The 144,179-nt window shown below is 44.0% G+C and overlaps 1 protein-coding gene and 1 pseudogene across 1 annotated transcript; one reads left to right on the plus strand and one right to left on the minus strand.

Annotated features, from left to right (window-relative positions):
• Positions 1 to 25,717: 25,717 nt before the first annotated feature.
• LOC101329208 (large ribosomal subunit protein uL11-like) lies at positions 25,718 to 26,210 on the minus strand (annotated as a pseudogene).
• A 2,280-nt stretch (positions 26,211 to 28,490) lies between these two features.
• On the plus strand, positions 28,491 to 85,779 carry NSG2 (neuronal vesicle trafficking associated 2). The gene is made up of 5 exons (XM_019946465.3): positions 28,491 to 28,763; positions 29,655 to 29,805; positions 45,602 to 45,685; positions 83,129 to 83,239; positions 85,503 to 85,779. Exons 2-5 carry the CDS (start codon positions 29,677 to 29,679, stop codon positions 85,692 to 85,694), a joined length of 516 nt encoding a protein of 171 aa, XP_019802024.1. The 5' UTR covers positions 28,491 to 28,763; positions 29,655 to 29,676; the 3' UTR covers positions 85,695 to 85,779.
• Positions 85,780 to 144,179: the final 58,400 nt, after the last annotated feature.

Here is a 144,179-nt window from a genome sequence, read left to right on the forward strand (position 1 = left end):
GTTCTGCAGTAGTTATTTCCACTATTTTATCTTCCAGGTCTCTTTTCCATTCCTCTGCCTCAGTTATTCTGCTATTGATTCCTTCTAGAGAATTTTTAAATTTCATTTGTTGTGTGTTCATCATTGTTTGTTTGCTCTTTAGTTCTTCTAGGTCCTTGTTAAATGTCTCTTGTATTTTCTCCATTCTATTTCCAAGATTCTGGATCATCTTTACTATCATTACTCTGAATTCTTTTTCAGGTAGACTGCCTATTTCCTCTTCATTTGTTTGTTCTGGTGGGTTTTTACCTTCCTCCTTCATCTGCTGCATATTTCTCTGTATTCTCATTTTTTAAAAATTACTGTGTTTGGAGTCTCCTTTTTGCAGGCTGCAGGTTCGTAGTTCCTATTGTTTTGGGTGTCTATCCCCAGTATGTGACGTTGGTTCAGTGGCTTGTGTAGGCTTCCTGGTGGAGGGGACTGGTGAATGTGTTCTGGTGGGTTGGGCTGGATCTTGTCTTCCTGGTGGATAGGGCCACGTCTGGTGGTGTGTTTTGGGGTGTCTGTGAACTTAGTGTGATTTTAGGCAGCCTCTCTGCTAATAGGTGGGGTTGTGTTCCTGTCTTGCTAGTTGTTTGGCATTGGGCATCCAGCACTGGAGTTTGCTGGCCGTTGGGAGGAGTTGGGTCTTAGTGTTGAGACAGAGATCTCTGGGAGAGCTCTCACCGATTGATATTATGTGGGGCTGGGAGGTCTCTGGTGGTCCAATATCCTGAACTTGGCTGTCCCACCTCAGAGGCTCAGGCCTGACCCCAGTCTGGAGGACCAAGACACTGTCAGCCCCATGGCTCAGAAGAAAATGGAGAAAAAAAGAAAGAAAAATAAATTTTAATAATTAAAAAATAATAATAATAAAAAAAGGAAGAGAGCAACAAATCAATAAACAAATCCACCATTGATAACAGGGTCTAAAAACTAAGATAAACATAAAAATCAGAAACAAATCAGTCACAGACAGCAAACCCCAAGTCTACAGTTGCTCCCAAAGTCCACCGCCTCAATTTCGGGATGATGCATTGTCTATTCAGGTATTCCACAGACGCAGGGTACATCAAGTTCATTGTGAAGATTTAATCTACTGCTCCTGACGCTGCAAGGAGAAATTTTCCTTTCTCTTCTTTGTTCGCACAGCTCCTGGGGTTCAGCTTTGGGTATGACCCCACCTCTGCATGTAGGTCGGCCTCTGGTGTCTGTTCCCCACCCAGAGAGGAGGGGGTTAAAGCAGTGGCTAATTAGGGGGCTGTTGCTCATTCAGGCTGGGGCAGGAAGGGGTATGGTAGTTATAATTGGAATGCGGGGTGAGCCTGTGGTGGCAGAGGCCAGCATGACGTTGCAATAGCCTGAGACACGCCGTGTGTTCTCCTGGGGAAATGGTCCCTCAATCACTGGACCCTGGCAGTGGTGGGCTGCACAGACTCCCCTGGGGTGGGGGTGGGGGGGCGGCTGGGGTGTGTGTGTGTGTGTGTGTGTGTGGTGTGGATAGTGACCTGTGCTTGCACACAGGATTCTTGGTGGCTGCAGCAACAGTGTTAGCGTTTCATTCCCATCTCTGGGGTCTGAGTTGATAGCCGCATCTCGCGCCCATCTCTGGAGCTGGTTTCGGTGGTGCTCCGAATCCCCTCTCCTCGTGCACCCCAAAACAATGGTCTCTTGCCTCTTAGGCAGTTGCAGACTTTCTCCCGGACTCCCTCCCAGCTTGCTGTGGCGCACTAGCCCCTTCAGGCTGTGTTCACGCCAACCCCAGTCCTCTCCCTGGGATCTGACCTCCGAAGCCCGAGCCTCAGGCCCCAGCCCCCAACCCCGCTGGCGGGTGAGCAGACAAGCCTTTCAGGCTGGTGAGTGCTGGTCGGCGCCGATCATCTGTGCGGGAATCTCTCCGCTTTGCCCTCCGCACCGCTGTTGCTGCGCTCTCCTCCGTGGCTCTGAAGCTCCCCTAACTATACCCTGTCTCCACCAGTGAAGGGGCTCCCTAGTGTGTGGAAACTTTTCCTCCTTCACAGCTTCCTCCAAGGGCTGCAGGTCCTGTCCCTTTTGTCTCTGTTTATTCTTTTTTCTTTTGCCCTACCCAGGTACGTGGGGATTTTCTTGCCTTTTGGGAAGTCTGAGGTCTTCTGCCAGCATTCAGTAGGTGTTCTGTAGGAGTTATTCCACATGTAGATGTATTTTTAATGTATTTGTGGGAAGGAAGGTGATCTCCACGTCTTACTCCTCCACCGTCTTGAAGATCCCTCCTGGTCTTTATCTTTTAAAAATAAAGAAGAAAAGCCTCAAGAGTTCTATACAAGGAAATAACACTACCAGAATTTTATTTTATAGAAGTTGCTTGGACTATAGTCTAAAGAATAGATTGGTGCGGAGGAAAGCACAGTTGTCAGGAGACTTGTTAGGTAGGGAAGTAGAGAGCAATTAGGGGGAGTCATGGACATAGGGAGGGGTGGACTGGTGTGAGAGATACTTGGGAGGGAGAATTATCAGGACTTGGTGATTGGATGTAGGAGTTAGGAAGACCTCAAGGGTCCCTCTCAATTTTCTGATTGGAGCAATGGATGGATGATGGGGCAATTCACTGAAAGACAACACAGGACGAGGAGCATTTTTGAGAGAGAGAGACCGGGAGTTCAGTTTTGGACATGTTGAGATTCAGGTGCCTGTGAACCATCCAATGAAGATGTCGAGGAAACAGTTGTATATAGGGGTCTGGAGTCTAGAAGAAATCTATCTGTTGGAATTTAGGAGATATTTATATATGAATGGTATTTGAAGTCTCAGGATGTGATTGCTAAGTGAAGGAATATGATATGAGGACAGCCTAGGATAGAGCCTGTGGTGGATGCTGTGCTCCCAGATAGATCCCCCTTCAGGATGGAAAGTCTTTTGTCCCTTGGCTGTTGGCTGACAGCCTTAGCTATTAACCCTCTCCAGGAATTGCCCTTGGCTGAAGAGTGACACTTTGGCTGAGGTCTTGCCCTCTTGGGAAGGGCATTCACTTGCATCTCAACTCAGGACAACTATGAAGGGCCATCCCAGCTTTATAGGTACTTGTGAGATTGGCTGAGGGCTTTGTTGAGACTGTATCACCATTCAAGTGCTCCCTCTAACCAATTCTGCTTCCTTCCCTTCCTTTCTTTATCCTGAGAGCACTCCTGAATAAAATTTCTGCATTCAAACTCTCAAAATTGGCTTTTGGAGAAACCTGTCCCACAACAGAACTTTCCACTCAGTTGAGACTTATTTTACAGCATAGACTGGGAAGCACTTTGTTAGATGAGACAGATGAGAGGATCGATTATTTAACAGGAAGAGAGCCCCTTGGAATGCCTTTTAAACCATACATTTCCAGGCAAAATTTAGAAACTTCTCAAAAAACCTTTATTCTTATCAGCTTATTTCTTTCTAAGTGGATCCCCAGCCCTTAATTGGAATGGTTCTTTGTAAGCCTTCCTGTATCAAGCTGATGTCAATTTTCACCCCCAGGGCTTGCCTCCTTTACAGTGTCTCCTTCTTCATCTATTTCTAGCCAACTAGAGGAGACATTTGCACTGGGTTTTCTGCCACTTGCCTTTCTGTTTCTCTATTGTTCTTTTTCCCTTTAAATCAAAAGTAGGCAGTGTCCCCTTCCCTTTTTAAGAAGAAAGAGAATCTCAAGCTTTTCATAGCTTTCTGACTGCTGTTATTTGAAATTTAAATATAGAGCTCCTAGCAATAATATGAGCCTAGCTTCCCTTTATGCTTGCCTCTGGGAGAGTCTTAGGACAGATTTCTAAAAAGCTTATATTCCTATCATACCATTAAATTTGGAATAAACTCTTAAACTGACAACTAAACAAGATTTATAATGAGACATCTAAAGTGCTTTTCAAAAAAAAATAATTTATTTATGGCTGTGTTGGGTCTCTGTTGCTGCACGTGGACTTTCTCTAGTTGTGGCGAGTGGGGGCTACTCTTCATTGCGGTATGCGGGCTTCTCACTGGGGTGGCTTCTCTTGTTGTGGAGCACACGCTCCAGGCACGTGGTCTTCAGTAGTTGTGGCATGCGGGCTCAGTAGTTGTGGCACACGGGCTTAGTTGCTCTGCGGCTTGTGGGATCTTCCCGGATCAGGGCTCGAACCCGTGTCCCCTGCATTGGCAGGCAGATGCTTAACGACTGCACCACCAGGGAGGCCCCTAAAGTGCTCTTAGGGACTTCCCTGGTGGTCCAGTTGTTAAGCATCTGCCTGCCACTGCAGGGGACACAGATTTGGCCCTTGGTCAGGAAACTAAGATCCCACATGCCATAGGGCAACTAAGCCTGCATGCTCTAGAGCCTGCGTGCCACAACTGAAGAGCCCGCCTGCCACAACTACTGAGCCTATGTGCTCTGGAGCCCGTGCCACAACTAGAGAGAAGCCCACCCACTGTAGCTCTGTAACAAGGAGTCTGAACACCACAACAAAAGATTTCGCATGCTACAGCAAGGGTCCCGTGTGCTGCAATTCAGACCCAATGCAGCCAAATTAAATAAATAAATAAATAAATGAATATATTTTTTAAAATGTTACTTAACACGACCTAGTCAAGAAATAAAGTCCAATTATAAAAGACCAGTAAGAGCAAAATACAAACAACAGAAGGAAGGGTTTGCAATTATATTTTACATAGAAAGGAATCCAAATCATGAAATATTAAATAGGACTAATAGGTTATTTTACATCTATAAGCAAAACTCATAAGAAGATGTGGCATCATGAAACTATGTGCCAAATAATGTAGCTTTAATGCAAGGAGAAACATCACAACAATAATGGAAAACAGCAGCACCCCTCTCTCATTTCTTGACCGATCAAGCAAGTAAAAAATCAATGAAGGTATAGAAGATTTAAATAACTTAAGGAACAGACTTGATTTAATAGTTATGTATAAAAATCTGCATTTATATAGAATATGACTTCTTTCTTTATGCTAAGAGAATTTTAACAGAAATAGTTCATATGTTAGGCTACAATGAAAATTTACTACATTCACCAAATCAGAAAAAAAACAGAAAACACTCTTGGACTACATGCAATGAAACCAGAAACTAGTCTCAAGAGATGTAAATTAGTAACAATGAAAACCAAGCATTTAGGAATTAAAATGAAACAAAATTATTTTACTGAATGACTCTTGAGTCAGAGAAGCAAATCTTCAGTTATACAACATTTAAAGGAGGATAATAAAAAAGCAGCACTAATCAGAGATATATTAAAGTAATAACATTAATTTATTTTATTATAGAACAGGAAGAAAGTAAATCAATAAACTAGGTATTTGTTCCAAGAAGTTCAAAAGAGAAAAATGAGATACAAACAAGGGAGTGAAGAATAAGAAAATAATTTAAAAAATAAGTTAATAAATTATAAAACTAAAAAACCCCCCTGAGCTAGTTATAAAAAATGCTTATCTAATAATTGAATAATAAGAGTAAATATTTATTTTTCACTTATAGTTGTTGTTCTAAGCAATATATATATATATATATATATATATATATATGTATATACACACACTCATCTAATCCTTATAATGAGCCTATGAAGTATTACTAGTACTCTCAATTAACAATGAGGACATTGAGGCACAGAGAGGTTAAGTAACTTTTACCCCAAATCAGAAATCTAGGAAGTGACAGAGCTGAGATTTGACCCCAGATAGTCTGGCTGCTAAGACTATGTCCTTAATTCTCACACTATACTCACAATTATGAAGGAAAATAGTTACAAGCTCATGGAAATAATAAATAGCAATTTAAAAATTTATAAGTGAAAACAAGCCATATGATATTATGCTAAAAACATGGGTAATTTAAACATATTCTTTATAAGTAATATATGGTAACAGTCACCTGGAATTATCAGGTAATGCTCAAAAGAATAACTATTTCTTTGTTTTATCCAAGCCAGTGCCTATACACTACCTTAAGTGTGTATTATTAATTTAAAAGTAAAGTTGATAAACTAAACTGTTCATCAGGGGATTGTAGTATACACACATCAGTTTTGGTTGTTTTTTTTTTTTTTTTTTTTTTGAGTGCTCAACACTCCTTCCAACTTTTTGAATACTCCCTTCCTTTCTTCCAAGAAATGGCTTTGTCCCCATCAACCATCTGGTTTGAGTAGGGGGTCATCTTCAGATCTCATTTCTCTTGTCAGAAATGGGCACTGGATTCAATTGTGCCCACCAGAGTCCTTCCTTGGAAGTTTTGAACTTAGGACCTGAGAGAACAAGTCTCATGTTGTTCTTTGGTATGAAGGAGATTATCTTAGCAATATTTCAGCTGAGAACGACTAAAATTTTGGTTAAAATAAAACCAGCTGTTTGAAACAGCGATGAGATACCACTACATACCTATTAGATTGGTTAAAATTCAAAACACTGACTGCACCAAATGCTGGTGAGAATGTGGAGCAACAGGGACACTCATTCATTGCTGGTGGGAATGAAAAATAGTTCAAACACTTTGGAAGATGGTTTGGCAGTTTCTTTCAAAAGTAAACATACTCTTACTGTTCTATCCAATAGTACTGTTTTTGGTATTTATCCAAATGAATTGAAAACTATGTTTACATAAAAACCTGCACATACATGTTTAAAGTAGCTTTATTCATAATTGCCAAAAGTTGGAAGCAACCAAGATGTCTTTCAATAGGTGACTGGATAAATAAACTGTGGAACATCCAGAAAATGGAATACTATTCAGTAGTAAAAAATGACCAGTCAAATCATGAAAAGACATGAGGAACTTCAAATGTATATTGCTAAGTGAAAGGAGCCAATCTGAAAGAGCAACATACTGTAAGATTCCAACTTTATGTCATTTTGAAAAAGTGGAATTTATAATCTGTGGTTTCCACAAGGGATTTTTAAGGCAGTGGAACTCTTCTGTATGGTACTGTAATAATGAGTATATTACATACTTGTGCTAGTGGATACATTATACATTTGCCAGAACTCATAGAATGTACAACACAAAGTAAACCCTAACGTAAACAATGGATTCTAGTTAATAATAATGTATAAATATTGGCTCATCAATTGTAACAAAGGTACCACACTAATGTCAGATGTTAATAATAGGAGAAATTGTGTATGTGTTTTGCTGTGTGTGCATGTGTGGGGTGGGGGGTGGCAGGAGAGAGGATATATGAAAACTGTACTTTCCACTCAATTTTTCTGTAAACCTAAAACTGCTTTTAAAAACAAAGCCTGTTAATTAAAAACAAAACAAAGCCCAAAGTAGCTGTTTGAAAGAGAGGGACCAATGAAGCAAGGAATTGAAGAGCTATGGTTCTGGAGAGAAGTTAATAATGGATTGGGGCAAGCCTCAGATTCTCTACTGCTTTCCTCCTTCACACTGCCAATTCTTGATGGCAGACCTAGAAGCTGAGAAGAAAGCAGTGGCCGAGAGCTTTCAGCAGTCTCTTGGGACTGGGGAATCAAACATTGGGGTTCATTGCTACCAAGATATCCAGGACTGGAAGGGGACATGTTCCCAGAGAAAAGGGAACTGCTGAGCAGTCAGCCCAAACTTCCCTACCGTTTTTTTTCCTCAAGATGTTTTCTGATTCCTAATCTGTACTTGAGACTGATGGCCCAAATGTAAAGTGTATATGAAGAGGTTAAGAAACTTAAACAGAACATTTGAAGCCTCCTGGTGCCACAAGAGACAACAATTGGAGTTCAACGTCTGCCTTGGAGGAGGAGTCTTGGTAAATGACCTAGGCTTCTGTTTGAAACCCCCAAGGGACTGTTGAAACCCCAAATAGACCAGACCTTACAAGAACTGAAACTCAGCCTCTATCTCAATCCCTAAGTGGACCAAGGTGAATTGCTCCTACTTAACTCCCTGTGAGAATTAATTTAACTTTGTTAGAAGAAAATAGTATCTAGTTCCTTTATACTTTTTTTCATATACAATGTAAGACATTCAATAAAAAATTAATAGGCATGCCAGAATCTAATTAGTAAAAGTCAGGAGAGAAAAAGACATAATAGAGAGTCACATGAGATACAGATACTAAAGTTATCAAACATGGATTTAAAAATATATGTGAGTAATAGCATCAAAAAATGACAAGATGCAGAGTGTCACCAAAGACCTGAATTTGATAAAAAGAACTATAAAAACTATTTAGAAAAAATTTAATAACTAAAATCAAGAACTCAATAGATGATTTAACAGTAAATTGGATAAATTAAACAGAAAATAAAACCCATAAAGATTACACAGATGAAAAGATTAGTCAAGTGGAAGATGGAAAATATTTAAGTATGTAGAAGAAAAATAAAAATAGATGAAAAATGCAGAAAATACCATAAGAGATATTGGGCAAAATCTAAAGCATATGTAATTAGCAAGCCAGAAAAAGAGGATAAAGTGGTGCTAATAAATATCTGAAGAAATAAAGTAACAGGAAATCAACAGAGAAAATCAATGAAACCAAAAGATGATTCTTTGAAAATATCAGTAAAATTAATGAGCTTCTTACCAAGGTAACAAAGAAAAAAAAAAGGGAAGAAATAAATTACTAATATCAGAAATAAAAGAGGGTACATCACTGCCGATCCCATGGATATTAAAAGGATTATAAAGGAATACTATGAGCAACTCTTTGCTCACATATTTGATAACCTAGATGAAACGGACCAGTTCCTTGAAAGACACAGAAAAAATAGATAATCTGAATAGGCTTATATCTATTAATGAATCTTAATCAATAATTAATAACCTTCCCTAACAGAAAGCACCAGGCCCATATGGGTTCATCAGTGAATTCTACCAAATACTTAAGGAAAAAATGATACCATTCTCTACAATCTCTTTCAGAAGATAGAAGCAGAGGAAAAACTTCCAAACTCATTATCCTAGTCCTAGTCTAGCATCATCCTAATGCTCAAACCAGACAAAGACACTACCAAAAAGAGAAAACCACAAACCAATATCTCTTATTGAACATAAATGCAAAAATCCTCAATAAAATATTAGCAAATTGAATGCCATAATGTATAAAAAGAATTACACACGCAGCCAAGTGGGATTTATCCCAGGTATGCAAGGCTGGTTCAACATTTGAACATCAATTAATGTAATCCATTACCTCAATAGGCTGAAGAAGAAAAATCACATGTTCATTTCAATAGGTGCAAAAAAGCATTAGATAAGATCAAACATCAATTCATGATAAAAGCTCTCAGCAAGCTAGGAATAGAGGGGAACTTCCTCCTTCCTCAACTTGATTAAGATTATCTGCAAAAAACTACAGCTAACATCATAGTTAATGGTAAGAAACTGGAAGCTTGCCTACAAAGATCAGGAGCAAGGCAAGGATGTCCCCTCTCACCGTTGCTTGTTGACATCATACTGGGAGTACCAGATAATACATTAAGACAAGAAAAGGAAATGAACGTTATACAAGATGGGGAAGGAAAAATTAAAACTGTTTTTGTTTGTAGATGAGATGATTGTCTATGTAAAAAATCCAAAAGAATCAACAAGAAAATTCCTGGAATTAATACTCAATTACATCTAGGTTGCAGAAAACAAACAATATGCAAAAGTCAATTGCTTTCCTATATACCAGCAATGAACAAGTAGAACTTGAAATTAAAAACACAATACCATTTACAGTATCACTAAAATATGAAATGCTTAGGTATAACAAAATATGTACAAGATCTATATGAGGAAAATAACAAAAATCTGATGAAAACAACAAAAATCTGATGAAAGAAATCAAAGAACTAAATAAATGGAGAAACATTCCATGTTCATGGGTAGGACAAATCAATTTTTTCAAGATGTGGTTTCTTCTTAACTTGATCTATAGATTGAATGCACTCTCAGTAGAAATCCCAGAAAAAGTTATTTTATGGGTATCAACAAACTGCTTCTAAAGTTTGTGTGGAGAGGCAAAAGACCCAGAATAGCCAACACAATATAGAAGGAGAAGAACAAAGTTGTAGGACAGAAACTACCTGACTTTAAGACTTACTGTAAAGCTGCACTAATCAAGACAGTGTGATATTGGTGAAAGAATAGACAAGTAGGGCTTCCCTGGTGGCACAGTAGTTGAGAGTCTGCCTGCCAATGCAGGGCACACGGGTTTGTGCCCCGGTCCGGGAAGATCCCACATGCGGTGGAGTGGCTGGGCCCATGAGCCATGGCTGCTGAGCCTGCACGTCTGGAGCCTGTGCTCCGCAACGGGAGAGGCCACGACAGTGAGAGGCCTGCGTACTGCAAAAAAAAAAAAAAAAAAAAAAAAAGAATAGACAAGTAGAATAATGTTACAGAATAGAGAACCCTGAAATAGGGCCTACATAAATATAGACAACTGATTTTTGATAAAGGAGCAAAGGCAATAAAATGGAGAAAAGAGTCTTTTCAACAAATGGTGCTGGAACAATTGGGCATCCATATGCAAAAAAAGAAAAGAAAAAGAATCTAGACACAGATCTTATACCCTTCACAAAAATTACCTCAAAATGGACCAAAGACCCAAATGTAAATTGCCAAAATATACAGCTCCTAGAAGATAACATAGGGGAAATTCTAGATGACCTTGAGTTTGGTGTTGACATTTAACATACAGCAGCAAACAAATGGCTCATGGAAGAAAGAAGTAATAAGCTGGACTACATCAAAATTAAAATTTCTGCTCTACAGAAGACACTGTCAAGAGAATGAAAAAACAAATCACAGACTAAGAGTAAATATTTGCAAAAGTTGTATCTAATCAAGGACTGTTAACCAAAATATACAAAGAATTCTTAAAATTAAACAATAATAAAAAACCCAATTAAAAAATGGGCCAAAGACCTTAATTGACACCTACACAAACAAGATATATGGATGGCAAATAAGCATATGACAGCACCAAAAGCTGATGAGAATGCGGAGCAACAGGAGCTCTCATTCATTGCTGGTATGAATGCAAAATGGTACAGACACTTTGGAAGAAGTTTGGCCATTTCTTACAAAAGTAAGCATACTTTTATCATTTGACCCAGCAATCGAACTCCTTGGTATTTACCCAAATTAATTGAGAACTTATGTCTACACCAAAACCTGCAAACAGATGTTTATAGCAGCTTTATCCATAACTGCCAAAACTTGAAAGCCACAAACATGTCCTTCAGTAGGTGAATGGATAAACTGTGGTACATGCAGACAATGGAATATTATTCACACTGAAAAGAGATGAGCCATCAAGACATAAAAAAAAATGGAGGAAACTTAAATGTATATTACTAAGTGAAAGAAGTAAATCTGAAGAGACTACATACTGTAGGATTCTAATTATGACATTAGGGAAAAGGCAAAACTATGGACGGAGTGGTTGCCAAAGATTGGGGGGAGGGTGGTGAATAGATGGAATAAAGAGAATTTTTAGGGCACGAAACTACTCTGTATGATAGTCTAGTGGTAGATGCATATCAGTATAAATTTGTGCAAACCCATAGAAGGTACAGCACCAAGAGTGAAACTTAATGTAAACCATGGACTCTGGGTGATAATGATGTGTCAATGTAGATTCATCAATTGTAACAAATGTACCACTCAAGTGGGGGATGTTAAGAATGGAGGAGGTTATGAATGTGTAGGGGCAGAGGACACATGGCAAATCTCTGTACCTTCCATTCAGTTTTTCTGCTCTAATATATATATATTTAAAAAATGAGGTAAGAAAATTTCTCTAATCTGACAAAAGACATCAAACCACAGACTCAAGAAGTACAATGAACCCTATTCAAGATAAAGTAAAAACGCATTTTGGTACATCATAATAAAACTTCTGAAAATTAAGCCATGAGAAATATTAAAAGGATACAAAGTAAAAAAGAAATATTATCTTCAAAGGAGAAACAATAAGATAGACAGTTGCTTTATCAAGAAAAATGAAAACAATATGATACCACCTTTTAAAGGGCTGAAAAATAAAATCAACTGCCAACCAAGAACATTATACCGAGCAAAAATATCCTTTTTAATAGAAAGCCAATGTCAGCGAAAATGAGGGATCTTATTACAATAAAGCTATACTAAAGTAAATACTAAAGACTATTCTTTTTTAGAATAAATTTGAGAATAAAAATGATCCTAGATGGAAGTGCAAAATGCAGACAGCAATAAAAAGTGATATAAAGGATAAACATCTGGGTAAATCTAAATGAATATTGACAATAAAACTTAATTAAAACAATATCTATGTTGGAGAGGTTGGTTCAAGGTGGCGGAGTAGAAGGAGATGTGCTCACTCTTGTGAAAGCACTGGAATCACAACTAACTGCTGAACAATCATTGACAAGAAGACACTGGAACTCACCAAAAAAAAAAAAAATACCCCACATCCAAAGACAAAGGAGAAGCCACAATGAGATGGTATGAGGGGTGCAATCACAATAAAATCAAATCCCATAAACTCTGGGTCGGTGACTCACAAACTGGAGAACAATTATATCACAGATGTCCACCCACTGGAGTGAAGGTTCTGAGCCCCATGTCAGGCTTCCAAACCTGGGGGTCCAGCAACAGGAGGAAGAATTACCAGAGAATTAGACTATGAAGGCTAGCGGGATTTGACTGCAGGACTTTGACAGGACTGGGGGAAACATAGACTCCACTCTTGGAGGGCACAGACAAAGTAGTGTGCACATCAGGAACCAGGGGGAAGGAGCAGTGACCCCATATGAGACTGAACCAGACCTACTCTCCTGCAGAGGCAAGGGGTGGCTATGGTTCACTGCAGAGACGAGGACAATTACAGCAGAAGTTCTGGGAAGTACTCCTTGGCATGAGCCCTCCCAGAGTCCACCATTAGCACCACCAAAGAGCCTATAGCTTTCGGTGCTGGGTAACAAGCAACAGGAAGGGGACTCAGCCCCACCTATCAGCAAACAAGTGGATTAAAGTTTTACTGAGCACTGCGCACCAGAGCAACACCCAGCTCTACCCACCACCAGTCCCCCCCATCAGGAAGCTTGCACAAGCCTCTTAGATAGCCTCATCCACCAGAGGGCAGACAGCAGAAGCAAGAAGAACTACAGTCCTGCAGCCTGTGGGACAAAACCCACATCAACAGAAAGACAGACAAAATGAAAAGGCAGAGGGCTATGTACCAGATGAAGGAGCAAGATAAAACCCCAGAAAAACAACTAAATGAAGTGGAGATAGGCAACCTTCCAGAAAAAGAATTCAGAATAATGATAGTGAAGATGATCCAGGACCTTGTAAAAAGAATGGAGGTAAAGATCGAGAAGACGCAAGAAAATGTCTAACAAAGACCTACAAGAATTAAAGAACAAACAAACAGAGATGAACAATACCATAACTGAAGTGAAAAATACACTAGAAGGAATCAATAGCAGAATAACTGAGGCAGAAGAACGGATAAGTGACCTGGAAGACAGAATGGTGGAATTCACCGCTGTAGAACAGAATAAAGAAAAAAGAATGAAAAGAAATGAAGACAGCATTAGAAACCTCTGGGACAACATTAAACACACTAACATTTGCATTATAGAAGTCCGAGAAGAAGAGAGAGAGAGAGAAAGACCTGAGAAAATACTTAAAAAGATCTTAGTTGAAAACTTCCCTAACATGGGAAAGGAAATAGCCACCCAAGTCCAGGAAGCCCAGAGAGTCCCAGGCAGGATAAACCCAAGGAGGAACACGCCTAGACACATAGTAATCAAATTGACAAAAATTGAAGGCAAAGAAAAATTGTTAAAAGCAACAACGGAAAAATGACAAAATACAAGGAAACTCCCATAAGGTTAACAGCTGATTTCTCAGCAGAAGCTCTACAAGCCAGAAGGGAGTTACACAATATATTTAAAGTGATGAAAGGGAAGAACCTACAACCAAGATTACTCTACCCATCAAGCATCTCATTTAGATTTGATAGAGAAGTCAAAAGTTTTACAGACAAGCAAAAGATAACAGGATTCAGCACCACCAAACCAGCTTTACAACAAATGCTAAAGGAGCTTCTCTAAGTGGGAAACACAGAGAAGAAAAGGACCTACAAAAACAAACTCAAAACAATTAAGAAAATGGCAATAGGAACATACATATTGATGATTACCTTAAATGTGAATGGATTGAGTGCTCCAACCAAAAGGCACAGGCTTGCTTAATGGATACAAAAACAAGACCCATATATATGCTGTCTACAAGAGACCCATTTCAGACCTAGGGACACATACAGACTGAAAGTGAGGGGATGGAAAAAGGTATTCCATGCAAATGGAAGTCAGAAGAAAGCTGGAGTAGCAATAGTCATATCAGATAAAATAGACTTTATAAGAGACAAGGAGTGACACTACATAATTATCAAATGATCAATCCAAGAAGAAGATATAACAATTATAAATATATATGCACCCAACATAGGAGCACCTCAATACATAAGGCAAATTCTAACAGCTGTAAAAGAGGAAATCGACAGTAACACAATAATAGTGGGGGACTTTAACATCACACTTATACCAATGGACAGATCATCCAGACAGAAAATTAATAAGGAAACACAAGCTTTAAATGACACAATAGACCAGACAGATTTAATTGATATTTATAGGACATTCTATCCAAAACCAGCAGATTACACTTTCTTCTCAAGTGCACATGGAACATTCTCCAGGATAGATCATATCTTGGGCCACAAATCAAGCCTCAGTAAATTTAAGAAAATTGAAATATCAAGCATTGTTTCCACCCACAATGCTAAGAGATTAAAAATAAATTATAGGGAAAAAAATATAAAAAACACAAACACATGGAGGCTAAACAATACATTACTAAATAACCAAGAGATTGCTGAAGAAATAAAAAATACCTAGACAAAAATGGCAATGAAAACACGATGATCCAAAACCTATGGGATGCAGCAAAAGCAGGTCTAAGAGGGAAGTTCATAGCAGTACAATCCTACCTCAAGAAATAAGAAAAATCTCAAGTAAGCAATCTAACCTTACACCTAAAAGAACTAGAGAAAGAAGAACAAACAAAGCCCAAAGTTAGTAGAAGGAAAGAAATCATAAAGATCAGAGCAGAAATAAATGAAATAGAAGGAAAGAAAACAACAGCAAAGATCAATAAAACTAAAGTCTGGTCCTTTGAGAATATAAACAAAATTGATAAACTTTTAGCCAGACTCATCAAGAAAAAGAGGGAGAGGACTCAAATCAATAAAAATAGAAATGAAAAATGAGAAGTTACAACGGACACTGCAGAAATACAAATCATCATAAGAGACTACTACAAGCAACTCTATGCCATAAAATGGACAACCTGGAAGAAATGAACAAATTCTTAGAAAGGTATAACCTTCCAATACTGAACCAGGAAGAAATAGAAAATACGAACAGACCAATCACAAGTAATGAAATTGAAACTGTGATTAAAAATCTCCCAAAAAATAAAAGTCCAGGACCAGATGGCTTCACAGGTGAATTCTATCAAACATTTAGAGAAGAGCTAACACCTATGCTTCTCAAACTCTTCCAGAAAATTGCAGAGGAAGGAACACTCCCAAACTCATTCTACGAGGCCACCATCACCCTGATACCAGAACCAAAGGTACTACATAAAAAGAAAATTACAGACCAATATCACTGATGAATATAGATGCAAAAATCCTCAACAAAATACTAGCAAAGAGAATCCAACAACACATTAAAACGACCATACACCATGATCAAGTGGGATTTATCCCAGGGATGCAAGGATTCTTCAATATATGCAAATCAATCAATGTGATATACCATATTAAATATTGAAGAATAAAAACCATATGATCATCTCAGTAGATGCAGAGAAAGCTTTTGACAAAATTCAACACCCACTTATGATAAAAACTCTGCAGAAAGTGGGCATAGAGTGAACCAACCTCAACATAATGAAGGCTGTATATGACAAACCCACAGCAAATATCATTCTTAATGGTGAAAAACTGAAAGCATTTCTTCTAAGATCAGGAACAAGACAAGGATGTCCACTCTTGCCATTCATACTCAACATAGTTTTTAGAAGTCCTAGCCACAGAAATCAGAGAAGAAAAAGAAATAAAAGGAATACAAATTGGAAAAGAAAAAGTAAAACTGTCACTGTTTGCAGATGACACGATACTATACATACAGAATCCTAAAGATGCCACCAGAAAACTACTACAGCTATGCAATGAGTTTGGTAAAGTTACAGGATACAAAATTAATGCACAGAAATCTCTTGCATTCCTATACACTAACAATGAAAGATCAGAAAGAGAAATTAAGGAAACAATTCCATTCACTATTGCAGCAAAAAGAATAAAATACCTAGGAATAAACCTACCTAAGGAGGTGAAAGACCTGTACTCAGAAAACTATAAGACACTGAGGAAAAAAATCAAAGATGACACAAACAGATGGAGAGGTATACCATGCTCTTGGACTGGAAGAATCAATATTGTGAAAATGAGTATGTTACCCAAAGCAATCTACACATTCAAAGAAATTCCTATCAAATTACCAATGGCATTTTTTACAGAACTAGAACAAAAAAATTTTAAATTTATATGGAGAGAAAAAAGACCCAGAATAGCCAAAGCAATCTTGAGGGAAAAAAACAGAGCTGGAGGAATCAGACTCCCTGACTTCAGACTATACTGCAAAGCTACAGTAATCAGACAATAAGGTACTGGCACAAAAACAGACATATAGATCAATGGAACAGGATAGAAAGCCCAGAGATAAACCCATGCACCTATGGTCAACTAATCTATGACAAAGGAGGCAAGTATATACAATGAAGAAAAGACAGTCTCTTCAATAAGTGGTGCTGGGAAAACTGGACAGCTACATGTACTTGAAATTAGAATATCCCCTAACACCATACACAAAAATAAACTTAAAATGGGTTAAAGACCTAAATGTAAGACTTGAATCTATAAAACTTTTAGAGGAAAACATAGGCAGAATACTCTTTGACATAAATCACAGCAAGATCTTTTTTGACCCACCTCCTAGAGAAATGGAAATGAAAAGAAAAAGAAACAAATGGGACCTAATGAAACTTACAAGCTTTCGCACAGCAAAGGAAATTATAAACAAGATGAAAAGACAACCCTCAGAATGGGAGAAAATATTTGCAAATGAATCAATGGACAAAGGATTAATTTCCAAAATATATAAACAGCTCATGCAGCTCAATATTAAAAAAACAACCCAATCCAAAAATGGGCAGAAGACCTAAATAGACATTTCTCCAAAGAAGACATACAGTTGGCCAAGAAACACATGAAAAGCTGCTCAACATCACTAATTATTAGAGAAATGCAAATCAAAACTACAATGAGGTATCACCTCACACCAGTCAGAATGGGCATCATCAGAAAATCTACAAACAACAAATGCTGGAGAGGGTGTGGAGAAAAGGGAACCCTCTTGCACTGTTGGTGGGAATGTAAATTAATACAGCCACTATGGAGAACAGTATGGAGGTTCCTTAAAAAACTAAAAATAGATCTACCATATGACCCAGCAATCCCACTACTGGACACATACCCAGAGAAAACCATAATTCAAAAAGACACATGCACCCCCATGTTCATTGTAGCACTATTTACAATAGCCAGGTCATGGAAGCAACCTAAATGCCCATTGACAGATGAATGGATAAAGAAGATGTTGTACATATATACAATGGAATATTACTCAGTCATAAAAAGGACTGAAATTGGGTCATTTGTAGAGTCATGGATGGACCTTGAGACTGTCACGGAGTCATGGATGGACCTTCACTCTGTCACAGAGTGAAGTAAGTCAGAAAGAGAAAAACAAATATCATATATTAACACATGTATGTGAAATCTAGAAAAATGGTACAGATGAACCGGTTTACAAGGCAGAGATAGAGACACAGATGTAGATAACAAATGTATGGACACCAAGGGGGGAAAGTGGGGGTGTGGTGGTGGTGGTGGGATGAATTGCGAGATTGGGATCAACATATATACACAAATATGTATAAAATAGATAACCAATAAGAACCTGCTGTATAAAAAAATTAAAATAAAATTCAAAAAAAGAAAAGAAAAAATAATCTCTGGTGGGTTTTCAATATATGTATAATGTAAAATTTATGACAGCAGGATCACAAAAGTAGTAGAGTGTGGTTAAATTGTTCTAAAGTCCTTGAAAAGTAAAAATATTAATTTATATTAGACTATAATAAATCAAAGTTGCACATTGCAATCTGCAAGTTAATGAGCAAAGTAATAAAAAAAGAAATAATTAAAACAAATATAGGTAAAACTAACAAAATATTTTAATAACCCAAAAAAAGGTAAAAAAGGAGAAAGGAATAAAGAATATATAGGACACATAGAAAACAAATAGTAAGATGGTAGATTAAACTCAGATATATCAATAATTAGATTCAGTGTTAGCAAGTCTGTAAAAAGGCAGATTTTCAGATTGGATAAAATTTAAACCCAGGTATATGCTGCTTGCATGGGGCATACCTCAAATATAAGAACACAGAGAGATTGAAGATTTCATCAAAGGTTGAAAAAGTATTTCCTGTACAAACATTAACAAAAGAAAGCTGGTACATCTATGCTAACACCAGATAAAGAAGACTTTAAAACAAGATGCAGCTGTAGAGATAGAGGATATTTCATAATGACAGAAAAGGGTTAATCCAACAGAAACAATTCTAAGTTTGTATCTACTTAATTTTGTACGCTCAAATATGTAAAGCAAAAGTAACAGAAATAGGGACTTCCCTGGTGGTCCAGTGGTTAAGAATCCTCCTTCCAATGCAGGAGATGTGGGTTCAATCCCTGGTGGGGGAACTAAGATCCCACATGTCACGGGGCAACTAAGCCTGTGCACTGCAACTACTGAGCACGCGAGCCACAACTAGAGAGAAGCCCTTGCCACAATGAAGAGTCCATGTACTGCAACTAAGACCCAACACAGCCAAAAATTAAATAAATAAATAAATATTTTAAAAAGGGATTAAATAACTAACAGAAATAGGGATTAAATACTAACAGAAATAAAAGAAGTAGGTAAGTCCACAATTACAGCAGGAAACTTTAGTATTCTTATTGAAGTTATTGATAGAACAAACAGATGAAAAAAATCCATGTGCAGATTTGAACAATATGATAAACAACCCTAACCATGTTGACTTATACAGAATCCTGCACCCAACAATTCAAGGATACTCATTCTTTTCAAGTGCACATGAAATATTTGACAAAATTGGCCATAGGCTGAGCCATAAAGTCTGTTTTAATAAATTTCAAGGGAATAAAGTCCTAAATAACATTTTCTTTGATCACAGCACAATAAGGTATTCATTAATAACAAAAGAGATATCTAGAAAAATCCCCAAATGTTTGGGCATTAAACAGTACTCTTCGGAGAAAGGGAATCTCACTGTCCATTAAGAGGTAATCCTGAAGGCTGTTGTTAACCTTAACTTTTGTTTTATGGAGGAAAATGATCTGAGAAAATAAAGTCAACACAGAGAGAAACAGAAAAAATGATAGACAAATTAATCAATTGATCCATCTCTGTGGTCCCTACAGTTGGACTATTTGAGCCAATACATTTCTGATTCAATATAAGGTGACTCCACAAACTTGTTATTTGAAATCACAAGAGTCCTGATTAATGACAACACACAGGAAAGTTTTTCCTCAACTGACCTCCGCTCACTTCCTCTATTTCTTCTGTAGCTTAAACTCCATGCTCTGAACTCTGAACTCCAGCCAGACCAAACTACTCTGCATTCCTGGGAATTGTCCAAGCCTCAGTACATGTCTCTACCCTCTTTGCCTTCCTGTCTCTTATTTGTCCTCGGACCTCAGCTAAGACTTCCTCTGGGAAATCTTTCCTGTTCCTAGGCTAGTACTGGGTAGTGGAATCTCAGTAATCTTACTGTAGTCTGTGCTTCGCTTTATTATAGTGGTCCTGTTAGTGTCTGGATTCAGAGAGACTTCCAATTTTGTGACTTACTAGCTGCTTGACATTGGGCAGTCACTTCTATGAGTTTGATTTTTTTTCTCTTGTAAAATGGGGGTAATAACAGTATCTACACTATAAGGTAATTGTGAGAATTTAATGGTATTATACATGGTAAGTGCTTAGACTATTGCTTGGCACATAGTAAGTACTCAAAAAATGTTAAATATTGTTATCATTATTTCAGAAGTTTGTTGTGAAGTGTAAGAGAAAATGCATACAAAATCTTTATCACAGTACCTGGCACACAGGAAGGACTATGTATCTGCCTGCTAGTTGAGTCTCTTAGTGGACTGTGACATCTTCAAGATCTGGAACCATGTTGGAGGTGGGTTCAAAGCCCCATGTCTGACCTCATCATCCATGCTTTTTCCACTTCACATTATTGCCTCTGGGAAGTAGGTGAAGTTTACCTTTAAAGCATTTTAAGCTTCTTTCTTCCATTTAATCATGCTCGATTTCTTTCTCTATGAAGTCTTGGAAGGGGTCATAAAGATTCATTCATTCACACAAAGTTTGATGGACTTAATTATGTCCTCTTCTAGGACTCTAGTGGCTCATGATATTTGAACATCATTTAATGTGTTTATTTGCCACCTATTCGTTCTCTTTGATGAAGCATTTGTTTCAGTCTTTTGTTCATTTTCTTCTGTTTTACTGTCGTTTTTTTTTTTTTAAAGAAGATATTGGGGATAGGAGTTTATTTATTTATTTATTTATTTATTTATTTATTTATTTTTGTTATGTTGCATCTTCATTTCTGTGCGAGAGCTTTCTCTAGTTGTGGCAAGTGGGGGCCACTCTTCATCGCGGTACGCGGGACTCTCACTGTTGCGGCCTCTCCTGTTGCGGAGCACAGGCTCCAGACGGGCAGGCTCAGTAGTTGTGGCTCAAGGGCCCAACTGCTGCGCGGCATGCGGGATCCTCCCAGATCAGGGCTCAAACACGTGTCCCCTGCATTAGCAGGCAGACTCCCAACCACTGCACCACCAGGGAAACCCCTACTGTTGAGTTTTGAGAGCTCTTTATATGTTCTGGATACAAGTATTTTGTCAGGTATATATAATTTGCAAATATTTTCTTCAGTCTGTAGTTTGTCTTTTTAAAGTGTCCTTTGCAGAACAAAAATTTTAAAACGTGATGAATACTAATTTACTAATCTTTTATACATTGATTTTGGTGATTTTGGTGTCAAGTGTATGAACTGTTTGCCTAACCCCAGGACACAAAGAATTTTCTCTTATGTTTTCTTCACAACGTTTCATATTTCCATATTTTGCACTTAGATTTATGATCTATATTTGTATAAGGCATATGGTTTAAGTCAAGTTTCATTGTTCAAACACCATTTTTTAAAAAGATTATCTTTTATCCATTGAAATGCATTTGCACTTTGTCAAAAAACAATTGACTATTATTTATATGGGTCTATTTCTGTTGTCTCTATTGTCTTCCTTTAATCTATATGTCAGTCCCATTACTAATACAATGCAGTATAAATAACTGTAGCTGTGTATAGTAAGTCTTAAAAATGGGCAGTGTGATTCATCCAATTTTCTTTTTCTTTAAAAAATGGTTTTGGTTATTCTAGTTCTTTTGCCTTTTCATATACACTTTATGTTTTATATTTTTCTTATTATTTTTTAAAATTTATTTTTAATTTTATTTTACTTTTTTAAAAACAACTTTATTGGAGTATAATTGCTTTACAATGATGTATTAGCTTCTGCTGTATAACAAAGTGAATCAGCATACATATACATATATCCCCATATCTCCTCCCTCTTGCGTCTCCCTCCCACCCTCCCTATCCCATCCCTATAGGTGGTCACAAAGCACCAAGCTGATCTCCCTGTGCTATGCGGCTGCTTCCCACTAGTTATCTACTTTACATTTGGTAGTGTATATATGTCCATGCCACTCTCTCACTTTGTCCCAGCTTACCCTTCCCCCTCCCCGTGTCCTCAAGTCCATTCTCTATGTCTGTGTCTTTATTCCTGTCCTGCCCCTAAGTTCTTCAGAATCTTTTTTAGATTCCATATATATGTGTTAGCACACAGTATTTGATTTTCTCTTTCTGACTTACTTCACTCTGTATGACAGACTCTAGGTCCATTCACCTCACTACAAATAACTCAGTTTCATTCCTTTATACGACTGAGCAATATTCCAATGTATATATGTGCCACATCTTCTTTATCCATTCATCTGTTGATGGACACTTAGGTTGCTTCCATGTCCTAGCTATTGTAAATAGAGCAGTAATGAACATGGTGGTACATGACTCTTTTTGAATCATGGTTTTCTCAGGGTATATGCCCAGTAGTGGGATTGCTGGGTCATATGGTAGTTCTATTTTTAGTTTTTTAAGGAACCTCTACACTGTTCTCCAGTATAGAGGCTGTATCAATTTACATTCCCACCAACAGTGCAAGAGGGTTCCCTTTTCTCCACACCCTCTCCAGCATTCATTGTTTGTAGATTTTTTGATGATGGCCATTCTGACTGGTGTGAGGTGATACCTCATTGTAGTTTTGACTTGCATTTCTCTAATGATTAGTGATGTTGAGCATCTTTTCATGTGCTTGTTGGCAATCTGTATATCTTCTTTGGAGAAATGTCTATTTAGGTCTTCTGCCCATTTTTAGATTGGGTTGTTTGTTTTTTTTATCATATATATTTTAGAATGATCTAGAATTACTTACAAAAATTGCTACTGAAGATAATAGAAAATTAATCCATAAATAAATTTTTAGAGTTGACATCTTTATTATGTTGACTGCTCCAATTCATGAATGTGGTATGTCTTCAGTTATTTACGTATTTGAGGTCTTTCATAAGTATTTCATAGTTTTTCCCATTCAGATTTGGTACATATTTTGCTAGATTTATACCTAAGTGTTTCATTTGGGGACAATATTTTAAATGATGTCTTAAAAACCTTTTGGTTTCTAATTGTTCACTGCTAAAATATAGAAATATTAAGTTGCATACATCCATGTGTCTGCAACTTTGCTACACTAGAGATTTAAATTTACATTTAGTCCCAGGAATTAAAAAATAGATTTCTTGGAATTTTCTATGTAAATAATCATATTGTCTGCAAGTAAGGATAATTTTATTTCTTCCTGTCCAATCTGTTTACCTCTTATTTATTTTTCTTGCATTATTGCAATGTCTAGTACTTCCAGGTATGCTGTTGACTAGGAGTAGTGAGAATGGACATTGTTGCCTGCCTGTTCTAGATCTTGGGAGAAAGACATTCAGTCTTTCACCATTAATTATGACATTAGCTCTTCTTTTCTTTCTTTCCTTCCTTTGTTCCTTCCTCTCTCTTTCTTTCTTTCTTTCATTCCTTTCTCCCTTTCTTTCTTCTTTCTTTCTTTCTTTCTTTCTTTCTTTCTTTCTTTCTTTCTTTCTTTCTTTCTTTCTCTTCTTTCCTCCCTCCCTCTCTCCCTTCCTTCCTTCTTTCCTTCTTTCTTCCTTTCTTTCTTTCCTTCTTTCTTTCTCTCTCCCTTCCTCCCTCCCTCTTCTTCCTTCCTTCCTTCTTTCCTTCCTTCCTTCCTTCTTCCCTTCCTCCCTCCCTCCTTCTCTTTCTTCTTCTTCCTTTCTTCCTCCCTTCTTCCCTCCCTTCTCCCTACCACATTCCCTCCCTTCTTTCTTCCTGCCTGCCTTCCTGCCTTTATCTCTTTCTTTCTTATGCCCTTTATCAGGTTGGGGCACTTCCCTTCTATTCACAATTTTCTGAGAGTTTTTATTATGAATGAATGTTAAATTTTATTAAAATCATTTTCTTATTGAATTGCATCCCCATGGTAAAGCCCACTTGCTCATGGTGTTTCATTTTTTTTGTCTAATGATGGATTTGATTTTCTAATATTTTGTTGAAGATTTTTGTACCTATGTTCATGAGGTATATTGAATTGTAGTTTTCTTGTCTTGTACTGTCTTTGTCTGTTTTTGTATTAAGGTAATGCAGGGTTTGCAAAATGAATTAGGAATTGTTTCCCTCCTCTTTTATATTCTGGAAGAGATTGTGTAAAATTGGTGTTATTTCTTTAAAAATATTTGGTTGCATTCACTGTGAAATCATTTGGGGCTGGAGATTTGTTTTTTCTGGAAGATTTTTAACTACAAATTCAATTTCCTTAATAGTTAGGACTATTCAGATTATACTTTCATCTTGGGTGAGTTTTGGTAATTTATGGTGTTTGAGGAATTGGTCCATTTAAATTAGTTCATCAAACTTATGTACATAGAGTTGTTTGTATTATTCCTTTATTATCCTTTTAATGTCTGTATGCTTTGTAGTGTTATTCCCTCTTGCATTCATGATATTGGTAATTTGTATTTTCTCTCTTTTTTCTTTGTCAGTTTTTCAAGAAGTTTATCTGATTTATTAATTTGTCAAAGAATCAGCTTTTGGTTTCATTGATTTGCTGTATTGTTTTTTCTGCTTTCAATTTTATTGATTTTTGCTCTTTATTATTTCTTTCCTTCTGCTTGCTTTGGGTTTATTTTGCTCTTCTTTTTTACTGGGTGATGGCTTAGATTATTGATCTGAGACCTTTATTATCTTATGTTATACACACTTAATGCTGTAAAGTCTCCTCTAAGCACCATTTTAGCTGCACTCCCCAAATTTTTATATCTCATATTTTCATTTCTGTTCAGTGCAAAACATTTTTAAATTTCCCTTGAGACTTTCTCTTTGACACATGGATTATTTCAAAGTTTGCTGTTTAATTTCCAAGTGTTTGGAGACTTGCCCATTATCATTCTGTCATTGATTTCAGGTCTAATTCTATTATGGTCAGAGGACATTCTTTATATAATTTTAAATTTGAAAAACTGTGTTCAGACTTGTTTTATAACTCAGGATATAGTATATCTTGGTAACTCAGGATATAGTCTATCCTAGTAAGTGTTCCAAGTTCAATTAAAAGTAATACATATTCTTCTGTAGTTGGGTGAAGTTTTCTATACATGTCAATTAGATCCAGTTGGTTGATGATGTTGTTCAGTTCTTCTATAACAGTGGTTTTCAACTGGTAGTGGTTTTGCCCTTCTTTCTCAGGGGACATCTGTCAATGTCTGGAGATATTTTTGATTGTCACAACTTGGGGGAAGGTGCTGCTGACACGTAGTAGTAGAGACCAGGAATGCTGCTAAACATCTTACAGTCCACAGAACAGCCCATGTCCCCCACAAGAAATAATTATTCAGTCCAAAATGTTAATAGTTCTGAAGTTGAGAAACTCTGTTCTATAGCCTTGCTGATTTTTAATTTGTTTTTTCAATTAAGGAGATAGGAGTGTTTGAGTCTTCAACTACAATTGTGAACTTGTCCATTTCTCCTTTCAGTTCTGTCAGTTTTTGCTTCATGTATTTTGAAGCTTTGTTATTAAGTTCATGCACATTTAGGATTGTTATGTCTTCTTAGTCAATTGACCCTTTCAGCCCATGTAACGTCCCTCTTTATCTCTGGTAATTTTCTTTGCTCTGAAGTCTACTTTGTCTGATAATAACATAGTTACTCCAGCTTTCTTTTGCTTAGCGTTATCATGATGCGTCTTCTTCCATCTCATTACCTTTTTTGTTGTTGTTGTCAAATAATCCTTTAGTGAAATATTTTCCTTTGTAGTTTTTAACTGGCTGTGCATTCTACTGTACCATTGTTGATGTCATCTATGATGCCATGAGGATGAAGGCCATCAAATCACAGCTCATTGACTAGTCAGTCCCCAGCACCTCTTTAATGTTTCTAGAGAGTTCTCTAGCTAAAGACCAGTGCTGCATCTGTCAAGCAATGTTGACAATCTCATCAAAAGTGATATTTCCACTGTGCTTACTGTTTGTCTGCTTCTTTCTGTCTCTGGGTGGTTCCTTGAGGACTTTGGTGGTCAGAGCAGAGGCAGAATGTACTACTTCAAACTGAGCCTCTTTGTTCTGAATGGTTTCTCTATAATCCTTAGACCCTTCCAGTAACCAGTTGTCTTGGTGATGTCATCACTAACATTTTTTGGAGACAGATCCAGCAGGATGATTTTGGGGGCCAGGGAAGATGTGGCACTGACTTCCTCACAGGTGTACCTGAGGTTCATGACTTTGATCTCATTGAGGTCACACTTGGGTTGCATGACAGAGGCAGCTAGTGTCAGATGAACCCAGAGGTGGGAGGACAGAAGAGAGTTACACCTTGTCTTCCTTTGAGCTGAAAGTCTGAGCCAGTACTTTTATCCTGCCTATATCATTTTATTTGAAGTGAGTTTCTTGTTGACAATATATATTTGGTTCATGCTTTTCCTTCATTTTGACAAACTCTTCTTTTTATTTGGTTTGTTTAGACCACTTACACTTAATGTAATTATTGATATGTTTGAATTTAAGTCTACTATTTCATTATTTGTTTTCTGCTTGTTCTTTCTTTTTTTTTGTTGTTTCTCTGTTTTCCATTTTCTGCCTTCTTTTGGGCTATTTGAACTTTTTTTAGTATTCCATTTAAATTTATATATCACATTTTGGAATTTATCTCAGTATATTTTTGGTTATACTAGCGATTACAATAGCATAATTAAGTTTTCACAGTTTAGTTGGAATCAGTACTTTACCACTTCAAGTGGAATATATATTACCACCAGATTGGTCCCTTTATCCTTCACTTATTATGTTGCAGTTGTCTAATATATTACATCTACGTCTACATACTTGGAGAACCTCATCAGAAAATATCATAATTTTTGTTTTCAGTTGTCAAACATCTTCTTCAGAGCTCTACAGGAGAATAATAGTCTATTATATTTAGCACCCCTCAATATAATTCTTCAACAAGGGGCTTCTCCACATCACTCTGACCCCCTGTTTCTTTCTGCACCCTCTCTCCTGTCCTCACGTATAAGGAAGCCTGGATTTTCCATTTCCATGAGACAGGCCCTTATCCTGGACCTTACTAAACTCTCAGGGCCTGTGGCTTAGAGTTATTAAAGGTACAGTTTCTGCTTGTGAATCAATCACAAGCGGTGTTGAAGGGACTTCCCTTTTCCTTTGGAGGCAGCAATAATAGAATCAAATACAAGTGTTCACAATTGTTTCCATGTAGCTGTCTACATTTTGTTGTCCTTAGTCAATGCCTACACCTGAAAATCCTCCAGGTCTTTGGAAAAGCAGGGAGTGGGGGACTAACATTTATTGGAATACCTCCTTCTCATATATATGCATACCTCTATTAACAGAAGTACCCTACGCAGCTCTGATGTAGTAGAGCCTCTATTGTCTCAGAAACATCTCTCTCTTTTTACACACACACACACACACACACACACACAACATTTCATTCCTAAACAGTACAGGTAATGTATATGTTTCCTCCTGGCCTTTTAGCTAGGAGACTATATGCTCAGTATGTGAACACCAGCTAAGGTGACCAAATAATTTATCATGCAAGCCAGGATACTTTTGAAAGTGAAAGGGGTTGCTATTACTAATGCCAAGACCTCATGAAGTGCCTCATAAACAGCACTGCAGCTGGGAATGAATGGCCGAATGTGATTTGGACACAGCTGGGAGAAACCAGTGGAAACAGCCTTGACCTCGGAGGATTTGAAGAGCATGTAAGAGCAACCCCCAGGGATGAAACAATTCAGCCATTCAGATCCCTGTCCCTGAACTAAAAGGGGTTCCCTTGAGTGCAATCTCTTCTCATATTCACAACCAGTCTACAAGGGAGGTGTTATTATCAGAGATAAAGAAAGGGAGTCTTGGAGAGTGAATGCAAAATGTCTAAGATCCCCACAGCCAGAGTTTCGTAGAGCTGACACTAGGACTTTGCCCTCTCTGATTCCACACACCAACCTGGAAGCCCCGTAATGTCATGGACTGCATACAGACTTTGACAGCAATGGATCGGGGCTCAAATCCCAGTTCCTGGTGCTATACCAGCTCTGTGACCTTAGCTGACCTGCATGATGACAGTAGTATTGTGAGAATAGGAGCTTATGTTTATGCATTGCTTGCCAAGCACCCTGCTCTGAGCTAAATGCTTTCCCCAAGTTATCACATTCACACTTCACACTAACCCCATCATGTAGGTACTCTTAGAAATCACAATTTGCAAATGAGGGATATAGTCTGAAAGAGCCTGGAAAAGTCCCCACTGCGTGGGAGATAATGAATATTAGTTCTCCTTCTCTCCTTACACAGGTCAGAGCACGATGCAGGTCCTGAACAATTCTGTTTCATGATATTGTTCTGGAGGATCTTAGGAGTGGTCCGTTCTCCTAATGAATGTGCCTCCTTCTCCAGTTTTTCTAAAGGCTCAAGGATTGCTTATAATACGGTGCGTATTAATTTTTTATTTTTTATGGCCAGAATCCCTCCCACTTTTTTGAAACCATTTTGTTCCATCCTGTGGTTGTGGCCATGCATGAGAAACAGCAGGTGGTGCCAGATGACAGATGGTGTGGGAGCCCGTTTCCCGGTGGGAGGGGGCGCGAGCGAGCGAGCGAGCAAGCAGGCAGACAGCTGCGAGGAGCCCGCTCGCTTGCGCCTCGCTCTCGGAAGCTCTCACTCCAGACGCACGCAAGGCGCTGTCCTTTCAGCACCACAAGCTCCGGCTGAGGAGGGAGGACTCCTGGCCGTCCTCCTCCTCTTCAAATTGGCTTGAATCTGCTCTGACCCCTCAAGAGTGCAGCGCAGTAAGTAGGCATTTGTTTTTGCTATAAACCACTCCCCAATGTCCTCCAACCCTTTCCCTTTCACTTCCACAACAATCCTATTTTGTCTAATAACATTCCATCAGCAGGATTGACAAGAAAAATTCAGTTGTGCTGGGCTTCTGGGGCTGGGGTGGGATCACCGTTTCACTTCCAAGGGAGCTGGAAAGAAATAAATGTGATTTGTTTATTTAGTTGGCAATCTTGCAATATGGGGATTGCTAACTTTCCATGGAACCAAAAAAAAAAAAAAATGGCCCTTTGCTATTGAGGAAATGGAGGCATTCCATGGCTGAATAACAGGATCAGGTTCAAGCCAAACCTTTTTTGTTTTAGGAAATTGTATCTCCTGTACAACCTACATATTGAGTCAAAGGGTACACTACACATAGGGGCATTGAATGTATTTATTGTATTCTAGGGAGATTAATGGAAAAAAAACAACAACATAATAAAATAGCAACCAAGATGGTAAGGTGCAATTTATCATACTGCAGGGCGACCCAGAATAATAGGATTTATTTTTGCACTAAGAATAAGCTTTCCACTGAGATTATATGATTATGTTAGCTCTAGTGTCTTGGATATTTTTTTAAGATTGTATGGTTTGTACGTGAGCCTAGGATTTTCCTTGAGTTTCTCAAATTTGAAGGCTCTTAAGTGCCATGGGTAGGTGGCATATCTGGATGATTAAAGAAGTTTTACTGGATGATGGGAATCATGTCAGGAAATCTAGCAGAAGATCGATGACTGATCTGTACACTGAAGCTGCTGGAGTGGAACTGTTGAGGACAGCGCTATTTTCTCTGTCGTCAGCCCTCTGTTTTCCTGCCTCACTTCCCACTGTAACTAGAATCCCACTGCTTGCCTTAGGTCTGGGAAGAAAAGCGTAAGGATGGTGAAGCTGAACAGTAACCCCAGTGAGAAGGGAACCAAGCCGCCTTCGGTTGAGGATGGCTTCCAGACCGTCCCTCTCATCACTCCCTTGGAGGTTAATCACTTACAGCTACCTGCTCCGGAAAAGGTAAAGCAGGTGCTCTTTTCCTCATCAGCCCCCCCCCATGCTCCCCCCTTCCCAGGAAATAAAGCAGCAAAAAATTCCACCTCCTCCAAACCCTTTCATTCCCTCATCAGCCAAATACATTCCCTATCTTGTAAAATGTAGTTATTCCTTCCAGAGACATGACATCTCTTATGTTATTTCAGATTTATGGTAAGTGTTTATTCATTCTTTTTTGTTCACATATACATACATGGGCAAGAAAATAATCTTTCCTCTTAAAAGTTCCATCATAGTAGATGAATACTAATAAGCTTCTAGATGATGAAAGAGAAAATTGTCTTGATTATTTTGGGAAGGTGTTTCAAAAATTGACTGCTACAGATTTGAGGACAGAGAATTGGATGCAGTCCAGCAGGCATTTAGTTTGCGCCTCCTAAGGCCCCATTGCTATGCTGCAAGTTGGTTATAAAAAGACACATTACGAAATCCCTATTCAGGATAACGCTTAAATTAATATAAAGCATCATGGTAAATGCAGCGCCTGAGCATTACAAAGATTGTGAGAGCACAGGAGTGGAAAAAACTAAACCCTGTTGTGGCAGAGAGGGGACCGGGAGGACAGATTAGGTAAGCTTCAGAGGAGAACATTTGAATTTGGCTTTTAAAGGTGAGTAAAAACCTCCCGGGTAGACCATTGGAGGAAAAGGCATTTAAGGCAAAGGGCACACATATGCAAAGGATGGAGACCTTTGGGGAAATAGCATGACTGAAGTGGAGTGTCTTTGGCGGGGGCGTGGCTGGAAATGAGTGGCTGGCTGATGGCACGTCTCCTGACATGGGAGTAGTCCATGAGGAATGAAGGTGAGCAATTATACAAAAGTGGTGGAGTTATCCCACGGACACAGGTGGGAGAAAGGATATTGTTTAAGATCCCTCTGAGAGAACCTGGGGTTTTACAATGTGAGCTTTCACCTCCCATAAGAGAGAGCTTTGGAGGCAAATCATGAGGTTCCCTTGCTGAAGAGTGAACAATGGACCATTCCATTTGTTTGATTTTTCTCATCGGCATCTCCAGGAGGGCATTGTGTGTCTTAACCAATTGGCTCTATCCAATGAACAGAAGAGGAGCCGAAGCTAGATAGACGTCCTGGCTGATTGGCTAAGGGTTGAGTCATCTGTTTTGAAAGTGCAGAGGTTGTCAGTATGAAAATATGCATAAGGGTGGCAGAAATAAAGAATCCTTGAGCCATTCTGAGAAACTGGTAAGACCTTTTGAAAATAAAATTTGAACAGGCAGTTAGCACTAAAGACATGTGAAGGAACAGTATTAATTGGGTATTGGCTACCTGCACAGCAGAGGTTCTCAGTTTTTGACTTGCATATTAGAGTCACCCGGGGAGCCTTTGAAAATCCTGTTATCTGTATCAGAGCAATTGTATCAGAATCTCTGGGGGTGAGACCCAGGTGTCAATATTGATTAAATCTTCCCAGGTGACTCCTGTGTGTAGCCAAAGTTGAGCGCCACTGTGTTAGATGCACATTACCCAGGGGTTATACATCCACGTTTGTGGGCAAAAGGTGAAGGACCAGAGAAATTTGGTTAGTTATCCAAATTCACAGAAGGAGTAAGTGCCAGTGATGGAATTTGATCCCAGATGTAATGGAGATTGAGGAGAAGCAGAGGGAATATTCTCTCAAGGTTTCGTGAAGTTTCAGGAAGAATCTTTACCCTTTACAGTCTCGAAGATCTGTATGTCCCTGACAGGTATTCAAGGAAAAGGGATTGGGGTGAGGTCACTTCTCCTCTTAGCTCTACACACATCTGCGGGTCATCCAGAGATATCATGGCCTCTGTCTCCCCTTTCTCCCCACCCCATTTCCCACCTCCAAGGGCTTCTTTCTTTCCTTGAGAGAGGAGACACACCTGATAACCACTGAGCATCTGGTCCAGATGTCTCAAAGCCCGAAGATAATACATTGTGGACTTGCATGCATGGAAAGCAAACCAAAGTATCCTGTAAGATGCAAATCCCTAAAGGGACACATTGCCACAGGGGCACATCACAGACTCACTCTGATGTTCATGATAAAGTCTTTGTACCAGGCGGACCTCAGTGTTCTCCTCTATGACATGGGGAGGATCACACCTACTTCACAGTGGTTGGGGCAAAGTTAGATGTGGTCTTATAAATAAAGTGCCTGGCACAAAACTAACCATAAGAGAATAAAAATTATCATTTTCATGTGCTTCTTAAATGCTAGATGCTGTTGTAAATCACAAGTACATACACACACACACACACACACACACACACACACACACACACACACACACAATGTTCTTTCATCCTTTCAATAGTTAATAAGACCTAATAAGGGAGTTGCTACTTTGATCCAGTTTTTAAAGACGATAAAACTCAGGCATGGAGTGGTAAAGTCACTTCCCAAAGCGCAGAGTTGGTAAGCCTCCTGGCAAAATCTGGAGAACCCAGAGCCCAGGCAGCACTGTTCTAGAACCTTCCACCTCAGCAGGAATAGGGAGCCAGCTGGTCTGGGAGTCCCCAAACTTGGACTCTAGCAAGAGCTCCATCACCAACCTCAGCTCAACTCCTGTGAGTTTTCTGTGCTAGGATTTAGATTTTATAATATTTACAAGAGTAAACCAGGCTTTTTCCCCTGACATTAGAACAGATGTGTTAACAGTAAATTCCACTCAAGAAGCCAAATGCTGAGAGCAGTGTTGTGTTTACCAGCACAGACTCGGAAGCCCCTCTCTTGGGAGGTTCAGTGCTCTACCTTTTATGAGCCTACCCTGGCTGAGGACTTGAGTGAGGTTCTCTAACTGCCTCAGCCTCAGCCTCCTTATGGGTAGAGGGGGGACTCAACCTCAAGGGGCTGTAGAGAAGGCAAGGTGAGTTCTGACACAGTTGTCAGCTCTCTCACTATGTCCAGCCAGATGGTGAGGGTTTGAAGCTAAAGAGGTTATCAGAAAGAAGTATATTTAGCCCCAATGTTACATCATGGGTTTTCCTCTTGAAAATGTAAAATACGGAGTGTGCTTGGTGTGTAATACTGACAATTATCTTGTTCACTACATACTCTTTAGTATGGAATGCGAGTTTCTGGGGAAAAGCTTTCGGAGGCTAAGCAGTGAGGAAGAGCATGTCTGAAACCCTTGCTCTGGGCCAGGAATGGGCCATGCAGGGCATTCATAGCTGTCGTTTCAGTTAATCTTCCCAACAGCCCTGTGAGGTGGGTGTTAGTGCACCCATTTCACTGCTGGGGAAACTGAGGCTCAGATCAATGGAGTGACTTGTCCAAGCTTCACAGAGAGAATGGAAGAGCTGGGGTTGGAACCCTGGTGCACCTGACACCACAGCTTTCCCCTCTGCACCGTGCTACCTTCGATAACAAGAAGCCTCCCATCCCCAGGCAGTGCTTCCTCAAACTCCGCATTCCCTCATCTATGGCCATGGCTTCTTCTTGAGCTCTCCTGGATGTGCAGGTGGGGCCTGGGGCGATCCTGCAGAAAGAATGTCACGGCCTCCAGGGCTCCTTCCCTACCCAGTGCTAGCGGGACTGTGCATGCCTTAGGAGACGAGATTGGCTGGCCTCGTGGTTGTTTCCCCACCTCTTCTATTCACGCTAATCAATCCTCCACAGCGCACCTGCAGTAGTGCCTCTGGAGCTGTGACCAGTCCTTCTCCCAGGGAAAGCCTGTCCAGTCACCCGCACAGGGTACAGTCCTCAAATCCTGACCTTGGCACTCCAGGTCCTCCATTATCTGCCCCACTGGCTTCCATTCCTATCACTCCTCACTTTGTACCTTGAACACCAGCATGTCAGAACTAACCTAGAGCCGTGGTTTTCAACTGGGGGTGACTTTTCCCCACAGAGAGACATTTGGCAGATGTTTTTAGTTGTGACAATAGGAGGAGGGATGTTTTGGGCCAGGAATACTGCTGAATATCCCACAATGCACAAAATTCCACCCCCCCACCCCCCTAAAAAAAGAATTGCCCTGCTCAAAATGTCAACAGTGCTGAGGTTGAGAAACCCCGCCCTGGAATTTTCTACACTCTCCAGGGTATTTCTTGCTCCCTCCTCTTTGCCCACGCCATTCTTTCTGCCCAGAATGCTCTCCTTGCCTCTTTGCCTGTCTGATAAGCCAGTGCTCATCTTTCTAAACCCAGTTCAGATGGCAGCTCTCCTGGATACCTTCCCTGACCACCCATAATTATATCTAAGGTTATACTTATTACACTGGAAGGTACTCACTCTCTCATCCAGCATGTCTATTGGGCACTTCTATGTGCCAGGCCCTATGCTAAGCTATGCATATACAGCCATGAAAAGTCAGGCATGGCCGTTGCGGGCAGAGGGACTTCAAACAAGCCAGCACACAAATAGAAATACAGAGATGCAAACTGCAAGAAGGGCTATTAAGGAAAGAATAAGGTGCTGTATTGTTAAGAGACGCTAAGACTTAAGGGGATTGGGCTTCCCTGGTGGCGCAGTGGTTGGGAGTCCGCCTGCCGATGCAGGGGACACGGGTTCGTTGCCCAGTCCGGGAAGATCCCACATGCTGCGGAGCGGCTGGGCCCGTGAGCCATGGCCACTGAGCCTGCGCGTCCGGAGCCTGTGCTCCGCAACGGGAGAGGCCATAACAGTGAGAGGCCCACATCCCGAAAAAAAAAAAAAAAAAAAAAAAAAAAAGACTTAAGGGGATTAAATTATGATGGCAGGATGGTCAGGGGAGGTCCTTCTGAGGAAGGAGCCCTGGCTGAGAGATGGAGGATGGGTTGGTAAAGGGAGTAGGGGGCAGGGGGACCAGCATGTGGACAGACACTGAGGGAATGGGAGGAAGAGTCCGGAGGTTGGGTTGGCTGGGTCAGTTGAGGGAGGGGGAGAGACTTGGGAGATGACGTGGGGTGGGCACCAGCTCATGAGGGGCCCCGTGCATTTTTCTGAAGAGGCTTAAAGAAGAGAGTAACAGGATCAGATTTCTATTTTAGGAAGATTCCTCTGGCTGCAGTGGGCCACCCTAGGGCCAAGGGACTCATGCTTGGTCTCCTGGTCTCTTCTTCCTCTTTTCTCCAATCCATCTTCCAAATGAGGCAGCACTAGAGAAATGTCCCCAAAACAGAGGCTACTGGGTTTCCTGCAGTACCACCAACCTCCCAGCCCTGGCCATGTATGGTGGAAGAAAAGAGTGGGGGGCAGGAGATCAGCTAGAAGGTTACTGCTGTGCTCATGAAGAGGATGGTGGTGGTGGGTTCTAGGACGGCGGCAGCAGAAATGGGGAGGTGGATGGATTGATGGAGACTTGGTGCTGGGTCAGCACTGAGGAGCTTTTCCTACTAGGCCTGAGGGTCCTGGCTCTGTCTCATCTTTGTACCCTTAGTCCTGGCATATGGCGGGCAGCAGGAAATGCTGGCTGAACGAGGCCCCCTGCCCCTTGCCTAGGGTAAGGCTGGGCTTAATTTTTCCACTTGAATCTAAGCAGTCTGATGGCTCTCTCTAGGTCATGGGAGCAAGCTCTCGAGAAGCTGGAACATCAGTCTGTAGATACCAATTTCCAGGACGTGCCTTTGGTTTACCTAAGTGACCACGATAACCCAGATGTCCCCAACAACTCCTCTGTGAGGTTGTAACCATGCAAAACAGGCTCAGAGAAGGGGAATGCTGTCCTAGGACACACCAAAAGAAAACAGTGCAGCCAAGATCTGCACCCAAGAGTGCTGGGAAATGCCAGCTAAGGGATGGCTGGTCTGCGGAAAGCGAGCCACAGACCGGCACAACCCCACCTTGGCAAAGCCCCAGATGAACTGTGTATTCATCAAGCCAGCTGCCAGGCTCTAAGCAAATGTACCTTTCCTTTCTACTAAGTCTTTACACATCCCAGAGGACGTTGGCTCACCTGCTTGTGGGAGGAAAGGAACGCAGACGTTAAAATATCAATTATTGATGTTTAGCACCCTTCACTCTGTGTGGTAGAGCGCATGTGCTTGGTTGTCTTAGAGACTTGGATTCAACTCTCAGCTAAACTAATTATGTACTGTGTGGCTTTAGGCAAGTTGCTTGGCATCTCTGGGCTTTTTTTTTTTTTCTTCTGTAAAATGAACATAATAGCTACCTAACCGGGTTACTGTGAGGAAAAAAAAAAAAGTGAAAATTGTCTAATGGCACAAAGATGGTGTTCATTGATAGAGTTTCCTTTCTTTCACTGGATATTCGGAATATGTCTCCCGAAGGTGACATTTTTGGAGGATGACTGTAAACGTGAGACATGCTGAGAAGGATGGGGTTTCAACAGCGGGGGAGCAGGGGTCCGACAGGACGGATCTGGAAGGATGTTGGGCAAAGGAGATGCTGCTCCTGTCACTGAGTCCTCCATGCCTTCTTGGTCATTCTCATGGCTTCACTAGAGGGTTTCTTTTTCTCCCTGATACACAGGATGAGAGAACTGTCAGCCTTTCCCTGGGGAGCAGAGAATGCACGTCTCTGCCGATTCCAGGCTCATTGAGCCCCCTCGTTCTGCTCTTCAGAGACTCACAAGATTATAAATCACCCTAAATTGGGCAAAGGCTTTGACTAGGTGATTCCAGAAAATAGACAAAAAATGACCTATAAGCAGATTAAAAATTATTTATAATTTGAAAATATAATTTTAATGAAACATAAATTTTTACCTATCTGATTGGCCAAAAAAAAAAGTAATAGTGCCAAGTGTTGCTAACACTGGGAGAAAGCAGATCTTCTCATTGCACTCCGGTTGGTTATATAATGGGATGCAATGGTTTTTAGAGGGTATTTGGATATTGTTTCTAAATTTAAACTGTATATCCTATTTAGTTGGTATGTTTGCTACTGGCAGGAATTTATTCTATGGGTATGTTTTTCAAGTATGCAAAGGCATATATATATATATATATATATATATAGAGAGAGAGAGAGAGAGAGAGAGAGAGAGAGAACAATTGGAATGTTCCATGAGATTGGAGTGGTTGGACAAACCCTGGTGCATGGATGTGGAATAGTAAGCAATTGTTATGAGGATGAGACAGATTTGCTTGTGTTTGCGCTAATGTGGAAAAAGCAACAGACACATTGCTCTGTTAAAACAACTTTAAAGAGTGTGGTATAGAGTGATCCCATTTGTGGAAACACGTGTGTATGTTTCATTCTTATAATTCATAAAATAGTCTTGAAAAGGCACACAAGAAACCATTAGATGGTTAGAGTATGGATGGAGTGGTTGGGGTCCCTTTGAAAACTTTTATTCTACAATTTTCATACATTTTTTTACCATGAGCATATATCAAATTTTCTATTTTTAAAAAATCACCTCCATCTCACAGATGGTGAAACAGTCTCAGAGAGCTGAAGTGACTTACTTACTTGCTCACGTTCACACATGGAGAGACCACTGTGGAACTAGCTAGTGCCCCTGCATGTAGAGGGAGGTCTGTATAGATGCACATGCATTATAGCAATGCAGTTTGAATTTGAATCCTAATTCCACCACCTACTCGCTGTGTGACCCTGGGCCAGTTTACTAACCACTCTGTCTCTCTGTTTTCTCGTTGTTAAAACGAGGACAGCAATATCTTCCTCTAAGAATTGTTTAAAGGGTAAAATGAGAAAATACATATCGAATGTTTATCACAGTGCCCGGCAGAGAGTAACTGCTTAATGCTAGGTTGCTATTATGGTTGTTGCTGTTATCATCATCATCAGTCCCAGAATCAGGATTGTTTTTCCTGAAGTGCACGGGGCTGGCCCCAGGCTGTAAGAAGGCTTGAGCAGAGAGGTGGGCTGGGCCTTGCCCTATAGAGGACAGGCCTGGGTGGCAGAGCTGTGGGCCAGCCTTGCTGTAGTGACTCCGGCCCCGGGAAGCTAGCCTCTGCTCAGAGCAGGAGCTGGCCGTCCCTGTAGGAGCCAATGAAGAGTCGCTCACCTTGCCCAATTCTGTGCCTTGCCTGAGAGTTGGAGAGTCATAGACTTATTGGGCTAGACCATCCATTTGAGGCCATACTGGCCAGCCTTCCATTCTGCCCTGAGAAATCAAAGGCCCAGCAAGTAAAAGAGACTCAATTCCACAGAAAGAGCCCTGGGCTGGGAGTCAGCAGGTCCATACTAGAGTCCTACTTCTGACACTGCCTTGTTGTGTGACCTGCAGCAAATCCCTCTCCCTTTCTGGGCTTCCATGTCCCCGTCGGTGAATGGGTGGGATTGGACAACACTGTCACTGATGTACTCTGAGCACTGACATTTTACCTTGTGTTCTGGGCCCACTACCAAACTTCAAGGGTCCAGGGAAAGACTCGAACGCAAAGAGATGGAGTGTGGGTTGAAGAGTGAGGCAGTCAATGGGAGAAGGTTCCCAACTATGTACTCAGGCCCCATTGGGGTGACTTCACCTGGTCTCTTTAGATGAAGGATTCATTCATTTGTTCATTCAGTTAATAGCATTTAGGGAGCATCAGGTGCCATAGGATCAGAGTTCGAGTGTTACGAGTTTTGAATGATGACCTTACTAGCGGCTCTTGATCTGAGCCAGAAGCTCAGGTTCAAGCCTTGACTCTGCCTCTTAGTGGTTATGTGAGGTTGTGAAGTCATTTCTGCTCCCTGAGACTCAGGTTCCTATGAAATGGGGATAATCAGTCCTACCTCAGAGTGATTGGGAGGATTTACTGAGATATAGGATGTAAAGCTTTTGGTACAGTGCCAGGCACATAGTGGGTACCTTAAAAAAATGATAGAAAAAAGCAACGTGTTCTTGAGTTTGGATACCAGCTCAACCACTTACCAGTCATTTGATCACAGGTAAGTGACTGAAGTCTCTGAGGCTAAATGTCCTCATCTGAAAAATGAGAATAATAATGATCTTAAAGGAGAGATGTCAGGATCAGAGAGGGGGGTTGTGTGAACTAACTGAGGACACATCAGTAGGGCCTGTAGGTCAGTGTCTGGCACACAAGAGGTGCTCAGGGGCTAGCCTTTCATTGTACTGCCCCGAACTTCTCTCTTTGCTGCAGGAATGAGCCGAAGGATACAGCTTAGGTCTATTTTTGGCCTGTGCAAGTCCAGCTCATAAAAATACAATCATGCTCCTTGTCAGCACTTCTGCATTTTTATTTATTGTTCCTGCCAATCCTGGGGCCTCTCCATGTACGAACCTCTTCATTATTGATAATCCTGGGAAGTAGTATTTTAAATTTTTATGATCTGTACTTTGCACCATCTGAACCACCATGTATTATCTGGCCTTGCCAGCAAAGGGGGAATATATCCAGATGAGGGGTCCTTTTGGGATGAATAATTTATCCCATTTTCACAATGCCAATTATGTTAAATTATGTTCTTCATATCAGCTGCTGACCGAACAATGGGGACTGATGTATTGATATGAAAAGAAAACAAATTTATTTCTTTGCCCATATCCACAATGATATTTGAAAACCTGGAGTTTCATTCTCCCAAGTGTCTATAAAACCCCACTTTTAATAATAACAAGAGTAGAAAGAATTTTTTCCTCCCCTCTCTCCACTTTTTCCTCCCATTTCTGTTATTAATCAAGGAGCTCAGGGCTCTGCTTTGCTCCACTTTTTTTTTCAACTGCAGAAAATAGACCCTTTCTTTGCAAATTTATTTTCTCTTCTCTCTCTTTCTTTGCGTATGCAAGCTGATTCCTCCAAGGTACAATTAATAACGATTGGCTAACATTTCTTATGCTTTCCCCTTCATAGTACTAAAAAAAATTGACTGTTACTATATCTCCTTTTATAGAAGGGAATTGTTTCTGGCTCCAGTCCATGGGAGCAGCACACCACGCTCCATGACATGCCCAATAGCTGGTTGATTCCAGTAACTGTAGGGCTGGTTTTTCCTGCTCTCTACATCTCTCCAGCGTATCTTCACTGTGCCAGAGGCTTTTCCTCTACGTGTAATGCACACCTGGAAAGCCATTCTCTGGTTTATAATCCTTCCTCAGTTCCTCACTGTTCTCAAGTTCATCTTCAAGATGCTAAGCATGGCATTCAGAGCCTCTGTTTATCGCTCACTTCACCTGCCCTGTTCCCTGGCCACTCAAAACTACCTCTTTGTGGTTTTCCCAGGTCCAGCCTCCTGGATGTCTTCTGAACGTTTGCTGGTTTATGATGCTCTCTTGGTCTAGAAATCTCTTTTTGTTTGGGTTTGGGGAGGCAAGGACAGAAACGAGGAAGCTGTCAGAGCAAAAGTTCGCGGAGAGAGGATGATGCTCTGGATTAGGGTGTTGGCAGTGTAACTGGACAAATGGGTTTATTTGAGAGAAATTTTTGAGGAAGCAGGAACTGGTGATTGGAATGGATTTGGAGACTGAAGGGAAGGGACGGGTCATGAGAGATTCCTGTATATGACTTGACATAAACAATGACATATCATGCTGCTATTTTCTTATCTGGCGATTACACGGGGAAGAGATTGTTGAGGGCAAGATGGTTGGGGAAAGTGGGTCAGGGAACCCAAGTGCTTTGCTGGGGACATGGTAAATTTATGTGTGTCTATCCAAGGGCAAATGTCCAGTAGGGTGATCTGGGTGCTGGGTGGGGTCCGAATTGGAGATGTAAATTTGAGACTTATGAGAATAAAGATGGACTTGGAAATGGTGGGAGTGAGAACACTCAGAAGGGACTTGTAGGAAGGAAGCATGCCCATGACCTAGCCCTGAGAGATTCTAACATTGAGAAGTCAAGCAGGGCGGGAGGAACCTGAGGAGGGCTGGTCGGTGAGCAGGGAGAACACCATGGACCCGGGAGGAGGACTTTTAAGGAGGAGTGAGTGGTCAAAGAATATTACTGAGAGGTCAAAGAAGATGAGGTCAGCGGACTGCCCATTTGTTCCAGGCAAGTAGGCAAAGACCTGCTTTTGACATGGAGAAGGGGTTCTAATGAGCTAACACTTCCTTAGGGGCAAAGGTAAAATATTACCTGGGTTGCTTTTGGAGAAAATATGGTATAGCTAAAGAGAGGAGCAGATGACTGAGGACTGACGCAGGGTCAGTCAACCTGTCTGTTGGCCTAGTTTGAACTCAGTGGTTTGAGAAGTGTTCTGAAGCCAAAAGAAGTGTTTTCATCAGAAACTCACTCAGGGCATAAGCAACATCTCACAGGGGTTCAGGGCAAAGTAGTATATGGATTTGAAGGAGGGCTATGACCCCAACTCTGCCTAAACTCAGCATCGCTCCTGCAAATGGTAAATGGCATATTAAATATATATATTTATTCAGATAATATATAAATTATTTTATATATATTGAACTTGATATAAATGAAATCACACAAGACATAAAAAAATACTTTTTTGCATCAGATTTCTTTAGTTCAATATAATAATGTCTGTGAGAGTCACCCATGTCTATGTAGCATTGCTGTGTAGCATTCCATCTTATGAATACACCACAATTTATCCATTCTCCTGTTAATAGACATTTGGGTTATTCTCAGTTCTGTGTTATTATGAAAAAAAAGTGGCTATGAACATTGTTGTGTGTATCTTTTGGTGGATTCATCATATTTTGAGGTGATTTTTTGCTGGTACAGAGAAAATCTATTGGTTTTGTTATACTTATTTAGTACTTGAACATCTTACTAAATTCGAATAGCTTTTCAGTTCATTTTTTCTTGGAACACATTTCTATCAGATAGAAAGCTTTTCACCTCAAGTACTAGAAAACACAACCTAAATTGGATTAAGGTTCAAAGAGTATATATTTGCCCCCCTCCCCACCCCCATGACTGCAGGGTACAGCATGTGTCTGGTTTCAGGCAAGGTGTGATCTAGAGGGCAGGGTGTCATCAGGGCTCATCTCCACTTCTCTGGGTTCCTCTTGGCTCTGGCCCTCTTTTGTATGCTGCCTTTGACCTCATCCTGGCTCCTCCCCATAGTAGCAACAATTGCTTCAGCACTTTCAGAACTAAGTCCTCACCACACCATCCAGAGGAAGAACATGTTCTTTAGGGAACACTCATAAAGAGCAAGGAGGTGTCTTCCCCCAAGTTCCCAGTCAGTATTGCCTCATATCTCTTTGATTCAAGTTAGGTAACATGCCCATCTCTGAGCCAATCAAATTTTGTGATCAATAGAATAATATGCTCTGATTAGTTTAACCTAATTAGGGTCCATCCCCACCATCAAGGAAGTCATCAGTTCCACCAAACCACATGGCTGCCACATGGGACAGGGGTGAGTTCTTGAAAGCAATATCGGGCGGTGGGGGGCGGGGGTTTTGGATTGAAGAAGGAAATGGATGTTAGAGAAGCAAACACAAAATATTTATTATGACAATTATAATATATTGGCTGTAATGGTTATTCATTGTCTCATTCCAACAGTAATATTTGTTTAGTTTTGGCTCCTATCTCAACATGTTGGCCACTGCATGAGGTCTTTAAAAGTTACATGGAATGATATAAATGGTTTAGGGCTTTTTGAGAAGTTTTGGGAAAGATGTTTATAAAAATAAAGGGGCAGAGGGAAAGACTAAGAAGCTTAAGAAGAAGCTGAGAACTAAGAAGCTAAATGCTTCTTAACACTTGAGGTGTTATGCTTGAGACCAGTCTGATGGCTAAGGATCTAGAAATGAAGGACTCAAGCTAAGAGATGGTTGAGATGGACTTTGCAATGTGGGAAGGCATATTAGTTTCCTGTTGCTATGTGACAAATTATCAAAGCTTTAGTGGCTCAAAACAACACACGTTTATTATCTCATAGTTTGTATAGGTCAGAAGTTCAGGCACAGTTTAGATGGGTTCTGTGCTCGGGGGTCTCCTGGGTCTGAAATCAAGCTGTCAGCTAGGCTGCATTCTCATCTGGTTCTTAGGGTCCAGGTTGTTGGCAGAATTCAGTTACTTTTGGTTGTAGGACTGAAGTCCCCATTTTCTTGAGTGACCTGGCTGTTGATCGGGGTCATTTTCAACTCCTAGAGTCCACCGTCAGGTGCTAGCTGCATGGCCCTCTCACAACATGTTGACTTACTTCTTCAAGGCCAGCAAGAGAATCTCTCTCCAGTCTGCTGTGACCGAGTTTGCATAGCATACTCATGGGAGTGACTATGCCATCATATTCACAGGTCCTGTCCTCAGTCTTGAGGGAGGAGATTATACAGTGCATGTACACAGGGGTGGGAAGCTTGGGGAGCGTCTTAGAATGCTGTCTATCATAAAAGGCAAAGGCAGTTTTTGCCCTAAGGCTTATAGGTCACATGGCACACTGACCAGGAAATTCACTATCTTAGAAATAGACATTGAGATGGATTATAATATATTTATATATATACATACAGACATTAGATATATATACACACACAACATGGGGAATTGGGAGAAGAAACTATAATTTCCAGTTTGTGAATATTTCTAAAAATGTGGATTCAGAGAACTGATCAGACATCTAAATTTTCAATATACTTCATAGCCTGTCAGTTGATCTAGTGCTATTCCAAATATTTTTAACCATTACAATTTGTAGAATATCTTTTAAGTTCACAAAGCACCTGCGCGTACATTGTTTCATTTGGCCCTTCCCAGAATGTTGTGAGTTTCTAACAGAAACACTTAGCCTGTGAACCGTGCCTTGGCATTTACTCTTACATTTATATTAGCTCTTAACTCTCACTAACACACTGAAGTTCACATAACACCAAAACGGCCAAATCTGTAGATTACATGCTAATTTACACTTTTGTTTATTTGACCATGTGGTTCAATTTGCATAAAGTATCTTGTCTTGTTCACCCAGGAAACTTCTATTCATCCTTGAAACCTTTTTTTTCAGACCATGCTTGAACAGTATTGTTCTTGAGAAATCCTTGCCTTGCTCTCGAAGGGCTGGACAGGGAGGACCTGCAGGCTGACAGGTGCAAGAGAGGCCCGATTCCATATCCGCCTCAGACACCTATTGGAAGAACATTTGGCAGCACTCAGAGGCAGTGTTCAAAAAAACATTGTTATTGAAGGAACGGTCTGAGTGCTTAACTTACATTAACTCATTTAAGCCTCCTAACAACCCAACCAGGTAGTGATGGTTATTTTCCCATTTAATAGAAGAGAAAGCTAAGACACAGAAGGTGTAGAGCTTGAGCCAGGATTCAAACCCAAAGCACGATGTTTCCTCTCCCTACAATATTGACAGTATCAGTATTTGCCCCACAGCACAGAATTAAGTGAGATAGTGCATGTCAAGCACTCAGTGTCTGCTGTATAGTAAATTTGCAAAGCATGAGGGATATTTTTATTACTTGTGGCAAAGAAGCTTCTGCTTTCCTATTCTTTGGAACAGGAGATAGAAAAAAATAAAAAGAACATTCCCCACCCCACTCCCCCGCAAAACCCTCATCCTTGTTTAGCTGTACCATTTCTTTAAGGAAGCCAGGGCTCACTTTTTAATATTTGGAGAAGCAGAATCCAAAGGGGGTGGAGCAAAACAACAGAATTTACATTTGCAAATGAGTTCTAAATGTCAGGAAAGGAGTGATGTTCTAGATGGGCTGGGACCCAGATCCTCCTTAACTAACATATTTAAGTGCCACACCGTAGATGTTCAATAATAGTAGTTCCTCCCCATCCTTTCCTTTTTGAGGAAAGAAAATTAAAATTTTCTTTAAATTAAAGAAAATTCTTCATAGAAGAATTCTTGCAGGAGTTCATACACTTGACTATTGTCTCTAGGAAAACTTGGTGAAAGTTTTCAGTGAAAATTTGGTTAATTTAAGCACTAATGAGAAGAATGATCATAGTTAGAAGATTGCTTCCTTTGAGCTGTGTGACCTTGGACCAGTGACTTGACAGCTCTGTGCTTCAGTTTTCCTTTCAGGAGAATGGAAATAGCAGTGGTATGTAGATAAAGTATATGGAGGGCTTGATCTAGCTGTGGCACATAATAAATTATTCCAAAAGTATTACCCACTATCATCTCATTCAACCCTCAAAACAGCCTTCTTAACTAGGGGTTATGATTATGATTATTGTCCATATTTTACAGCTGAGGCCCCGAGACTCAGACATCTTCTGTGTTACCCATGACACTGTGACACTTGGCAATAGTTATTGATTGTCTGTCAAGTTTCTTTTTTCTTCCACTTTGCCTACACAGTGGGATGGAGTCCCATAAATGTCTTGGCAGGTTGACAGCTTATCTGGAAAAGATATTAACCACCTCTGCAAAATATTCAGACTTCAGAAAAATAAGATGATACAATAGATTCAGTAGACCTTTCTGTTTTTCTTTGTGGAAGGCCCTAAATGAAATTGGAATTAAGTATATGTGCAAACGTTTTGCTACAAGATGTTCATCATAACTTGTTTATATACCCTGAACTGTGGAAACAACCTACGTGTTCAGCCATCAAGACCGGTTAGATTAATTGTGGTATATGCACACAACGAAATATTAAGCTACATCAAAAGGCAAAATGAAATCGTATATTTTTCTACGTGGAGAAAATGTTAGTAGAGTGTTGTGTGATAAAATGAAGTATGAATCCGTTTCATAAAGTATATATTTGCATAAATAGCAAATACATATGCAGAATATGTGCATACATATGCATATAAAAACTGGAAAGGTGAGACCAAAATTGTCACCTATGGCTGTCTGTTGGAATTGGAAAGTATTATGGGTGATTTGAATTTTCTATTTTCCTGTGTTTGTTTGAGTGGGAGGCTCTTTATTTTCTGATCTTTATGCAATATATGGTAAATTCTAGTTACTAAAGAAAAGGAACAGAAAAGTCTTTCAAGTCTTTGTGCATGCTAACACTGGTTGAACATTTCAGGTGATTGTGAAGACAAGAACGGAATATCAGCCCGAACAGAAGAACAAAGGGAAGTTCCGGGTGCCGAAAATCGCTGAATTTACGGTCAGTGTCTTGATGGTGTAACAGAAAGACTGGGTGTGGGTCACTGAGTCTAATCACATAACTAAAGCTCTGCCTCTTGAGGACAAGTTATCCTCTCTCCTACTCCAAAATGTTCAGACAATTTGATAATGGATAAATGTGTCTCATTTCTTCTTTTTCCTCCTGTCCCTGTCTCTCTGCCTTTCCATCACAATCTTCAGGAAATGTGATAGAAATGTATAAAGAAACTCAAAGTTTAGACATTGGTTGATGGCAACAAATACAAAAAAGACAAAGGGAGAGAAAAGTTGACTTCTTAGTGGTAAAAACCGAATGGTTGATTTTCTATTTATTGGTGGCTGGGTCACTAGGAGAACTGGTGAATACATATCACTGTGATGAATTGCGTGAAGGAGCCATGAAGGCTGCTCTGTGAGGATGTATGGAGGAAGCTCAGGGAAGTACCCTGGGGAAGTCACTTAGATGGCTAAGGAGAGCACAGCTTGTGCAAAGGCCCGGAGGCTGGAGGGAAGTTGAACCCAACATTGAATAGGAATAAGGGCAGTGAAGCTCAGCTCTAGGAGGGGTGTGGGGACCAGACAGAGATGAGGTATGAAAAGTGGGCAGAGGGCAGACAGTCCCAGTCATTGTAGGCTGTATGGAGGAATTATGATTTTAGGCTAGAAGCATGAAAGAAACCCCAAAGGACTTCAAGAAGAGGAAGGATATGATTAAACTGGGTTTTTGGAAAACGCATGCTGGCTTTTACATGAGTAATAGGGAAGACTGCTGGGTTACTGCAAGTAAAAAAACAGTAGTGGCTTAGCAAAGGAAGGTGAGTGGAGAGAGGCCTAAAAGATACTTAGGAGGCAATATCAGCCATGGAGGCAGTAGAATAAGTGGTTCTGTGGATGGAAACTGACGCAGTCTGGCTGGGTCTGAGCCCTGTTTCCACCTCATACCAGCCATGTGGCCACAAGCTAGTCAATAAACTTCATTTATCAAATGGCGATAATAGAAGGTTACTGTGAGAATGGAATATAGAATACATGCAAAGCACTTGGATCTATACGTGATAAGTGCACGATTAATAGTAACTATTTTGTATCAACTGTGGCTGAGGGCTTTGGAAGTGAAAACAGCCGTTGGTTGGTTGTCTGTATGTATTTGTATAATACATACTTGGTTGGAGTACGTGTTATACATGGATAAGCATATTGGTCCGTTTCTGTCCCTATCTGTCTCCCTGCTACATGTGTCAGAGCAGCTGGGTGTGTGAGCCTGGGAGGGAATGTGGCACGTCTGTGTACATCCCCCCAGAATGTGGGACTTCCCTGGATGTTGACCCCCTCTTTGAGGGCAGGAATTGCTTTTATTTTTGGCTGTAGCTTTAGTGTCTGGTACACAGCATGGGCCCAGTGAACGCTGACCTGGCCTGAACTGCATGCAGGTATCTGCAAGAACCAGCAGGTAGCTGTGAGCGGAGGGTAGGAGTATCATGGTGCATAATGTATGAGCATCAGGCCAGGGAGTAAAGCTGACCTGTCCTCCTGGCGGCAGAGATCATCAGAAGTATGCCCAGATTCATGCACAAAAATGTTTATTGCAGTGTTATTTGTAAAATCGAAGCATTGGAAACGATGCTAGATTTTCAGCAGCTTTCTCATGATTCCATATGTAAGACCACATGCATAGGATGGACTGTTTCAGCAGTTTCTTAGGAATCACTTTTGGAGGGAGAGTATTTCGTTTACTCTGAATTATGGGCTTAACGAGATATTTTCATCTTTCTTGTACTTTCTCAATTTTACACGAGCATGAATTGTTACAATCATCAGAAAAAAATCAGAATATTTTAAAAATTTGCTCTTTTTGCCAAATAGAGTGTTACAGTTTTTGATGGAATTATTCCTTATTTAGCAATCATGTAAAATGATGGTTATGAAAACATGCAATAATTTGGGCAAATGCTTCATAGAGGAAGCTGAGTGAAAAAAGCAGAGGTTAAAATTGTATGTTTTCTATGGCTGGAACTATGAAAAAAACCACAAGTACACAGAGGAAAAAGGACATGGAAAGAAATGTCTCAAAATGTCGTTTGTGGCTGTGTTATCAGCCGTGGTGTTGGACCATGTTGTCATTGTTTTTTTTTTTTCCTCTTTGTTGGCAACTTTTGATGATGTGGCAATTTTATCATATTTGATGCCCATGAGTCCCTGAGAAGCTGATATAATCCCGTTTTTTTCAAGGGGAACTATGGCTCAGAGCAGTGATGTGACCTGCTCACCCACTAGCAAGTGGCAGGGCCAGTGCTGAAAGCCGGCCCCACCCCCCACCTTTCTGTGCATCTGTGCTGCCTGCTTTGGGTAACTATGGGTTAGAACAGAAGCGAGTCAGCCAGGAGAAAATGAGTGGCTTGTCAGGGTCCAGGGCCTGAGGAAGTGCCCCACGCAGCTTGACTCAGTTGGCCCTGGGGGTTGGGAAGAAAGGGCGTTGGGGTTTGGGGGCAGCCCTTTGTCAGCACAGACTGTCAGGTGTGGGCGGAGGGCCCTGCCGCTTGGAACAAAATGGGAGGAATGGAGCAAAATTGTTTACTTTTGTAGAGCTGTGAGCATTTATTAGCCTGGCTTTTCACTTCCTTAAAGAGAGCTCCCCCTGGGCCACGTGAAGGATGCATCTGCTGGGGTGAAGGTGGATGCAGCACCCTAGGGAGGAGGTTGTGCTGCTGGCGATTCTGAGGCAGGAAGAGTCTGAGGCAGGAATAAAGACACAGACCTACTAGAGAATGGACTTGAGGATACGAGGAGGGGGAAGGGGAGGCTGGGACGAAGTGAGAGAGTGGCATGGACATATATACTACCAAATGTAAAACCGATAGCTAGTGGGAAGCAGCCGCATAGCACAGGGAGATCAGCTCGGGGCTTTGTGACCGCCTGGAGGGGTGGGATAGGGAGGGTGGGAGGGAGACACAAGAGGGAAGAGATATGGGAACATATGTATAACTGATTCACTTTGTTATACAGCAGAAACGAACACACCATTGTAAAGCAGTTATACTCCAATGAAGATGTTAAAAAAAAAAAAAGGAAGCGTCTGAGGGTCTGAGCTGTCAGCTGCAGTGGGACTCGGGGGTCCAGCTGGGCTGTTATGGAGGTAGAATGGTTCCTGGTTGGAGAAAGGGGCATCAGGGGCTCCTCCGTGTTTGGCTTGGCTGACTGAGCCGGGGGGTGGGGGGGGAGTGGGATGCTGTCCACTGGGTAGGAGGTGGGGGACCGGGCAGTGGGAGATGCATTGACTGGGAGGTGCCTGGGGACCATGGGAGGGGTGGGGCAGAGGCAGTCTGGCCACCCTTGGATGTAACGGGTCTGGAGCTCAGGATAGAAATTTCGGCTAGACCACAGGGGCTGGAAGTCAGAGAATTCCCAGTTCATCTTAGAGAGCATAACGCTGGTAAACAGTGGCCGGGCTGCCCCTCCAGGATACTGCCCGTGGCAGAAGTAACCACAGGGATGGCAAAGATGCCTCCCTCCCTCGTTCCAATATCTTCATGGAGGTGGCACAGCTTGTGAGTTCACATCTCAAATTTGACCTGGGGAGATCAGCTCATAGCAATTCTCTATGAGAGAGAATGAGAGGAGAGAGCAGGGAGGGAGAGACGAACTGAGAAAGATTGAAAGAATCGCCTGGAACTTTTTTTTAACATGAAGCCTCTTGCAGTCATTGCCAAGGGCCACAGACTTGAGAGACCGTTCATCAGGCTTCTCTGAGAAGATGGGAGCGTGCAGAGAGAAGCCCCTCCTTCTTTCTTAGTCCTGGGAGCCGGAGGTTCTTCTAAAGCTGATTATGCCATCGAAGGCGCTGGTGCATCCGGCCATGCCCTAAGATCTGATTGTCCCCAGGCTCACCTGTGAGAAGGAGCTGAGTCTTGCATTTGGAGGCTGTTTGTGCCAAGCTGATGAGAGGTATTCCAGGGAACACCTGCACTTTGGGGCTAGATCCACTTGGCAACTTGGGTCACAGCCCTGTCACCTCTTAGCTTAGCTTCCTGACCTTGGGAAAGTCCCTTCACCTCTCTGAGCTCCTGATTCCTCATCAGTAAACCGGGACACAATAGCACAAAGTGTAAGGCCTTGGTGCACTCTAGCGCTCAATGAATGATCATTTTATTCTCTTCCTGTTCAGATCCCTTTCCTTCACCCTGGGTTCTTCGCTTGCTACCTCATTAGCTGAATTTTGTGTGTTGGTTGAGACAGACCTGGTCCTCCCTCTCCTGGCTTTTTCTCCCTGGGAATGTGGCTGGGAAAACCTGGAGGAACTGTTCTAAATGTAGCCAGTTCAATGTCAGGATCCATGGGTGGCCTCTGGCTCTCTACAGTGACCTAGAGAGCTATCTCTTTGCCTCCTGGGGAGTGTAGGCAATAGTTTTTGGTAGGCTACTTCTCAACACATCCATTATAAAATGAATAATCCTAGTACCTGTTAAAAATGCCTTAACGTCCACTTTGTAGGCTAACAACCACCTTGTGTACTTGTCACTGTTATTCTTATCCCCATTTTACGGACGAGGAAACTGATGCTCAGAGAAGTGAATTGTCTGACAAGGCCACGCGGCGAGGACGTGTCAGAACAAAATAAGAACCCAGCCCTATGGCTCCACATCCCACTCTCTCTGCTACACCTGATGCCACCCTGCCATTGTCCTTGCCAAACTGTGGCCTGTCTGAATTCTTCCCTTTCTGCCCGACTTCTTCCCTTCCTGCCCTTTCTCCCCTTTCTTCTTTGTCTTTATCAAATTTGCTCTGAGCTGGGCTGGATGCCTGTTGCTGGGAGACACACGGATATGCAAGACAAAATCCTTGCTCTGGAGGAGCTTGCAAAGGTGTGGATTAGACAAGAGTGTCCTGGCCAATTTCTTGGAATACTGTCCCTGTATGGTCACCTCCTCTGGGATGCCTCCCTTGATCCTCTGAGCTGGGTTTGGTGTCTCCTCTGGGCTCTGCAGATCATATGGGGTTCTCGAATGCTGCTGTACTGTAACTGGCTACTCTGGCATCTTCAGCCCCCTCCAGCCTCTGGTCCCTGGAGGGTAGGATCACACTGGCCCACTCATGTGTTCCTACTTCCCAGAAGAGGGCCTGGCATAGAGTGGGTGTCACGTGTGCTGCAACGTGAGCCCCAGACTTTGGGGACCGCCTCAGTATTCATCCCCGATAGCATGCTGAGTCTGGGTTCAGGAAATTTGACTCTGGTGGCTATGGTCTGGATAAGCTCAGATTAGAGGGTGTCCGGGCACATGGGGAAAGATCCTGGGGATGCCTACAGACCAGACCCTGAGCACAGTCAGTGGGGAGAATCCAGAATGGGAGGGATGCATTAGGGTAAAGGGACCAGAACCCACCATTCCCGTCAAGCAAATGGACGCATTAAAATAAAGCTGGTTGGGGAGAACTAGAAGCGAGAGCTTAGCAATTTTTAAGGAGCTGGTGTCTGTGGGCTATTATTAGAAACAAACGACAACAACAAACCAACAGAACAAAACTAAACGAAAATCCAGTTGAAGCTTCAGGCCTAATATTATAGGGTGTTGATTTTTCAGTGTTCCATCCATTCACTGATCCACTCAACTTTTGGGGGCTTGTGCTCTGCTCCTGACCTGACCTGTGATTGGCGCTTTATGTAAGGTATCCCACTGAATGATCCCAGCAAACTGGGCGGGCGAGACTGTCACCCCACTTGCAGGTGAGGGAACCAGGCTCAGAGAGGCTGGGAATTTTCCCAAGTTCCACGCCCAGGAGGCTGTGGAGCTGGGATGTACTCGCAGGTCCAAAGCAGGGGGCCGTGGCCGGGTGTAAGAGGTTAGGGAAGCTGCCGCCAGTGGAAGGGAGCCTGACTACCAGTGAATAGCTCCCGGGGGATGCTGCTGGGCCAGTCTACCTGCCAGATGTTTCTTTCCTTCTCTTCCTCTTCCACCCAGCCAGGGGATGGGGGTGTTTGCACTCTGTCTCAGGCCTCAACTCTGTTCACATTCCTTCTAGCTCCAACCTGGGAAAGACATGGCAAAACACCAGAATCAGCCTCCCCGGCTGGGTGTCGGGAGGTGGCCACATCTAACAGCCGGCAGAGTCCAGGCCCCTCTCCTTCCTGAGAGTCTCTGGTAACTGTGCTTTCTTCTCTGGTCTCTGTCCTAACCCATCATCTCCTGGCCCATCCTCCTTCTGGGTCCCTCTGCCTCCTTTCTCAGCCCCCTCCTGCCCATTCTTCTCACCTCCCCAAAGGAGGACTCTTTCTAACGTGCATATCCTGCAAGGACACTGCCATCCTCTAACCCTGCCATAGCTTCCATTGCTCACCTGCCTTCTCCCTGACCTGCTCGAAGCCCTGGTCCTTCCCTTATGACACCATACTTCGTATGCCTCCCTGTCTTTGTTCGTGCTGTCCCTTCCCACTGGAATGCCCTTCCCACCTCCATCATTGGGCAAACTCCCTATTCATCCCTCAGCACCCAACTCAAATGGCTCTGGCCTGTGAGGGGTTGCCTGCCAGCCCTTGCGCAGTCTGTCCTGCCTCCTCGGGGTTTCTGCACCTACTATATAACCCTCCAGTTATACAGTGTTGGCATCAACGTTACCTGCTCTGTCTCCCACTGACTTGAGGCTGGGATGGTGTCTTCTTTATCTTTGCTCCCCAAGAAACTAGCCAGTGCCGGCCCACACTTGGCAGCAAATGATGTCTTTAATAACTAAATAAACAGGTTAATGAGCAAGCAAAAATAGCTGGCTGATGGAAAACTACACACTGATAAACACCAGAGCTCTGGCTGCCTCATTTTCAATATCTTTATTTAAAATCGGGGCTCTATCTTTGCTTCTAAGCTTCTTGCCGATGACACATTCTCATAAATGTCCTCTTCCTGGTGTCACATTCCCTGGGAGGTGAGACCTCATTTATAGCTTTGCCATTTGCTTCTACCAATTTTTCATCAAAACCCCAGGGGCTGCCCTCCATTGGTGGGATTCTAATATTTGCTGACAGCAGCAAATGGGGATAAGCGATTTTACTTTATTATCTGTTGTCTTGGTTTTTATTGCCCTCTTTTTTTTTTTTTTTTAACTTTTGAGGAACATTTAAGGTAAGTTATTAAAAACACTGCCTGCTGGCTTAGGAGCAGAGTCATCATCTGGAACAGAAAGAATTTACATGTGAGCGCTTGGTGGAGAAAATCTGCAATAGTATTTGATGTTTATGATCGCACTTCTGGCTAGGGTTTTATCAAAAATCAGAATAAAGATGTAGGCCTATGTTTATGGCTGGGTGCTTTCTCCTGGCCTCATGGAATGGTACTATTAGAGTGACCTTCAAAAACATATATTATTGAGAACTGAAAAGCAAATGTGGCTTAATTTTTTTAACAAAACATTTCCCTGGGAGAGAAAACATCTGTGGTGCTATCTCAGGAGGAATGGGCTCAGGGTTTGGATGTGGGACTGGGAGATTCAATGACCACTCCACAACCTAATGACTGGGCTGCTTTTATTGCCAGGTTCTCATTCTCATTGACTCAAACATTGGCAAATAAATGCTGTAATAAAGCAAGTCACTTGTTTATAAGTTTAGTGTAGATGACTTCTAGAGTTTAGTGAATATTCTTATTTCCTATGGGACTCCTGTAGGAGTTGGCTGATTAGAAGTTTGCACACTGCTCGTTAAACCGTTGGAAGTTTGTAACCAACCATGGTGGGAGTATTTACACCATGGCAATGAGCAAACAGTGTAAACCATGCATCACCCCCCTTTCTCAGCCCAGGAGGGTTTACCAGCACACTTGTGTGAAGGACAGTATGGAAAAGGGGAAATACATGGGCTGGGGGTTTGACACTGTGGGTATGTATGAGCTAAAGCAAGTCATTTCATCTCTCTGAACCTGTGTTTCCCAATCTGTAAAATGAGATAATGCTGTCTACATCATAGGCCTGGCCTGAGGACAAGATGAGATAATATAAGCCCCATGGTAGCTTGATCAATGTGAGCTGCCTCTTGTCGTTACATGATAGTTTCATTGCTGAGGTGTTGGTCATCCGGCTAGACGGAATGCTTCCACCCAGGGTGGGTCTCAGTGGGAAGCCACGCCTGGCTCCATCTCACTAGGCCCTCTGTCTCGACTGACATTGCCCTGGCTCAGTTGCTCCTCCTCGCCCACCATTCCTGCCGGGCCAGCTTTTGACCTTCCAGCTTCATCCCATCTTCCCCTTTCTACCTGTTATGAAGTCAGAATGATCATCAGATCCTGCTTGAGAAATCTCTGATGGCTCCCCACTCCGACAGGCAAAAATGTGAGGTTTTTGTGTGATATTGCAGGCTCTTGCAAAGGTGGTCCTTGCTGCTAAGTCCCTCCACCATTCCTGTGTCCTCAGTGCTCCGGGCCTCTCATGGCTCTGTAAAACCACCATGCCCTTTCACCCCTCCAGGTCTTTGCCCGTGCAGTTTCCTCTGGCTCTATTGCCAGCCCACGTTTTCCACCTTGTGGACCAGCTCACCTCCTCCAGAAACCTGTCCTTGATTCCCCAAGTCAATTTCTCATCTGGAGAATGTCCCAGCCTTTGCCTGCACCCACCACTGCTCTGAGATGCCACATTGGCTTCAACTAGAGTTCTCCTGCTACCTGGCTGGATTGCTGAAAGTAGTGCAGAAGGTAGGGCTTCATAAAGGTTTCTCACATCCCATGTTGGGGTAATGAAAGGAAGATGCTTGTGGAAAGTAAAACAAGATTTATTATTTGTAATTAATTAATAACAATAACTTCCATTTCACTGAGCTCCTATTATATGCTGGGTAGTTTGCTAGTCATTTTCTATTTTATCTTTAACTCTTGAAGTAGGCGTTATTTTTGATAGCCAGATGAGGAGACCAAGGGTCAGAGAGTTTAATGAAGGTATTCAAGGTCATGCAGCCAATAAGTGGCAAGAGTCAGGCTTTTCTGGACCAGAGGGGTATGTATGTCTATGGTATGTATATGAGAGTATGTGTGTGTTCTTTTGTCTCTGTCAGCTTCCAAATCAGGAAACCCTGTACATATGGGTAATTGGCTAACTTAAACTAAACTGAAAAGTGGTTGCTAGAATACTAAAATGTTGCTGCCTATCCCTGTTACTTGCCAAGCATTAGGCCAATTTTGCTTTGGCTCTCTTCTTTTTTCTCTTTAAATACACTGTTTGGCCAAGTCCTAAATGCATGGATCCAAAAGAGAGGAGAGAAGCAAACATTTCCCAAGGAAGACATGCCATTTTCCTCATGGCTTGTCATGTGGCTTGTCTCACGGTCCCCTCACGCAGTGGGAGGATTAATCTCCTGACCGTCTTGCTCTCTGGGCCTCTGCTGCTGCAATGTGTGATTATTTTAAACAGGATTAAAAAAAAATTTATGATGTTTAAGCTCCTGGAACTGTCAGAGGAAGACAGGTCCTAACAAAGTGACTGTGTGGCTTTTTGTGTCACCATCATGTTCTATAATTATAAGAAAACTAGTCGTCATAGCAACTGCCACATAGGCCTGGCTTCCTCCTGGAGATGCTGGCAAGCTCCTCGGCTCTGTGATCTGAGCAGTTGCAGGTGGATTTGGTTCTCAGAGGGGATTCAACTCTCACTTGGGCGATAATCATGAATGCACTCTAAGACTCCACAACCCGAACTCAGTTTTACTATGCAATCTGACAGACCTGGGTTTGAATGCTGGTTCTAGAACTCAGTGGCTACGTGGGCAAGTCATCTCACTTGCATGAGCCTCAGTTTCCTCTTTAGTAACATGGGTATGCCAACGCCCACTTCGGAGGGTTGTTGTAATAACTGTGTTTAGGATGCGCCTGGCAGAGTGCCTGACACACAGGAACTCTGATATATACTAGACGTCTTCCCATTCACCTCTTCACTGTGAACAAATGAAAGAAGAAAAATGCTAAATTAGAGAAGGATGGATGTTTTCATATTCTTTTATTATTATTATCATCATCATTATTGTTATTAATTTTGGTAGCATTTGTAGCTAGAAAAACAAGTTAGTAAATCGAAATTCTAGGCTGAGTCATGTATATCAGGGAGAGAAGGAGAGAGATGAAAAGAGAGAAGAGAGAGAGAAAAAATAAATGAATATTCAGCTAGATAAAACTGATTTGATTTATTTTTTTCCTTATCTTTAAAAATTTTTTTTATTTTGCATTGGAGCAGAGTTGATTAACAATGTTGTGTTAGTTTCTGGTGTATAGCAAAGTGATTCAGTTATATATATACATATATATACACATATATATATGTATATATATGTGTATATATATATTCTTTTATATACATACACATATTCTTTTTCAAATTCTTTTCCCATTTAGGTTATTACAGAATATTAAGCAGAGTTCCCTGTGCTATACAGTAGGTCCTTATTAGTTATCCATTTTAAATATAGCAGTGTGTACAGGCCAATCCCACACTCCCAATGTATAGCTTCCCCCCCACCCTTCCCCCGGTAACCATAAGTCTGTGAGTCTGTTTCTGTTTTGTAAATAAGTTCATTTGCATCATTTTTTGTTTTTAGATTCTGCATGTAAGTGATATCATATGATATTTGTCTTTCTCTGTCTGACTTACTTCACTTAATATGATAATCTCCAGGTCCATCCATGTGCAACTGATTTGATTTAAAATTCCTCCAACTTTTTTTTTTTGTGGAAAATTGCATTTCTCTGAGGCTAAGAAAAAGACATCTGATCTCGGGACTTCCCGGCGGTCCAGTGGTTAACACTCCATGCTCCCAATGCAGGGGCCGTGGGTTCAATCCCCGGTTGGGGGAGCTAGGATCCCACATGCTGCACGGCGTGACCAAAAAATAAATAAAATAAACGGTAAAACTGGAGAAAAAGTTCAAAAAAAGCAAAAAAGAAATATATCTGATCTCTAAAAAAAAAGTTCTAAAATGAGTAAGGAAACCTGGTTTCTGGTCTCAGCCTCAGAGCTTCAGTTTTCTCATCTGTAAAATGAGGAAGTTGGGTGGGACAGTCTCCAAGGGCTCTTCTGTGTGAGATGTTCTAAGACTGTGGCTCTCAATCAGGGATGCTTTTGTTCCCCAGGGGACATTTGGCAATGTCTGGAGACATTTATGGTTGTCACCATTCTGTGTGTGTGCTTGTATGTATATGTGGTACTGGTATCTAGTGGGTTAAAGTCAAGGATGTTGTGAAATATCCTATGATGCACAGGACAGCCCTCCACAATGAAGAATTATCCTACCTAAAATATCGATAGTGCCAAGGCTGAGAAAACCTTGGCCTAGAATTTATCGCCATATTTATTTGCCTGAAAATAGGAATTATGTCCCACCACGACATGTCAGAGTTGTTGAATATTCAGTTTCTTATCTTAGCCATCTCCTGGAGATTTGAAGCCCTAGAAAAATTAGTAAAAAGACAAAAGACCTCTCAAGGTCCTAAGGGACTTACTAAAATATGAGATGGTCACAGGAGGTGGGAAAAATTAATTCCTTTGAATTTTCGTTCCCCTTGGTTCTGCATAACTCTTCATGGCTCAAAGGTGATTGTTCATGGGCAAAGTAAAATGTACAAAATGCAATTTTAAATCCATAAACAGCTTTATTATTTTTCTATATATATAGGATAAAAATATTTCAATTGCATCCCTCATTTTCCAGCTTGTCTTTGATTTTGACATTCCAAGCCATAGCCAGACAGACGTCTTTTCTGAGAGTCACGTGTGATCAGTTCTCTCTCCTGCTTAAAGCCATTCTGGGGCTTCCCTGGCCTTCAGGGTGAAATCTGAACTCCTTAGTCTATTGTCCCTGATCCTCAGAACCTCTTTCTTCTCTCTTCAACCTCCTCTCCTTTCTGACTTCACACCCCTCCCACCAACCAAAATTACTCGTGGAATCCTAGGCATACTTTGCCCTATCCTGCCGCCACTCCTCCAAATAGCTATTTCCTCCGCCCTGAGTGCTTTTTTCTCCCCCACGGTCTAGCGGGCACCTTTTCGTCTCGTAGGCTGGCTCACACATCACCTTCTGGGTGAAGCCTGTTCTCATAGCCCCTCCTCTCTTCCCCACTGTCATGTGGAACTGACCCTTTCTTCCTTGGGGACCTTACTCACTGGGGAGTTTGTCAACTTGACCTCCTCTGTGCAGTTATTTCCTTACATGTGTTTTCCCATGGCCCTAAGAAAGCCTGGACTCTTGAGGACAGACACCACCTTTGATTCACTTCTAAATCCTCTACTATGACTATCGACCCTGGGACCTTGGTGGTCAGTAACTTTTTAAATAAGAGTAAGAATTGGATGAAGGTAGTCAAAGGAATAAAATTCCATTTATAAAAAGATAAATAAATAATAGGGATGTAATGTACAACATGATAAATATAATTAACACTGCTGGATGTTATGTATGAAAGTTGGTAAGAGAGTAAATCCTAAGAGTATTCATCACGAGGAAAAACTTTTTTTTCTTTTTCTTTTATTTTGTATCTATATGAGAGAATGGATGTTCACTAAACTTATTGTGGTAGTCATTTCATAATGTATGTAAGTCAAAAGATTATGCTGTACACCTGAATCTTATTCAGTGCTGTATGTCAATCATATCTCAATAAAACTGGAAGAAAAAAAAATAAAGTAAAAGTTTTGGAGATTCTGTGTAATCAAATGCCCATTGAAGAGCATTCAGATTGCGGTGTAGAGTATATTCTACACAGATGATAAGTTGAAGGCAAATAAAATGTGCTTTAAACTATTAAAAAAGTAACACATATAATACATGCACAAAATTCCAACACTATAGAAAGGCATAAACTGAAAAAAGATCTCCCTTTCTCTCCTTTCATAATCCTTCTCCCCCAAACTATCCATTGTCTAAGTCTGCGCTATCCAGATTGGAAGCTCCGAGCCGCGTGTGGCTGTATACATTTAAATCAGTCAAAATAAAATAAAATTCAAAATTTAATTCCTCAGTCACACAAGCCACATTTCAAGCGCTCAATAGCCACGTGAGCCTAGCAGCTACCATATTGGACAGCTCAGATTTATAGGACATTTCCATATTGCAGAAAGCTCTATAGAACAGCCTAGGAATATCTCCTTATGTTTCTATCCAGAGGCGTTTTCTACGTGTCAGCATATTTGTATTTATATATGCTTATGCACATTTGATATTCTTTTTCATTTTCTCAAATGGGACCATTTTATATACATTCTTCTGTACCTTGCTTTTTTTTCTCTTAATAATATATCTCGGAGACCTTTCCACATCACCACACTGAGATCCTTTTTTGTTCTTGTTAATGACTGTAGACTGAGGATTTTCACAATCTTTCTTAATCAGTCCCCTATTGTTTTAGCTTTCAGTCTTTTGCTGCTAAGAACTCTGCTTCAGTAATATTCCTAGTATGTGTATTTTCACACACATACACACACACACACACATCTTTCATATATTTTACAAGTATAATTGTAAGGTATGAGAATCTTTATCTTAAAAACTTTACCAAAGCGAATATGAATTTTCAGTTTTAATAGCTTTTGCCAAATTACCTCCAAAAATTTTCCACCACATATACATCCTCCACTGTGCCTGCGAATGTATTCTTCCCCACATTGCCAGCACCTGTTTTAAGAAACTTTAAAAGTTTCACCAATCTGATATATAGAAAATGGCTCTTCACCTTTGCTTAAGTTTGTATGTCTTTCACTACTGGTGAGATCGAGCCTCTTTCCATGTACCAGTTGCCTGTTTGTGTCCTTCCCGGAAAACATCCTACTTGGTTGGACCACTTGCTGTTCCTTCTTGTTGATTTGCGTGGCCTCTTCCAAAAGCTGAGAACTTAGTCATTCTCACTTATTCAGTATTTTCTCAGTTGTCCTTTGCCTTTTTGTTTTGTTAATGGTGCAACTTCTTTTTTATATCTTCAGTAATTCTTACTTTTGCTTTATAACTCAAATTAATCACACACTCCAGGAGGCATAAAGGAAATTATGGGTACATTTGACTCTATAAAAATCAAAGCCTTCTCTCACCCTAACGTCATGTTTTCTTCTGCTGCGTTTATGATTTTTTTTTTATGTTAAAATTTGGATCCGTCTGGAATTTGTAAAGAGCAGGGTAGGAATCCAACTTGACTTCTTTTTGAATGGCAGTTTGACAGTTGATCGATGATTATTAGTTAATCCTTTCTCTCTCTGACTAGACATGCCACAGTTTTTAGATACTGCGTTCCCATATGTATTTGAGTTTACTTCTCTGCTCTCTTTCCTTCCATGGATCTGACAATTATTTGCTATTGATAACAGAGACAATGCTAAATTGTCTCAATTACGTAGTTTTATAATACACTTTAAAATCTGTGTAAAGTCTTCTTCTCTTATTCCTTTTACATTTCAGGAACTCCTAATCCATTCTTGCACATTTACTTTTCCAGGTAAATATTAACATATATTTTAGGTCCAAAAAACTCCTGTTAACTTTTTAAATTTGGGTTACATGAATTAAAGATTAACTTGAAGAGAAGCTACATCTTTAAAGTATTGAGTCTATTTAGAGACAAGATTTAACTTTGCATTTGTTGACATCTTCTTTTGAGGTTCTCAACTGCTCTTTAAAATCATCTTTACAGTTCTTATTAAATTTATTCCGGGGCTTCCCTGGTGGTGCGGTGGTTGGGGGTCCGCCTGCCGATGCGGGGGACACGGGTTCGTGCCCTGGTCTGGGAGGATCCCACGTGCCGCGGAGCGGCTGGGCCCGTGAGCCGTGGCTGCTGAGCCTGTGCATCCGGAGCCTGTGCTCCGCAACGGGAGAGGCCACAGCAGTGAGAGGCCTGCGTACCGCAAAAAAAAAAAAAAAAAAAAAAAAAATTTATTCTTAAGTATTTTACCTATTTTTTGTTGGTATTGTAAAAGGCCCTTTTCTTCCATTATATTTTCTAATTTAATTTTTATTAAGTTTTTATTTATACTTAATAAAAATGTTTTTGAAGTTTGTACCTTTATTTGCCACTAGGCAGTTACCAACTTCTCTTGTTGTTCCAAATAATTTGTTAAAAATTTTGATTCTTTGGGTTTCTACATATATAATTGTATCATCTGTCCATAATACTAATATAGCTTCCCTTTTCTGAAACTTCGTTTTCTTATGTTATTTCCTTTTTGAAATTTTTAGACTCCTAATGTCATTTTCTTATCTAATTGCATTGGTGAATACCTTCAGATCTGCTGTTTCTAGCATTTCACCATTTAAATTTTGATGGATTTTTTTCTCCTCAAATGCCCTTTCTGCATTTATGGAGATGATCACATGGTTTGTCTTCATTGACCTAGTATTATGGTAAATTATACTGATAGACTTTTAAATATTAATGCATTCTTACATAGCCTCATTTGGTCATGGTGTACCACTGAATTCTGTTTGCTAATATATTATTTTAAATTGTTGCTTTAATAATATTGTGAGGTTGTGTTGAGTTTTCTTTTCTGCGCTGTCTTTGGCAGGTAAGGTTGTTAGTGTTATGCTGTGTTTGTAAAGAGAATATACATGCTTTTCCTTTCTCCATGTTCTAGAAAATTGGAAAGAGTAGAGAAATAATGTTTCTTTGAGTCTTTTATAAAACAGAATTAACTCACAAAATCCTCTGGCTTAGTGTTATTGGGAGGGTGTGGGTAGTTTTCAGTAAATATGCGAAGAATTAATAAAAAAATTCCATTTGTACCCAGCTACCTCTCTAAAGCTTTAAAAGATGACATTATGAAATGCACCCACTGTCATTCTCCTAATTGTAACTCCCTTCAGTGATTTTTCTCAAAGTGGCCCCATTCAGTCAACAAGTATTTGTAGAGTAGCCACTGTGTCCTTGGCCTTGAGGTAGGTGGTACAGGTGATTCATGGAAGTACCTGACATGGCCCACAGTCAAATGTTCCCAGGAGCTGGCATACTGCTGAAACCTCCATTCATGTGAATTTGATTTGAAAGAAACATCATTCATCATTGAATATTAATAGAGCTCGGGGCTCTGTATTTACAGATCACCCTTTAGGCACACATTAGTTATTCTTGGATCTAGAGTAAAACATCTCACTCCAGGCTGCACACAGAGATGTAACAATTTGTCTTTCCTTTCTGTATTTGAGCCTGCTCCGTTTCTGCTGCTGGTCTGCAGGGTAGGGCCACGTTGGTCAGCAGTGAGTGGAGCCCGTCAGACCTGCCTTACTCCCGGGCTTTCCCAGTGTGACTCACTTCTCTTTACCTCCTTGAACTTTAGACTTTTTCATCTGTAAGATGGAGATACTAATCCTGTTTTGTGATAGTTAAATGAGTATGTAAATGTAAAGCATCAAAACACAGTTGGCATCCATTTCTTTCGGTATTTCCCAAAGTAGCTAGCTCAGTACTGGGCTGTGAAGAAGACATTCATGGAATACTCGTTTAGGTCTGGACTATTTTTAGAGCCCTCGTTCTGATTCTCCTACCTCCCAATTTCATCCCGTCCAATTCAATTTCCACCCATCCATTTAATTTCCATTTTAAAATAATAATGGAGCCATGTCAGTGAATACCAGATGTCAAACATCTGTTAGCTCTCCAGTGCTCACAATAAACTCTTTAGTCTGACACCCATGCTCCTTCTTGAGCTTGCCTCTGTTTACCTTTTAAGCGTCATCTTTCATGTACCACCCACACCTCCATATCTTTGTACAGACTGTTCTCTCTGCCTGAATCACCCTTTCTCCATCTCTTTCCAGGCTGGCTTAAGGACCCCTTCCCCAGTGCTTTCTCCAGCACAGTGCTTCTCACTTTGTCTTCTAAAGTCTTTCTTAAGGGCAGAGACCACACATATGTCATCCCTGAATCCCATGTGCCTGGCCTAGACCTGCTATGGACCAGGTGTTCCACTAGTATCTGTTGTCAGGTGCATGGTTAGTCTTTGGGTTACCTGGTAAAATATGAACGAGATTTTCTCCATTTCGGTTCTCTGAGGAGCCCGGGGGAAACAGTTCTTTAAAATATGAAAATAAGACCAGGAGAATCAATTGCATTTCTTGGCTGCAGGAGACGATGGAAAAGCATGACTTTCCTGAGCTTCCTAGGGCAAGGCCCTATAATGGGACGTTAGAGGCACCTTTCATTTTAAAGTGGATTTAAGTGGGGCCCAGGCTGGAACTCACCAAACAATTCAGCCACCCACTGCTTGTGAAATTCAGGAGCAGGCCTGCTTGAAAAGCCCTGCATAGCTCCTTTCTTCTTTTTAGGCAACACTGAGCTGGCTGGGCAGCCTCGCTGATGATGTTACAGTTAAACACCCACACTCCAAGATGCCTCCTTCAATAAGTGCAGGGGGAGAAAAGGCCAGAAATATGACAGGGTGAATAATTGATAGAGCATCTTCTGGGTTCCAGGCACTGGGCTTGCCTCATTTATCATCTCCTTTGACCTTCGTAACTGCTCTGTGTTGGGGACATTATTGTAATCACTCTCTTTGTACAGACAACAAAACCAAAAACAACCAAAGAACCGGAGGGTGAGAAAGAAGTGACTTGACCAAGGCCACACATGTTAGATAGGAGCCATTTGTGCATCTCCTGAGCAATCAGTTTATTTTTATCTTCTGGACTCTTGAATGTTATAAAGGATCCAGTTCCTATCTGTGGCTAGGCGTCCAGAAAATCTTGTACCAATTTTTTGCCCCCCCTGCTGCAAGTACAGGCACTGTTATAACACCTGCTTCTGATGTATGTCCATCCTTGTTCCTTTCATTTACTTCGTTCTTTCACTTTCGTTTACTTCATTTACTTCACTTTCCTCATCTGTGCAATGGGGACTGTAATAATAATACCTATCACAAAGATTGCTGTGAAGACATAATGGGGAAACCATATAAGATGCTCAGGGCAAAACTTGGCAAACTGGGAGCACTTAGCGAATGTTAATGATTATTAAATCATGCACCTTAAATCATTTCTGGAAAAAGATAGGGGTGTAATGAAAATAAGATGAATGAAACTAGTTAGGGGCATTTATTTACTAAGCACAGATTTATTGAGCACCTACTGCAGTCAAGCCTTGGCCAAATGCAGGGGCTACCAAGATGAATCCTCAGGGCTGGGGCCCCCAAGGAGGAAACAGCTCAGTCAAAATTCAAGTCCCCCATAGGCATTCTCAGCAGGCTTGTGGTTTCCCACCACGGAGCCTCTAGCTGAGAACACTCTGCCTCTTCTGTCCTGCTTTATTTTCTGTACCCAGGAAGCAACCCTGACCTGAACCTCACCCCCAGCCCCATGGCTTTCTGCAACACTGCAAAGAGCAGCTTCGCATATATATGAAACACAATGATCCTTTGCTCTGGGTCACCATGCCCAGCTCATCCTGCCAGGACTGCTGGGAAGAGACAGCAGGCGGTCACAGTTGAATATGCACACAAACCAGGGACCCAGATTGCAGCCACTATGGGGAACTCATTGAGGAAAGGCAGTTTCCTTAGGTTCCAAGCCCTTACCTTAATGCTCTGTGGAAAGGTCTCTGCAGCATCGCAGACTAGCTGTGTGTGCAACCCTGTGTGTCAGTGGGTGATTTGCTCGTCTTCGCAGAGTCAGAATTGGTTTATAAGAGACATGAACTTCCATTGTTTGGAGCCAGGGATAGGGGGCAAGAGGCAAGGGCCTGAAACATGGTTTCCCAGTGAAATCATGGGAAAGTTAATTAAAGCTGTGACTCAACAGACCGTTTTGATGAAATTAAGAGGTCCAGCCAGGCATCATGCTATTTTAGTGACAGGACATCAAGCAGGTGGTTTTATAGGCGACTGCGTACGGAATGTACTTTAATGATAACGACAGTGATGATATCCAGCGTTGCTGGGAGCTTTACATCCAGCGTCCTTGAGAGTCCTACCAATGTGCCTGGTAGTGGCTGTTATGATTAATCCCATTTTTGCAGCTAAGGAGACGGAGGCTCAGAGAAGTGGCATCACATGCCTAAGGTCACACAGCCCGTAAGTGGTGGAGCAGAGACTGGATCCAGGCTTGCTCCCTCTTGTACCACCTGGCACTGCCTCCCTTTTAGATGCCTGCCTCCCAGTCTCTGCAGAGCTGAAATTGGACAGCCACACCGCCTTTACCCTGGACACTTGGATGCCTTTCATTTTCTTAATAATAAGCAAAAATCATAATCACAGCAGCGGTAAACCAACTTCATGACCTATCTGCTCAAAGCCCATTTGCCTGCACGTTGGGACAGATTTGTAGCTATGACCCCTCCCCATGGAAACAGCAAGGCTTGTGCAACATCTTAATTCACTGAGTTCCACTTTGTGCAAAATAACCCTGGTAAGATTTGTGAGGCCTTCTGGCCCAGACCGGTTTTTACAAAATACTGGTGATTGACCACATTGCAGTGGAAGCTCCAGGCTTCTCCTTGTCTAAAGCCTGGGCAGGAGGAAGGTCCAGGTGTTTTGAGCAAATGTTAGAACAAAGAGGCTCAACCCGGGCTGGCTGTGTGGTCCTGGGAAGTCCCCTCATGAAGACAGGAATAATAACATCTTCAAATAGTTGTGTGGATTCAGTAAAGCAGGGCATGTACAGCCTGGGGCCTAGCTTCTAGTAGTTGCTCAATAAATACTAGGTCCTCCTTCTCCGTGCCCCCAAATCCTTCCTCCATGATAGACAGTGCTGGGCCTCTTTGCAGCTGTTTCCTAGACATGTGCTTCAGACCCTTCTAATCCCCCACCCTGCCGTGTCCAGTAAGTGTCACAGGTGCTCTGGGTGCCACCTGGGCTGGCTCTCCACTCAGCCCCAGACCAGTCACACTCCCCAGCTCATCACCTTGGACCTCGTTACCTCCCTCCCAGAACAAATTGGGAGCGAGTCCTGGATTCAGCCTTTACTGGCTGTTTGACCCTGGACCAACCACTTTTTGGAACCTTATTTCCTATAAAATAGGGTTAAAAAGACTGACTTTACAGAGTCACTGAAAGGTTTAGAATGAATAATGAAAGAAACCATAGTGTTGTATCTGCTGCCCCCAATTTAAAAATTGAGACATTTCACTTGTGGGCAGAATCTCTGTCTTTTCTTGAAAAAGGAGAAGAACAGCCATATTAGGGCCTCATTCCCATCCTTGACAATTGTCTGGGGCTGAGCAACTACCCCATGTGGACGGGACATGTTTCCTCCATTCCCTCCAGTCTCCACCCCTGGCCCTCTTGCCTCAGTTATGTGGCTTGTCTGCTGTGCGGTTGCACATAGTAGGTGACCAGGAAAGGATGGCTTCTCTCTTTGATAGGCTGTTTAGATCTAGGTACACTGGTTAAGATCTCTATTCTGCATTTGCCTTTGATTATCGGCTGATAAAGACACAGCCTTGTGAAGTAAGGCCTCAGCTTCTCCAACCTGTAAAAGGTTTACTCTCAAAGGTCTTAATATCCTCTGGCCCAAGCTGAACAATGGTTTGCCCTTGCAAAATGAAAGATACCTCAGGAGTCCAGAGATTTATCTCCTGCATAACCTGGGCCCCAGGGCCCCTGTTTCTTCTTTCTAATGATTATGCCAATAGCAAATTCAATTGGAAAATGAGCTATTGCTTTGGAATGTTCCAATTTAAATTGTGCCTTTTCTCTTTCAAGGTTTCCACTAATATAAATGAATTCCTGGCTCTGGCCGGGATCACACTTCTGTACCGCTCCACCTTCCGTGGGGAGTTGCCCTTTCTGGGTTCTGAAAGAGACTCTTGAATTTTTGCTCATATAAAGTTTGAGGCCACAGATGTTTCATTTTCCCTTTCCTTTCAAAAGGCAATTACCTCAGCGGGATTCACTGGGGCCCCAGAGAATGGGCTTCTTTAATGGCTTTTGGGGGGCTTCCATGGGAAGCTGACCAAAGAGTCTGACCAAACATAATCTTTTTGATTTGGGATGGAGAGAACCTTCGTATTCCAAACAGCCACTCTGGTAGCAGCCATTCCAGAGGAAGCGTATGTACACACAACCTTGGGGTTCACATCTGAGTTCAGCTTCTTCTCCACTCATTATTTGAGTTTACTTGGGCAAGTGACTTAACTTCTTTGGGTCTTACAACATTCTTCATTTATAAAACAGGAAAAACGATAAGACCTACCTTATAGGATTGGTTTTAAACGTTTTCAATAAGAAATAAAGCAAAACCATAAGCAAAGCCAACTCCTTCTTCAGGAACTGACCCCACGTGAGGAATGAAACAGAATATGGTCAGTAAACAGAACGGATGCTCACCCTCCAGACCTGACCTGCCATTTCAGCGTTTGCTTTTCTACCCAAGAGATAACATCTCAACAGAAATCATTCTGATACATTCACTTAGAAGGCACTTACCGAACACTGCTTCAGACCAAAGCCAGGCAGGTGATCTGTATGACCTCATGTTGCCTTTCAGAGCCTCTGGGAGCTAGGGATCATCGTAACTCCCATTTCATAGATGGAGAAACTGAGCCTTAGAGATGTCACAGAACTTGTCTGAAGTCACACAGATAGGAGGGGTGGAGCTGCCAATGGAGAGCATGCATGTTCTCAGAGTCTGCACTGGCTCTAGACTGGCTCTGGTTAGTAGTGATGGCTGTCTGCAGCCTCGTCCCAATATTTCATAAAACCCAAAGGAAATGGTTTCTTTTCTCCTGATTAGTCCAAACAAACCAACAAAAACACCATGGGTTGTTGTTTTGGCCCCTCTGGTTATTTCCCATTCACAGCTATGTGCGTGAGTCTGATGTGTCCAAAATAGGAGAATGAATTCATTAACATGGAGCGAATGCCATCTGTTTGGCATGAAAAAAGAAATCACTCAAAGCATGGAACCATGGGACAGGCAGAGGGCACGTGGTTTTAGATCCTGAGGCGTGTTCATTCTTTCCAGATCCTTGGGACGAATATCTCCGGCTACCAGCTCTGTGCCAGGTGTTGCCCTCTGTGTTTTCACATAGCGATCTCATTTCATCTTTACATTGGGGCTTCAATATAATTATTAGGATCCCAATTTCCAGAAGAGAAAACTGAGGCCCAGGAAATGTAATAAGAGAACCAGGAGGTGCTGGGGTTAGAATCCAAACATGGACATTTCTGGCTTCCAAGCCAAGGCTCTGGCCACCACCCCATTTTTCTCTCTTTCTTGCAACAGAACAGACTGATGGAAAATTTTCCATCTGAGGCCACAGTGACACAGGCATAGCTGATCTGAGAACATTTGGGCTTGGAGGGTAGATTCACCTTCTAGGTGCTGCTTGACGGTGAGAATGGTGAGCCCTTGACAGGGCCAAGTAGCTGAGGGGTCAGTCTACATACCCACAGCTGTAGATTGACAAGGGGTTGGAAGAGTTTTTGGTTCCGGAATCCTTCTGCTGTTTCCTTCTGAGGCTCCCTGCCAAGGAGGTCTGCACATAAGGATGGACCCCAAATGGCAGATGAAGAACTGCCTTATTCACCTGGTGGGCACCCAATAACCCAAGAAGCATCTTCTCCCATGAGCACAGCTGGGCATGAGGCTCAGAGTGGGAGGCCTAAGTGGTTCTCTAGCTTCTCACCCTGTTTTTTCCACCCTCACCCCAGGAAGAGATCTCATACTGATGGATACTCATCACTGGAGGGAAAATTGAGGTGGGAGGTAGGAGAGAGAGTGTCTGTTCCTAATTCCTAATATCGGGTTCACCTAGTGATAACCTTGGTCAAGATGCTGCAGGGGAGGGGAGGGATGGACGAGAAAGAGATGGCCCAGGCTTCTTCCATGTCGGAAGAGTGAGAACTTTACAGCCATCCTGACCCATGAGGCAAGGACTCAGAGAAGAGGTGTTCATGGGGCCTGGGCTCTGGGGCGCAGGAAGGGAAGAGTTCACAGCTAGAAGCTGGTGCTGCCTTTAAGGCACAGGATCCATCGTGTAGCATAGCCATTGCTGCCAGCCTCTGAAACATAAGATTCACGGTGTCTCTCCTTCAGGGGAAACCGAAAAGGGGACAGCGAGGGGAATTGTGTTGGAGGTCTCTGAGGCCACCCCCAGGTCGATGATTCACTAGAAAGACTCACAGGACGCAGGGTGGAGCTGTAGTCTTGGCTACGCTTTAGTACAGCGGAAGGGTACAAAGCACAGGCAGCAAAGGTAAAAGGTGCAGGGGGCGACCTCCAGAGGAAAGCAGACAGGAGCTTGCAGAGACCTCTCCTAGTGGAGTCACGTGGGACACGCTCGCTTCCCCCAGCAACGAGCTGTGAGCGCACTCATGGAGAGTGGTGGACCGGGGAACTCATTAGAGGCTTAGTGCCCAAGGTTTCTGCTGGGGGCTGGCACCCACTGCCTAGCACGTACCCAAGTTCCGGACTCCGGAAGGAAGGCAGGTGTTCAGCCTAAACCACGTTGTCTGCACGGTTTACGTACGGTGAGCCCTTTTTATTAGTTCTGGGAATCGTGGGAGCCCTCCCGACGTCCAAGTTCCAGGACGCCAGCCAGGGCTCAGCCTCCCAAGCGGGCTTTTCCAAGGGCAGCTGTCTCGGGTCTGCTGTGTTAACTCTTTTGTGAAAACACTCCAGGACTCCTCCCAGGTAGGGAGTGTGTGTCTGTGTCTGTGTGGGTGTACGTGTGTAAGGCGGGAGGCGTGAGGAGGTAGAAGGTTGGATAGAGTTTCCTTCCTCCTCATGGACAAAAGTAGCAGAAACTACTACTTCTGAGTAGTTTCTGAGGCAGAAATTGAGGAGAGGCAGGAACGCTTCCTCCCCCAAAGATGGCCACCTTCTGTCCAGAGGCGATCCTGCTGCGTGTGCTGCTGTGTCATTGGCAGGCATTCGTTCTCAGCCTTGCAGGAATTATAGGAAGACGCGGAGTAGCTTATCTGGCTCAGAACCCCCCGCTGGCACGCCTAGCAGTGCTACACATTGGAACTTGGAGAAGATGATTTCTAATTTTCCAAACCAATTTTGTTGACCTGATTTTTTTTTTTTTTTATCAATTCTTCTGCCAAGAAAGGGGATTGAGAAATGAAAGTAGCTTAATGGAACAGGCTATCTGGCCTGCAGGGTTGGTGTTTCCATGGAGATGCGGATGCAGGCTGCATCTAGACAAGGTTCGCCTGGGATGTGGTGAGGCAGCGGTGCACCTCCGACTGTGGCCAGCACGCGTGTAGTCGGCCATCTGGGGCAGGAGACCACCTGCCCTGCACTGGGGCCTGGCTCTGGGCTGGCTGAAGCAAATGGATGTGAGGCCTTCGAAGCTCACACATGTGCTCTTGGTCCTGAGCCCCAGCTGAGAGCTGGCAGGAGGTCAGTGAGGTACGCTCCCTGCCCTTGAGAAGCTCACGGTGCAGTAGGGCGTGCTGACAGGTCTAGAAGTCGTCATAACACAGAGCAACACATGACGGTGGTGAGGATGGAGCGAGGGGGAACCCAGAGAGACCTCACTCCTGAGGGAGAGATCTGCGGAGGCTGCCTGGTGTGTGGGGGTGACACCCTCCAGGGGAAGACAGTGGGAAGGCACGCCAGTAGCAGAAAGCCTAGAACTTTCAGGAACTAAGACTGTACTGTGTGTGTGTCTGTGTGTGTGTGTCTACATAGGTCTGTGTGTGTCTGTGTGATATGTCTATGTGAGTCCGTGTGTGTTTGTTGTGTCTGTGTGTCTTTGTTATTGTGTGTGTTTGTGCCCATGTGTCTCTGTGTGTGTCTATATATGTCTGTGTGTTTGTGTGTGTCTGTGTGTGTCTCCGTGTGTCTCTATGTGTCTGCGTGTGAGTCTGTGTGTGTATAACTGCGTATGTGTGTCTGCATGTGTGTGTGTGTGTCTCAGTGCATTTCTCTGTGTGTGTGTGAGGGCTCCTGGGGTCGAAGCAATTGGTGCTGTTGGACAGGTAAGTGGTGGGCCAGAGGATGAAGACAGTGCAGTGCTGAGGGAAGAAAATATGTCTTAGATCCAGACAGACCTGGCTTCTGGGACTTGCTTCACCACTGATGGTCTGGAAAATCCTGACAGTTATGCAACCTCTGCAATCCTCAGTTTCATCATCTGAGAAACAGGAATATGTGCAGTACCCACTTTATGGGACACTGGGTAGGACTGAGTGAGATCATCTATGGAAAATGCTGAGTATCTGACCATCAGGGATGTGAGATCCTTGCTTTCTTCTCCTCAGAAGCCAAAGCATTTTGGCCCTCATCTTGATCTAACTAGTTTCCAGGTCACTTGCATCCAAACCTCCTGGACTTGTGTGGACATGCTGACCTGTGAGTGCTGGGCTGACCGAGGGAACCCGGATCTCTGGGTGCAGGGTCCAGGGCTCTGCATTTAATCGATCACCTCTATTTGATGCGTCAGGGCTCTGATGCTCAGTAAGGTCCTGGACCCACTGTGTCAGGACACAAAATCTGCCCCAAAGCAGGCTCACGTGGGACCTTCAGCCCTACCGTGAAAGGTTCAGAGGGGTAATTTAATATAGGAAGATCCCATCGGTGGCCAGCAGGGACGGTGGACTGGGAGTGAGAAGCAGCAGAGACTAGGGAGGAGATGGCCCATGGCAGAGATGCTTTTCTCCCCCATCAACATGAATCACCAGCAAATCCTTTAAATAGTAGGACCCTCAGGCCCTCAGAAGCCCAAAGACAGAGGACACTGCCCTGCCCTGTAGGGGCGGCTGTTAGTTGGTCTGGGAGGACAGGTCACAGGTGATGGTAACACAGTGTAACAGCTGAAGGTCCTCGTGCTGAGGAAGTAACTGAACCACACTCAGCTCTGATGTTGTACAATTGTAAGGATAACAGTGGTGGCAACAAGAAGCATTAGCTTATCATTTTTGCCTTTACGTGGCAATTTGCTGTTTGCGTTATTCATCTCGGTTGTACCTCACGACAGTTTTGTGTAGATCAGTGTAATGATTTGGGGCCACTTTGCAGATGGTGAAGTTGAGGCCTCTCTTCTTCTGGGGTGGCTCGGACTAGGCTTGTGACGATATTCTACGTGATCAGAGAAAGTTGGATGGGCCACAAATGGGTGAAATGGGAAGAAGCAGAAGGAATCAAGATTTATGCAGGGAGGCACGTGGATAGGAACAAATAACAAGCGTGTAAAAACGGACTGGAGATGGTGGCAGAATTGTAATGGGCGTTTCTCCTCTTGGATTTCCAATATTGTTCTTATAATGGTACAATACATTTTTAATAAAAATGAACTCTAACATAGTTATAGATTTACTGGCAATATAGCATATGGTTAGGCAGCTGGACTTCTGAGTTAGACAGACCTGAGTTCAAATACTCAGTTCTCACCTCATATAGGGAAAGTCTTTCCATTTGCCTCTGATAGACCATCTGTAAAATGGGCACATCGATAGTGCCTTCCCCATAGAATTGTGAGGACACAAAATGATGTAACGTGTGTGTGCTCCCCCTGGATGCTAACGAAGGTCATTACTTTGGGCCAGGCCTATGCTGCAGGGCTTCAGACGCTAGCACGTTCTGCCTCACAACAGCCGGTGGAGAGAAGTAGGCAGAGGATTCCAAAGGACAATCAGCTTGCCCAGGAACACAGTAATAAGTGACACAGCTGGGCTTTCAGACTGACGATCCAGCTCCAAAGACTCGACTCTATTCATTACTGGGTGCTAGGGAGAGGGCCAGGGAAACCAGGGTGTCATTTGGGCAGGATTTATGGATTCCGTGATTCTCTTGCACTTTCCTCTTAAGCCCTATTGTCAGGATCTTTGGGGCAGAGCCAGGAGCAGGGTGCCGGGTGGTCTAATTCTGTCTCTGGAGGTTCCAGCTGTCACATACAAAAGATGAATGTCTGTTGGGAAGCTCTGTTTTTATCTCCCCACAAAGTTTAATTTCCCTGTTATGAGTGGTTCTATTGCTTTGAGATTTCCAGAGTTTGCATTCTTCATAAAGAAGGACGGTTTATTCGGTATCGTGGTGCCGAGATGCTGCAGTACGTGAATGTTAATGAAGTTCATGTTTGCTGGCATAATGAGGGTCCTAGATCAGCACCCTGGCTTGGCAGAAGTGGGAGGGTTTTTGTTTTTCTCCTCTCTCTTCCTAACTCCTGGGGTTTCATGTCTGTGGTGACACATCCTCCTAGAATAAGTTTACAGTATACATCGCCTTGCTTCATTGCACTACTGCAAGCAAATGCAGCAGCAGGACTGAGGAATATTTATCAGAAAGTCTGTTAAGGTAGTGTTTAAGATTGAGGGCTACAGAATCAGATATTCCACAGTTCCAGTCAGGCTCTGCTACTTCAATAACCACGTGAGCTCAGACAAGTTACTCTGTGCCTTCGTGTGCACGGGGGGACTGTAAAATGGGGGTAATACTTAGGCTTGTAGGGCTATCATGAGGATTAAAGGAGATATTATATGAAAAGCTCTTGACACAGTACCAGTGCACTATTACAGTCAATAAGTGATTGCTATTATTGGTTAAGCCCAGGGGCCAGGACAGCACTGGATAATTTATAGACATCATCTCATTGAATCATCACACCAATCTTGTGGGGTGGGATTTTTGTTTCCATTTAACAGAAGAGGAGACGGGAGCTCAGAGAGGTGAAGCATCTTGCTGAAGGTCACACAGCTCATCAGAGGCAGAAGCAGAATGGGAACCTTGTAGGGATGGGGCCACAGCTACTGCAGAGAACTGCACGGACGTTGACTAGAATGAAGGTCTAATTCACCCAGCCATCAGAGAAGAGCTTCCCGTCTTTTAGGGCATAGCAGGCAGACAAGGAGATTGTTTCAGGGGCAAAACTAATCATTTCCCAGCATCATACAGACTACTTCAGATGACCCAGTGCAATGATTTTATCCAGTTACCCTCTCAGGTGTGGAACAGTTAAAAGGGGCCCTAAAATTCACTCTTGGTAGTGTTTTGTGCCAAAAATGAAGAAAGAGGTGTGGGGGTAGGGAATGTGGGATGTACATTCTGCTCTGTGCCAGGTCTTGAGCTGGGACCACAGAGGCAAACATACAATAGAATGGATAGTTGTGATACAGGGGGCTGAGTGCTATGTGGTGAAGGGAAAAAAAGTGTGGTGAGAACACAAATTGGCAAGGGAAGGCTTCCCAGAGGAGGTGAGATGTTGTAAGTTGGGCTTTGAAGCATGACTAGGAGTTCTCCAAGGAAAAAAGGGCTGAAAAGGTATACAAGAGAAATACATGTTGAGAAATGGTAGTCTTCCTGAGTGGTTGGAGCCTTTGAAGTACCTGCTGAGAAGCATGGCAGATGATATGGCGAGACGGAGGAGTGCACATCTATATAGCACATATGCCAGACACTGTGGGAAAGCACCCTGGGGCTGCCACAGCCGATGACCACACACTGGATTAATGCAACAGAAATTCATCCTTTCCCAGTTCTGGAGATCAGTAGTTCAACATCAAGGTTTTGGCAGGGCCATGCTCCCTCTGAAGGCTAGAGAAGGATCTATCTTTGCCTCTTCTAGCTTCTGGTAGCTCCAGGTGTCCTTTGGCTTGTGGCTGCATCACTCCAATCCCTTCCTCCCTATTCACATGCCCTTCTCTTCTCTCTGTGTGTTTGTCTCCCTCTGTGTGTCTCACATAACGGGACTTGTCCTTGGATTTAGGACCCACCTGCACAATCCAGGGATGATTTCATCTCAAGAGCATTAGTTTACTTACATCTACACAGACCTCTTTTCCAAATAAGATCATATTTACAGGTTCTGGTGATTAAGACGTGGACATATCTTTTGAGAGGCCACCATTCAACGCACTATAGGGCTTCCCCTCCATTATCTGATTTAATCCTCAGAATTCTGAGGGGCAGATGCTACTATTACTCCCCTTTGCAGAAGTGGACACTTGTTGAAACAGTTAAAGGTAAACTGTACGAGAGCAGGAACCTCACTGTCCTCCTCAGCACTGTACGCCCAGTGTGTAGAATCCTCTCTGGCACATGTAAGCGCTTAATATTTAGTGAATACATGCTTTACGAGAAGTATAGCATAGGCTACGAGCCCAGGCCATACTCTAGAGAGTTAGACTCCTGACTATATTACTTAATTAGCTGTGTGACCTTGAGAAAATTATGTAACCTCTCTGTGCCTTAGTCTAAAAAGTGAAAATGGACCACCTTGTAGGGCTGTTGTAAGAATAAATCCACATGAATGGATAAAGAAGATGTGGCACATATATACAATGGAATATTACTCAGCCATAAAAAGAAATGAAATTGAGTTATTTGTAGTGAGGTGGATGGACCTAGAGTCTGTCATACAGAGTGAAGTAAGTCAGAAAGAGAAAGACACATACCGTATGCTAACACATATATATGGAATCTAAGAAAAAAAAATGTCATGAAGAACCTAGGGGTAAGAGAGGAATAAAGACACAGACCTACTAGAGAATGCACTTGAGGATATGGGGAGGGGGAAGGGTAAGCGAGAGAGTGGCATGGACATATATACACTACCAAACGTAAAATAGATAGCTAGTGGGAAGCAGCCGCATAGCACAGGGAGATCAGCTTGGTGGTTTGTGACCACCTAGAGGGGTGGGATAGGGAGGGTGGGAGGGAGGGAGACGCAAGAGGGAAGAGATATGGGGACATATGTATATGTATAACTGATTCACTTTGTTATAAAGCAGAAACTAACACACCAATGTAAAGCAGTTATACTCCAATAAAGATGTTTAAAAAAAAAAAAAAGAATAAATCCGCGTCCAGTGCTGAGAAAAGTGCCTGGCACACAATCTGTGCTTAGTAAACGGAAGTGTGTTGTGTTATTCCACACTGCCTCTCAGGAGGGGAGGCATACAGGTGGTGGTTAATTAGAGTGCTCTGGGAAAAGTGTGTCAGGAGCGGTGAGCAGACAGGGCAGTGGCTAAATACCACCTGAAGACTCTGGGGAAGAGAAGAAACTTGACCTGGGTCTAGGATGAGCAGGATCTTAATGGACTTGGGAGGGGAAGCTGGCATTCCGGGCAGAGGGCCCAGCAGTGCCGGAGCTTCGAGGTGGGGGAAATGAGCGTGCAGTCAGGCAGCAGGGGGAGGGGTCGGGGCCGAAGAGGCACATCGAGTTTCCGTCAGGAAGGGCCTTGTCTGCTCCGTAACGAGTTCAGACTTGACCCTGTAGGTGTGATGGCTCGTTCACCAGGGAAGCAGCAATGCTCAGGCTGGCTTGTTAGAAAGTCTAGGGTGGTCTTAGAAGCCGGGAGGCTGGAGGCCAGGAGAGCAGCAGGGAGGCCACTGCATGCAGGGGTGAGGTGATGGTGGTCCTACCCAGGGAAGTTATGATGAAGATGGTGGAGAGAAATGAACAAACCACACCAGAGGCAGAAGCTCCGGGAACCGGTGGCTGACGGGTGGGGCTGGGGACAGAAGTGGGAGGTCTGGCAGGGTTGGCTGCAGGACAACCCACTCGCCTCTGGACCTCTGCAAGGTCCAGAGGCGAGTGGGCAGAGCTGCTTCCCACCACAGCTGAGGGGAAGACAGCAGGTGCCCTTGAGGTACCTCGAAGCATTGTTCAGACTTATCTTTTACTAAATGTGGGACCTGAAGCAAGTCACCTAACCTCTCAGAGCCTCGGTTTCTCCATCAGCAAAATGGGGTTAAGAATTCTACTTTCTTCATATGATGGTGGTGATATTAGTATATAGTAAGCTCCCAATAACTCTTGGCATCTTTTGTTACTGTGACTACCACTGCTGCTGCTATTATCACTAGATGGAGGTGTGGATCATAGGGTGGTCACGATGACTGCCATTTCAGTGCACCGTCACCAGAGGCCCTGGCTGCACACTCTGTTTTCAGTTCTTCCTCTATTCTCTCCCTGACCTATGCCCAAAAGCTGGAGGAGAGATCTTGGGGAGGTCTTAGCTGATGCTAACCCAAACCCTGAGTTTTTTCAAGGTTAAGGTACCTTATTTTGAGCATGTGTATGGGCGGGTGGTGGAAGGGGTTGAGACTAGGGGCTAGAGAAGTACAGATGTTTCAGTGCCCCACCCCATCCCATGTGATGTGGTTTGGACCAGGTTGAGTGTTTGCGTGTGTGTATGTGGGGAGTAAGGGTGTGCATGTGTGTGTGTGTGCATGTGTATATGGGTGTGTTCATCCTCCAGGTCTTAAGTCAATTCAGCATTTCAGTTCAGGAAGTGTTTACGGGTGACCCCCACTGTGGGAGCCATGGTGCTGGGTACAGAGGAAAGGATGAGATTGCTGGCTGCCCAGTGCACTCCCAGCAGAGGGAGGGTTCAGAGGTATGAGGAGGTAACGATGACATGGTGGATCCCATCAGGGCAGCCCAAGCAGGCCCCAGGTACAGAGCAGGGCAGGATCAGGTGTTCAGGGAAGGGGCCCCAGGGCTGAACCAGGAGGTTGATGAGGAAGGACACGGTAGTGGGGATGATGTATTCCAGGGCTGGGCAAGGCACGGATAAGCATGACAGAAGGAGCCCTCAGCAGCCTGGGGGTGGGGGGTGGCTGGAGGGGAAACTGTGAGCCAGGGAGCGGTGGCCTAAGAGGCTGGAGGGTGGCAGAGGGACGCAAGGCTGAGCAGGACATTACCTGGAAAATACTGGATGGAAGCTGGAGGAAGCTCCTCTCCTGGGCAGGACAAGGGTGATCTTGGTCTCCAAAGGCCTATAGGGTCTCACCTCAGCACTCTTTCCCCCTTGCCCCTCCTCCCATCTCAGTCAGACCGCTTCTTCCAGGTCCACTGAGACCCTGAGCTCCTCTTCTTTTTAGGGGTTTGGGGCTGCGCCTCGGTCTAGGTGGCTCTGGCCCAGGGTCTTCTTGGGTGGGGCTCTTTCTCCCACTCTTGCCCACCATATCTGAGGCTCCCCTCCTATTCACTGTTCCAGATCCTGCTGTGGTCTTGTTTTGAAGTTATTTATTTGGTGATTTGCTAGTTCGGCGTCTGACCCTCTCCCTGCCGTAAACTCCCACTGTATGGCGGCATCTGGCTCACAGTGGGCCCTCTAATAAACATGTGCTGAGTGAATGAAGGGATGAGCAGGGAGATGGGGAGCAGAGAGGACCCAGTCTCTAAGGAAACACTCAAATCAGCATTGAGAACTTGTTTATTTCTAATCCAAGGCTGTTACATTCAGGAGGTAAAGCCAAGGGCTTTAGAATGTTTCCAAGCAACAAGGCTATATAAACTGAGTCAATCAATACTGATGTACTGCTGGCTTTCACATTCAGAGGTGCTGTATGGGGGAAGTGGGGACTACTCTCCCGGGGCCTCTGAGGCTCCCCTGCCACATCGGGAGCTTTGCTGCAGGGACCAAGCACTAGGACCTCTGACTTCCAAGAATCTAATCCGTCGGAAAGGGAGAGGCCAGCTTCAGGATGCCCCACGGAGACCCACCTTCAGGAAAAATCTCACCCTGGAACCAATCAGAAACCTTGGTCTCCCCCTCCCACCCCAGCCAATAGCCAACACTGACTCAGTCATTAAGAATAGGAATCCAGACCCAGCTCAACCTCCTCCTTCCTCCTTCCTTTTCACGCCACTCTGCTCACCTCCCAGGCCTTCTCAAGCCATTGACCACTTCCACCCTTACAGCCCCAGGTCTGGCCTATTTAGGGCATATGTCCTGGTGCATCAGCCTCCCTGCCTCCGGCGTTGCCCCTGCAAACCTGCTTCCATGTCCACCTCACTCCTCCCTTCCCCCACCATACCATCTTTCCAAAACGTCATTCTAATCCTGTCATTCCCCTGCTTAAAACCTTCAGGGGCTCTCTGCCACCCTGGAGATAAAGCCCAAGTTTTAGCTTGGTTCTTCCTTATCTATTCTCTTCCTACCTACCCATTGCCCGAGGCCTGTCTCTCCCTCACTTGCATCCTCCGGACCAGCCATGACAAACCATATGATGTTTCCAGAACAGCCCCAGCTTCTGCACTGTGGCAGGTGTGACTTCCCCGCTCAGAACCTTCTTCCTCCCCTATCCTGGCATTCTTCCCTGAAGTTACTTCCAGAGTCACCTCCCACAGGAGGCCTTCCCCGATCTCCCCAACCGCAGGCTGGTTAGGCCCAGCAGCCCTCTGTGCTGATGTCCTCACTCATGGTGCCAACCTTGTGTTACAAGGTGCCTGTGTCCTCCTGTCCACCTCTCCCCCGCCCTGTGGGCTGTGAAGACTTGAGGGAGGGCTTGTGCCCGATTCACAGCCCTGAACTCTCTGACCTCCACAGGCTCTTAAGGAATGACCGACCTCTAGTTGTTGCAGAAGTTACCAAGATTCAGGGCGGGGAGGCAGACTTATCTTCGCCTAAAACAGCCTCCCATCACCCTCGTGCTGGGGCCACGGAACACGTGGCAGAAGTTAGCCTTGCTCGGAAGAATGCCCTGAGGTGAGCTGCACCCCTGGCGTCCCAGTCAGCATCAGACCTTGACTCTGATGGTCATATAGGCCACCCTGCCTGGGGTCTGTGTCCCGCACTCTTCTCAATACTTGCCCGCACACAGCAACTGCCTTGGGATTCTGATGTAATTGGTCTGAGACGGAGCCAGAGCATCAGGATCGCTTAAAACGCTGCCCAGGTGATTCTAAGCTCAAGGACCCTCATACACAGTCATACTGGAGTAGCGGGTCTCATGTCTGGTTGTACATTAAAATCACCTGGAGAGTGTCCTGGACCCACCATCCCTGACCAGATAAATCAGAATCCACTGGGGTAGTGGCCATCTAGGCATCAGCACTGAATCCTTTAGGATCCTCCCTCTCTCTCTCCTCTCCTCCCTCTCTTTTCTTTTTTCAGAAACATTTGCTATGCTCACCCCATCAAGCCATAGGAGTGCTATGGGGAATCAGATCCTGCCCCTCCTAGGTGGAGGCTGTTAACTCAGGGCTGTTAGGAATGAAAGAGGTTCCCCCCCCACCAAAAAAAACCCACCATAAAGGGAAACTGTCTCACAGCCAGCCTGCCGGGCCCTGCTTCAGCTCCCAGCTCCATCACCAGCCTGCTGGGCACCAGGGGAAGTGTCCAGCCCTGCCTGGGGATGCCCACACTGGAGTCTTGTCCTGCTTCCAAGTCAGTTAAGAGACCTGGCTCTCTGCTCAGTCGGAGATTGGGGCTGTATGGGGTCATTTGGAGGGGGAGCTCTCTGAGGGTTCCCCCAGATCCTGCCTCAGGTGGTGGCAGGGCGGGCTGCAGCTCTCGACTTTTCCTTTGCATGTTCAAGGTCTGTGACCATGGAGGCGACTGTGAGCGTGTCTGTCCCTGTCATGGGGGCAGCTCTGATGAGGGGGTGCTAGCAGGAGTTTAAGGTCCATTTGACAAAGTCAGCCGGAGCTCTGGGCATGTTTTAGAAAGTTGAGGTAAAATTCACATACCATAAAGTTGAGAACGTAGAGTGAAAAGTCCAGTGGCATTGAGTACATTCACGATGTTGTGCAGCTATCACCTCGATCGAGTTCCAAAAGGTTTTCATTACCCCCAAAGGAAACTCTATCCCCATTAGCAGTCATCCCCTGTTCCCCGCACCCCAGCCCCTGGCAACCACCAGTCTGCACTCTGTCTCTACGGATTTACCTATTCTTGATATTTTGTACAAATGGAATCATACAATAGGTGGCCGTGCATTTAGCATGTTTTTGAGGCCCATCCACATTTGTACGAGAACGTCATTCCTTTTTATTGCTGAATAATATTCTATTGTACAGATAGACCATAATTCGTTTACCCACTCATCAGTTGATCATGTTTGGGCTATTTCTACCTTTTGGCTATTGGGAAAACTGGGCATTTAAAATTCTTTACATCTATACGCCAAACACCTGCTGACTGGGTGTTCTTAGGTCCTCAGCAATGAGTAGTTGTCTTGGGTGGCTCCTGTCCCTGTACTAATCAAATACTATCTTTGGAGGTTCTAAGGGGTGCATGCGTCTTTGGGGGTACCTCTTGCTCCAAATTCTGGCCTCTGACATCTCCATCTCTCTCCACATCTTGCTGGGTGACTCCAGTCTGACCTCTGTACCATCTCACCCCATGTTGTCACCACCCTAGTCCTGGGGAGGAGGCTGATGAGTGAGCAACAGGCTGCAGCTGAGGGTTTGGGATGTGAATGGAGAGGGTGGACAGCACACTGTGTGGACAGTAGTTTAGAACTGAATTTTATGTGTCACCATGTAAAAGAAAAAAACATTTTTTTCTCTATACTCTCACTTCTGACACCAAATGTGTGGGGTTTTTTTCCATACCATGCACTTTTCCCATTCTTGGTGGAGGATTTCCTACAACTTAACTCAACTCTGACATTAACTGTCCTGAGTCAGTACAGACCCCACAGGTCGAGAGCTCAGTCCCACAAGACTGCCTCCACTTCAGATACCAGTCACAAATCTCAGGCTGACATCTGAACTTCTGACTGACTGGCTATAAACTGGGGGCTTCTACAACCTCCTCCACAGGTACTCCACAGTAATTTGCTGGAATGGCTCACAGAACTCAGGAGAGCACTTTACTTACTATTACTGGTTCATTATGAAGGATGATAAAGCCAGATGAGGAGATACATGGGGTGAGGTCTGGAAGGGTCCCAAGCACAGGAGTTTCTGTACCAGTGGAGTTTGGGGTACACCACCCTCAGGGGCATGGATGTGTTCTTGTTCACCAACCTGGAAGCTTTCTGAGTCCCTTCGATTAGGGTTTTCTGGAAGCTTCATGATTCATTAAGGCATTGGCCGTGGGTGGTTAACTTCATCTCCAGCCCCTCTTCCCTCCTTGGAGGTCGGGGAGGCAGTTAAGTTACAACCCTCCAATCAATGGTTAGTTCCTCTGGCAACCAGCCCCCATCCTTAGGGACTTTCCAAAAGTCACCTCATAACATAATATAACATATTATGTTATATGTTATGAATAATAGAAGCTGCTCCTTTCACCTTTATGGATCAGTTATTTCAGGAACTGGGCACAAAAACCAAATATTACAACAAAAGATGCTGCTATCCTGCTCTTATCACTTAGGAAATTACAAGTGTTTTAGCTCTGTGCCAGGAACTGGGAACAAGACCAAATAGATATATTTCTTACATCACAATAGCACATCGTCCTAAAACTTCATACACACACATGCACAGGAACTTCTCACGGACAATGTCTGCCCATAGGATTCAGATGGATGTCTCCCACACCCATCTTCCTCTTTTCCTTTTCAAATTCCTTCCATCCAGTATTTACAGCTGCTAACCAATGACTCCATTTGGAGTAATGTAGAATCCCATCTCCTCCTGTCCTTATAAACCATGTCCTGAGGTGGGAAGGAGATGGGATAGGGACGCCCCCCAACACTCCAAAGTTGATTTTAGTTTTCTTCTGAATCACAATAAGCCTTCTCTCCATGATAGGAATTCTACCATATTTCTAGGCCAACTGACTCAAAAGCCCAGCAGCTTTAAAAATAACATGAAAAAAGTCTGCTTATAAGACTAGGTGCCCAGCATCATGGGGGTTACCCTACCACTTTGTACACAGGCGGTGGGATGGGGCGAGTGCGAACCTGGAGGTGCCCCTGAAATTAGCTACTTAGTCCTTTCTGGTAAATCCTGTTGGTGACTTCAGTTTGTTTGGTGTTGTATTTTTTTTAAAGCTTACTTGTTGATAACGGTTAGGAGCTGGGCTTTCACTATGAGCAATTTGGAGACCATTAGATGCTTCTGAGCAGAGAAGGAACATGCCTTGAGTTCAAGTCTGAATGGACTTCTCAGGTTGCTGTGTGTGAATACATGTAGGGGTAGAGGAGGCCCCTAGTTAGAAGGCAGTTTCAGTACTGCAGGTGAGAGGTGATGATGGCTTTGGCTGCAAAAGAGATGATTTAGGGGGTCAGAAGTGATTGGATTATGGATGTGTTGGAAGGCAGAAATGACAGCTTCTGCCGGTAACTAGGATGTCGAATGTGAGAAGAAGAGAGAGTCAGAGATGACTTCAAACTTTTTGGCCTGAGTGACTGCAAAGGTGAGGTTGACCTTTCCTGAGATGGGTAAAAATGCAGGGCGTGGAGCAGGTTTGGGATGGGAGGGAGGCAGGAGTTTTGTTTGAGAACGCACTTCAGGTGAGTACTGGACATCCAAGTGGAGGTGGAATGAGCATTGATACCTGAGACTGGAATTCAGCAGTGGCAGGGAGGGAGGTGATGGGAGGCAGGAACACCGTAAGTGAGGGCTTAATGGTCATCCCTCTGCCCCCACAGAGTTAACAGGAAAAGTAAATGGGGAGGAGGTGGAAATCACACATTGGGCCAAGACGGAGCTTCCGAGAGTTTCTGGAAGAAGGAGACACCGAGACCCAAAGACTGCAGATGGTTTGCTCAGGCTCACGCTCCAAGTTGGTGACAGAGCTGAGACAGAGCTGGTTCTTTGGGCCCCTGGCCACCCCCTACTCTTTCTAACATACCAGGCTGCCTATCGGCTCTGGGTTTCGAAGGCTGCACCACGTGAAATGAAGTCAGGCAAGCTGAGGCTGGAGGATTCTGTTTTGTTTTCTCCAGGTCACCATCCTCGTCAGCCTGGCCCTAGCTTTCCTCGCCTGCATCGTGTTCCTGGTGGTTTACAAAGCCTTCACCTATGACCACAGCTGCCCAGAAGGATTTGTCTATAAGGTAAGGGACTTCTGGCAGGGGAGTGGCCCAGGTGACTGTCAGCTTCAATTAAAGGGTTTATCAATGTCTTCTTTTCATCAGCATTTAAATTCTGGGTATGGCAACCTCCCTACAGACTGTTTAAAATGTAAGATGTGTCCAGAGAAAATGAAAACACTAATTTGAGGGCTTCCCTGGTGGTGCAGTAGTTGAGAGTCTGCCTGCGGATGCAGCGGACACGGGTTCGTGCCCCGGTCCGGGAAGATCCCACATGCCGCGGCGCGGCTGGGCCCGTGAGCCATGGCTGCTGAGCCTGTGCGTCCGGAGCCTGTGCTCCGCAACGGGAGAGTCCACAACAGGGAGAGGCCTGTGTACTGCAAAAAAAACAAAACAAAGAAACAAAAAAACACATGTCCTTTGGTTATGCTACATGACTTCCTAAGATGACATTTTTAGTTGTTAGAAGCTGAGGTTCGGAAAGATTGGCAACAACTGTCAATAGGAGACAGTGGAATAAACTACGATGTATCCGCACAATGGAATTTCAAACAACTGTGAAAATGAGTGAGGGGGGGCTCCAGACATGGACACAGAATACCCTCCAGGATAATAGTGAAGAAAAAAAGGTGCTACATTGGAGTGAGAAAAGGGGAGGTCAGGGATGTTTACTTCTATTTTCAGAAAGAAATGCTGGATGGATAAATTTAAAAAAACTAAGAAAAATGGTGACTCAGGTGGCAGAGAGGGGACAGAAAGAATAGGGCTGGGGAGCAAGGCTGCTCTGGATGTATCTTACTCTACATTGGTCCTTGATGTGTATCAGTGTTTGATGTATTTGTAAAAATAAATAAAAAAAAATAATTCCTGAAATTAAAAACAAGCTAAAATCTAGCTGTATATCAAGTTGGGAACATAAACTTACCAAGAAAATAAATATTCCAAATGACTGTAGAATGCAGTATATTGACTGTACACCCTTAGTGGCATATATTCTAAGGACACAGAGAGCTGCAGAGAAATCCTATAGTTCCTTCAGTAGTCTAACTATTACTCATAATATTGCTGTTATTTTGTGACCATTTGATATATATTGTAGGATAATGCAAATATATAATTATATTAATGTTGTCAGGAACCAAAGCTTTTGGTATAAGAGAAAAGAGTTACAACTATCCAATCAAGGGAATGAAATGGACAGCAGTTGGCTGCAGGCAATGGCCCAGAGGAGGAGTTGGGGGTGGGTGAATCAGCCAGGTAAAGAGCTACCAAGTGTCTACTGTAATCCCACAGTCAGTAAGCAGAGGATGTTGACCTTGAATTAGTATCATCAGCAGCTTCCTCCCTCCCTCTCTCTCCCTTTTTCTTTCTTTTCTTTCTCTCTCTCTTTCTCCCTTCATTCCTTCCTTCTTTCTCTTTCTTTCCCTCCTTCCTTCCTTCCTTCCTCTCCCTCCCTCCCTCCCTCTCTTTCTTTCTTTTCTTTTCTTTCTCTTTCTTTCTTTTTCTCTCTTTCTTCCCTCCTTCCTTCCTTCCCCTCTCTCTCTCCCTCCCTCCCTCCATCTCTCCTTCTCCCTCCCTCCCTCCTTCCTCCCTTCCTTCCTCCCTTCCTCCCTCCTTTCCTTCCTTCCTCCCTCCTTTCCTTCCTTCCTTCCTTCCTTCCTCTCTCTCTCCCTCCAGCCCTCCCTCCTTCTCTCTCTCTCCCTTTCTTTCTTTCTTTCTTCTTTACTTTTTATTGAGGTGTAATTGGCATATAACATTATATTAGTTTCAGGTATACAACATAATGATTCAATATTTGTATATATTGCAGAATAGTCACCACTATACATCTAGTTAACATCTATCACCCTGAATAGTTGCAAATTTTTTTCTTGTGTTGAGAACTTTTAAGATCTACTCTATTAGCAACTTTCAAAAATGCAACTTTCAGTATTATTAGCTACAGTCACCATGCTATGCATTACATCCCCAGGACTTATTTATTTTATAACTGGAAATTTGTACCTTTTGACCACCTTCACCCATTTCTCCTACCACCTCTCCACCTCTGGGAACCTACAACCTAGCATCAGGTTAGTTTCTTCTGGCTTCAAGTAGGTGGCAGCTTTGATGATGGTGATGACGCTGGGGAAGGCCTGATGAGGGCCAGGCGCAGGCCAGGTACCATCCCCCGCCCTCTGGCTGAGAGCCTGGCGTGCCTGTGGGCCCCAGGTGGGGTGGCCGTGTTGCAGGGCGGGTCGGAAGCAGTCCACCGAGCTACCCCTGACTCTGTCTCTCTCTTCCCCAGCACAAGCGCTGTATCCCGGCCTCCCTGGATGCTTACTACTCATCCCAGGACCCCAGTTCCAGAAGCCGCTTCTACACGGTCATCAGCCACTACAGCGTGGCCAAGCAGAGCACTGCCCGGGCCATCGGGCCGTGGCTGTCGGCAGCCGCCGTCATCCACGAGCCCAAGCCGCCCAAGACCCAGGGCCATTAGAGGCCCACCCCCAGCCAGAATCGGGGGCGGAGAGGGGGACCCCCGCGGGCTAAGCCAAGCTCCAGTTACAAGACAACACTGTACTCCCGGGATATGGGGGCGGGGGTGGGGCCGGGGGTGGGGGTGGGGGTATCTCACCGAAAATCTCCTGCACTGGAGTTGTCTGAATCAATATTTCTTTTCGTCCTTTGGTATGGTTGATTTGTCCCCGAGTCAGGCTCATGTACAAAGGCATGTTTCGTGTTGACTGTTCCCATGTAAGATATTTTCAAAGCCACTGCTTATTATTTGTTAGGAAAATTTAAAAACGGAAGAGGAAAGAAACAAAGAAAATGAACAAAAAAGGGTGAGACTGGCTGCACCTGGAAGACACTGAAGGGTAGTAAAGAGCACAGATGCTCTGGGCCTCTTAGACGAGAGAGGGTAGCTTCCGTGTGAGATTCGGAAGGTCCAGAACTTGTGAGTGATGCAGGCGGGCTGCTTGCCTTGGCCTCCGGTCTGCAGGGGAGGAATACCAGAAGTTAGGAACTTCTGAGTTGGAGAGAAGGACTGATTTTGGCATTTATAAGCCCAGGATGCATGCAACCCAGAGAGAAAAGCCTCCACCACGTCGTGTGTTTTGCAAAGTTAGCACAAACTCGTCTGTATGGGCATCGGAGCTGGGGCCGGGCTGCATGGCCTAGGGATGTGTAGGGCATAAGAAACACTGAGCAGCGGACAGAATTCCTTTGTCTTTCTCTTGTGTTTCTAGCCCTACACCTGGGTACTGCCCAGGAGACAGAAAGGGTAGAAAGAGAAGAAAGGAGAGGCTGCGGGAAGAAAGCCCAGCGTGGGCATGTGACATTTGGCCAAGCTATAAGCACAGCACCAAGTTTAAAATCTGTGTCTGTTTCCCAAGTGCTAATAACACGAGGAAGAACAGGAAGGGTCCTAACCAGGAACCTCAGGTGACAGCCAGGGAGACTTTTCACTGGAGCTGCAGCAAAGCCAAATCATTTCTAAAGGAAGCTAAGACCTGTGGCCGTCTTTTGGCCACTCCTTTGTGTTGACAGGGGGCACCGTCCAAACTCCGCAGTCTGGTTCTGGAAGCTCCTAGCCAGGTGGCAGCATCCGACATTGCCCAGGCCTCCCGTGGCCCTGGTCCCACCTCAGGCGCTCCCGCAAACGTTTTGGGGAGAGCCCCTCTGTGTGGCGTTGGCTTCAGGTCCAGCAAACCAGCACTGGCTGGGAGAGGCTGTATGAGATGTGGTACTGGCTCCCCTCGAAGCTCAAACAGGCCGTTTAAAGGGCATTTTGTTGTGTGTGGCTTTGCTATGATGCTGAAATCATCGTACATAATAGCTGGGTAATAAGACAAGCGTAGCTCAAACTAGTCTGCTGAAAGCTATCATCTGACCTTTCCTCCCTCCCCACCCTTCAGTCACCTCGAGTCACTTGTAAATTCATTGGTCATCTAAAGCGGAATAACAAGTTGTCCCTAGCAAAACTGCTGAGCGCTTTATAATTTTGTGGTGTATTTTTGTCGGTAGGTAGCAGAGGCTGAAGTATTTTTTGGTGTAATCCTTGGACTTTTCTGACAGGAAACAAATAAAGATAGATGTGTCTGGGTCTTGACCTTCCTTTGCATTTTTCTTTATCTTCTGCTCAGTGAGCCTGCTGGGGAAGATGCTGGGGGCAGGGGTCCCTGAGGATGGGTGAGCTCTGGGGGCAGAGTGTCCTGTTAGGCTGGGGCTGGATCTGGGCTGTGGAGGGAACTCCACCCTCAGCCGAATGGCTCTGAAATGATGCTGAGATCAAAAGCAAAGGACCAAGAGGTGCACCTGGCTCTTATCTTGCAGCCCAACATCCTTCATCCTATGAGCATCTGCTGAGCACCTGCAGAGGGCCAGGCTGTGCCGGGCATGGGGCATTCAGCCACGAATGACACATATTCACTCTCTGAAGTCTGGAGGTAGGGTCGGATGTGGAAACAGACATTGGCACAAGAAGAGTCTGAGGGTGCCATTGACAGAATGCATTTGGCCAATAGCTTAAGGAGGAAGCTGGTGGGTGATGAGTGGTCCGTTTTCATAATGAGCTCATTTAAGGCTTATTATTACCTAGGCAGGTAGAGATTATTGGTCCCCATTTGACAGATGAAGAGACTGAGGCTCAGAGGGATGGAGAGATGCCCTGGGGCTACAGCGGATGAGCTGGGATTCAAACCCAGGTGTGTGTGACTACTGTATCCCCCTCGACTGCTTCTGTAAGACCCCAAAGCAATGCCGTCAAGGTTCATGCCTCAGAAAGTCACGTCACACATATAAAAGCGAACTAGCTTATTCTCAGCCTGAATTCAGTATCAGCAGTGAATGTTAAGGATAGCAAACATTTAAAGGTCCCTTTCTACATTCCAAGCCCTAAGCGTTTTGAGCATCCTGGTTCCTGTAACCCTTCCGCCATCTCCGTGAGGTAGGTACCCCCATACTCAACATCACTGTCATCATGTCATCATCACACCTATTTTGAGATGAAAGAGCAGCACAGCACCTCCACCTGAGGCCTGAAGTTAGGAAGCGGCTGAGGCGTGATTCCAACCCACATATTTGGGTACCAGCTTCTCAACCACAGTGCCATTCCAGCAGTAACCGCTTATCTCTGCCTTTTGCTTGGGAGTTTCTAGTTTGTGTTCACAGCTCTTCTCAACCTCAGATGGCAGACCATTGGGGGAGAGGTCAAGATTGACTGTGGGCAGAGCTGGAGGCTGATTCCCCAGCCTCATTGCTGCACTGGGGGGGGTGGCCATGCAGGCACTGCTGGAGGGAAGGAGGAGAGAGGTAGCACAGCTCCTGCACAAAGGCGGCTGAGCACAAACGGGCCTTAGACAACCGCACCTGCACCCATAAGGCCTTAGACTGCAGCCTCTGTTCAGGGACTGGTGAGCTGGGCAGGCAGGGCCAGGCTGTGGGCTGGCCTCCCACTCTCAGAGGCAGCCTCATCCTTATGGCCAAGGCATAAACACCCACTATTTTTCTCAATTACGCAAAGTCAGCTAAAGACTTAGTGAACACATGTTCAAACATTCTGTCATAAATGGATTTGCCACTCCATTGCCTCAAAAAATAAACCAAAGCTATCTTTTCTCTGGAATGAACAGGCTCTGGGAGTACGACTGGAAGGAAGGGAGAACGTCAGGGACAGGAGACGGGGACAGAGATTTCTGATTTTAGGAGCGACCCTGGGACCATGTGCTATTCCTGGCGGAGTTGGAATTTTCTCATCAGAAAAAAGGAGGATGCTTAACTCCTCCCACAAGTATCCAAGGAGTGGGAGATTGGTTCTAGAAGAGTTTAACCAAAGGGGGTTTGGTCGGGGGAAAGCTGCCCTGGGTTTTGGAGGATGGGGTTTTGCAGGGCGCTGCTGGCTGACAAAGGGCCAAGGGGAACCAGGAGATGATGATAAAAACAGTGCCTTGGTTTGTAGAACAAGATCTATTCGTGGCTTTTGCTCATTTTTTAATCTGCTCTCCAGCAGTGGGAACCTCTCTCAAGATGGTCACAGTTTTGGGGGAGGTCAGACAATCAGGTGTGCAGGAGAGGAGCTGGGACAGAAGTTCTCAGGAGGGGAGAGCGTGGCAGTGGGGTGCCAGCCTGGGGTTCTTGGAGGAACTGAACTTAGACCTGGACCTTGAAGGATTTTGCATTTTGACAGGAAGAAATCAGGAGGTGGAGAGAAGACACCGCAGAGCCGTCCTCCCAGGCCATGGGAACAGCCTCATAAAGGTGCCGAGGAGACAGCCCAAGGCTGCCCCTCACAGATGCCCCTGGGATGTGTCCCCAGTGCCAGTGCTGGATGCGAAGATTAAGCAGGCACAGGAAACTGCTGCTACTGCCCTGGGGCTCACGGTCCAGGCCAGGGAGAGGGGGAGGGAGATAATTGAAGGCACAATAGCTTCACCTTGGGGAGAGGCAGGAATGGCGCCTGGGGTGATCCCAGCAGTCAATCAGGTTTGAACATATTAGGGAGATGTACGTTTTTCTGGAAAATTGAAAGACCACTTGGAGCTGCTGTGAATCACTTTATCTCCCCTCCATCCCTACGATGGGCTTTAATCCCAGGGGGAATTCATGTGGAGGAAGAATAAGAAATAAATTTCTGGGCTTCCCTGGTGGCACAGTGGTTGAGAGTCCGCCTGCCGATGCAGGGGACACGGGTTCGTGCCCCGGTCCGGAAAGATCCCACATGTCCGTGAGCCATGGCCACTGAGCCTGTGCGTCCGGAGCCTGTGCTCTGCAACGGGAGAGACCACAACAGTGAGAGGCCCGTGTACCCAAAAAAAAAAAAAAAAAAAAAAAAAAGAAAAGAAAAGAAATAAATCTCCGATAATTTTTTCAAGAAGTACACAACACTGTCTCTTTAGAAAAATAGCTCTCGGGAACCGTTGAGTGCTGGTTTCCTTGGCAATATCAATGCCGTGAGATGCAGTCTGGCACAGAGGGGTGTTCATCTGACTCTGCTCTTTTGTCAGAAATGATGTGTTTCTGAGAACCCAGCCCCAGAGACCATGAGTCCGAGTTGCCCTGAGAGGTGGCCACACCTCTTTCAGACTCTGCTCTGTCTCTTCTCTGTTCTTATCTGTCCTTGTCTGTGCCTCTGCCTCCCTGTCTCCTTCCAAGGGAAACGGTGTCTGGAGGTGCGAACTGACTTGCTGTAATTATGCTTCAGTTCTAGGTCCATGGTGGGCTCTGTGCTGGGTTTGGGCTGGGTGTGAAGTGGGGTGCATGGCAGAGGGTGAGACAGCCCCGGAGAAGTGTGGCTCCCAGGCTCTGCTCCTCCTGGCTCTGTAGCCTTGGCCAGTTCCCTTCCTCTCTCTAAGCTGCAGCTTCCCAATCTCTAAAACGGGCATAATAACTGTATCTACCTCGTTTTGCAAGAATGCAATGAAATAATAAATTTCTACCTGTAGCGGGCACTCAACAAATTGTGGCTGCTATATCTTAATAAGTCTCACTCAGACTCAGTTTCCTTATTCGTAAATTGGAATTATTTATAAATAACACCCCCCCCCGCCACCACGCAATAGAGTCGCCGTGGCTTAAAATAATGCAGTGGCTGTGAAGCGCCCATAGCCCAGAAGTCGATTACCTCCCATGGGCCCTTAGGAAGCTCATGGGCACACCCCTTTCTTTCCAGGCCTCCCAGAGATCATCAGAGCAGACTCCCTGACACAGAGCCACCTGCACCCCATCTTCCTCTGTCTACTAACAGTTTTTATTTGCTAAACTAAGACACAAATATATCATTTTAATGAAGACATTAAATTTTTTTTTTTAAGGAAAAAGAGCGAATTTACTTGTATTTCTACAGAGGCTGTGTGTTTCTTCCAGAATGGTTGCTAATGTCACTTTTTGTAATTTTATTCTTTTTTTTTTAACATCTTTATTGGGGTATAATTGCTTTACAATGGTGGTTAGTTTCTGCTTTATAACAAAGTGAATCAGTTATACATATACATATGTTCCCATATGTCTTCCCTCTTGCGTCTCCCTCCCTCCCACCCTCCCTATCCCACCCCTCCAGGCGGTCACAAAGCACCGAGCCGATATCCCTGTGCCATGCGGCTGCTAAGACATTAAATATTGCTTTGAGGTCTCCATCACATTTCCAGAAACAAGTTTGATCAAACTCCTTACATGCATTAAAAAAAAAAAAAAGAAACAACCAAACTACAGACTTTATTTAGATTTCACGAGGTTTCCACTAAAATCCTTCCAGGATCCCACGTTACATTTAGTCGTCTGCTTAGTCTTCTCTTATTTGTGACAGTTCCTCTGTCTTACCTTGTCTTTCATAACCTTGACACTTTTGAAGAGAACTGTTCTGTAGATTGTCCCTCAATTTGGGGTTTGTCTGCTGTTTTCCCATAGTTACACTGAAGATATGATTTTGGGGATTCTGAGGGGATATGCCGTTCTTAGTGCATCACGTTATGGGGTATGTGATATTGATCTGTCTTATTCTTAGTGTTGTTAACCTTGACCCCTCAGTTTAGGTGGTGTTTTCCAAGTTTCTCCATTGTAATGTTACCATGTTTCCCTCTGTAATTAGTAAAAACTGGGGGAAGGTACTTGGAGGATGTACAAATATCCTGTTTCTCCTTAAACTTTCTGACACTAATTTTAGCATACATCAGTGGGTCTTGCCTGCAGCAATTACTACTGTAGTGTTCTAGTAGTAATTTTCTATTTCTTCTACTTTTATTTATCAGAATTCTTCTGAAAGGAAGAGCTGTTTCTTGTCCCCATTTATGTGTTGATTCAATCATTCATTTTATTAGTGTGGACTCAAGGATATTTATATATTCTTTGGGTTATAATCAAATACTCTATTTTGTTGCTCAGATTGTTTCAGCTTTTGTAATTGGAAGCTCTTTCAGGTTGGTTCCTGTGTCCTTTTGACACATCCCACTTCTGTTTTCTTCACTTTATCTTTTTTAACTTTAAAAAAAAATTTTTATTGAGTATAGTTGCTTTACAATATTGTGCTAGTTTCTGCTGTACAGCAAAGTGAATCAGCTATACGTATACATATACCCCCTCTTTTTTGGATTTCTTTCCCGTTTAGGTCACCACAGAGCACTGAGTAGAGTTCCCTGAGCTATACAGTAGGTTCTCATTAGTCATCTATTTTATACACGTCCCACTTGTTTTCAGTGCTTTCTTAGTTTCTGGCACTACAAGATGCTCCAGGCTCATCTTGTGTTCTCCCTTTCCCAGTCCTGGAATCAACCATGACTCCAAGGAGCTCTGATTCTTTTTTGTTGAGAAATCGTATTTAGAAACCAAGATCTGATGTTAGTTGTGCTAGAGGAGTGCCATTGCTTCTAGTTCCTCTCAGGGGACAGAGCTAGGAAATGATGGAGGTACAGCAGTCCATGTACGCACACACACCTCTCTCTCTCTCTCTCTGTCATTCTCCATCTCTCTCTCTCTCTCTCTCTCTCTCTCTCTCTCTCTCCATATTTCTCTTTTATCATCTATCATCTATCTATTTATCTCTATCAAAATCAAACATAAGTTTATTTTGATACCTCTGGTTCCAATGTAAAGGGTTTATTCTAACATCCTCTCTTTGCTTGGTTGTAATTTCTTTCTCTGACAGTGAGACAGATGACTATTATTTACAATATATTTACTTATTCATCTCTCGTATACATGTAATGTTTCAGATACATGCCTTTTTTGACATTTAGAATTTCTGACATCACTAGAGACACATTTTGATTCGTAAACTTTGTGTTTTAGGGTAACCATCTTGCTTTGTGTTTCATTGTAAGACATATAGAGAGAGCCATTTATTTTCTGAAAGCTAACATTTTTGAATGGCTCAATGCATTGTGTTATATTTAAGCTGAGTTTCTCAGGCCTCACCACTGAGAGTAATGATGGGGTCTTAATAACAATAGCACCTTAAATGTCATAGACACCTGCCCCCATCTGCCTTTGGGAGATTCCATCCTCTTACGAAGACCACTCTTCCTAGCCCAGGTGGACTCTCACATGTGCTGGAGAACAGGTGTGAACCTGCTTGGGTCTGTTATCCACTGAGCTCCCTGGATACCCAGAATTTCTCAGACTCTGATGGGCAGGGCCACTGATGCCCTGGGGTCCTGTAGTTTCCACTTTCCTCAGGCTCTGGTGGGGTAAAGGGAGAAGATACCCTTTTCCCTTTGTATTTCAGTCTATCATCAGAGGACCACTGCAGAACTGCTTGTGTTCCCTGTGCCCTACAGAGTTTTAACCAAACAGCTCTTTTATTCTTTTATTATACTGACAGCACATTTACCTCCTGCACACTCTACTTGGGACCCCAACATGAATCCATAGGGCTTCACTAAAAGGCAAATTTGAGGAAGAGCTATCATGCTTGGGTTGGAAGTAACTGGCCACGCACCATAACTACTCCTATCTGCACCTGTGGAAGACTGTGAATCTGTCACATCAGCTTTCTTACTGAGCCCTATTGCAGCCAAATCATCTTCCCCTACAACAGTTCTCCATGCTCCCTCTATCTCTCAAGTTGATGCTGAGAGTGACAGAGATCCCTGGTTCTATTGAAAGTCCATGACCACCTTCTATAGCATGGAGTTGTCACCATGAGGACTTCAGTTGGTAAGGGATTATCTTTCTCACCCACTCTTGTTTCTAAGCTTCATTATATACTAGTTTTCAGCATTCGACTGTGAGTGGAAGGTGGAAGTGATGTGTGTCCCTTCTAGGATGGCACTTTTAAGCAGATAGTGCAGAATCTCTATTGTCTCTTCCTTCCCACTCCTCCCTACTCTGCGATGTTGTAAAGCTGAGGACTCTTGGGGGGATGATGGAGCCACAAGATAGAAGGAGCCTGGATCCCTGAATCACCATATGGAGAGCCACCTGCCTACACTGGGCTGTTACATGAATGAAAAACAACTTTTATGGTGTTATTAATGAAATTCTGGGTTTTATTTGTTACAGTAAAAAGAATTACCATGACCAATACATAAATGAAATCCATGTTCCACCTGAACACCATGCCTTGTTTAGGACTGGTTGTGACAATGACCTTCCTCTGGGGTTAGGTTCATGATTCCAGCTCCATCCTCAGGTGACCTCCTCAGCCTCCAAGTTCTCTCATCCATCAAGCACTTTCCAATTCACACCTCAGGACTCAGTTCAGGTGTCACTTTTTCTGTGATCTCCCTGATCTCTCCAAACTGGGTAGGATTCTCCATAGCAAATCCTGTGTATCCTTGTATCACAGAATGGCTACAATCTATTTTTATCATCAGATTACTTGTCAGTGATCTCCTGGCTGGATGGTTGAAGGGATGGATGAAAAAAAAATCTCTATGCCAATAACTTCTAAATGTCTGTTTCCAGCCCAGATCTTTCTATTGAGACTCATACTCATATATATCTCTTCATGCTGTTTCTTGCTAACTGACTACCCTTGCGGGCACCTCAAAGTCAACATGTTCCCCAGAACCTTCATCATATTTCCCCCAACTATGTTATATGCCCATGTGCTTTAAATTGGGTGATGATGTCACCAGACTGGAAACGCAGGTGCCATTTTAGATGCTTCCCTTTATATCAATGAACATTTTATCGGCTGCTAAGTTCTGACCATTCCAGTTTCAAAGTGACTTGAGTTGGCCCCTTCCTTTGCCAGAATCTGAGCCCAGGTCCCCCTCACTCCTCTCTCAGATGCCTCCTTACAATCTCCCTCCTTTAGTTTTTCTTCCCATCCAGGTTTCTCACTGGCTTAAGTGGACTCCATGACTCCCCTGCCTGTAGCCTCTCAATGTTCCTCCTGGTCCTTAAGATTAAATCCAGTCTCCCAGACTTGACGTTGAAAGCCCATTGCAGTCTGCACCCTGGCTCCTCCCACCCCCCATGTCTTCCATGGACCACACCCCCCTCACCACACACACTCAGTCCCACCAGGATGGCCCTTCACAGCACCCACAGCCTCAAATGCCCTGTAAGCTGGGACACTGTTTCATTTTTTCCCCTCTCTCCATCCTCCTCACCATGCCTTATTGAAATAGGTATCTTTCTTGCGTGGGAAAAGGATAAGGCAGGAAGGAAAGCAGGAAGCACTTTCCTGAACTTCTTGCTTTTGTTTCCAAAATCTACACCACAGAGGGGAGATAATTCCTGGGTACAGATGAAGTGTTTTGAAGAAACATGTAGAAAGATTTGTCTCATTCCAGAAAGGATCCCCTGGGCTGAAGGGAGCAGCAGATGGAGCAGAGAGTTTGGGGATCTCAGAGAGAAGAGGGACCCTGCATGCTAAGGGCACCAAGTGCCCCCTCCCCCACCCAAGGGCACCTAGGCCCCAGAGAGCAAAGGCATGTCCGGAGAATGGACATGCTGTACAGTCTTCATCCAGAAGACTGTAGGGGTTCATCTGTGGCTCAAAAGCAGACAGAAAAGACCATGGAGACAGGCACGCTGTGTCTCTAAGAGATGCTTCAGATCCCAGAACCAAGTCCTTGAATGGCTTAGGCTACATCTCCTGCTGGCCCAGCAGAATGAAGGCTCAAGACAGGAGTTTAACTGAGTTTGGGGGGAAAAAAGAGAGCGATCTTGCCCACCTGAACTTACAGAGTGAGTTTCATACCCTCCCTGCCCTTCTCACCATTCTCAGGCTCACTCTCGTCAGCCTCGTGGTACAGACTTGCCCCTCTTCTGGGCCTCCATAGCTCCTTGTCTATTCCTCTATTACATTACTTATTTTATAATTCTTTATATATACAGTAGAATATATGATAGGTATTGTTATTCTTTCATTTTATAAATGAAGAAACAGAGGCTCAGAGGGGTCAGGTGCTGAGGTTTACACCCGCCCTGCTGCTCTGGCACCCAGGTGTGTGTCTCTGCACCCTTGTGTGGAGTCCATTTGTGCCCACCCTCGCCATCCTCCATCCTCCTTGTGGCCTTCTGCCATCTGGCTTGGAGGCCCCCAGTCCCACTCTCCTGCAGGATGACAGCATCCACAGCATCTCCACAGGTCAGCTCTTTCCCCTGCAGCTTTAAACAAACACATTTGATTAGGAGGATGTGTCTCTCTATGTCAGCAATTTATTCCCTTCTATGCAAATTGTCCCACTAATTAACAAGGAAAAACAACAACAACAACACAATTCAGACCAGTGAGCTCTTGAAAGAGAAAATGAAGGCGCTGTCAGCAAATAGGTGGCATCCAAGTCCTGGGCTGGGAGTCAAAGAGACCCGGATTTGAATCCCAGTTTCACTGCTCTCTGCCCACGGGCCCTAGGGCAGGTCACTTCACCTCTCTGAGCCACACTTTCCTCATCTGTGAAGTGGGGGTCTGGATCCCTACCTCATACCATGGCTAGAAAGGTCCTTTGAGAAAGGATCCAGATGTTTTGGGAATTCCAAGGTGCTCTGACAGTAGGGGAAGAATATTCATTTACATTATATTGCAGAAAAACACACAAGTAGGGGTTGCATCCTCTTAGGACCCTAGAGCATAGGATCCCACTGCTGGAAATGTACCTAGGTCTGGTGAACTCTGTTGTGGGTTGAAATGTTTCCCCCCCACACCCCGGACAAGGACACTGGCAGCAGAAGTTCTGTTGGCATGAGCCCTCCCAGAGCCCACAGTTAGCCCCAACAAAGAGCCTATAACCTCCAGTGCTGGGTTGCCTCAGGCCAACAAACAGGGAGGGAACTCAGCCCAACCTATCATCAGATAAGTGGATTAAAGTTTTACTGAGCACTGCCCACAAGAGCAACACCCAGCTCTACCCACCACCAGTCTCTCCCCTTAGGAAGCTTGCACAAGCCTCTTAGATAGCCTCATTCACCAGAGGGCAGACAGCAGAAGCAAGAAGAACTACAATCCTGCAGCCTGTGGAACAAAAACCATATTCAAAGAAAGGTAGACAAAATGAAAAGGCAGAGGGCTATGTACCAGATGAAGGAACAAGATAAAACCCCAGAAAAACAATTAAATCAAGTGGAGATAGGCAACCTTCCAGAAAAAGAATTCAGAATAATGATAGTGAGGATGATTGAGGACCTCAGAAAAAGAATGGAGGCAAAGATCGAGAAGATGCAAGAAAATGTTTAACAAAGACCTAGAAGAACTAAGGAACAAATACCTAGAAGAATTAAAGAACAAACAAACAGAGATGAACAATACCATAACTGAAGTGAAAAATACACTAGAAGGAATCAATAGCAGAAAAACAGAGGCAGAAGAACGGATAAGTGACCTGGAAGACAGAATGATGGAATTCACTGCTGTGGAACAGAATAAAGATAAAAGAATGTAAAGAAGTGAAGACAGCCTAAGAGACCTCTGGGACAACATTAAACACACTAACATTTGCATTATAGGAATCCCAGAAGAAGAGAGAGAGAGAAAGAGACCCGAGAAAATACTTGAAGAGATTTTAGTTGAAAACTTCCCTAACACGGGAAAGGAAATAGCCACCCAAGTCCAGGAAGCACAAAGAGTCCCAGGCAGGGTAAACCCAAGGAGAAACACGCCAAGACACATAGTAATCAAACTGACAAAAATTAAAGACAAAGAAAAATTATTAAAAGCAACAAGGGAAAAATGACAAATAATATACAAGGGAACTCCCATAAGGTTAACAGTTGATTTCTCAGCAGAAACTCTACAAGCCAGAAGGGAGTGGCACAATATATTTAAAGTGATGAAAGGGAAGAACCTACAACCAATATTACTCTACCCGTCAATGATCTCATTCTGATTTGACAGAGAAAACAAAAGCTTTACAGACAAGCAAAAGCTAAGAGAATTCAGCATCACCAAACCAGCTCTACAACAAACGTTAAAGGAACTTCTCTAAGTGGGAAACACAGAGAAGAAAAGGACCTACAAAAACAAACCCAAAACAATTAAGAAAATGGTAAAAGAACATATATATTTATAATTACCTTAAATGTGAATGGATTAAAGGCTCCAACCAAAAGACACAGGTTTGCTGAATGGATACAAAAACAAGACCCATATATTTGCTGTCTACAAGAGACCCACTTCAGACCTAGGGACACATGCAGACTGAAAGTGAGGGGATGGAAAAAGGTATTCCATGCAAATAGAAGTCAAAAGAAGCTGAAGTAGCAATACTCATATCAGATAAAATAGACTTTAAAATAAAGAATGTTACAAGAGATGAGGAAGGACTACATAATGATCAAGGGATCAATCCAACAAGAAGACATAACAATTATAAATATATATGTACCCAACATAGGAGCACCTCAATACATAAGGCAAATACTAACAGCTATGAAAGACGAAATCAACAGTAACACAATAACAGTAGGGGACTTTAACACTTCACTTACACCAATGGACAGATCATCCAGACAGAAAATTAATAAGGAAACACAAGTTTTAAATGACAAAATAGACCAGGGCTTCCCTGGTGGCGCAGTGGTTGAGAGTCCGCCTGCCGATGCAGGGGACACGGGTTCGTGCCCTGGTCCGGGAGGATCCCACATGCCGCGGAGCGGTTGGGCCCATGAGCCATGGCCGCTGAGCCTGTGTGTCCGGAGCCTGTGCTCCGCAACAGGAGAGACCACAGCAGTGAGAGGCCCGCATACCGCAAAAAAAAAAAAAAAAAAAAAAAAATAGACTAGATAGATTTAATTGATGTTTATAGGACATTCCATCTGAAAACAGCAGATTACACTTCGTTTTCAAGTGCACATGGAACATTCTCCAGGATAGATCATATCTTGTGTCACAAATCAAGCCTCGGTAAATTTAAGAAGACTGAAATCATATCAAGCATCTTTTCTGACCACAATGCTATGAGACTAGAAATCAATTACAGGGAAAAACTTTAAAAAAACACAAACACAAGGAAGCTAAACAATACATTACTAAATAACCAAGAGATCACTGAAGAAATCAAAGAGGAAATCAAAAAATACCTAGAGACAAATGACAATGAAAACACGATGATCCAAAACCTATGGGGTGCAGCAAAAGTAGTTCTAAGAGGGAAGTTTAGAGCAATACAATCCTATCTAAAAAACAAGAGAAATCTCAAATAAACAATCTAACCTTAAACCTAAAGGAATTAGAGAAAGAAGAACAAACAAAACCCAAAGTTAGTAGAAGGAAAGAAATCATAAAGATCAGAGCAGAAATAAACAAATAAAAACAAAGAAAACAATAGCAAAGATCAATAAAACTAAAAGATGGTTCTTTGAGAAGATAAACAAAATTGATAAACCTTTAACCAGACTCATCAAGAAAAAAAGGAAGAGGACTCAGATCAATAAAATTAGAAATGAAAAAGGAGAAGTTACACTGGACAGTGCAGAAACACAAAGCATCATAAGAGAGTACTACAATCAACTCTATGCCAATAAAATGGACAATCTGGAAGACATGGACAAATTCTTAGAAAGCTATAACCTTCCAAGACTGAACCAGAAAGAAATAGAAAATACGAACAGACCAATCACAAGTAATGAAATTGAAACTGTGATTAAAAATCTCCCAACAGGGCTTCTGTGGTGGCGCAGTGGTTGGGAATCTGCCTGCCAATGCAGGGGACACGGGTTTGAGCCCTGGCCGGGGAGGATCCCACATGCTGCAGAGCAGCTGGGCCCATGCGCCACAGCTGCTGAGCCTGAGCTCTAGAGCCTGAGAGCCACAACTACTGAGCCCATGTGCCACAACTGCTGAGGCCTGCACGCCTAGAGCCCATGCTCCGCAACAGGAGGGGCCACAACAGTGAGAAGCCCACACACCGCAACGAAGAGTAGCCCTCACTCGCCACAACTAGAAAAAGCCCAGGAGCAGCAACGATGACCCAACACAGCCAAAAATAAATAAATAAATTAATTAATTAAAAAAAATCTCCCAACAAACAAAAGTCCAGGACCAGAGGGCTTCACAGGTGAATTCTATCAAACATTTAGAGAAGAGCTAACACCTATCTTTCTCAAGCTCCTCCAAAAAATTGCAGAGGAAGGAGCACTCCCAAACTCATTCTATGAGGCCACCATCACCCTGATAGCAAAACCACACAAAGATACTACAAAAAAAGAAAATTACAGACCAATATCACTGATGAATATAAATGCAAAAATCCTCAACAAAATACTAGCAAACAGAATCCAACAACACATTAAAAAGATCATACACCATGATCAAGTGGAATTTATCCCAGGGATGCAAGGATTCTTCAATATATACAAATCAATCAATGTGATACACCCTACTAACAAACTGAAGGATAAAAACCATATTATAATCTCAATAGATGCAGAAAAACCTTTTGACAAAATTCAACACCCATTTATGATAAAAAAAACTCTTCAGAAAGCAGGCATAGAGGGAAACTACCTCAACATAATAAAGGCCATATACAACAAACCCACAGCAAGCATCATTCTCAATGGTGAAAAACTGAAAGCATTTCCTCTAAGATCAGGGCAAGAGAAGGATGTTCACTCTCGCCACTAATATTCAACATAATATGGGAACTCCTAGCCACGGCAATCAGAGAAGAAAATGAAATAAAAGGAATATAAACTGGAAAAGAATAAGTAAAACTGTCACTGTTTGCAGATGACATGATACTATACATAGAGGATTCTAAATATGCCACCAAAAACTACTAGAGCTAAGCATTGAATTTGGTAAAGTTGCAGGATACAAAATTAATGCACAGAAATCTCTTGCATTCCTATACACTAACAACAAAAGATCAGAAAGAGTAATTAAAGAAACAATCCTATTCACCATTGCAACAAAAAGAATAAAATACCTAGGAATAAACCTACCTAAGGAGACAAAAGACCTGTACTCAGAAAACTATAAGACACTGATGAAAGAAATCAAAGATGACACAAACAGATGGAGAGATATACCATGTTCTTGCATTGGAAGAATCAATATTGTGAAAATAACTATACTACCCAAAGCAATCTACAGATTCAATGCAATCCCTATCAAATTACCAATGGCATTTTTTTACAAAACTAGAACAAAAAATCTTAAAATTTATATGGAGACACAAAAGACCCCGAATAACTAAAGCAATCTTGAGGGAAAAAAATGGAGCTGGAGGAATCAGAGTTCCTGACTTCAGACTATACTACAAAGCTACAGTAATCAAGACAACATGGTACTGGCACAAAAACAGACATGTAGATCAATGGAGCAGGTTAGAAAGCCCAGAGATAAACCCATGCACCTATGGTCAACTAATCTATGGCAAAGGATGCAAGGATATACAACGGAGAAAAGACAGGATCTTCAATAAGTGGTGCTGGGAAAACTGGACAGCTACATGTAAAAGAATGAAATTAGAACACTCCCTAACACCATGCACAAAAGAACCCTCAAAATGAGTTAAAGACCTAAATGTAAGGTCAGACACTATAAAACTCTTAGAGGAAAACATAGGAAGAACACTCTTTGACATTAATCACAGCAAGATCTTTTTTGACCCACCTCCTAGAGTAATGGAAATGAAAACAAAAATAAACAAATGGGACCTAATGAAACTTACAAGCTTTTGCACAGCAAAGGAAACTATAAACAAAACGAAAAGACAACCCTCAGAATAGGAGAAAATATTTGCAAACAAATCAGTGGACAAAGGATTAATCTCCAAAATATATAAACTCATGCAGCTCAATACTAAATAAGCAAACAACCCAATCAAAAAGTGGGCAGAAGATCTAAAGAGACATTTCTCCAAAGAAGACAAACAGATGGCCAATGAACACATGAAAATATGCTCAACATCACTAAGTATTAGAGAAATGTAAGTCAAAACTACAATGTGGTATCACCTCCACTTGTCAGAATGGCCATCATCAGAAAATCTACAAACAACAAATGCTGGAGAGGATGTGGAGAAAAGGGAACCCTCTTGCACTGTTGGTGGGAATGTAAATTGATACAACCACCATGGAGAACAGTATGGAGGTTCCTTAAAAAACTGAAAATAGAATTACCGTATGACCCAGCAATCCCACTACTCAGCATATACCCAGAGAAAACCATAATTCAAAAAGATGCATGCACTCCAATGTTCATTGCAGCACTATTTACAATAGCCAGGACATGGAAACAACCTAAATGTCCACGAGCAGAGGAATAGATAAAGAATATGTGGTACACATATACAATGTAATATTACTCAGCCATAAAAAGGTACGAAATTGGGTCATTTGTAGAGATGTGGATGGACCTAGAGACTGTCATAAAGAGTGAAGTAAGTCAGAAAGAGAAAAATAAATATCATATATTAATGCTTATATGTGGAATCTAGAAAAATGGTACAGACGAACATGTTTGCAAGGCAGAAATAGAGACACAGTTGTAGAGAACAGATGTATGGACACCAAGGGGGGAAGCAGGGTGGGGGTGGTGGTGGGATGAATTGGGGGGTTGGGATTGACATATAGACACTAATATGTATAAAATAGATAACTAATAAGAACCAGCTGTATTAAATAAAATAAAATAAAATATTAAAATTGTGTCCCCCTAAAAGATTTGTTGAAGTCCTAACCCCTAGTGTCTCAAATTGTGACCTTACTTGGGAATAGGATCTTTAGGGAGGTAGCCAACTTAAAGTAAGGTCATTGGTTGCCCCTAATCCAATGTGACTGGTGTCCTTCTAAAAACGGTGAGTTTGGGCAGAGAACCAGAGACACGAGGTGAGCACCTTGTGCAGGCAGAGGATTGGAACGATGCATCTACAAACAGAGACACGCAAAGACTGCCTGCAAACCACCAGAAGCTAGAGAGGGGCGGGGCAGACTCTCCCTCACATCCCAGACCCAATCAACCCACCAACACTTTGATCTCGGACTTATCCTCCAGAGTGATGAGGACAGTAAATTTCTGTTATTTTAAGCCACTAAGTCTGTTGTCCTTGTCCTGGCAGCCCTAGCAAACGAATGCAGGCCCCAAGGGCTGTGTTCTTTCTCTGAGCTGTATGTAGCAACTAGTCACTGTGTAGCTGTTACAATAAATGAATACAAAGTTGAGTGATCCATCCAGTTCAGTGTTCACTGATCACCTCCCACATGTAGAGTCTCCACTAGAAACTGGGGAGCCAGTGACATCTAAAATGCAGACCCCACCTTCAAGGAGATAGTGACAGAGGCCAAACACGTACAGCTCCAGAGGGATGCTCTTTCATCCTTTTAAATGTTCCGTAATCATTCAGGCAGTGCCCAGGCTGCCTGGATCAGCTGCTGGGGACTCACAGGTGGGAGGACCTGGTGCCACCCTTACAGAGCTCCCAGATTGACCCTTGCAAGGCAGGATGCAGTGTTACACACAGCTTAGAGGGGGCCATGGGAAGGGAGTCCGCCATGAACTCTGGTGCTGGGAGCTTCACAGTGTGGTGAGGGGAGCACACTCCACAGGCAGTAACAACTGCCACACCTACCACCGCAGCCCAACCATGAGCTGGCCAGGAGGAAAAAAAAAATGGGAGAAAAACTTCATGTGGACTAGATGAGCTGGAAAACAAACTTTCTCCCTAGCATATTTGCTGTTAGCTCTCCAACGCTTTTGTAATCATGAGTTAGATAAAATAGCATCAGCTATTTGGAATTGAGATCAGTCAAGGTGCTTGGCATCTAATTGCATTTGGAAAGAAAACAGGAAAATCTTTTAAAGTCATTATTGTATTTTCTCCAGCGTGAGAAGTGGTGCTTTTAATTACTTGTTCTTTGACCTTTTTCTCAGCAACACGCATGAACGGTGGAGCTGGGCTCGAGCCAGTCCTGCAGTCAGGTGCATCCTCTCTCCATGCTTCCTAAGCAAGCAGAGGGGCCGCTGCTGATACGGACGCCTCCTCGTTGGAGGAGAGCTGTCCTCCAAGTGAAGGTGGCAAAGCCTTGTTGGGTGAAAAGCACCAAGTGGTACTTTTTGGTTGGGCTTCGGCCTGCAGCCCCTTCCTGCAATTCTGGTAAGACAGCCTCTTTCAATGGAGGCCTTCGGGATACGGATTGGCCGAAAAGAGCACCCTGTGATTCTGTTGGTCTCTGATATGTCCAGCCTTTCATCAAGGCCCATCAGGCAGCTTTATTGTGGCTGATCAAATCCTTTGCAAATGCATTTCCTTTCCCAAAAGCAAAGGGACAGCTTTATCATTTCTTTCCCCTTAAGTTATGAGCTGGGGAGAATTCAATTCTCCAGACTTCCACCTGAAAAGAGCACAATAATATTTATTTGGAAGAAACACCTTGAGAAGCCAGTTTGGATGAAGGGTGATATCCCAAGGCAGAGGTCTTGGAAATTTTTACTCCAAATCCCCCTGAAACAATAATAATTTTAAAAGCTTTTTCTCTTGCACATTTTTTCAGGTTAATAACGTAAATTCTTTTAAGTCACGAGTTTAGATGCTTGTAAAAGACGTACCTTATTATTCATTGTATAAGTGTTTGATTTAGATACATTTTCTTTGAAATCTTGAAGCTGCACATTTAGTGCTTTCAATTTTGAAAAATGTCAGCCCCCAGGCCTAAATGGCAAGGCCACTTACTGAAACTATCAGCCAGATCAAAGTGTTTGAGGGCTTCCCTGGTGGCGCAGTGGTTGAGAGTCCGCCTGCCAATGCAGGGGACACGGGTTCGTGCCCCGGTCTGGGAGGATCCCGCATGCCGTGGAGCGGCTGGGCCCGTGAGCGATGGCCGCTGAGCCTGCGCGTCCGGAGCCTGTGCTCCGCAACGGGAGAGCCCACAACAGTGAGAGGCCCGCGTACCACAAAAAAAAAAAAAGTGTTTGAAAGAAAACATCTGACTGCATCACTTAGTTCAAATAAACTTGACCATGAGACAACTATTGCACTTCTGAATTCTAATTCTAGATTAGTATATAAAATAGATAACCAACAAGGACTTACTGTATAGCACAGGGAACTATACTCAATATTTTATAATAAACTATAATGGAAAAGAATCTAAAAAAGAATATATATATATATATATATATATGTATAACTGAATCACTTTGAAACTAACACAACATTGTAAATCAACTATATTTCGATAAAAATTAAAAAACAAACAAACAATTCTAAGTTAGATAGACAGACCGATAGATGGAGAGACAGATAAATAGATAGTTGAATAAAGTTAGAGGGATCCTGCAAAGAGGTTGTTCCAGTTTTCCTCACTATAGGTCTTTGCTAAGGGCCTCCCCGACTCTGCAGTTGTCCTTCTGAAATTTTTCCCGTTTATTTGGTCCTGGAGATCTTTGCCCTTTATAGCAATAATAAGTGGGAGGAGAAGCAAGCCTTTCTTTTGTTAAGTGCAAGAGGTGTGATTGTGAAAGAGAAGGTGGAAAAGAACAGGCAGACCCTGGAAGTTACCAGAGGGCCCATTTTAGAAACAAGGGCTTTTGGAAGCTGAAGATCTGGAAATTGATTCCCTAAAACCCGAGACTTTACATCCTCTCAGGGATCTGCACCCCACCCCAGTTTGAAGATTGCCGGCTAGTATAAGAGAAAAAGGGACTGATTAAAATTGGCTAAGGGATTCCCAGCTTCATTGAGAGGGCTGGAGACCCCAACACAGGCTTAGCTCTCTGGGCAGTGCCCACACCCTGCTGCTAGGAGCTGCTGGGGAGGCCATTCACTGTACCAGCTGCAGGGCGGTGAAGGAATGGAGAAACAGTCCGGAAATATCCTCATTTCTCAGCCCAGACTGGCCCCCCACCCGTATTAAATAGGTGAAACCTCGTTAGAGTTAATAAGAGAATACACTGGCACAAATGTTAAGATAGTCCACATTTATAAGTCTCTTTTCTCCCAAGAAATTACTGTCTAAATTCAGAATGAAGACTTCTCTCTCTCAGCCCTGTCTTGTGTCCTGGTAGTAGTTTGGGATTATTCTGAGCACACACACAGGAGCAAAATCCTGCTGCATTATAAACCTTTTAAAAAGAAGAGCAAGGTCTTGGTGATTTAGGAGGCACTTGTGCAGCTCCTGTCACCTACTCCAGAATGTTGCAAAGGCCTCTCAGTCCATCACCTGCCTGGTCTGGGCCCTTCCTCCTCCAGTTTACCTTCCTCAGAGGCCACCAGGGTGATCTTCCCTTTTCAAATCTTAGGAAATTGAAGGCAGTGTAGAATGATTTACCTACTTTGTAGAACATTCTGGAATTAAAAAAAAAACACTAAACATATCCCTACCTTATGACCCACAATTGCATTCCCAAGAAATATGAAAGCACATGTGTACACAAAGACTCATGTAAGAGTATCCATAGCAGAGTTTTTCAGAACAGCCAAAACACAGGAAACAGCACAGGTGTCCATAAGTAAGAGGATGGGTAAGCAAGCTGTGATCTATCTATATAATGGAAGGTGACTGAGAAACAAAAGGAACGACCCACTGAGACATACAATAACATGGATGCATCTCAAAAACATTATATGAGTGAAAGAAGCTTGCCTCAAAGAGTACCTACTGTCTGATTCCATATATAAAGTTTTGTAACAATCAAAACTTGTCTCTAATGATAGAAAATCAGGACAGCGGCTACCTCTGGGGAGTAGGCGGATGTGGAGATTGACTCAGAAGGGACATGAGGGAAGGTTCTGGAGTGATGGAAATGTTCTGTGTCTTGATAAATGCTTGCATTTCAGTGGTATCACTTGTCAAAACCCACCAATGGGTGCTTTTAAGATTTGTGCATTTCACTGTACTAAATTTTACCTCAAAATAAAAAATATATTGAACGTTGGTTAATGATATGCATGTAGAAATGTTGAGAAGGTAGAGTACTGATGTTGGCAACTTACTTACTTTGAAATGCATTGAAAATGAGATGGAGTAACAGAAGGCTAGAGGGGGCGGAGAGATGGAGAGGTATGTGATGGAGGAGATGCAGCAAAGCACTGATCACATCTAGGCGATGGGCGTGTGGAGGGTCACCATACAACTCTTTTAAGGTAAGCTTGTCCTAAGCACCACTCTGTACCCAGCACTTAACGCAATGCCTGCTGGGAACTACTTACCAGGCATTTTGCTCACTGAATCATCGGGACAATCTTATGAGGTCTGCATCAGCCTAGGTTACAGATGAGAAAACAGAGGCTCATGTATAAATTCATATAGTTGGTTCAATGCAAGCCTGGATCAGAGCCCAAGCCTTCCACCTCTAGGACCCACCTTCTAATCCTCTCGACAAGCCCGCAGCCCATTGTTTTAGGGGTCAGTTGCTATTTTAAGTCCTGGGAAAGAAGGTTGGAGAAATCAGAAGTATTTTCTGTTCTCTAGCTGTGGACCAGGAGGCATCACAAAGGCTGGCTGGCTTCCGTGCAGTTCATTTTGTTCTCTTACATGGTCCCTACTATTTCTCCTTTAAACATTTTGGTTTTGAGACAATGACTGCTATGGGTTGAATTGCTTCCCCACAAATTCATATGTTGAAGTCCTAACCCCCCAGAACCTCAGAATGCAACCTTCTTTGAAAATACTGTAGGGTCTTCCCAGATGATCTTTAAGGTCATATAATCTAACATGACTGGTGTCCCAATCAAAAGGGGAAATTTGGACACAAAGACACACATGCCCTAGGGAGAATGCCATGTGAACGTGGAGGCAGAGATCAAGGCGATATATCCACAAGCCAAGGAATGCCAGAGATGACAAGCAAATCACCGGAAGCCAGGAGAGAAGCATGGGATGGCTTCTTCCTCATAGTCAATAGGTGGGACCAACCTCACCAACATCTTCATCTCAGACTTCTGGCCTCCAGAGCTATGAGACAATCAATTTCTGTTGTTTAAGCCACCCAGCTTGTGGTAATTTGTTACTGCATGCTTAGAAAACTAATACAACCTCAGAGCAATTCTTAGTCCCAGGCCATTTTATTGTGTGACTTGCTTTGAGAACCATCACACACATGCTCCAGTTTGTGATATTATGTTTCACTGGATTCTTAAATATGATAGGACTTAGAAATATGCTCCCAGAGAAACTCAACTCTGATAGCATCATGAAGGTCAGGGGAAGACAAGATTTAATTTATAAAAAAGTATTTTTCAAGTGACCTTTCAGGAATTAATCTATACATGATACACTCCCAGAAAGATTCTGGGAGTGAAAATTAATCTGCTTAATAAAACCATAAGGTTTTCACTGCTTTATGCTGACTATCCATATAGCTGTGGAAAAAGTAGTTCATGCTCATTTAAAATAATGAGACTTAAGGATGAATAGAATTTTTCTCATCTAAAGGAAAGGAATAGGGCACATTTTTTTCCTCTGTCCCTTTTTCCTACCTTTCTTCCCTCTCTCATCTGAGCTCCTATAACATATTCAACCCTGTGCGAGCTGTTGGTGACAGTGTGTGGCAGACACCATCCATAAGAGATCCATGCATTCATTCCATGGTGTAGAGTTGTTGCAAAGAATCAGCTGTTGAGCTTTGGACTACATTTCCCAGACTCCCTTGCTTCTAGGAGGGGTTCCTATGCCTGAGTCCTGGACAACTTGTCCGAGAAGGTGATCTACAACAATTTTCCCATAAGCCTGATTCTTAATGCTAAATTAGAGCTACTGGGCCTCTTAACTGCAGGAACCTCATCTTGTTATGTTTTTCGTTTCAATGATCAGAAACCTATTATTAAACATAGATTAAGGAAAAGAAAAATAAAAACCTGTCAGAGGGAGAGAGCAAAGATTTATTAGAACACTAGCTTTTAAAGGTACCACTGAGACAGGGAGATGCTTTTAGGAGGTTGGAGAGAAGGCACTATATAACATTGAATCACACCAAGAAAGGGTTACTATCTCCCTAAATCTCTATAAATCCTGATTACATTGAGAAGAAAGTCTCAGTTTAGGTCTGCTCTGCCTGAATGCATTTCTTCAGTATGTGACAGCATCTAGTTAACATTTACATCGTTTTATTTCTATTTACTTCCATCATTACCTCTAGGTGTAGCAAATACCGTTAACTTTCTACTTATAGTCTTGATATGAAATTTCCTCTTTGAATCAGAAGTTTTAAGAAAAAATATCTGGTCAATTGAAAGAATAGTATTAAGCAAATGTCAGTAGATGTGGCAAAAGGATGTGGTTAATTTAAAAATGGTGTTTGAATGCCCAAATATGGCTTTTTGTAAGGTAACTGGAAAATACAAGTCAAGAATATGCTGGGTCGTTCTACGGAGCTGGAACTCAGGAACCAGAGAATGGGAAGGAAATTTGTGATGCCCTCCTATCCTGCCCTTCCTCTGCTTCTCTCCACATACCTATTACATTTTGCTGTCACCCTGTAGAAAATAGTCATCAACAGCTCCCAAATTTGACAGCCACCTGGAAAGAGACTGATTGATTTGCACTCAGCCCCCATTTTGCCTCCCTTAATAATGGGATCACTGGCCCAGTGGGGCCAGGTGCCCACCTGTGACCCAACTGCTTGTGTCCACAAAGCCAAGATAACCCTGCAGGCACGTGGCTGTCTCAGCCATCATCACATGGTTGGGACCAGGAGTAAACTGGGGGGAAAAGGGGTGTCCTGACAAGCCATAGAGAAAATCTGGATGAATCTGACATTAAAATGGAGGATTCATTCTCAATGACGAATTGCACCAGAAAAGTTAATAGACAAATGACAGGCTGTATAAAGATTTTTACAGTATGTCATATCAACAAGTTGCTGGTACCTGTAATATGTAAAGAACTCTTACAAATCATTTTTTTTTAAAAAGACAGAATTCAATAGGACATTGGGCAAAGGAGTGGAATAGAAGAGGAAATTCATATGGCTAAGCACTATATGAAGAAGGGCTCAAAGTCACTAGTAATGAGGGAAATGGAAGTGAGAACAATACTGTGATAACGGATTTCCATGTATTAATTTGGCAAACATTAGTACGTGAATAATTCCACATGCCGATGGGGATGTGGGGAGAGCAGAACTCCCCTGCTCAGAAGCAGGAACATAAACTGGCAGAGTCTTCTGGAAAGTGCTCTGCATCACTTAGCAAAATGAAGCACGCATATGTCCATATGCCATATGTTCCCGTTGACACATTCCTAGGTATACAGCTCAGATAAATCGCTTCCAAGGTCTGCAAAGGAGCATGTCCTAGGATGGTCATTGCTAGGGTCTGAATGGAAGGGCAAGAGAAGATGGAAGGCAACCTGAGTGGCCACCACTGGGGCAAGAACAAATAAAATATGGTGGATGCGCACTGTGGAATACTCTGCGGAAGCCAGAAACCACAAAGTCGGTGTATTGACAGCTACACGAAAAGGTCTCCGTGCAGCAAAACTGAGAAAGAGAAGGGAAACCAAATGAACGTAATAGCATGATACTATTTATTTAAATTAAAACTCATTTTATACCAAGCAACCTCACTTAGCTGAGAAGAATCAGCGCACATTTAAGGCCACATATGAGACACATTAGGCTGAGTGCCGAGGTGGGTGATGCTCATAAAGAATCAGGGAGGAAGGAGAGAAATGTAAAATAAAGAAAAATGCAGGCAATCAGAAGGATGTGTGACCGCGCCTAGGTGGTGTAGAAATCAGAGGTGGGAGAATGGGGGACAGAGGACCCGGTCGGGGGGCTATTGTAATAGTCCAGGGGAAAGAAGATAAGACTTGAACTAAGTAAGTAGTAGAGCTGCAGCAATGTCAACTGATTTAGAAGATAATACTTGAGGAGACTGAAATGATGAGGCACCTGCCAGATTGAGTGTGTGTGTGTGGGGGGGGTGGTGAGGGAGAGGGAAGAGTCTAGAATATTCTTGTGTTTCTGGGCATCTAAGTGACTGTGCTGGCATTATTAGGACAGGGAACCTGGGAAGAGAACCAGGTTTGGAGAGAAAAAAAAATGAATTCCATTTTGGTTGTCAATACATGATGGTGTGTTCATGATGAAGCATGTAAGTGTTTCATCGCAGATAAAGATTGGGGCGGTCCATTTGAGCAGATTCTCCGCTTAATCCTACACATGGTGCCGTGATAAATTAGCCTTTTTAAACAAAAATGGTTAGGAGACTTAGTAAAGCAAATTTCTGGACTCAAGAAGAAGCAAATCATATTTATACTCCAGTGAAGGTTAGAAAATTGAGCAGACCCAGACTGAATATGAGGTTTTTATTTGAACAGAAATGCTGGAGTTCATTTTTAAATATCTGAGTTATAAACCAGGATTTGTGCAAAGTACTTTATTCCCTATTGACTCCAAATCATGGGGAATATCAATATTTTAGGGCTCTCATAATACAATGCCAGAGTTAACTGAAGGAAATAAATACTCATGACAGGGACAAAAATTTCCTTTCCCAACCAGTTGGCGGCCACAAAGCCAGAGGACTGGGTGAATGTGGGTTTGAACATTGACAAGGAGTCTCCCCATCCACAACAAGAATGGCTTTGAGTACTCATCTTTGCGGGGGTGTCGTGGACTCCACAAGGGTCCTGCCAGATACAGGGAATAGAAGGCAAGAAATTCCACGAGAGGCAGAGGAAAGGTACTGAACTCACTGCTAAGAGGCCTAGTTCTGCCACAGACTCTCTGGGGTGGGGTTTGGGTGCGTTTCCTCTGGCTTATAGTCCTGAATCTCATGTTTCCTCATTTTATAGGTTAAACTGTTCAAGGATGGCGTCTCTGAGCTTTCCCCCTACTTGGATCCAATTCCCTCTGCCCCACTTCAACCTTCTGGGTTCTAAAAACATATTTCAAGCTACACTCACATGTATGTGATTCTTTATAAAAGATTTTTCCATGCACCATCTCCTTGGGTCCCTCATCACATATCTGTAAGGTAGCCTACAGGGGTATGTCTCCTTCCTAAGTGAAGAAAGTGAGGCTCAGAAAGAGGAAATCATTTCCTGAGACTACACAGCCAAGACATTGGATGACCAGCTGCCTCAGTTGACCCACGACTCTCCTGGTTTTAATACCCAAAGTCCCGCATCTCGAGAAACACTCAATCTGGGATGGTTGTCATTCTAGGGAAGTATAGTCTCAAGGATTTAAAATTGTGCTTCTTATTTTTCAAATCAAGTACTCTTGTTAAATAGATATTTTACTATATACTCAGAGGAGTGGTCCTCCCTTCTTTCTTTCTGTTTCTCAGTCACACTCCCCATTATCCTCACCTCTATTTCCCAGGAGATTCCTGGAAATCTTTGGAGGATCTTTGTAAAGTTTAGCTTAGAATTAAAGCGGAATGGCAGACAAGATATGGAGGCAACTAAATGTCCACCGACAGATGAATGGATAAAGAAGATGTGGTATATACAATGGAATATTACTCGGCCATGAAAAAGAATAAAATAATGCCATTTGGAGCAACATGGATGGATCTAGAGGTTATCATACTAAGTGAAACAAGTCAGACGGAGAAAGACAAATATCATGGTATCACTTATATGTGGAATGTAGAAAAAGGATACAAATGAACTTATTTACAAAACAGAAATAGACCCACAGACACAGAAAACAAACTCATGGTTACCAAAGAGGGAAGGGGGTGGGGGAGTGATAAATTAGGAGTTTGGGATTAACATATACACTCTACTAGATATAAAATAGATATACAACAAGGTCCTACTGTATAGCACAGGGAACTATACTCAATATTTTGTAATAACTTATAAGGGAAAAGAATGTGAAAAGAATCTGAATCACTTTGCTGTACACCTGAAACTAACACAACATTGTAAATCAACTATACTTCAATTAAAAAAAAAAAAAAGCAGAACAGCAGAGCCTGGCTAGTGGTTCACCAAAGCATTCCTTTTTTCTCTTCCTTCTGGGCACAAGCTACACTACACTTCTCAGTCTCCCGTGGAAAGCATGGCTCAGTGACCGAGTTCTGGCAAGTGAAATCCCAGCACACTACTTCAAGCCTACACTGTTAGATCCTCTCTCCCTTTTGATCCTTTATCCTCTTCCCCCATTTTCCATCTGTATAGAGAAAGCTCTCAGGATATGGAGGAGGGTTTGGAAGGAACCTGGGCCCTTGAGTCCTTGCTTACTGGGGAGCTACTCTTGGGAGATTATTGTTCATGGGGATTTCTCCTTTCTGTATGTCTTGTGAGCAGAGGCACTGACAGCTTTTGTTCCAGACTATTTTTTCAAGGATGTTTGTACAGTGAACAGCTTTGGGAGATAAAGATGGTGTCTGCTTCTGGAGCAGAGGGAAGATTTCCTCGCTGCCTGGTAGAATAAAGATAATACTTCCTTTCAGGGCAAAGATCAGATCGACTTACCACCCAGGCCAAAAGATTTGGGTTCCAGAAACATGGGGCTCCTCGTCTGTGATGTAAGCCCGCTGTGCAGCACCCTCCTGGGCTGCTCTGCATCTCTGCTGTGGAGCCTGGGAACAAGGAGAACCAATGTGAACTTGACACTCACGTCCTTTGTCTCTGACTCAGAGTCCTGTGCCTTCTGCCAGCATCTGCGGAATGGTGGCAAGCCAACTTGTTAGCTTGCAAGCAGGGTAAAACCTTAGACCCACACAGTTCTTCCTTATTACCCAGGGAATCTACCCCCCAGGAACACTCACTTTGAACTTCTGTGTGAATGAGCCATTCTCATGATGATCCACTGAAATGTGTTTGTTACAGCAACTAGTCTATCCTGACACACGCAAAGGATCTAGAAGGGCTCTGCAAGCCTGCAGCCTATTTAGCGCTTCCAGGCTGGGGGCGGGGGGAGTGGGATGGGTGAGGCGTGACTGTGTCAAAGGCTGAGAAGTTTAGTGCCTTTGGGTTCAAATTCTGGTTCCTTCCTGAGCCCAGCACCCGTGTGGGCACATGGCAGAGCGTGGGAAGTCTCAGTCTTCCACCCCCACCACCTCCTCTTACCTCCCACCGCCGACACCAGAGAGGAAGAGAGGTGCCCCTCTTGGGGGTGGCCGGCATACAGGCCCTGGAGCCCGCTGTTGTTCAGGCAGAGGTAGCAGGCAAACAGTGTGTGCCTCTGAAGTGCGTTTGAAGTCGGAGAAGGCAAAGCCATCTCCAGGCAGGAGATAAGGTCCTGACTTTCACAGCCTTTGAGAAAAGATTATTGATTCATATCATCAGCGGGAAGGTGGCAGCTGTGTGGATCCAGGCAACAAATCCCACCAGACACTGTTTGGAGAAGGTCTTTTTTGTTTTTATGGACTCTATTTTATTTTTTTAATTAACGAATGAATTTTATTTTTTGCTGCGTTGGGTCTTCATTGCTGTGCGAGGGCTTTCTCTAGTTGCGGTGAGCGGGGGCTACTCTTCGTTGCAGTGCATGGGCTTCTCATTGCGGTGGCTTTTCTTGTTGCAGAGCACGGGTTCTAGGCCCACGGGCTCAGTAGTTGTGGCACAAGGGCTCAGTAGTTGTGGCACACGGCCTCAGTAGTTGTGGCGCATGGGCTTAGTTTCTCCGCGGCATGTGGGATCTTCCCAGACCAGGGCTTGAACCCGTGTCTCCTGCATTGGCAGGCAGATTCTTAACCACTGTGCCACTGGGGAAGTCCGAGAAGGTCTTAAAGGCAAATGCTTATGGTTGGAATCTGCAAAAAACAGCTCCCATGGGTCTTCACCTTTTCTCCAAGGCCAGCCTCTTGTGTTTTCCAGCATACAGATACCTGCTAATTTGGGTCAGAGACAACTCTGATATTATCCATACTTATTATAGGTTTAATTGCATCCTCTAAAGATATGTTGAAATCCTAATTCCTGGTACTTGTGAATATGACTTTACTAGGAAATAAGTAATCAAGTGGAGGTCATTAGGGTGGGTCCTAATCCAATTTGACTGGTATCCTCATTAGAAGAGGAAAAAAAAGACTGAAGACACAAACATATGAGGGAGAAAGCCATGTGACGATAGAGGTAAAGATTGAAGGTCTGTAGGAAGCTTGGACAAACCAAGGAATGCCGAAGATTGCCGTCAAATAACCAGAAGCCCGGAAGAGGAAAGGCAGGTTCTCCACTCCAGCTTTCGGAGAGAGCACAGCCCTGCTGACACCTTGACTTCAGACTTTTAGCCTCTGGCACTGTGAGACCATCAATTTCTGTTTTAAGCCACCCAGTTTGTGGCATTTCGTTACAGCAACCCGAGGAAACGAACATGGTACAGCGATCTTTCTAAAACACCGAGTTTGGTCTGTGGTGGCTCTCGTCGCATAGAAGCTAGAGCTCAACCCTCTTATCCGCGCAACGTCCTCTCCAACCATTACCCTCACCATCCACCCTAAATTCCAGCCGCAGCCGTGAGCAAGCCAGACCCACACATTTGAACCTTTGCCCATAAGGAGTCTCCCATGTAAAGGGTCTTCTTGCCCCAACTCCATCAAATCCCATCTTTCTGGGCCATATTTTATTCATCTCATCTCCTCCCATGTTTCCTCTTCTGAACTTTGCCCTGGCCACACTGATCTTCCTTCCCCTCTTTGAACATGCCACGCTGGCTCCTGACATCTTGGGAGACATCCTAGTGGGAAGTCTTGAGCTGATTTTTCATGCGGTCATCCAGGGTCATCGGGCCTGCCGTGGCCAATGTCTGGCTCTCTCTGTCTCCAGCTCTTCCCCGGCTGGCTTCTCCTTATGCTCAGAGAATGAGCTCATCTAAAAGGCCTTTCCGGAGCAGACTATCTAAGTCACCCGCTCCTCTGATGTAGTGTCATCACCACTTGCACACGTTATCTTGTTCATCTATTGTTTCCATCCTTATTACTTATCTTCCCTCCCTAGAATCTTAACTGCATGAAGGCAAGGACCTTGTTTATTTGGTTCCCCTATCATGTCTCCCGTGATTAGAACAATGTCTGACATGCAGTGAACCTTAATACACAGATACTGAATAAGTGAATCTTCCACATCCAACACAGAGAGCACTTACTTTTGTGGTAGGTATGGTTTTAAATACTTTAAATATATTAACTTGTTTAATTCTATAACAATCCCATGAGGAAACAGAGCTTAAGAGACTTGGCCAAGGTCACACAGCTGCTAAGTGGGCAGAACGGAGATATGAACAGAGAGTTGGCACTCCCAGCCACATCCTATGCTACCTCTTGGGAGAAGGAAGGAAAGAAGAAAGATTGTTGCAGCTATTTTGTCCTCTGAGAAGTCTTTCAAAACTCTTCTCCTGTGCTTACCTAGGGATCCCCACAGCCGCTGGGCAAAGCCCAGCCGTAGCACCTGCCGTACTGCATTGTTATTATGACTATAATATCATAATCTAGGTCTCCATCTCTCTAACCAGACTGTGTGCCCCTTGAGAGCTGCTACTGTTCGCTCTCCCCGTACCCCATGCTGAGCACAGGGTCTGGCGCACAGAGTGTGCTCTGCAGATTCCTACAGCTATCATCTCCCACCTTGCGCTCATGGTCTCATCCTCCTATCCCCTGGCCGTGCCAACCATGCTCGCCTCTGGGCCACGGCTCTCACAGTCTTTGGCCTAGAATGCCTTTTCCCTCCCCTCTTCCCGGCTCAGTGCCCTTTCCCACTTGAAGTTCATCACCTCCTCCAGGAAGGACTCTCTGGTTTCCCAGGCTTGGCTTGGGTGCCCTTGCTGAGGGTCTCCCGGTCTGTTAATTATTCTTCCACCACAGCCCCAGTGTCATCGGGGGCCACTGTCTGTTTACACAGCTGCCTTCCTTACCAGCCTGGGAGCAATGAGGTCATAGCTTATTTATCTCTGCGTCTTCCATGTCCAGAATCCAGAACACAGGAGACACTGAGTGGAGGGTAGTTACATAAGGCCAGAAGCTTTTTATTTATACTTTCAGCCAATATCTGTCTCTTGGGCGTTTACAGTGTGCCAGACACTGTTCTCATGCTGTCCCTGTGGGAGCTCACTTGTCCCCACCACCACCCAATGAGGCAGATGTTGTTTTATTCTCAGTTTACAGATTTGGAAACCAAGGCCTAGAGAGGTCATGTGACTTGCACAAACCTGCTCAATTAATATGAAGCAGGGTTGACTTTCGAACCCAGACAGTTCCAGAGTCCACACTCTCAGACTTAACTAAACTAAGTCTGCAAAGGGCCAACAAGCTCGCTGGGGGCGCTGCCTCAAGCCCCCAGGCCCCTCTGTGGGGTCCCTTTTCCGTGTGCTGGGGCAGCCCTCTGCCTGTGTTGGCCAGGACACGGGACAGGATGATGCCAATCATCACATCAGCATCCCTGGCCCGTGCCCTTAAAGCCACCACTCTAGTCTGTCAAGAGTCTTCAGTATGCTTTTCAATAAGCACTACCTCTCAAGATGTTTGGAAAGGAGGATTTGCAGCCTCTCTTGCATCAAGTTGTCTCAAATTTACTAAATCTAAGGTCTAGCCAAAAATATATATTCCCTTTTTCATTCATTCATTCATCCATTCCTTCATTGATCCAGTGCTTTATTGAGCACTTACTATGTACCGGTCATCATGCAGAGGGCTTTGCAGGCCTCATCTCTTTCAATCTTCACAGCTCTCATGCAGGTACTGTTACCTCTATTTGCAGGTGCAGAAATTGGGGCTCAGGGGCTTAGCAGCTTGTCCAAGGTGGTTGAGTTGGGGTACCAACTCAGATCTGCCCTACATCAAAACTTCCAATGAATGGGCTAGTGAGAAAAACAGTGAACTGACCATTTACTCGTTGAGGAAGGAATGCTAGGGAGAGGCAGCACCATCTGGCTATGCATTTGCTCAGCTGGGGTGATTCCTAGTCATTCCCTCATTCATCAAATATCAGGAGACTAGTATGTTCTAAGAACTCTGCTTGGGGGCGAGGGCCTAGGAGAACTGACCATGAGGCTCCCTAAGCAGAGCGAGGCAGGGGACATCTTTGATGGGTTTTTACTCCTCCCTGCCATATGTTCTGGCAACCTCCCTCCAGCTTTACCCATTCAAAAAGGAGAATTCTCTGTTCCTCTCTTCCCTCCTCCCCGCCTACTGAGCCTGTTGTAATTTCAATTAGTTAACTCACTCACACACTCATACAGACATTTGTTCAGTAAATACTTACTGGGCACCTCTGCTGTGTCAATCACTTACCCAGGTTTGGGGAATACAGTAATGAACCAGACAGGAAGGAGCCCTGCCCTCAGGGAGCTTACATTCCAGTGGGGGAGATGGGACTCTACTTCGGAGGGACATTTGGAAGGAGACTGGAGCTGAAAAAGGAGGAGCCACGGGAAGAGCTAAGGATGGGGTGTCTGAGAGGGCACAATAGATTTGAAAGCCTTAGAAAGGAAGAGGCTGGAAGGGTCCTGGTAGCTGCAAAAGGCAGAATTCGCTGACCGCCCCCCCCCCCCCCCACCATCCTAAAGAGAATTAATCAGCTTTCCGTCCGCGTCCCTGCAGCATTGTGCTTCCTTCCGTTCAAGCTCATGCCGTATGGTAATTGATTCATGTCTTTGTCTTCCTGCTGGAACTCGGAGTGCGTCTAGGTCAGGGACCATCTGTAACAGGTGATTAATAGTACTGCAAGCCTTACAAACCTCACAGGGCCGTTGGGAAGATTAAAGGACATCACCCGTAGGAAGCCTTTAGCACGGTTTCTGGAACTGTAGAAGTCCAATAAATGTTCATCGTTATTATTGATAGTAGCCTAGTATTGACACCAGCTCAGGTATGGCCTATTGAAGGGATTCAGTGCTGTTTAAGGATGCCTGGAAATGAAGGAAGCAGGTGAGCGGGTCCAACAGAAAATCATTGAGGTTGTTGAGAGGTTGCCACCAACTGGCTGAGGATTTCTGCTTCGAGGAAAGTGTGCCTACTGAGAATCTCAGACCACAAGCTTAGGGCAAGAAACATAACTTCATTTTCTATCATTTACATTAGTTCTATTTTTAGTCCCCATTCTAGGGTGGTGGACACCATCAAATATTCCCCCGCTTCTTCCTAGGGTGGAGCCTAAGATCTGGAGAAGGGCCTGGCTACTCTGGTCTTTGACTACATCCTTTCAAACTCAGGGGGCTGCCCTTGTGGTGCAGTGGTTAAGAATCCGCCTGCCAACGCAGGGGACACGGGTTCAAGCCCTGGTCCGGGAAGACTCCACATGCTGTGGAGCAGCTAAGCCCGTGCACCACAACGACTGAGGCCTGCGTGCCTACAGCCCGTGCTCGGCAGCAAGAGAAGCCACCGCAGTCAGAAGCCCGTGCACCACAACGAAGAGCAGCCCCTGCTCGCCGCAACTACAGAAAGCCCAGGCGCAGCGACGAAGACCCTACACAGCCAAAAATAAATAAATAAATAAATAAATTAAAAAAAAAACCTCAGCATTTTACTCGACAGGCCCTTGGTTAGTTGTCAACATGGGACATTTGTTTATCCAATAAATAGTCATTGATCACAAAGGAAATGTCAGGCATTCTCCTAAGTGCTGGGGATAGAGACTTGAAAGAACTAGACAAAACCATGCTTTCAGAGCTTAAAGAGATTGGGTTCTCAGGTAGTGTTTGAGCTGACACCCGAATGAATTAAAGGAGTAAGGTCCATGCCAGCCCGGGAGAATTCCAGATCCTGTGCAAAGGCCCTGAGGTGGGGTGTGAGCTCAGTGTGTCTGCGGAGAACTAGAGTGGCGGGTGCTGAGTGAGCACGGAGGATGTAACTGGGAGATGAGTTCTGAGGGGCGGGCAGGTACGATCTTGTAGGTCACAGAGAGAATTTGCATTTTGTGCTGCGTGAGATGAGAAGCTGCTGTAGGATTCCGAGCAGAGGGAGAATGTCATGATCTAACCTGTTTTTAAAGGATCACGCTGACTGCTGTGGCCAGAAAAACTGTAGTGGAATAAGTGTGGAAATAAGGTGGGAGGCTCATGCAGTAATTCAGGTGAGACGGTGATGGCTGGGTCCAGGGTGTGAGGATGGTGAGAAAGTCGAAGTGAAAATAATAATACTAGTGGGACAATCTCTTATGTAGATATGTGTTGAAGGATCAGTCTGAGATTTTCTAATGGTGTGTGTGTGTGTGTGTGTGTGTGTGTGTGTGCGTGTGTGCACACGTAAAGAGACAGAGAGAGACATTGGAGGGAGGGAGACAGAGAAACAGAGGGAGTGAGAGACAGAGGAAGGGAAAGAGAGACAGAGACAGAGACAGAAGAGAGAGAGAATGAGGGCTGCTTTCCTTCAGCAGTGCTGACTCTGCTGGCCCCTGACTGAGTCCCTGGCTCTTTGGATGTTCAGAGGTTATTTCATTGTTTCCGCAGCTCCCGGTACCTGACACATCTGTGTGAGGCTGTTCATAGACTTGTTTCCAAGATACACCATGTATCACTTTCTGTGGTCTCTTTCCCCTCTCTTGGGCTCCTGTGGGCTGCAAGGGGGCAGGTCCTCTCTCCTCTGGAATCGCACAGACATCTTGGGGATTTGGCTCCCTTCTTGGGGCTTAGCCTGGAGAGAGATCGGGGCTCTTTCTTTAGGACCCACCCAGAGTATCTTGATTCTCCTCTAAGACCCTCTCTTCAGAGGAGAGCTATCCCCAGTCTGGAAAAAATTGGTTCTGATCTGCAGGGTGGTGAGCTACAAAGGAAGGGGAGACCTTGTTCGTACAGCCTCGTGTTTTCTCCTAAATATTTTGCCTGCTCTGTAAGGAGATTTCCTTGTCCTGAGGGTTTAGGTTTTTAAAAGCCAGGAGGAAGTCCCCCTTTTCCTGCTTTAGTTGCCCACGTTAATCCCTGAGGCTGCCAGCAGGATGGGCCCAAGGGCAGGGGAGGGGACGGCAAGGAGCAGAGAGAGTAATGTGAAGATGGGGAGGGAGGAGAGAGGATACTAGTCACCAGGTTCAAAGATTATCCCCCTCCCAAGAGCAAGAGAAGTTTACCTGGGATCTGAACATGCCTTCTAAAGCGACTGTGCTTGTCTACTTGGTTATCAGATCAGATATACTTTAAAGTTTTGCCACGAGACTGTTGTGTCTTTCTTTTTTGAAAGAAAGTAGACAGAAACTGAGAGGGCCAGGAAGCAAGTGAGGAGGCATCTGCAGATGGAGGAAATCACTGTCCCTAGGCCTCTAGGTCTTTCTGGACAAGTTTGAGGATTGAGAGCCTATTAAAATACAGGTGAGGCTAGTTTATTTCTCCTCCAGATGTTTGCATCTTTGCTTTCAGGAGACTCCTAATCCTTGAAGACAGAACGATACTCTACAATGAAAAAGATATAGTAGTGATAATATATAATAGATGAAAATAATGATGCATAAGCAACATGCATGGTATGAAGAAGACACGTTGTGATTTCGGAACAATCTTTTCAAGGGCAGAAAAAGAACAGACAGTCCTGGGTTCAAATCCTACCTCTTCTTTCTTTTGGTAATTGATATGGAACTTCATTGAGTCTGTTTCCTGCTCTGTATCATGGTAAAATGCCAATATATGTTTTTCTAGACTCATTGTTGAGATTCAAAGAGACTGTGCCTATGTCATCAGGGGTGGGACCTTTGACTCTGATCTGTCCACCTGAGTCCTAGATGCTGGGGCCACCCTTCAGCACCAAAGCATCCCCTGTGGGTGTCACAGGCCCTAGCTTCCAGTCTAGGAATATGGTGGGAGAGCTTATATGTGACCTTGGCTGCTGGAAGGAGGTGTCCTCCTGCGGTGTTCTGGATGTGGCTCAGCTTCTCTAAGTCTCCGCTGGACCATCCACAGGTGGGGTGGGTGTCACTGCCTCTGGGAGTCCCTGGCTTGAGAACGGCAGGTACCCTCCTGTTTTCCTGATGCTGGTCTGTGCTTCTCAGTGTGCTGTCACATTCCACCTTATCCTCCACACCCTGGCTTCCCTCCTTCCATGCCTGGGGCACAAGAAGGGGCAGGAGAGGCTTAACTGTCCCCCTCTTCTCTTTTCCAAATCTAGGTCCATAAACTCTGCACCAAGCTTCTTTTGCGGTACGCAGTCCTCTCACTGTTGTGGCCTCTCCTGTTGTGGAGCACAGGCTCCGGACGCGCAGGCTCAGCAGCCATGGCTCACGGGCCCAGCCGCTCCGCGGCATGTGGGATCTTCCCGGACCGGGGCACGAACCCGTGTCCCCTGCATCGGCAGGCGGACTCTCAACCACTGCGCCACCAGGGAAGCCCTGCACCAAGCTTCTTGCACAACCTCCCCTGTTGATTCTCCAGAGCTGATTTTGGGAGTCAGTACACATCCACCATGTCTGTCTCTTGGTCTTCCTGCTTAAACAACCCAGATTCCCCTCAAGGCCAGGCCAAGGGCTCCAACTGTTTAAAGAAAGGTCAGTAGAACCCAGAATGTGAACCAACCCCAAATGACCATCTAGAGACATCATTCTGCTCTTTGTGTATCTGTTCTCTGCACACAGTAGGGGATCAACAGCCCAGGATTCCCCTCCCTTTCCTTCTGAAGGAGACTTCTGGGCAATGGGAACCAAGCAGTCCCCTTAGCCAACCAGGCAGATGGTTTGGATGGAGGAAGAGGACGTAGATGCAGCGGGGGAAATTTTGAGTCAGACGAATCTAGCTCTGCCATATGCTGGTCGGCCTCTCTCTGAGCCTCAGTGTTCTCATCTGTAAAATGGGGATGATATCCCCTTCTTGAAAAGTTGGCTATGAGGATGTAAGGAGCCAATATATGTGAAATCATTTTATAATGATAAAGTACTGTTCAAAGATGAGTTGTTACTCCTGATTGATTAGTTCAATGTGTTTATTTGTCTACTTATCCTGAACTGACCAATTACTTTAGAGACTGAGCAGTGACTTTGTGGGCATGGTGACCACAGCAATCTAAAATACTAGTCCCTTCCCAGTGTATGACCAGTGATCCAGTCAATTTGCTGACAAGATTCCGGAAAATGTATTTTCCATAATGAAAAGGAGGCATGTGAGGATAAACTCTGCTCCACCATGTCACTACTATTCTCTGCCTTCTGTCTTTGAAGATGGTCAAGTGAGGCTGTGATGCCTGGTGCCATGACAGCCATCTTGTAACCATGAGAAGAAGGACAAGGGAACTCAAGGGGTATTGATCTAGCTCACTAACATTGTTGAGCTGATACACCAACCCTGGGCCACTTACTTTCTGACTTTTTCTATGAGAGATAAATAAATGTTCTTAGTACAGGAACCAGAGTCAGGGCATTTTTTTTTCCACTTCAACTGAAAGCCACCCAGTGGTACACTCCTGGACCATCATCAACTTCAATCCCATCATCTTCGACTTCCCGTTAAGCTCAAGTTCTTGCCCATCTTTTCAGCTGGTCCATCTCTCTGCCACAGGTCCAAGAAGGAGGAAAAGAGGAATCTGCTGCCTGAGGTTTTTCCCTTATCTAACTTTGTATGACCCTCAAAAAAGCCATGTCAGGTAAAAGTGACCATGGCGGACTCCAGCTACACTTTCCTTCTTATTGTACCTCAAGCATGCATCCTGCTAGCTTCTGACTCAAGACCTTTGCTCTTGTCATACCTTCTCTTCCAGTCACGTGGCTCCACCTGCGTACAAATGGGAGGTCGCTCTGTGCCTCGGAAACTAGACAAATGGGTTTGGTGAGTTCCAAGCCTGTCTTCTCTGCAGTGGCTCTACTCCAGCCCACCTTCATGGCTCGGCCCTCTGTCAGTCGTGGTCACCTGGGCAGGGACAGCTCTGTATTATGGGTGTATTGTTAGAACCCCAGCAGGAGACCATTCTGCCACTCTGCACCGATGAGGACATGATTCGTCTGTCTTCTCAACAAACCCAGATGGAGTAAACACTAGGTATCAGGCCTATACTTGGAAATGAAAATGCAGGTATAGAAGTTGACGTCACAGTGAGCAAGATGACACTCATGTGTCTACCCACACGTGCATTTTGCAAACATTTGTTCAGTGCCCAAGCTGTGCCCAGCAATGAGGAAATGGCCATAGGCTCTGCCACATGCCGGCGTGGACCCACATGATGGACCTGATATGCTCGGTCTTCGCCTACCAGTGTGACCCTGCGTGAAAAAGTCCACCTCTGACTCACAGTTTTCTCACCTGTAAAATGAAGATGATAACACGTCACGATTCAACAATCTTGCATAGAAGGCACCTACAGTAATAGCACTCTCCTGGCTATTCAATAACTGGGATTTTCCTTCTCTTTAAGAACTTGGACCGTCTGCTTTGAAATTCTCGTTTTAAAGCCAAAGGTTTTTCCAACAATTGGCACGAGAAGAGAGGGAGAAAAGCAGGTCACAGTTTATGTCTCCACACTCTCAGTTTAAAGTATGAAAAGGAAATTAGTGCCTGAATCAGGAATGAGGAAGGATTTTTAAAAATCTTTGATGTTAGCATTAGCACAGAAGAAAAAAAGATAATTTGTTCTCTTTCCTACTGGCATTTAGACAAGACAATCTGGCAATGAGAAAGAAAGATCCCCTTGAAGGTGAGCTCCAAGAGCAGTGTCTTGGTAGGTTTGGGCTGCTATAACACCATACCACCCACTGGCTACCTTACAAATGACAGAAATGTGTTGCTCATGATTCCAAAAGCTGGAAGCCCAAGATCAAGGTGCCACCATGGTTGCTGCCTTCCAGGGAATGTCCTCTTCCTTGTTCAAGCCAGCACCTTCTCTCTGTGTCCTCCCATGGTGAAAGGGGCAAGGGAGCTCCCGGAAGCCTCTTTCAGAAAGGCACTAATCCCACTTATGAGGGCTCCACCCTCATGACTTAAGCACCTTCCAAAGGCCCCACCTCCTAATACCATCTTTAGGGGTTAGGATTTCAATGTATGAATTTTGGGGGGACACATTCAGACCATAGCAGGCAGCACAGTTTTGTCCCTTGCTACTTTCTTTTCTTCCCCTCTTTCTAAAACCTGTCCCTCACTGAGTCTTCTGGGAGGCAGGTGATATAAGGTGAGGAACTTGGATTTTAATGTCAGAAGGAACTGTGTTTGATTCCTGGCTCTGCCCTCCATGTGAAAACCTGGGCAGATTCTTCAACCTCTCTGAGCCTCAGTTTCTTTGTCTGTTAAATGGAGAGAATAATGCCCACCTCGTGGACTGAGCGAAGCAATGAACGAAAAGTATCTGGCACATAGTAAATATCAACATGTGGTCTCATCTCCTCCCTTTCTACCTGGGGAATCTAGACTAGTGCTAACATCATAAAGCAGATGAGTTTTTCATTTAAAAATCTCTCAGTTCTTCTTTGTTCCTAATTTTGTTCTCATCTTGACTCTAGACATTCTCATTCCCATCTCCTTAACTCCCTGCCCTTGCCCCATTCAGGAGGCCCTGCCCCTCTCCTGGACCTGCCCCCTTCTGGACCTGCCCCTTTCCTGGACCCATCTCCTCCCTGGTCTCCCTGTCTCCAGTCACCCCCTCTCTAACCCACTGCACCGAAGTGATCTTCCCAACTGTGATTCTGATCCCACCACACTCCTGCTCAGAGCTCTCAGAACACCACATTGCTCTTTGATGAAGCACACAAGTCCTGACCTTGCATTTTAGGAACAGAACCCCAGCCTCACTTCTTTCAGTGCTCCAGAGCTCTCTTCCTATGCTGAAGCCATAAGGAACAGTGTGTCCTACCACCAGTGCATCTCATTGTTCAACACCCTGGTTCTTTGCACCACAGTTTCTTCATCCACCTTGCTAACTCCTACTCACCCCTCAAGGCCCAACTCAAGTCTGCCCAGGGAAGCCTTCCTGGACTCCGTGGAAGCAGAGTTCCTGCCTCTTTTTGTTTTGTCCCTACTATTCCTTGTTCATCTGTTATCATGATCACATTGAATTGATACCACCTGAATGCTTGTCTGTTGTTCCCAAGCAGACAGAATTCTTTGGGTTCAGAGGCTGCACTTTGCTCACCATTTATTTATAAATTCATCCAACAAACATGGATTCAATATCTCATATGCCAGGTCCTGGGCTGGCACTGGGAACCTAGTGGAGAACATGACAGAGAAGGCTCTGTTGTAGCAGGAGAGTACAGATGGGGAACAAATGGATGAATAAAAAACGTCTGATAGCGATAAGCAGGAGAGAAGGAAATATATCAGCAGGAGACAGAGTAGAGGGGTGCCGTGTGTTGGGACTATGTTGGGTGATCTCTCTGTTTCTCCTGTAGAAGGCACTAGAATGCTTGCTGACAGAAAGAAGGAGCAGGGGGTGGTGAGAGCACATACCTCTCTTGGGTGTACGTGGCCTTGTGACTAGCTCATTAGTGAGGAGTCTAAGTGAGCGCACCCTCGGTCCATATTTTTCCAGAATGACGATTCTCAGATTGGATTGGCGTCTTCACGAAGCTGACCAATATTCTCTCTCTCACCACAACCGCTGTGATTAACCCACAGCGGGAAGATCCAGAGCGTAGGAGCTGATGGGGAGCGAGTGTGGGCTCTACATCAGAGAAGCTCCGGAACAATTTGTGCTGTATGACAGCCTCATAATGACAGCAATTACTACAAAAATAACCCTCACTGCTGCACGTGGCTTTCCGTTTCAAAAGTACATGCATAGCCAATATTGTATTTGAATCTCCCTGCAGACCTGTGAGACCACAAGCCCTATTTATGGAAAGGGAGACACTGGAACCCACAGGAGCGAAGTGGCTTCCCCAGGGTCATGTGCTGAAATGAATATCCAATCCAGGACTCTGATTCCAAAATCTGGGCCATCTTGGGAGGTGGTAAGCTCCCCGTCAGTTGAGGTATGCAAGGAGAAGCTGAGTATCCCCTAAACAAGGAGACAGAGGAGGCAATGGGGTGAGAGTTAAGCTATGTGGCCTCTTCTGCCTGCTCTCAGGGTCTGGCTTTCTCACTGTAAGATTGTGCAAACAGCACATCTCCAGGTGCATAAAGGCCCTCTGTCCCCCTGCCTCTGGGAGATAACAAGAAGCAGAGCCTGCCCTCTTTCAGGCTCTAATTGAGAGGTGTGTGCTTCTTCCTGCTGGGTGAGAAAGAAGGTCTGAAAACTAGTCCACGTTTTGGCAGATGGACCCAAAGCATTCGAACTTTAACGTCTGATGGGCCTCACATAGACGCCAGAGTCTCAGTCCTGCACCTTCTCCTGTCCTTGAGCCCAGGACAAAGGGCCAGAAGAGACGGCTTTCTTGATGACCATTGGCGAGGTCACTGTTTGGCTTCCAGCCACAGCCAGCCACCCGCTGGGGTGTCTGTTGGGTAAGAGAGGGTGGCTGGAACAGGACTTGCCAAACAGACAAGTTCAAGGAGGGTGCTGGTGGCAGAGCTCTGAGTGGAAGTCCTGAGCCAAGGGGCCAGGCCCCTCCTGCTTTCTGGTGCCTTGGCCTGTGTGACGTCTCAGTAAGGGGGTGCTGGAATCACCCAGCTGTGACTGGCCGGCACTTTCATTCGCTCCGGGCCTTTGGCCTTCCTCGGATCTGGAGGCCTCAGAGGGCTGTGGGGCAGCGAATGGATGGCATGGGGGTTAGGGACATGTGCCACACCCTGAAGCAAAAGGCAGCCCCCCGCTTTGGAGGGCCCCCTGCGTCCCCGTGTCCCTGCAGGGCAGGTGGGAGCGTGTTCTAAAGACATAGCCTCAGAAAAAAAGTGCCTCTGACTTCAGAGCAGGCGGACAGCTCTGGCCACAGCCAATGGCAGCCTTTCTGGAAGTGCCTGGGGAAGTGAGAGGAGGGGTCCGGTCTCGAAACGCCCCTGAGCCGCAGCTTTTATGTCAGATGGAGCGGGCTTGTGTCCTGGATCTGCCGCTTGTTCCCTGGGAGACCTCAGCCCCGGTGCTTCGCTCTCTGAGCTTCAAGTTCCCCATCGTCCCCGACCGGATGCTCCTGAACGTGAGGGCTTATGCACGTAAGGCGCTTAGCAGAGTGAGAACTAGGCGCAAGAGATTGGTTACCTGTTATTATTGTTATTGTTTTTTAGGGGAAGCGTCACTTCGCAGGAAAAGGCTGTGAATCATCGGGCTGAAATTTTTTCTCAGCAGAGTGATGGCATTGACTTCCAGCGCTCACGGTACATAGGCTTTTTATGGAAGACATAATAAGCTGAGAACACCTGTTCGGGTATTGCGCAAGCCCTTAATTTTGTTCTCTTTTTGATATTTAGCATTGAATATAGAGAATATTGGAAGATGTTATTCCACAAACTATCAAACATAACAAGCTATATTTAAAAATAAAGTACCCCCAATTTTAAAGATGCTGTTCAGTGTTACTCAGGAAAGTCACACTTTGGAAATGAAAGAGTCTTTGGAAACGAAAATGAAACCTTTTAGAATAAATAATAATAGAAATCATGCTAATACCTGATAATTATTGAATGTTTCATACACGCTGGGCACTGTGATAAGCAGTTCCTAGTCAGCAACTCTTTATTTTTTAATTAATTAATTAATTAATTTTTGGCTGCGTTGGGCCTTTGTTGCTGTGCATGGGCTTTCTCTAGTTGTGGCGAGTGGGGGCTACTCTTCATTGCGGTGCGCGGGCTTCTCTTTGCGGTGGCTCTTCTTGTTGCAGAGCACGGGCTCTAGGCGCACGGGCTTCAGTAGTTGTGGCTTGTGAGCTCTAGAACGTAGGCTCAGTAGTTGTGGTGCACGGGCGTAGTTGCTCCGCGACGTGTGGGATCTTCCCGGACCAGGGCTCGAACCCGTGTTCCCTGAATTGGCAGGTGGATTCTTAACCACAGCACCACCAGGGAAGTCCTGTCCACGTGTTCTTATTAACCCCATTTTACAGATGAGGAAATGGAGGCATAGCGAGGTTAAGTGATCTACTCTAGGAAACGGTATTAGTTATCGATGGCTGTGGAGCAAATTACCCCACAGTTTAGCAGCTTACAACCAACGTTTATTATCTCACAGTTTCGGTGGGTCAGGAATCCTGGAGTGAATTAGCTGGGTGGTTCTGGGTCGGGGTCTCTCATGAGGCTGTGCGTCCAGGTGCTGGCCGGTGCTGCAGTCATCTGAAGGCTTGATGGAGAGCAGGACCCGCTTCCAGGATGGCTGTGTGTGTGTGTGTGTGTGTGTGAGTTCATGTCTGTAAGCATGTGTGTGCATGAATGTCTGTGCATGTGCTGTGGGCAGCCGGCATGGGGACCGGATTGTGAGGGATCTTGCGGGCCCTGGTAAGAAGTTTGGGCTTCGAATTGTGGTTGGTGGAGCCACATAGGGTTGAAGCAAAAAGTGCCACATGGTCAGATTTGGCCTTTGGAAGGAGCTGCGGGATGGGGCATGGGGCGGGAGGCCGAGGCTGGCCTGGGGCGAGCACATACCGTCCAGGAGACCATGGCTAGATGAGCGTTGGAAAGATGAACTGAGAAGAAAGGGTGGGGGGAGAAAGGGACAGCTGCTGATTTGGTGAGTGGCACTGAGGTCGAGGAGGAAGGGAAAGGCCCACGATGACACCTACTTTATTCGAGGTGGCTGCCCGGTAGGTACTGGCGCCACATCACAGAGAAGAGGACTCAGGAGGGGCGGGAGCTGGATGAGGGAGACGAGCCCAGTTTGTATCCTCTTGAGTGTGGTGCTTCTGGTTCCTCCATGGGTGCCAGGAGTGCTTGGCTATTTGGGTCTAGAGTTCTGCAGATGGGTGACGGCCGGGGAACAGGATCTGGGAGGCACCCTGCAGCATAATGACAAGAGCATGGGCCTTGAGGCTAGCTAGACTCTGACTGTGAATGCTTTCCTCTCCGGGCCTCGGAGTCCTCCATGGAAAATTGAAAAAGAACCGTTCTGAAGATGGTACACATAGTGCACACAGAGTTCTTTGGCATACAGTGGGCACAAAATCAACTCTTTGTCTCCACCTTGTACCAGAAGGCCCAGGGGATGGTGAGAAGGATGGTCCCCTGGGGGGAAAGCAGGAGCTAGAATTGAGGCTGGTCCCTCCCTAGAGCTAGAATTTGGGTATACATGATCCCCCCCCCCCCCCCCCCCCACAAAAAAGCCCTGCTTCCACCAGTTCCCAAAGACTGGCTGTGAGTCATCTCTGCTGCTGCCTTTGTTTTGAGGGTGCCTGATGCGGCCTGGCTCTGCAACGATGCAGAAGCTGATGCTGTTGCTAGGCAACGGAGCTACAGCACAAATCCTTTGAGGCCTCTCTGCCACTCACCCTTCAACCCAGACCTGCTCACAGCGGTTGCCTTGGAATTGGCTGTGAAAATGGGGAGGGACTTTGGACTTCACATACCCTGAAGTCCAAAGGTATGTTAGGGCAGTGGGGGATTACACGCACAACAGGAACAATTGTAATAGCTTCCGTTTACTGAGCACTTGTTCTGTGCCAACCACTGTCCGTGGATCAACTCATTTAATTTTTTATAGCATCTCCAAGATGCATCTTATAACTACTCCCATTTTATAGGCGAGAAACCCATGATTTAGAGAGGAAAAGTGGCTTATCCAATTCCACCTAAATATTAAGTGGTGGAACTGAGATTTAAACCGAGGGCCTTCTGATTCTGGGGCTCATGAGTGCAAGGGGAATTCTGCTTTGATTTCGTGCCTGATTTCAGCACTCCCTGCTTCGTCTACCATCCTCAATTCATTCTCTGCAAAGCACCCAGAAATCAGATCGTGTGCTCCTGCCACAGCCCACGCACACTACCAGTGCCCTTAGGATACTCCTTAAGTTGAATAGCACTGCTGCCTGTGGCCTGAAGCTGCCAGGCACTCTTTTTTTTTTGAATGTAAGTTTTATTGTGTGTGTGTACCACAGGTTCAATATATATGAATTATGTCAAATTGATTACATTGTTTTTCAAAATAAAGAATTTTTGATATTCTACATCAGCTTCATAATATAAATGCAGAAAAACTGTATTTTTTTTCCTAAAGTTCATCCCTTTTTAACAGTTAGTGGTTTATAGTATACCGAAGGAGCCAGGCGCTCTTTGATGGGATGGCGTTGCTTCCCAAGTTCATGCTTCCTCCTCCCTCCTTTTTGTTTGTGCTTCCTTTTCTCTAAGCTTCATGCTTTTGGTTGCCTCAGAGCACATGACGTCCCCCACCTTCACCTTGGAAGCTCCTTCTTCTCCTCCAGGTTTCAGCTCAGACACCCCTCCTCTCAGCAGCCTTCCTGGAGGCTGACTGGGGGTGACTTTTGACTGCTAGGTCATCCTGCAGCCCCCTCTCTGCCCATTCACATGACTCTCCTTTACCAAGAACCGGGATTCCACATCTCACTTAACACTTCATCTGCTCCAATATCTGGTCCAGGCCCTGGCACACAGGACAGGCCCAAGAAATACTTTCTGAACGAATTGACAGCTGAAGGGTAGATGTTTGAATCCGGGAAGTGAGCTTCCTGGGGTCTTACATTCATTTGGGAGAAAGCTGAGCATTAGCATTCAATCTGCTGCTCTTCTGGGCCAGAATTTCTGCTGAGGTCTAGGGTCCATCCGAGGGTAAGCTCTCAGGCTGGACCAGTAGCCCATTGTGCAGGTGAGGAACTGAGGCTCAGAGACAGGAAGCGACTTGCTCAAGGCAGCACAGCTTGTGACTAACAGGATCTAAGCCCAATTCTCTCTGGTCCCATAGCTCTGCTGTGAAGTTGCAGGTCTCTCTGAAGAGCATTTAAAGTGAAATGGGGCAGAAAGAAGAGCACTGACATTTTCACAAATCCACGGTGTTAGACGACACCTGCCAGAAAATGAAAAGACCAAATGGGGGGGAGGGAGCAGAGAAGTGTGGTGAACAGCAGGGTTAGGGAGTTACAGGAAAGCACAGGGGAAGAGCGGCAGCTCTGTCCTGCAGAGGCCCAGCCCCTCCACGGGACACCAGGAATGCCACCTCCCATCCACCATGGAGGGTGTGGATGGGAGGACAGAGGGCAGCTCAGGGTCAGACCACTGGGACCATTTATCCCTCTTCAGGGGAGGGATTATTATCCCCAGGTTAGAGAGAACATGGAACCTCGTTCCTTCGTTTGTTCATTCATTCATTCATCCAGTGGGTTTTATTGAGCGTCAGTTGAGACTCATCAGCTTCACGAGGCTGCCTCAAAGCACTGCAAACTCTCCTCAAACCCATCCCTCTTCCAGGCTTCCCAACTCCATGAGTAGCTCTCAATCCACCCCAGATGAGAACAATTCTCAGTCCTTCTCTTCCATAGCCCATTCATTTGTGTCTACTACTTCTCTACTTCTGATATGCACTAACTGGATTCTCTAATTCTAATACTCACCCTCTGGTCCTAGTGGCCCTTATCTCCCACCAGGATGACTGCATCAGCCTCCTGATTGGTCCCTGCTTCCACCCCTCCCTTTTGTAGATCACAAACTCTATCATGTCCTGCCCCTGAAGGAAATCTCCTGAGGTTGCCTGGAGCCCTTAGAAGGGCATGTCGTCCTTACCTGGGACTCTGTGCCCACGATGGCTGGCCCTCTGCCCACTTCTCTGCACACTCATGCTTTGTCTTTGTGATTTCCCTGTAACACCTCACTCTATATTTGCACAGCTGACATTCATGCCACAGCTCATGTCACTGTCACCTTAAAGGCTTCCCTAGCCTAGTCACTGTCTGTCACATCACCCTCTTTCCTCTTGTATTTATTGGTAACATTTAATTTATTGTCTTGTTTATTTCCCCCCCCCCCCTCCTTACTATGGTATAAGCTCTATGAGGGCAGGAATTGATCCTGTTTACAGCACCTAGAACAATGCCAGGCATGGTACTTGCAGGGCTGATGCACTGCACAACTCTAGTTGGCACAATTCACATCAAATCTGTATGAAGGGTGCTCTGGGATAGTGCAGTGCACAATCTGTGCAACTGAACATGGCAGCCCTGGGGTTACACTAGTGAAGATAGAAACAGTTCCTGATCTCAGACTCTGCAGTTTAAAAGGCTTAATTCAACAATTTGAGGTTTTTATAGTAATGAGTGCCAGACATCACCGGACACTTCACATTTATGATTTTTCCTAATAAAAGCCACAATTTTACAGATTGGGAAATTGAGGCTCAGAGAAATAAAATGACCTGCCTTAAGGTCACTTACCTGGTAAGGGGCAGAGCCAGGACATGAACACACTTCAAGCTGGTGGCAAAGTCCAGATCCTTGGAGATGCAGAAGATAGAGGGTCCCAATCCTAATAGAGCTTCCCATCTTCTTGGGGCAAGGACCTAATCTTTATTGCACAGTTAACACGTGCCCATAATGATAACAAGCAGTTTATGTGCATTTTTCTTCCTATGTTTGAAACCTTACAACATTGAGGGCTAGAGACCCAAAGAGGAAAAGGGACTTCCCCAGGGTCACACGTAGTGAGAGAAAGAGCTTGGAACAGGAACCCCAGACTGTCTGATTTCCTGGTTCTTTCTACTGGTGCCACTGACCAGGAATGATCATAATTAAATAGGGCAGCTGCTGTAATTGAGGGATGAACAAGGTGCTGAGGAGCAAAGAGGAAAATGTCTAACTCTGCTGAGAGTGAGACGAGAGTCACAGAAAGTGGCCTTGAAACACGGAGAAAGTTTCCAGGCATTCCAGAGAAAGCGCCAGACTTACAGCCTTCATTACAGGTGGCACTGGGGTGAGAACGCAGACCTGCTGACTCCAAGGCGAGCCCTATGCTTCGCCCAGCACCCCAGACGCTGTTGACACTCATCTCCCCTCCCCCTTCCCTTCTCTACTTCCTCCCCACAAACAGGAAGTTCATTCGACAGCAGCTGGAATCAAAAAGGTAGGTGATTTCCTAGCCATCTGAGCTCGACTGAGCTCATCCACACTGAAAATTCCCGGTTTCATTTCTTTCTAGGTGCTTCCATCATCTAAATAAAGGTCTAGAAATGTAATGGCTGGGACTTGAGGGAAAGCGTGCCTTTTGGTGACTCTGCCTCCAAAGGTTTCAACACCTTGTCAAGATTTCTTTGCTGTGAGATTGTTGTCATTGGTGCCGGGACTCCAGCTTTCATGGGACTTCCAATTGCCCCTCCACGGATGCCCCAGCTGGCTTCCTCCATCCCCTCTCAGCAAATGGCATCGTCTTCCACCTTTGCTTATACCAGAGAGCTGGGAGTATTTATGTCTCCTTCCTCTAGCATTCTTCCCACATCCACTTCATCTCCAAGTTCTGTTAATTCTGTGTCCCAATAAATCCCAGCCCTGTGCATGGCCCTCCACCCTGCAGATATTTCCCTCCAAAGTTCTTTCCAGAATGGGATGCTGCTGATGCAGAGCCAGTTATAATCCCAGGAGGAGCTGCTGTAAGGAAGCCTTGGAGTAAGGAGGAATCACTAGGTTTTTCTGGGGGTGGGACAAAAGGGGTGGGATTTGAGCTGAGCCTGGAAGGCTGGGTGAGGAAGTGGTCACCAGGCTTGCAAAGGAGCTGCTGACCGAGGGCCCCAGGAAGTTCTAGAACCAAGCATCTTCTATCCCGGCCCCACTGCCCCAGTTCTGGGTAGGCAGAGAAGGCACAGCCTGGACAAAGTTCTACAAGTGGGAAGCGGGCATGAAGGGCTCTCTAATTTCCTCATCTATAGAGTGGATGGAGTTGTATTTGCCCCACCAGGCCTGTGGGAGGGTTAAAGAGGCTCATGACCGACTGCATCCTGCCGGAGGTGCGGAGAGCAGGGTGGCCATGGAGTGAGACCTTGGGGCTCGGGTGTGTGCATAGCAGGGCTTTCCCTGACGTGGAGGGTGGGCTTGGGAGCCAGGGTCTGAATCTCCCCTCCACCACTCACCAGTGGGTGACCTTGAGTAAATTAATCGCCCTGGTGCTCCTTATCATTTCCCATATCAAAGAACACACAGAAAATGTACACATTTGTTTGTTGCCAGGGAGAAGACAGATGAGTTTGCCCACAGTCAGAAATGCAATGCCAAGGCCACCCATACTTTCTCAGCACACCCTTAACTGAACCGGGTGCCTTGGTGGGAAGCCTGACGTACCTCTCTGAGCCTCTGGCTCGTCATCTGTGAAATGGGGATGTTGATAAAAATAGTACTCTCCTCCTAGCTTTGTAGTGAGGGTCAAATGAGAAAATCTGTGTAAGTGCTTCCCATCCTAAGAAGACTTGCATACACGTTCACCATTTTCCTTGTCCTTTCCCTCGCTTTGCTCTGCTGCTGAGATCCATCCATCCCCTGACCCTGCCCTGCCTTAGTCAGCTTCCGATGACCTCCAAGAATGTCCTCATTCAATGGCGCAGCCCCTCCTCCTCAGGGCATGACAGAACATGACTTCCGGTTTATGCATCCAACCCTGGCGAGTCTGATGGATTCCGAGCCCAGTCGGCTCCAGTTGCTTCACCAAGTCCTGTTTCTGGTTTTGCCAAGCTGAGGCAAGGCTCCTGACCTGGGTGTATGAAACACACACACACACACACACGCACGCACGCACGCATGCACGCACGCACACATGCACGCACGCACACGGCGGGGGGAGGGGAGACAGTGAGAGAAATTTACTAAATGGAAGAAATTTACTAAATGGAAGCCTCTGTGCATGATCTTACTTGATTCTTTCAATAATCCTGTGGCATCACTACTCTTATAAACAGTATTTTTGCAGATGTGGAAGCAGGGGCTGGGATAGGGAAAGGTACTTGCCTGAGTTTGCATAGCTGCTTAGAGGCAAAGATGGCTCACTCAGATCTGTGTGACTTCTGAGTTGAGTGGCCATCCATCCACCCAACTACCCAATCATCCATCCATCCATCAACACAGGCACCTATCCATCCAACATTTACCAAGATTTGCCCAAACCACGTCAGCGCCTATGAGGCCCTGGTGCGGGGGCCCCTGCCTCTCTCTCATCTCCTCTACTCTCTCCCCTTCCCTGCTTGGGCTGAAGACACCTGATTCCTTTACAGCTTCTCCAAGAGGCCCACCAACTCCCTGTCTCAAGAGCATCACATAGGCTCTCCCATCTGCCAGGAACAGACTTTGCCTGGCTGGTGCCTTGTCAGATTTCAAGTTCCAGCTTAAATGTCCCCTCGAAGAAAGGTACCCCATGACCCTTTCTAAAGTAGGTACTTTCTCATTTTTTCTATCACTGAATGAAGTTAATTTCCTTCCTACCCGTTGTCACAGTAGTAATTAAATTTAATAATGACAACCACTTACTGAGTACTCACTATGTGTCAGGCACTGACATTAGTATAACACCATATAATGTTATAAGGTTGTTATCATCTTCGCAACGACCCGATGGTTATTATTACCTCTATTTTACAGATGAGGAAACTGAGGCTCAGAGAAGTTATGTTTACTTATCTACGAGATTATTATCTTTCTCTCCAGCTGTACTGTAATCTTCATGAAGGCACAGTCATTGCCTAGCTCTTAATAGGTGTGCATTACCTATTTGTAATGAAATAATTATTTTGAAAGAATGAATTCTAGGCTCTGTGCTGGGTGTTGGAGAAGAACGAGACATGAAAAGCCAGTTCTGTGAAAGGTACCCATGTATAGAATATATCCATGGAGTCCAGAGGAAGGGAGAATCCGTGATGCCTGGGGAGGTCTTAGAGGGCTTCACAGGCAACACAAAATCTGAGCTGGATTTTTAAAAATCAACTTCCTTGAGGTATGATGTATATACAATAAACTGCATCCATTTAAAAGATAAAGTTCGGAGACTTCTGACAGATGTGTATGCAGCCATGAAAAAGTGTCACAATCAAGATACAGAATTATTTCTATCATCTCCAAAATACGCCTCATACTCCTTTCCAGTCCATGCCTCCTTCACCCAGCCAACAGTTTCAGGCAACTGTTGATCCAAATTTTATTAATATACATTAATTTGCCATTCCTAGGATTCCATATAAATGGACTCATGCAGAATGTGTATGGCTACTTTCAATCATTATAGTGACTTTTTTCTTTTAAAGAAAATAGGGCTTCCCTGGTGGCGCAGTGGTTGAGGATCTGCCTGCCAATGCAGGGGACACGGGTTCGAGCCCTGGTCTGGGAAGATCCCACATGCCGCGGAGCAACTGGGCCCGTGAGCCACAACTACCGAGCCTGCGCTCCGCAACAAGAGAAGCCGCAACAGTGAGAGGCCCGCGCACCGCGATGAAGAGTGACCCCTGCTCGCCGGAACTAGAGAAAGCCCTCACACAGAAACGAAGACCCAACACAGCCAAAAAAAAAAAAAAAAAAGGTATGATTTACCTTCAGTAAAATTTACCCTTTTTAGTATATGGCTCTGCAAGTTTTGACATATGTATAGAGTTGTGTAACCATCACCACAATCAAGATATAGAACAGTTCCATTAATCATCCCTCAAATTGCCCCAGGTCCCTTGTAGTCAACTCTTCTCCCACTCTCAGCCCCTGGCAGCTACAGATCTGTTTCCTGTCCCTATAGTTTATATTTCCAGGATATCATATAAGTGGAATTATGCAGTATATATGGCAGCTGGTTCCGTTCACTTATCATGATGAATTTGAGATTTTTCCATGCCATTGAATCTCAATCATGTACCAAGGGTTAGTTTCTTTTTGTAGCCGAGTGGTATTCCGTTGTAAGGATGTACCAATTTGTTCTTACATTTACCAGTTAAAGAATATTTAGGCTTGTATTTGGATTTTGTTGGTTGAAAATAAAGCCACTATAAACATTTGCATACACATTTCATTTCATTTGGGTGAAGAGCTAAGAATGGATTTGTTGGGTCCTGTGATGTGTGTCTATTTAACCTTACAAGAGTCTGCCAAACTGTTTTCTACGGTGACAGTATCATTTCACACTCCTACCAGCAATGTATGAAAGTTCCAGGTGCTCCTCATCCTCATCAACATTTGATGTTGAAAGTCAAAAGAATTTTTTATGTATCCATTCTAATACACGCGAAGCGGTATCTCACTGCGACTTTAATTTGCATTTTCTTAATAACTAACAACATTAAGCGTATCCTCATGTGCTTATTTGCCAGTTGTACGTATTCTTTGATAAAGTGTCTGTTCAAATATTTCCCTCATGTTTTCTTGCATTGTTTGTTTTCTTATTATTGTGTTTGGAGAGTTCTTTATATATTCTGGATCCAAGTCCTCTCTCAGAGATATGATCTGTAAATGTTTTCACCCAGTCTGTGATTGTCTCTTTTTTGTTTTTTTTTTTGTTCTTTTAATTTATTTTTTTTCTTTTCATTTTTTAAACAGTGTCTTGAAGAGCAGAAGTATCTATCTTCAAGTATGATATTGTTCCATATTATATTGCTTGTAGTGTAAGGACCTTACAATAGTACACAGCCAATTCTTCCCACCAGTATTTTGTGCTACTGTTAACATACATTTTACTTTTCTTATATGCTATAAACACACAACACATTTCTACTCTTATTGGTCTAGATAGTTATGATTTGATGCAGCTAAAAATAAGAAAAAATGATCCTGATATTTAACTTCTTTTTTTCTACTTTTAGTGCTTCCTCTCCCCAACCCCCTATTTTTTTTCTTTTTTTGTAGTTCCAAGTTTCTTCCTGGGATTATATTCCTTCTGTCTGATGAACATCTAACATTTCTTATAGTGTAGGTCTGCTGGCAATGACTTCTCTGTTTTTTTGTTTTTTTTTTTGCGGTACGCGGGCCTCTCACTGTTGCGGCCTCTCCCGTTGCGGAGCACAGGCTCCGGATGCGCAGGCTCCGGATGCGCAGGCTCAGCGGCCATGGCTCACGGGCCCAGCCGCTCCGCGGCACGTGGGATCCTCCCGGACCGGGGCACGAACCCGCGTCCCCTGCATTGGCAGGCGGACTCTCAACCACTGCGCCACCAGGGAAGCCCATTTCTCTCCTTTTTAACAGGTGTCTTTGCTGGGTATAAAGTGCCATGTTGGCAGCATTTTTCTTTCATCACTTTAAAGATGTCACTCTGTTGCCTTCTGGATCGCATAGTTTTTAATCACACCCGTAGGACTTCTTATCTTTGTTCCTTTGAATGCAATGTATCTTTCTCTCCTCTGGCTACCTCCAAGGTACTGTTTTAAGTTTTCAACAATTTGAATATGATAGGCCCAGTGTCTGTATGCAATGAATTCAAGAAGTGTTTTTAATTTTTCTGATTGTCTGGACTTTGTTGTGGTTTTTTAAAGGTGAGAACAGTGTTCTTTCCAGCTTTCTATATCCTAAGCTAAAGCTGGAAGTCCAATATTACCCACCTAGTGTATTTTAAATTTCAAATATTACGTATTTCTGGTCTGGATTTCCCTTTTGGTATAAACACACACACACACATTCTATTTCTCTGTTAATATTTCCTTTTCACCTTTAGCATATTTTCTCTTCCCTCACTGAACACAATTATAGTTTTCTTCTAATGATTCTAACATCAGAATCATCATGTGTTTTACCACTTTCGGCTTTCTTTTCCCTTGCAAACGGGTTGTATTTTCCTAGTTCTTCATATATTGAGTAATTTTGGATTTTACCCTGAACACTTTGGTTTTCATGCTGTGGAAACTCCTAATTGCTGGTATATCCCTCCCAAGAATGTTGATTTTTTTTTTTAAGCAGACAGTTAGATTCAGACTGTCATCTCTGGCTTGCCTGTGGGTGTGGTCAGCCAATTCTCAGGGCAGTATTTGATCCTTATTGGGCTTTTCAAGTCTTCCCCAGGCATGCATGGTCCATGGGGTTGACCAGGCACATGGACGAAGTTTATACTCAGAACCTGGGGATCCCCTTCTCTAGCTCTCTCCTCTCCTAGATTCCTCCCCTCACTTTCTGATGGGCTCTAACTGCTTGTTCCTCAGCTCAGAAAGACGGTGGGTTTTCTATCACCACTCCAAGATCACAGCCCACTCCCAGACCAAAGCTTCAAGAATGGGGAACTCACCCTGTGTCAGTCCTTTCTATGTTTTGACTCCCTTCCAAAATGTGCCTGCTTTCGATCAGTCTCCAGAGCCTTCAATGTAGTTGCTTTTTGTTTACTGTGCATAGTTTATAGTGGTAATTTCTGGGAGAACTGGTGTCTGCTAGGAGTTAACTCACCACATTCAAAGCAGAATTCTGAGCTGCATTTTGAAAGGAAAAGTAGACGTCCTTTATGCAGAAATAGTGAGAAAGGGCATCTAACGCAAGAAGATCAGTGGGTACAAAAGATGAAGGTGGAAAACAATGTGATAAGCTCAGGTCTCCCTATGATAGCTTTCCTTTAAATGAATGTAAAAGAGAAAAGGCTTGCAAACAGATATAGCTACAGTTTTTGGCATCCCTACAACTGCTTTTTCCCCTAGAGAGAGGAATTGAGATAATGAGTGTTTTAAATTCTTTTTTCTGAATATAGACCGAATCCTACCACACACATTCTCTTGTACACGGTCCTTCCCCTAGCAGCCTGCAGGGTAATGACACATTTTGGGCCCAGTGCTTGAGATGAAGTTTGGAAACATACTCCTGGCATCCAGATAGTGTCAAAAGGAATATATTGTTTTCTATCTCTTAAAAAAATTCCTTGCAGATTTCTATGACATGAATTTACCCAGAAACAGACTGGCAGTCAGCTCAATGTCAATGATTTAAAATGTGTCCCTCTCTGGACCTCTTTGGACCACTCTTACCCACCCCAAGAGGGCACATGCTTCAGAAAAGCGATCGTCACAATAATCAATACTGTGGGCTGGAACTCTTTGAGATGTGATGAAAGGCTACTTACTACATTTCATTCCTAGGAAGCTCACAAATGTGCCATTGCAGACTGAAAAGCAGAAGTAAAAAACAATTAATTTCATCCAACTCCTGCATTTCTGACCTTAGTTATAATAGGTATGGAAAATGAAATTTTTAATGGGCAAAAAAATTTGGTTACCTTTTCTGTTCATTTTTTTAAAATAAAGGAATAAGTAACCCTGGACAGTCGTTTCTACTCGACACACATCTGCCTGCTGTACTGGGAAAGTGAGAGATCAGAATGGATTCACAAAAGATGAATGTGATGTTTCATTTATGGAAGTGTTGGCTGATTTTGCTTTTACCAGTTAGGATTTACTAGGAAATGAATGTTCCTCTGGGTGTGTGTTAAAGAAAGTTCTTTTCCCTCTTTAACCTCTTCCTGTGACAGCTGCTGCTAAGGCTGCAGTGACCTGAGCAGGTTAGAAGCCCCATCCCCTCTCTTTCAGTGAGAGTGTGGGATGCAGCCTTCAGTCCTGAGAGTGGGGCGCACACACACCTGCCCTTAGGTCAAGCTGATGAGCTCTCAGGAGGGTGGAGTAAAAAACTGGAGGGAGTTCTGCTTGATCCAGTCACATACGCTGTGTTTCCTTGGGGGAGGCAACTAGCCAACAACTCAGCAAGCTTTCCAGGACCTCCTTCAGGGCCCTGGGGAGATAGAGTGGACAAAACTCAGTTCCTGCCCTGGGGATGCTTCCAGGACAGTGGACACTCCTGGGATCCATGCTCGCTTTGTCCAGTGAGAGAAGGGGCTGTCTTCTGTGGCAGGAGGAGGGGGGCTCCCCCAACTGGTATTTCCACCAAGCTCGGCAGTGGGTCACCATTGGAGGCCCTGTCTGCACACCAGCCCTCTCCCCTTCAAAGTCTCCACCCATCACTGCCATGTGGTCCAGGCAAGTCATTTCCCCATCTGAGCCTCATTTTTCTCATCTATAAATGATGATACATAATACCTCCTTCTCAGGGTTGTTGGAAAAATAAATGAAATAACTCAGGTGAAGTTTCCAGCGTGTAGTAGGTGCTCCGTATAATTAACTGCTGTCTATCATCATCATTGCCCCCTTTATCCTCGCTCCTATCACAGTGCTCCATCCGGAAATATGTTCACATTCAAACTCTGACCTCCACAAGGGGCGCCTAGGTCTCCTTCTCCTCTGGGTCCCAGTGTCCAGAGCAGGGGTGGGCAAACTCCAGCCCACCCCGCTCTCTCTGTAAATAAAATTTTACTGGAACATAGCCACCTCTGTCTCCTTGTGTACTGTTTATGCTACAATAACAGCACTGAATGTGTAGTTGTGACAGAAACCACACGGCCCACAAGCCTTAAATATTCACATTATATTTAAATATTCACAGATCTTGCCATTTACAGAAGAAGTTTGCTGACCTCTGGCCTAGAACCATGTCTAACACCTAATAGAGAGATGCGCATAAATACTTGTTTCAAGAATAAATGAATGAAAATGAATGAATCGAAATATAACCATGTCGTACAGTCTGAGCACCATGGTAATGGGTTAGCTCAACTGGAATTTTCCTTTTGTTAGGTTTTTTTTTTGGCAAGTAGGTTCTCTTCCTTGAGCTAACTGGTATTTAAAGCTGACACCTTGATTATTAACTTCATCAGAGTGTGGCTGTGTGGGTAGTGAAGCCCCAGAGAGAAGAAAATAAGAGGAAGAATAAGAAGGGAAGAGAGAGGAGGAGGCATGGAAAGGAGAGACACAGGAGCTGCCCCCCTTACCCTTCTGTGTGGCCACTACCCGGGCTCAGACCCTGGTTAAACCAAGCTTGGACTGGTGCAGTAGCCCAGCCCACAGCCCGACCCCTGGGAAGCACTCAGGAGATCTTTGTTGAGTGAATGAATGAATGAGTGGCTTTGGAGCACTGAAAGAGCATAGGAACCCAGAGACCGAGTTTGCATTCCAGCTTTAGCCAGCTGAGAGTCATCAAAGAGGTTCATTGACCTCTCTGATCCAGTGGGAGCACAGATCTTTGTGCTGCTTCCCTCGTAGGAGTGCAGGGAGCACGAGATGGCTTAGCGGGCACCAGAAGGGAGAAAAGTCCCTGACGGAGCAGCAACTAGGTACTGGGTGCTGAGGAGGACACTTCATATAGTTTTATTAATATTCACAACGAACCAGGGAGTAAAGATGACCAGCCAACTTTACAGATGGGGAAACTGAGGCCAGGGAACCTAAGCCGCTGGTCTTTTCATGTCTCTTGGAGCTTTATGATCTGGGCTTCTCCCAAGGAAGAGGTTGGGGGGAGGGTAACTTCCTCAGGTCTAAGAGGTGAGCTTCTTACCTGGACAATGAACAATAGCTTATAAGAGGACTCGGCAGTTTACCGAGAGCACGCCAGCCCATCATCTTCATTTGACGAAATAATATTGATACAAAGATATCAAACTGAAATGCCGCTACCACATAGCAAGTGTTTCTTTTGGGTCAGGCACTCTGGGACTTGCTGTGACATGCATTGTTTTGCTAACCTCACACGATGACGTGAGGGAAACCATTTCATCCCCACTCTACAGATGAGGAAACCGAGACGCTGAAATGTTAAGTGACTCATCCAAGGTCAAGGCTGAGGGCAGGACTGGGATCAGAACTCTCATCTGGATGACTCAGACCACTAAGCCATCTGCCTCTCATGCTGCTACTTACTTGACATTGAGAAAGGGTTTGCTTTGTTTCCCTTCCAGAGAAAATGTCCCCACTTAGTGCTTCAAAGGGATCATGACCGATGACGATAATTATAATATGGTGCAAGTAGGGTTTTCAGTGCTGTTGAGTCCAACGCCACAAACGCAGCCCAAGCAGCCTGATTCTTTTGAAGGGGTTCATCATTAGGTTCTTATAATTACACACCCTGTTCTCCTGGAGATAGAAAGAAAAGAAATAATAATACGTTTCTTAGGTTGAGGGAGAGTTCTTGACTCATTGTCAGACACAACTATTTTAACTGAACTGCGGAAAATTTGAAATGTGAAAGCATGCCCTTGGGGGCTGGACGATGCGGAGCGTATGGCCAATGACTGTGCTTCTAGAAGATTTTTTACTTTTAATGACTCTACCACTGAAACATAAAAAGGCGGAGGCAAGCCTTTAATTTTAGATTAGATTTTACTGCGTACAGCTGGTGCTAAAGGCAAGCATTGGATGATAGTGTGTCTTGAGGTCCAGTGGGCTGTGGGCTTGGGTGCTGTCTGCTCAGCTGTGCTCCTCCTTATTTGAGTAACAGATCTTGATTTTGGGGGTGTTACCAAAGAAACTGGGTTCACCTCTTGCTGGGTGTTTAGCCAAAAGAGACAGCCAAACCAAAGCTCAGGGGAAGGAAGGATGTATTACTTGCAGCAAGCAAGGAGAACACTGGGAATCTTTCTCAAAGCAGTGTCTTCGCAAACTGCAAAACTGGGCGAAATTTTAAGCTAAGGGTACATGCGTATTTATGAAGGGGCTTGGGCGGTTGACAGAGTCCAAGCTTTAGTTGATTGAAGTCATGAGGGTCAGAAAAA

The sequence above is a fragment of the Tursiops truncatus genome, chromosome 3, assembly GCF_011762595.2.
Source record: "Tursiops truncatus isolate mTurTru1 chromosome 3, mTurTru1.mat.Y, whole genome shotgun sequence".
Taxonomy (NCBI): domain Eukaryota; kingdom Metazoa; phylum Chordata; class Mammalia; order Artiodactyla; family Delphinidae; genus Tursiops; species Tursiops truncatus.

Coding starts and splice junctions, on each gene's coding strand:
- NSG2 (XM_019946465.3), top strand. CDS start 29,677: ATGGTGAAGCTGAACAGTAACCCCAGTGAGAAGGGAACCAAGCCGCCT. Junction 45,686..83,128: donor CGAAAATCGCTGAATTTACG/GTCAGTGTCTTG, acceptor TGTTTTCTCCAG/GTCACCATCCTCGTCAGCCT. Junction 83,240..85,502: donor CAGAAGGATTTGTCTATAAG/GTAAGGGACTTC, acceptor TCTCTTCCCCAG/CACAAGCGCTGTATCCCGGC.